Source organism: Osmerus eperlanus, chromosome 7 (genome assembly GCF_963692335.1).
Source record: "Osmerus eperlanus chromosome 7, fOsmEpe2.1, whole genome shotgun sequence".
Lineage (NCBI taxonomy): Eukaryota > Metazoa > Chordata > Actinopteri > Osmeriformes > Osmeridae > Osmerus > Osmerus eperlanus.
The window spans coordinates 14,110,349-14,249,497 of NC_085024.1; the positions used below are offsets into that span (position 1 = coordinate 14,110,349).

Consider the following 139,149-nt stretch of genomic DNA (forward strand, 5'->3'; position numbering starts at 1 on the left):
CCCGAACAACGTTTTTCCCATACATAAGAGCTGAAAGCCCCAGTCCCTGGTCCACAGCTGTGCTTCAAAGCCTGGGAAGACATGCTACACTCAAGCTAGGCTATAGGGTTTCAGTTACACACATTATCACATTATGAGATTTAACACTGATTCAAGCAGAGCATCAGTTTGACCGACGCGTTGATTCAGGCGTACGTGGATCATGGTCTAAAGCGTAGCGTGGCGTGAAGAACAGGCGTTCTGCGACCTCGGGGTCGTTCTCAATCTCCTTGTTTCTTTCATTGTTTACAGCTCAATCTCCTTCTTTCTTTTATTGTTCACAGGTGGTGAGATTGTGGTTCGCCTTGCTTCTGACAATAAACAGCTAAAGTGCCTCTCTCTCATCTCTCTCTCTCTTTCTCTCTTCCGCTCTCTCACTCTCCGTCTTTGACAGATTTTCCATCTGTTTCTCTCTCCCCCTCTCTCCTCCTCTCCTCATCACAATGTCTTGTTTTCTCCTGTCAGTTCCCTGAAGCTCTCAGGATGTTCCTGTTCCTCTCAGGGTCCAGGAGATTAGCCACGGACCTGCGTTTTTCCTGAAGGGCAGCGCAGACTGACCGCGAGGCGGTGGCAGGCTTGCCGTTTTCTTCCGCCACAGGTGCTCTGCCAGCTATTCTTCTCTTCTGGTAAAGCTGTTTGGTTTGTTCAAGGCTGGGACGAGCTGACACGATGTGCGGTACATCCTGTTATCTGCCTTCCCCTGGCACTGGGAGCGGGGGAGGGGCAGAGACAAGACACAGAGAGAGAGAGTCACACAAAACGGTGGAGACGGGGGTGGGGGGGGAGAGAAAGAGCATGAATAACCGTCAGAAACAGAGGTTTGGTAAATGGAATGGCAGGGCCGAAGGGTACAGGAGGAGGCTGGGAAAGTAAGGGGGCGGGAGGGTTGGAAGTTAAGGGGTTAGGAGGTTGAGGGTGGGAGGGGAGGAGGGTTACATGGATTGGAAGGTAGGCGGTTAGGAGGGTAAGAGGGTTGGCAGTAGGAAGGAGGCTACAGAAGGAGTGCAGTAGGGTAGGAGGACTTACAGGGGACACAGATGCACATTGGGACTGGGGCTGGCGAACAGATGCATTCTGGGAATGAGGCTGGCACACAGACATCTTTGTCGAGACTGGCGACCTCATGGCGTGTCATGTGGCGGTGGTGTGCGGAGCGGAGCAGAGGGCCAGCAACTGTAAACAAAACAGACTGGCTTGGCAGCTGTAGCCTCAACAACTTTGAACTGTCTCATCCAATCACTGTCCCAGGCCTTGGCTGTGTTCATCGTTACTACCATGACCACAATTTGAGCATTACCGTTATATGAGTTTTCCACGCCATCTCGGCCAAATCGATAGACCAACAAACTGCCAACCGCCGATGAAGCGCAGCCTGCTACATCCTCCGCAGCGGAGTCAGGATCTGAGAAACTTGTGTGTTTATTTATCGAGCACAGATCGCCATTTCGCAGCAAGATTCTCTCCTTTCGACAGCTTTTTCGTCTTTCTCTATCGGCGAACTCGGAGCGGCATAAGGCCGGCAGCGTGGCCGGCAGATGGGGGAGACGAGAGGCTGTAAATCCATAAACCATGCAATAAAACATCCCAGCCCTCCTCTCTTGTTGACGGACGCTTGTAATGCGGTGTAATTAGCCCTCAGCTCCAGCCTGGCCAGCCTGGTCTGCTTCACACACTGCTGCAGCGAGCCACACCCCAGCCAGCCAGCACGACAGAGCCTCACACACACACACACACACACACACACACACACACACACGCTCACTGTCAAGATGACGGAGCTCAACATGATTCGACTTCTGTTGAATCCTCCCCGTCACCCTTGGTCCTTGGCTGACCTCCAACCCCTGGCTTCTATGTGACTCAGGTGAGGACCTCTGGAGGTTGAGGGTTCACGGCTAAACGCTCTGGTCTGGAGGAAGCGAGGACTGGGTTAACATTACAGCTGGGATTTGTAGGTCGTTGAGTAGTGAGGAGTAGTCCTGTTTGCCAGCTGGACATGTGTTTAGGTTCTCATGGACTCCAAAGCCATTGGTTTCACTCCAACCATGTTTATAGGAGCACAGATAGGACCGAGCTTAATAGTCCTGTGCATGTGTATGTTCTGTATGTGTGTTACTAAGCAGTGCCAGACTGAAGCAGGGGCTGACGTCAGCGGACTGACCTTGGCTATCGAGTGTCTGCTCTCTCTGACGGTGGCACAGCTAGGTGTGTCTGTGTGTGCGTGTGTCTCTGTGTGTGTGTCTGTGTGTGTGTGTGTGACTGCCTTTGTGTGTGAAGCTCCTGCGTGTGTGTGTGAAGTGATGCCGAGATGCCAAGAAGAGTACGTACAGACGCGTGTCGCTTAGTGCTTAAGATCCACTCAAAACAGCACCTAGGTATGAGAGTGGATTCACACACATACATTGTCCCTGGCCATTTATCTCACAGGAGATTTAAAAGCAGCCAGAGTTCCTATCTTGGAGCTGAACTGGTTAAATCAATTTAGAATGTATCATAGCTTTGATGGAAGCAGGAAATGGAAAATCTGTTTAATATTATGTTTGAACAAAACGGTGATAACAGGACATTCTTGGATTGTTTTCTTTATGTCTCTCTTTCTCTCTCTCTCTCTCTCTCTCTCTCTCTCTCTCTCTCTCTCTCTCTCTCTCTCTCTCTCTCTCTCTCTCTCTCTCTCTCTCTCTCTCCCTCTCCTCTGATGCTTTGCCTGATACCAATACTTTGACAGTGTCTACCAACCACCCCCATCCCCTTGACCTCAAGCAATCACTTCACACTCCTCCGACCCTCAAGCAATCACCTCACACTCTCCTGTCCCTCAACAAATCACTGAAATCAGCTGTTGACAGTGGATCCCAGGGTCATCTGACACAGCTGACCTCCTGCCAGTCATCTCTTCTTCCCCTGCAACAGTGACTGAACCTAACAGTACCAGCCTATCAGCACTTTAGGAAGCTATAGGTAGCCAGTCTGTTTTCACTCTATCAGCATTTCCATGATAGTAAAATTGGGGATTTTTTTTTTTTTAAGCAGTTTTACTGTTAAGTGGAATTTTATTGTTTGTTGCTTCTTAAGCCGATTAATAGTCATTGACATTCTTACTGTAATATTTATGGAGTTAGGTATTTTGTTAAACTCTTTTTTTTCTGGCTGTTGAACATCAACCAGTCCACACCAGAACGAAGGTAGATGTCAATGTTCTGTGGGGTCCTCGCAAGCACAGCATCAAGTGTATGACAAGACATTTTGTGACCACTAACTATTTCTCTCTCTATTTATTTCTCTTTCTATCTCCTCTCTCTCTCACTCTCTCTCTCTCTCTCCCTTTCCTTCGCTTGGAAGAGCAGCTCACCTCCTCGTCTCTATGTGTTTTTGACTCGGCACATGAGACCTCAACTTTCACAAGCTGCGAAAGCCTTACTGCATGACCCCTGAACAGTTATCATCTTTACAGTTACACGAAAAATACCTCTCCATCTTCCCTGTCTGGTAAAATGTAGAGTCCTGCAGCTGTGAAAGGAGAAGAGCTGAGACAGGAGAGGAGAGAGAGAGAGAGAGAGAGAGAGAGAGAGAGAGAGAGAGAGAGAGAGAGAGAGAGAGAGAGAGAGAGAGAGAGAGAGAGAGAGAGAGAGAGAGACAGAGCTCCATGTTCTCCATTCATTCAACTGCTCTGCTCCTCTCGCTTCCCCCACACGCCACAAACATGCTGTAACTCACTCCAGCGAAAGAGGGATGGAAAAATCATCTATCTTTCCTCGCCTGTTCTCCTCTCCTCCATTCCTCCTCCTTTCCTTTCAAGCACAAGAGACAGCTGTTCTCAGATGTTTCGAGACAGGTGTGTCTAAATAACATCTTTCGACCCATGAGTGAAGCCTTCCTGCTACACTTGACACGACTGACATCGCTAACCTTTCCTCACCCCCACAGACACACACACACACCCACACACCCACACACATACACACGCCAACTCAAACCGGAAGTCAGGTTTATGGTGTGTCAAGTTTTGCAGTTTCTCCCCACCAGTGTTGGACACATGTTTGTCTGCTCCCCAAAAAAGTAATACTGGGCCAGGGAACATCCAGCTGTGTCTCCTGTGTCTCAGCACCCATGCATTCTTTACTCCGCTCCTCCATCTTCCCTAAGTCCCCCTCCCTCCCTCTCTTTCTCTCTCCATCGCCCTCGTCATCAGCATGGATGTGTGCCATAGCTGTGTCAAATTGTTACCGTGGCAAAATCCAAAGGGACAGGCTTATCACGCACACAAACAAACAAGAGCTATTTGCGCGTCTCCCTGTATGCATGTGCTTGTGTGCAGCTAGGGGAGAGGGAAATATGCTGCAGAGATATCCACAGCTGTTTTAAAACATGCAGGATAGATAAGGAGAGAAGTGAGAGGGAAAGTCGGCGATAAGGGAGAGAGAGCAAGAAAGAGAGAGAGAGAGAGAGAGAGAGAGAGAGAGAGAGAGAGAGAGAGAGCAAGTGGGAAAGAAAAAAGGAAGAGAGAGTGATGCAATGAAGATGACTGTCACAACATTGTCAGTGAATATTACTAATGCTAGGCGAAAAGGGAGTAATGGAGGACTTTACTCCAAACCACAACATGGTGAGTCAAAACATGTCCATGTTTGGAGTTACAGAGATGTGCTCCCTCCCAAGCTCTTTCCCCATTATAAAATACTTTTAGGGAACTTGACGGAGATCTGAGATTCTGTGTTGATTGGCTGAGCCAGGGCTCTGCTGAAACTAATCAGATCCAGGACTAATATCCTGCCTGAATAGGAGGGGAGGGGAGGGGAGAGCGAAGCCCCCCGCCCCACCCTCTGTCCTCTTCTCCCCCTCCTGCTCTGCCAGCGTCCTCCCAGCTGGCTGTTCTGCAGAGGGTAGGTCTGGACTTTACAGGAGTTATGCTCTCCCCGTAAAGCAGCAGCCTTTATAAGCCTTTAACTGCTGTAATTTTAACTTTTATGAGCTCACGAGAAGAGAGGTATGTCGCAAATTGCTACTGTGCTCCGGTAAAACAGTCCAACAACGCACCCATCCACCCTAATCTGTCAGAGCGACTGAGGCGACCCTGGCTTTGCTGCTGTACAGCCGGCCTCCTGTTTCAAACACGCATAGGTGTGAAGGACAGTTCTTACCTCACGAAACACACACATACAGCAAAGAAAAAGGAGAAACACCTATGTGATGTTTCTGTGTTTCTGTGCGTGCAGAGATAGAGGGACTAACGGAAAGAGAGTGGGGGGAGGAGGGGGAACATGAGGGAGAGAAGAAGAGGTTGAAAGACCAAAAAAAAACGACTTCATTGAATGAAAAAGGAATAAATAGAATGGCTAGATGTGAATTGATTCAAAAAAGGGTCTGGGCTCAATGGCACATTGTTCTGATGAGTCAGATCTACACGAGGCAACAGGAGGCTGGGGTGATAATACAGTGACTGCTTTGTTCCAGATCCACCTCATTATCTCTCCATTATCACCATCATCTTCATTATGATCTTCATCTCAAGGGGGTTGAACCCTCTAGCCCCTGCTCAGCTGACACGGAAGCCCCCTACACTTCCCTCTCACCAGACTCACAGTCCAGAGTGTGTGAAGTTTGGGCCGGGCTGGGCCGAGGTGCACAGGCCTGTTTTCAGGGCGCATCCTGTCAGGAAATGTGAAGCAAACGGATCGTAAACATTCCAATTCGGACACATTAGGAAAGCCTGGCACCCTGCGCACTGCTGTGTGTGGCCTGGGGCATGTGTGTGTTTGTGTGTTTGTGTGTGCAACAATATGTAGCATGAACAGGCCAGGCTGCATGTTCAGTCAATGTCTTTTCAGTATATGCAAGACATTCCTTAGGTGTGCATGTTTGTTATCAATCATACCTAAATCAAACACACTCCTGGAAGTTTCAACAGGGGGGGAAGTGATAAACTCACACACATGGATGTTAGTTTGGGATCTGGATTTGTTTGTGAGTGTGTGTGTGTGAGTGAGTGAGTGAGTGAATGAGTGAGTTAGTGTGTATCTGTGTGTGTTTGTGTGTTTTTTTTAGGACCCCCTCCAGCTGGTACTGTGTGTAGAATTACAGCCCAGGATTTGAGTGAGAGAGGACAGAGGGAGGGAGCGAGGGAGACCGAGAGAGAAAAGAAAACAGCTGTCAGACAATGAATTAGTGTCCTGCGAGCCGACTGGCGTTTTTCTGAGGCGCACACTACGTTAGCGAGCTAATGAGGTGTGGAAAACACACTCACGCAGGGACACACTCACACACGCCCCCGCACACACACCCACACACACCCCCACACACACACGCACCAGTCACCCATGCACAAACACTGGCAGAGACTCACACCCACACCAAATTCAAGCACGGCCACGTACACTTTGATTCTCCCTCCACCCCCCCCACTCCCCATATACACGCACACACACACACACACACAGTTATATCTTGTTTTGTGTTTCAAAACAAAAGCCAAGCTGTCGTACTATAAGCCAGAACTCATCCCACTGACACAGACATAGAAAATCATCACCAGAATGACCCAGGAGAGAACAGCCAGACATCCCAAATACATGTACATGGTTCTGGCCACCCAGAAAGCAGACAACCCCTTCACACAGCTTGACCTGTGGACCCGATGAACCGGTCCTCCAGCCTCTGTCTGTGCCGGTCTCCCCCGATCTGAACCAGAAAGAAAATCGCTACTTCTCTGAGAGAACAAGCATGTTCTACCACTGGTCTGCCTGTTTCTCTAAGAGAACCAACATGTTCTACCACCAATCTGCCTACTTCTCTGAGAGAACCAGAATGTTCTACCACTGGTCAGCCCGACTGGTCCAGACCATCTGGATCCAGTTAGCCTAAAGATAACAACACAGTCTCGTTTGTCTGAGAGAAAGACAAGGTTCACAAAGAGGTTCTGTTTGCTATTTTGGCCCGGCTCAAACACATTCCCAACAGCCTGGATGAGATGCAAAACTCTTAAGCTGTTTACTGACGCTGGGAAAAAGAGGCTGTTTGGCTCGCTGAATCACAGTCAGGGGAGCATTGATGAAGAGTGTCTGGGGAAAAAGATATGGTCATCATGTAGTAGAGTGGAACCACACATGGGCTCTGGAGTCCAGATTGGGGTTCTGATGGGGTTTTGGAGAACAGTAGAACCAGTAAAAGTATCGAAATAGCTCTTGATCTGGCCTGACTGGCCGTGTGCTCAGTTCAACTATGTGAAGGGTTCTGGTTATTCTCGACATTACAGCCTCACTTTTGTATACCAGGAAAGCGCTCTCAGATGTAATGTGGCTCAATCAATCTCAAAGTTATGCTTTTATGCTTCTTACAAAGATTAGGAGGCTGAATTACAACACATTGATTACAGATCAACAACTGAGGCCTCCAGCCCACCAAAACAATATCACATGCGAGCACACACATAGAAACACTCGCGTATGCACACACACACGTACACACATGCATGCACACACACCGCTGTGACGGGGCGAGCCTAATGAAGCAGCAGGTTAAAGGAACAGCAGCTCTCCACAGAGGGACAGTCTACAGTCATGTTGAATAGATGTGATCCCATTGACCAGTGGCTGTAAAATCTGCCTCAGACACACCCATAGCCAACACTGCAATACCCAAAACACCTCTGCTCAAGCAGTGATGTGCGCGTGTATTTGTGTGTGTGTGTTGTTCAGAGTAGGTCAACGGTATGATTCACATAGCAACCCAGTAATCTATCTGTTTATTCACAATCTCTCTCTCTCTGTGTCTCTATCCACAGCTATTTTTATCTTTGGCAAGGGGAGAGTATTGTTCTACGTACAGTGAGTAGATACTGAATGTCTGAAGACCTGACCACTGTGGTAAGTAATATCAATCTAACTAACAAGAGGATCAACTTCCTTTTCTCTCCTCCTTGTCCCTCACGTCCTCTGTCCTTCCTCCTGTTCATCTTCACCTCTGCCCCCACCTCTCTTCCTCCTCTCAGATTTGTCCACCTCTCGCTGACCTTCTCATTTCTGCTTTCTGCTTTATTGCTTTCTGCTTTATTGGCACCAAAGGATTCCAAAGAAAAGGCATGCAAACACTCAAGGCACCATGGTCGAGGTCCAGAAACTGGAGGAAAGTGAACATCTTTGAGAAGAGATGAGGACGCACTGTACAGACAGCGTGGTTTCACATGACCCTTTGTCATGGTGCTGGGGCACACCTTCTTTGAGACTGGGGCTTTGGTCACGTAAGCTGGTGGTTGATACCAGGAAAGCTGTGGGTGTGTGTGAAGGCAGGGGATAGAATGACTGGGATGAGAAGGTCTGGTCATGTGATTGAGTCTCTAGAGACTAAATAGAATGGGCTTCTGGGAACAGGTCTTCTATAGCCCTTTTTACAAGCAATGTCAAGGAGGGCTTCTTATATGCTCAAAGAACTGTACCTAAACCAACATTGTGTCCTTGCCCAAGGACACAATGTCATTTTGGCTCGACCAGGAATCGAACCGGAAACCTTCTGATTATTAGCCCGCCTCCATAACCGCTTAGCCACTTGACTCCCTCAGACAGAGATAAACTCTCAGGAAAAGTCTGAGGGAAAAATGGAAGGAACCTTGGGACGAGCAATTCAGAGAGGGATCCCCTCCTACAGAGACAGTCGGAGACACAGAGAGGAGTTGGCTGAATACCATTATGCAGTAAGAATGGGGATGAAAGTAAAAACTGTGCATGTGAATAGATAGGTGAAACGGATTGTCAGAGTTCTGAATAAGCACAGCATTTTCAGTGCTCTCGAAAGACTGGGCCTCCACACTATTACAGCTTCTCAACAGCACATTGAACTGGACTCCGAGCCAGGCCCTGGACTCAGATCATCCTTATATCCACAAACACAGGAAAAACTTCTCTCAATGGAAAGAGACAGAGGAGAGATAAAGAAAAGAGAGTGACATCAGATGAGAGAGAGAGAACAACCACACATGGGCTCTGGAGAACAGTAGAATCTGATTGGTTCTTTAGTCTAATAGAACTAGACCGGGGTTCTAAAGTATCTCTTGATGTGACCTGATTGGCCGTGTGCTCTGTTCAGCTATGGGAAGGGTTCTGGTTATTTATTAGCCTAACTTCAGTACACCAGGAAAGCGCTCTCAGATGTACTGCGGCTTAATAAATCTTAAAGTTATGCTTTTATCCTCCTTACAAAGATTAGGAGGCTGAATTACAACACATTGATTACAGAGCAACAACTGAGGCCTCCAGTCCACCAAAACAATATCACATGCGAGCACACACATAGAAACACACACGTATGCACACACACACACACGTACACACATGCATGCACACACACCGCTGTGACGGGGCGAGCCTAATGAAGCAGCAGGTTAAAGGAACAGCAGCTCTCCACAGAGGGACAGTCTACAGTCATGTTGAATAGATGTGATCCCATTGACCAGTGGCTGTAAAATCTGCCTCAGACACACCCATAGCCAACACTGCAATACCAAAAACACGTCTGCTCAAGCATTGTTGTGCGCGTGTATTTGTGTGTGTGTGTTGTTCAGAGTAGGTCAATGGCGTGATTCCCATAGCAACCCAGAAATATATCTGCTAATCACGATATTTCTCTCTCGGTGTCTCTATCCACAGCTATTTTTATCTTTGCCAAGAGGAGAGTATTGTTTTACGTACAGTGAGTATATATTTATGAAGACCTGAACACTGTGGTAAGTAATATCAATCTAACTAACAAGAGGATCATCTTCCTTTTCTCTCCTCCTCTCCCTATTCCCAGCCTCTCCTTTCGACACCACCCCTTCCTCTTACATTTACATTTAGTTATTTGCTCTTATCCAGAGCGACTTACAGTAAGTACAGGGACATTCCCCTGAGGCAAGTAGGGTGAAGTGCCTTGCCCAAGGACACAACATCATTTGGCACGGCCAGGAATCGAACCGGTAACATTCAGATTACTAGCCCGATTCCCTAACCGCTCAGCCACTTGACTCCCCTCTTCCTCCTCCTTATCCCTCATGTCCTCTGTCCTTCCTCCTGTTCATCTTCACCTCTGCCCCCACCTCTCTTCCTCCTCTCAGATTTGTCCACCTTTCACGGACATTCTCATTTCTGCTGTATCTCCCACAATCTCTACCTTAATTGGAGCCACATTACAGCAGCAAAGTGGACAAAAGAGTATATATAGAAATGTATAAAGTTAGTACAAGATACAATAAAAAGATAACACTAGTTGCATATGGAGACTAAATATAAATAAACACATATAAATATTGCACAGTAAGTTATTGCACTTTAAGTCTGTCCGTAAATTATTTAGAGCGGTTGAGTCCTGTGTGTGTTTGTGTGTGTTCTATTTAGAGCAGTGCTGGTTGTATAGTCTCACAGCAGCAGGAAGGAAGGACCTGCCTTACCGCTCCTTCACGCACTTAGGGTGAAGGAGCCGGTCGCTGAAGGAGCTGCTCAGTGCAGAGTCAGTGTCCTGCATAGGGTGGGATTCACTGTCCATCACTGATGAGAGCTTTGCTTCCATCCTCCTCTCTCCCACCACCTGCACTGTGTCCAAGGGGCATCCTAGGACAGCGCTGGCCTTCCTGATCAGTCTGTCACGTCTCCTCTTGTCAGCTGTTGACATACTGCTGCTCCAGCAGACCACTCCATAGTAAATGGATGACGCCACCACCGTGTCATAGAAGGTCCTGAGGAGCACTCCCCTGCACTCCAAACGACCCGAGTCTCCTGAGCAGGTACAGAATGCTCTGGCCCCTTCTTGTACAGTGCCATGGTGTTGTCAGTCCAGTCCAGTTTATTGTTCAGCTGATCACCCAGGTTTAAAGGAGAGGATCTGAGTCCAGGGCCTGGCTCGGAGTCCTGTTCAGTGTGCTGTTGAGAAGCTGTAATGGTGTGGAGTTTCCTGGTGGTTGATACCAGGAAAGCTGTGGGTTTGTGTGAAAGCAGGGGATGGAATGACTGGGATGAGAAGGTCTGGTCATGTGATTGAGTCTCTAGAGACCAAATAGAATGGGCTTCTGGGAACAGGTCTTCTATGGACTGGGACTCAAATCAAATTGTATTTCTATAGCCCTTTTTACAAGCAATGTCAAGGAGGGCTTCTTATATGCTCATAGAACTGTACTTACGTAAACCAACCTTAAACCCTCAAGGAAGACAGATAAACTCTCAGGAAAAGTCAGAGGGAAAAATGGAAGGAACCTTGGGAGGAGCAATTCAGAGAGGGATCCCCTCCTACAGAGACAGTCGGAGACACAGAGAGGAGTTGGCTGAATACCATTATGCAGTAAGAATGGGGATGAAAGTAAAAACTGTGCATGTGAATAGATAGGTGAAACGGATTGTCAGAGTTCTGAATAAGCACAGCATTTTCAGTGCTCTCGAAAGACTGGGCCTCCACACTATTACAGCTTCTCAACAGCACATTGAACTGGACTCCGAGCCAGGCCCTGGACTCAGATCATCCTTATATCCACAAACACTGGAAAAACTTCTCTCAATGGAAAGAGACAGAGGAGAGATAGAAAAAAGAGAGTGCCATCAGATGAGAGAGAGAGAGAGAGAGAGAGAGAGAGAGAGAGAGAGAGAGAGAGAGAGAGAGAGAGAGAGAGAGAGAGAGAGAGAGGGGGGGGGGGGGGGGGAGGAAAGAGGGGGAGGTGAGATGAGGAGAAGTGAGAAAGAGAGAGGAAGGAGAGGGACGCAGTCATCTAGTCATCCTGTCACCTGGATGAGTCTTATTACAGATATTTCAATGAGGTGTAATGTGTGTGTACGTGCGTGTGCTCACGTGCGTGTGCTTGTGTGTGTGTGTGTGTGTGTGTGTGTGTGTGCTTGCGTACTGCGTACGTGCACGTGTGTGGCTCAGGTTAATCAGCTGCAAATAAGCTTAAGTGAAAGATATAATGTCCTTATCATGGTTGCTATATATACCTCAACATGACTCTCTCTCTCTTCCACTCTATCTCTATCCCTCAGTGTCTATAGTATATCTCCGTCTATCCCTTCTAATCTGGGTCAAAGAGACAAGTTCCCTATGTGACGGTCAGATTGCTCTTTTGTTCAGAGCTCTGCTTTATGTTGAGACAGGCCTGCAACAGCGAATCCACTCGCTCCAGCTGAATCCTGACCCTTGGCTAGTCCACTCGCTCCAGCTGACCCCTGACCCCTGGCTAGGCCTGTTGGCTTAGCTTGATAGCTGTAGCTTGGCCTGGTGCTTCTGGCTGACTCTACTTGTATGGCAATGTCTTGTTGTTCTGGCTAGGTCTGGAAATGATGGCTATAGGTGTAGTGGTTTTGTTTAGGTCCGGTGGGCCTGGCTAGGTATAGAATAGAATCGAATAAATAGACTAGACTATATTAGACTAGTCGACTGTAGAGTACAATCCAATATAATAGAACAGAAAACAACTTTGTTGTTCTTTATTGTTATAGAACAATAGGGTCAGGTCAGGTGGGCCAGGCTAGGCATCAGGAGCAAAGCAGTTTATGACAATGACCTCTGACCTGAGGACAAGACCAGCGGCAGGGAGGTCGCTGCAGATTCAATCATCACCAGGAAACGTCTCAGTTTGTGTTTGACCTCTTGTTTAATGATGAAGACATCTTCATGTTCGACCCATCAGACATACAAGATCACACACTGCTCACACACTCCAAAGCGCTGCAGTGTCTAGTACACTTATAAAAATAACAATCATAAAAAATACATACTCAGGCTTTTTCTTTTTTTCTCTTTTCTGAAGGTTTGATTTGTAAAAGATTGCATTGAGACACAAATGAACATTTCAAACAACGCATACAAGACAATCCAAAGACCCACTGCCTTTATAACCACGGTAACCCAAAGCCTCTGTAACTACGGTAACCCCTCACCTGGCTGCATCTGCTGGTGAAGCTTTACAAAGGGGAAGTGACATCACATGGCACGCCACGTCCACAGGATTTCATAATTACATCAAGAAGCGAAAAGAAAACTATCACCGGGCCATTGAGAAAACCTGATTGGGTATACTTTTAAAGGGTGGGACAGTTCCCATGATTCATGGCAGGTTGGATTTCGGAGGATCAGCAGAGGAACCAACAGAGCAACACCCTATTACCAGCTACACCCATCTCACCTCTTCTCCAGCTCTCTCGACTTCATTCTCTTTCTCTGCTGCTCTCTCTCCCTCTCTCTCTTTTGCTCTCTCTCTGTTCTCTTTCTCTAATGCTTCAGCTTCATCCCAGCAGATAATTCTACACACCAACAAATGGTCTTACCCTCTGTTTAGCCCTCAAGTCAACATTGGGCACCAGGCAAACGGATAACAGTTGGCACTACACTTTCTGATGATTTCGTATGCAGTGACCCAAACACAGCCCAGTTCAGCCCAGAGGTGACCCAGGACTAGCCCTAGCCCACATACAGCCTAGCCCAGTTCAGCCCAGAGGTGACCCAGGACTAGCCCTAGCCCACATACAGCCTAGCCCAGTTCAGCCCAGAGGTGACCCAGGACTAGCCCTAGCCCACATACAGCCTAGCCCAGTTCAGCAGCAGCTGTGGAATTCCCTGCCAGGGTGTTACAGCAAACAATGTACCATCACCAGAGGTGTCTGCAAATATCTCCCTAAACACACCAGCTATCTGCCTGCCTGCCTGCCTTCCTGCCTCCCGGTCTGACAAGTCTGGTCTCATTTGCAATTAGCTCCATTCATGAAGGTTGGTTAAAGATGCATACAAAGCCATGGGATCATTAAACTCCAGGATTCTGTCTCTACTAATAAGATCAGCTTTAATAGGAATCAACAATATTTTCAAGATAAACCACAACAAAACAACATCAAACCCATTTTTGAAGAAAGCGGCGGAGCAGCAACTGCTCCCTCTGTTGTTTCTGGGAGAGAGACCGTGTGAGGCGGGGTTAGGGTGTGGGACTCACCTTCTCGGCAGTTCCCTAAATGTCTGCAGACGTACATAAAGTTTGGCCAATCAATGTATGAAGCAGGGCAAAAATCCCACCCCCTTGAACATCCCCAGTACAAACAAGAGACCCCAACCCTAATTCCCACAAGGCCTTGCTCCCTCTAACCTCCGCTAAGCTCTAGGCACTTAAAACACAATGTCACATACACATACACAGAATTTCGTTTAATCTCTTTACCAAACAACGGTTTCTTTAGGAACTCTAATTTGAGTCTGTGTGAGGTTGTAAGTCTGACAGCCAGTTCAGATTGAGGTCCATCGACCCAGAACCTGACAGGAAGTCCACAGAGCTCTGTGTTGGGGGGATGGGGGGGATCTGAGTCAGCAGGATTGCAGGACACACAGCTGAAGGCTCCAAGTCCATCAATCTGTGTTCATCTGTCTGCAGCACCAGTGGTTTGTTGGTTGGAGTTGTGCTGCAAGGATTCTCACATGCTTTCTTTGCTTTGCATTGATGACCAAACCTTAACCCCAGGTGTGGGCAGGTGGGGGCAGGGGCAGGGGAAGCGGTGTAGGACCCCCAGAGCAGTGAAGGGGTTTGGGGGGTACTCGAGAGAGCGTTCCAATCATACGTTAAAAGCCAGTCCTCACTGCCTACCGAGCCCTGGCTATCCTGATCTTACTGATCAAGCTCTGAAACAGACAGTCAAAACATTACGATTCAAATGTTGACATTCGAAACGAGAAGGCGAGGAAACCTCTTTCTCGGGCGACTCAGCTGCGAAACACCCCGCCAGGTGACTCCTGCATACAAACACGTTTCCCCTCTCTCCCTCTCCCCATTCCCCCCTCTCTTCCCATCCCTCCATCGCTGCAGGCTCAGTTGCAGGGCAGCCAGGTCGAGTAGGCATGCTGCTGACAAGTGAACACGGGCTGCACCTGCGCAATGTAATAGTTACTGAAGTTGCCGTCGGCGACGTAAGGGGCGGGCTGGTAGTAACAGGTCACGTTGGCCACGTTGGGGAAGACGTTCTGCTCGGCCAGCACGCGCACCGCCAGCATGGCGATCAGGCCCAGCGTCTGGCGCCGCTCGTGGCCCATCAGGCACACGGTGCTCTCGTTGACCACGCCGTGCAGCGTGATCAGGTAGTCGTGCTTGCGGTCCTCCAGGCCCGTGAAGTGGTTCTGCAGGTAGGACTCCAGCTTCCTCTGCTGCTCCAGGATGTCCGAGAAGTCGATGAAGAAGCGTGAGCACATGTAGCGCTGGAGGGACTTCATCTCCGTCTCCGAGTCGGCGCGGAAGCCCCTCACCAGCAGGTGGCAGTATTTCAGCAGCCCGCCGCCCCGGATCTCCTCCGGGTTGCGGGTGCAGATGATCTTGTGGCGCAGGTGGTCAAGGGCCTGGCCGAAGTCTCCGAAGACGCTCTCGCCCACGATGGTGGGGTGGAAGGCCGGTGCCATGGGGTTCTCAGAGCACTCGTAGAAGAGCAGGAGAGAGTCCAGCTGGATCTGGAAGGAGTCCACACTGAACTCAAACTGCCTGCGGAGGGAGTCCACGAACTTCAGCTCCACGTTCTTCCCTCGGTTGTTGGAGAGCGAGATGAGACTCCAGCGGTCGGAGTCATTAGACACCTTTACCATCTTCTGTACGTAGGCCTCCTAGGACACACACACACAGGGGAATTATGTAACTGATGGTCATTGCAATCATCTGAAGTGATTAAGATCATTAAGAGAAGCAAGTCATATTATTTTACATCTGACATTTAAAACCATTAATTTATAGCCTGAGTGTCAGACTCCATTCAAAGGGACACTGCTGGCCGAACAGTAGCCGACAGGCGACTGAGACATCCGCTTTCAATTGGTTTAATGTAAATCCGCTTAACGGCAGCAAACCAACATTTTACTATCAGTAGGCTATAGGCAACACCGGACCAACGCTTCTAACTGGCGTCAAACACTTTCACCTAATCAGACTCTTAGCAATGTAGGTTATAAATACAACCTACATACGTATGTAGGCTACGCTATACATAAGATACATATAGCCTAGTAATCCCGTTTTAATTTTTTATGATGTAAAATATTATATGATATCGTTTCATATATATGATTTTACATCTCAGAAACTAAGATATACCTTTAAAGTTAATGGAGTTATTTTCTTCTTATTCACTCCGTCGGGTAGGAAATCCAGAAGGCAGTCCAAAACTATATCCTTCACAATCTGGAAGTCAATTTCTCCCTTCATATCCGCGCAAAATATCAGGTCGAGGTCCTTGTACCCGAGCCCACTGTCCTCGTGAAGAACGTGGCTGGCAGCAGACCCGTTTAACCTAACGTCCCTGACATTGATATGCTTCTCCTCCATGCGGCTCCGGACCACCTTCACGATCTCCAACGGTTTCATCTCCAGTGTAGGGAAGTTCCCACGGCCATGGATGGGGATGGTCTCCGTAAGAATCGCGTCCAGCCGCTGCACTTGCTCCCAGCTGAGGACGCTGACATTGCTATTCTCCAGCTCATTTAGGGAACTAGCAGAGCCAGAAGAACTGGTGTCGTCCTCTGACATTGTCGATTAAATAAAACCGATTCAGATTAAAAAAATTACTGATCTATTAAGTTTTCAGTAGCCTAATGATCAGTGGTCCAACTCAGACTTACACGCAAAAAACAGTATAGGGGATCAACGTCAAGATAGACAGCATCAGTATCCTCAGTGAGTAGCCGTTTCCGTAACCTTACCCTATCTTACAACAAAAATAAACAATATCAAAGTAACTGATCTGCACTCGTTTGCGAAAGTGCGCAGTGAAAAGCAGACGCTGAGGTCTGCAGAATATATATATATATATATATGCCTTTAAGAAAAGACAAACGATAGCTTCCCTTAAAACTTGTCCTTGCTTCTGCTTTCTCCTATCCAGGTTTTAAAACGCGGACATCATCGCGCGCGTGCAGTCCCTATATGTGAGTCCGAGTGCTGCGTATTACAGTATGGAAGCAGCTAGTAAGCCAAGGGGTTCGCCTTTCAGTCCGCGAGTACATGGCTAAAAAGAGGCACGCCTATGATTTTATAAATTTGCATGAATAGCCTACGCGAGTCGCACTTGGCACGCGGTCCGATGATAAACCCTCTTTGGAATCCCGTGGGTTTTGACGCGCGAGTCCTACATATTTTATTGCCTCTACCCAGAAACATAAATAGAATCCTCTCAGTTGTAACCGTGTTCTTCAGACTTCGCTATCTATTTTGCTGATCCCGCTTCATTTCACCTGATAGAATAGCTTTACCCCTCCGTCATAGAGTTGACTCTCCGTTAACACTTGTCTCTGGAAGACAAGTTCTGTTCTAGAGATGCCCGAGGCAGTTGCTCACGCCCCTCTCTTTCTCCGGAGTGACAACCATGCTCACCAATAACTGGTCGTCTTTCGCTACAGCCTCGCCCAAAAACATCACCTCCACCACACTCTTTGGCTTAAGGGTACACTAAGACAGTTATATAACATTTGGCGTCCATTTAAATACATGCTAATTGCTCCATGTTGAATTCGTTTAAAACAAGAAAGTTAAGCCTTAAATCATTGCACTGCTGCCTGCATTCATGGTAGAATATGCTAAGTCATTATTATGGTCTATATAAATTATTTCAGACACAGATCTTCCTGGTAACTCTAAGGTACTTTACCAGTTCGGTTCGCTTCGTTTGGCAATGCCAGATCGCTCTCTGTGGGCTGAGATTGTCTCCATCCACGTTTATGTATAGTTTTAAGTATCAAGCCACTGCAAAATGTGCAATGTTGAGCCTATAGGCTCAAACCTATAGGTTTCCTGGAATAGATTTGAGCTGTTGAGGAAACACGGTGTCATATTTTCTCTAATCTCATTAGTTAAGCCGATACTCATTATCTTTGACTCTGCCTTTAACCCTCGTGCTGCCTTCGGGTCACATGACCCAAAGGTTCATAACGAACCATCGTTGTGTTTACCCAATTTTACCCAATACAAAACCAAATAAAAATAATTTTCTTTTAACCTTCGCAATGTGGGGGGTCTGAGACAGCCCAACGGTTAAAAGAAAATGCTTCACTTTGTTTTTGTATGCGGTAAAGTTGTCGCAATACGACGGTGGGTCACAATGACTGATGGGTCAGAACGACCCGAAGATAACACAAGGGTTAAGACGTGTTGGCTGCTTCTGTGCTCTGTCTGTAAGACCTGCTTGACTGGTTGTTTTACTGCTTGTTCTAAGACCTGTGGGCTGTTTCAATGCTCTGTTCACCTGTTTGACTGGCTGTTTTACTGCTTGTTCTAAGACCAGTGGACTGCTTCAGTGCTCTGTCTACCTGCATGACTGGCTGTTTTACGGCTTGTTCTATAAGACCTTTGGGCCGTTTTAATGCTTTGCCTACATGCTTGACTGGCAGTTTTACGGCTCGTTCTATAAGACATGTAGGCTGTTTCAATGCTCTGCCTATAAGACTTTCAGGCTGTTCCACCATTCTGTCTCTCTGGCTCTAACTCTGACCTCACAGTATCTACCTAAGCTTCCAACAGCTCAGAGATCTTATCTCACTGAGCTAGAGATGTTAGTGGGTGAGAAGATGACAGTCTGTAGAAGTGTGTGTGTGTGTGTGTGTGTATGGGGAAGCAGTGTCCGCCGTGTCAGAGTAGGGCAGCTGTCACTGGGAATCCATCAGGTGGAGTAAAGCTGTGCGTCACAGCAATCACCTAGGACTGTAAACCCAGTTTATCTCATTTGCTCTGTGACACAGGCAGCCCAGCCAAACACACACACACACACACACACACACACACACTACATTACACAGACTGTTCATACCACGTTCACAAAATATGTATATTTGCATTCATAAAAATGCATTGGAATCCTGTACAGTGTAAGCTGTCTTTTGATAGGCTGGCAGCAGCGCAGGCTGCTGCCAGTGTGTGGAATTGTGAAAGAGCACATCTGGAAATATGGAGCTGGTCTTTTACGGCATCTCCGGGCCTCCTGAGCTCCTTAATAAATGATCATGATGGTTGGGCCCAGTGAACTGTTAAGAGAAACCTGGGTGTTTCCTGTGCCAGCCATGTGACAGGGCTGCTGGATTTTTACCCTGTGATGTGCAGCTTCTCGGTGGAGTGCCACATCACCTCTGTCTCTGAGCTCATCCCATGGTTAGGCCCGTGGGGAGCGTTGAATCAAACGTCTCACTCCTTGCCTAGACATGTCCAATGACAAAAACAACAATACTGTTTCCTTCATAGCTCACAACCTGTTGGTAACTGGACTGGATGGAGCAGACAGATTAGCTGAAGTTCTGAAAGGAGTGACAGTGATCGGTTTGTATGCTAGATGGAGCAGAAATGGACCGGCTGAAATTCAGCAATTTGCTGAGTGACAGTGATTGGTTGGATGACTGGAGGGAGCAGTCTGGGATTGGCCGCAATGCATGATGGTGTGTTTTTGGAAAAAGATCAACCCTGACCGGGGCGGTGTATGGCCAGAGAGACCACAGAAACAGCTCCAGAGAGACCATGCTGTGCAGGGTCAACTGGCGTTTGAAGAACAGACTGATCCAACAAACCACCTCATCTCTCTAGCAGGAGGTTGTTATGCTGCAGCACCGACCACTGACTCGCCAACCCAGTAACTATCTGGAGGTGCATGTTGAAGGGAAACAGAAATACAAAAACACCTGTACACACACACACATCGCCACCACCATTAACACTGCCACAATCTGACTAATGTGCACAGACCTGCCAGAGCGAGAGAACTGGAAGAGATGGTAATGATGGAAAAGGATGATGATGTCTGCTGTTAATGCTTTCAAGGTAGGGTGAAAAAACCCCACTAGGGGTGATTCCCTCTCTCTCTTTTTCTCTTTCCTTTCTTCCTTTCTCAGCGGTCTCTCTGTCTCTCTCCTCATCTTCACCTGACCTCAACTCTGTTCCTTCCTGTTTCCATCTCGGTCTTTCTCTTCGGCCGTGGAAACAGCCTATGTGCGCGTGAGTGTGTGTGTACGCATGTGTGTGCATATGGTGGATGTGGGGGTGGCCTCACACAGCTGGCTTCACCATCTTTCTGGGTGTGCGGGGGTTTGAAAACAAACCGTCCAGTGTTGATGGCCGCTGCACAAGTGGCCGAGCCGCTGGAAACCCCACGAAAGATGCCTCCTCGTCCCCGACACGATTCTGTTCCGAGGAGCAAATATCCAACGGATAAACAACACGCTCTCGAGCGACGCCACGACTTTCTGCTGTGTCCCTCCTCGACACCGCTCCCCCTCTCCGTTCTCCTCAGTTCCTCCCTGTCCCTGGCCCCCGGGCCGGTGCTAACTGGATTTCCAGGCGGGTCGTATTAGCCGAGTGATATTCCCAGCGCCGCTGGAACAGTTAGTTTTGGGTGTTTGTCAGGAGCTCCTGAATGAAATGGGTTTTCCAGCTCACTTTGGTCATTTTCACTGGTCGCAACCAACAGTGACAGTACTGTGGAGAACTCCTCTGCTTTTACAGAGCAGGGTTATGTGGGCTCACTGCAGTGTTTTTGTCACACATGCCACCTCGTGTCACATTTCGGGAAGCTGTGGTTTTAAGTGCGGGGTGTGTGTCATGATATGTGTGTGAAAAGCCTCAGCTTCTGCTGTACATAGGGGTTCCATGCTGTTTCTGCAGTGTGATGTTACTCTCTACATTTTCCATTTTAATACTGTATGGTATGGAAAAAAGTCATATATACATATAACATGCGTGCCATACACATTTCAAATGTACTGCATATGTAGACAAATAGATGGATACATGAATACGCGAAAATGACGTTCTCCCAGTCTGTCTTCCTTCTCTGTTCTGGTACAGGGTGGGACTGGTTTGGTCCAAGTCTGGCTTGGTCTGGTCTGGTGCAGGACTGGTGTAGTCTGGTCCAGGCCTGTTCCGGTCCAGGACTGGTCCAGGCCTGGTCTAGTCTGGTCCAGGACTGGTCTGGTCCAGGCCTGGTCTAGTCAGGCCTGGCCTGGTTCTCCTTTGTCCACCTCCATCAGCAGCTCTTCCCCCTGGAGCGCGGCACAATGACTTTCCCATCTGCCCAGTCAGACCACTGTCAGGCGCTCCCTGTCCCTGTGCCGGAGGAATGTGCTCCCAAAATGCTTTGCTGCTCTGTGGAGCTCATCAGATCCCCGGGAATGTCAACCTTCCCAACTGTCATCACAAAACAGTCACTGTGCCCAAACCGGACAGATTCTAGATCATTATGGTGATGTAACTCTGGGCCTGGAGAACCATGATCACATACGTATGGAAGTCTCTCCTAAAGCCAGTCTTTGCAATGTGGATCGCATAAAAACAACTATAGATTTGACAACACTGTAACTCACTCCCACAGCATTCACCGTTTATTATTCTGAATTGTTACCCATACCGGTAATAACAGTAAGTTGTTTTTTAGGTTGATTGCGTAACTGGCACCATCAGAACTACGTGAGAGGTAACAGTCTCGGTTTCCATGGTCCTGTCGATCTTAAACACAGTGAGAATGTATCTTCATTACAGCCACCTGTCCATCTGCCACCCCCCCCCCCACCACCACCACCCCCCCACCCCTATCTGCCCCCTCACTGACTGATTGGTCTTAATGTGTAATTATCAATTCTCTTTCTGGTTCCTCATGTGGTAATCTACTTGCAATTAGAGCTAATAAAACCACTCTATCAGATACACCCCTCCTCCCTTAATAGTTCCAGCTAATGAATCTCCTCATTCAACACTCTCTCTTTCCCAGTCAGGGTCAAGACTTCCCATCAGCCGAGATGACACCCTAATGGTTGCTAACTCATGCAGGGCAGAGCTCGTTTCGGAAGACTGACAACATGTTATCGCCATTACCTTCCTCCTTTATTTTCTTGCTGCCTCGCCCTTTTCCTCTCTTAATGGCCGCTAACCCACGCCGAGCCGAGCGTGTCACAGGAGACGCGCTACATCCAAGACCCTGGTTAGGCTGAGGGATTCGGCACCCGCGATTAGCTCTGATTTGACGAGGCAATACTCACCACAGCAACAATGGAGATGTTCAACTACCTCCCCTCTTCTCTCATCCCTTTCCCTACCCATCCTCCTCTCCCTACCCATCATCTCCTCAGCTGATATCGCTTCTTCTCTCCGGTAGTCCAGTAAACACACTTGTGTGTGACACAGTAACAAGACAGTAGTCAGGGTCACTGAGCAGGTTGGATTTTTATTGCACGCCATTTTGTCTTCGTACAAGGAGGAGGGGGGGGGATACCAAGCCAACACATGGGCTCTGACTCCAGGCTTACATAGCTGGCTCCATAAACAAATCAAAACAAGAGAGCCAGCCAGCAGAAAGAAAGTCAATTGTTGTGTCGGTATGTGGTGTGTGTGTGTGGCGTGCTGCAATCTGGTAAGAGTGAAAGCAAGGCGCATTCCCTTCTCCAACCCTTGTACATTTTGATATAGAGAGAGTAGCTAGCTGCCTCCTTCTCCTTCCAAACACAGTGTGCAGTATCACACACACCCTCCCCCCCCCACACACTTCACCTCCATAAACATTCTCAGCAGAACTGTGCGACTGAGAGCGGAGTGTTGAAATCGAGAGTAGCGAACTGCTTCCCTCGCCTTCCAAACACAGTGTGCAGTTTCTCACACACCTTCCCCCACCACACACACACACACACACACACACACACACACACACATCCCCTCAATAAACATTCTCAGCAGAACTGTATGACTCAGGGCAAAGGGTTCCTAGGTATCACTCAGGTCAGGCTGCCCTCTACTAAATAGGCATAAAGCTTAGTTGCCTCAACACTGCACAGCTGGGTATCGTACTTTGGACCCAATTGGTAGTTCTAAATTCAAAACTGTCCTTGCCGAACACAATTTACACATATTTGGAAGGCAGGATCATTTTGGAAAATCATTCTCGTTTGGCAAGTATCTGCAACACAGAGCTGTTCCAGATGCACGGTGTCATGTCGGAGGGTTAGGTTAGGGTGGATGTTAAAGGTTGCGGCTACATTATGCAATGTCTTGGAAGCAGAACGTGTTCATGTGCGTCGGTGGGTCTGTCGATGGATGGATGGTATTGTAACTGACGCTGTGTGTGTGTGTGTCGTGCAACAGGTTTTTGTGCGAGTGCGTGTGGTCTAATGTTTGTTCCAGGTGGGCGTGGCCACAGGGCCTTGGCTGGACCTTTCCACCACCACCAGCTCCTCAGGGTTGCCACGGCTACTGTAGTGGACAAGCAGGTCATGGATTGCCCGCTCCTCAATCTGTGGGGAGGGAGGGGGAGAGAGAGAGAGAGGTGGCAGGGAGGGGTTAGAAGGGGAGAGCGAGAGAGCACTAGTGTTTGTGTGAGACAGGAGCAAGGCAGACACACGAACACAGACGTAAACACACCCGGACACACACACATACGCTCACCTGGATGAGGGCCAGGGGTTTCTCTCGGCTGCGGATCAAGGCGGCCTCCTGCTGCCTCTCCTCCTCCACGATGGAGGCAAAGGTTACCATGGCGCCCACGGGGGGGCTCCCTGCCGCAGCCGCCCGCACCCAGGGGCTGACGGGAAAAGGAATGACGTGGAGGATCAACAGTGGTAACCAGGGGCGACAGGCGGACAGCACTACCCCTACACCACTACAGTTACTCTAGAGCCTGTGTGTGTGTGTGTAACACCAGACTTTCTGTGGTGATCAGAAGCGACACAAGGCTCCGGCCTAATCTCATCTGATCAGCCTCATGCCCTACTCTGGACTGGACTGGACCAGACCAGGCCAGGCCAGGCCAGACCAGACCGCTATCGAAGGACTGTACACAACACAGGTGGGGGAGGGAGTACGGCTAAGAGAGAGAGTTATCTCTGTGTGTCCTGATCTTAACTCACGGAGTCACTAACTTCTGCAAACGTACCCCCACACACACACACACACACAGACAAGTGCTCACAGGCACATCCTCCCAAACACTTGTTGCGACACTTGTGGTGAGATAACATCAACGATGTCTGTCTCTGAGGTCTTAAACTAGCTCCTTCCACCGAGGGGAGGGCCGGGGGGTACGTTTGCAGAAGTTATTGACTCAGTGAGTTAAGATCAGGACACACATGTGTGGTATGCATGCGTAAGACAGTGTGGATTTGTCAGAGGTTTCCTGTGTTGAACGGCGATAGTGTCACCATGGGACAACAGTGCCATCACGTGGACTACACTGGAATCGCATGATTCGCGATGTACACGTCAAGTGTGTCCGTTTGTGAGTCCGTTGTGTCCCTGTGTGTCTATCTGTACTGTGTGTGTGTGTGTGTGTGTCTTACCCAGCTGGTTTCCCAGGCTCACACTTCTCAGGTTCGGCAGCAGATTTGAAGGTGACCCTCCTTGCTGCAGAGGCCGCTGGTCCCTGTCCTCCCGGCCCGACAGCCCTGCCTGGAGCCCCAGGATGCCCTTGGACCCGGATCGCCTCCTCCGCCAGGAGGTCCCTAAAGGAGCGAGAGGAGGGGGGGGACTGGACCGTCTTGGCCCTGGAGTGGGGGGGGGGGGGGGGGGTGGATGGGAGGAGGAAAAGTGGGAGACGAAAGAAACTATCAGCAAAACCCTGTCCATCGACATCAGTCCTTCCTGGCCAGATTAGGCCATCTCTTTCAGACTAGGTGCGTTTGATCAAGCTCTCCTTGTGCACCGGGTGGGTGGGTGTCCTCAACCTCACTACCAACAGAATGGGCTTCTTTTTTTTTTTTGCCCAGTGAGACAACAAGGGATAAAAACAAGACAAGCGCCTCAGCAGCGTAGACAGCAGAGACACGTACCATGCTTTGATGCTCTTCGGGGGGCTGAGGGTCGGGGCGGCCCTGGGGACCGCTGCCTCCACACTGCCCTCCTTGGTGGCCTGGGCCATTATCTTCCTCTGCTTCTGGGAGAGTTTGGCCGGGATGGGGGAGGGCTTGCTGCTGTTGGTGCTAATGTTGGGGGAGGTGAGGGAGGACAGACGGCGGCAGGAAGGAGAAAAGGAGGTAGGGAGGAGAGATGGGGGGGCAGGGAGGAGAGAGGTGCAGGGGGGGAGGGGGGGTAAGGCAGGAGTGGGGAAAAAAAAATCAGGAGCTGTCAGACATACAGACAGACATGAACCTGTGTTGGCCTGAATGCTTCAGTTCACAGACAACATCCTGGTTCTATTTTCTCATGGACACAGGCAGGAGGAGAGCACGTACAGGGCGGGGCTTCTAGGCGTGGCTCTCAGGCTCATCTGGGAGGTGGCCTCCATGTCCATGATGGCTCTGAGGTCCAGGATTGGCGGGGTGCAGACAAGACTGGAAGAAAGATGGGGTGGGGGGGGGATTAGTGTAACCATCAGTAGTGTACCCATCGCTTAACACCGCACACCCAGCCTGGCCTCACCTAGTGATGGCCTCTGGGGCGGAGCTGCCCGAGGAGTCCCTGGGGATGGGCTCTGTGGCGGAGCTGCACGAGGAGGCCCTGGTGATGGGCTCTGTGGCGGAGCTGCACGAAGAGGCCCTGGGGATGGGCTCTGGGGCAGAGCTGCGTGGGTGAGGGAGTCCGTTCCTCAGGGTGGAAGGGGTGCTGGAGGGGGTCCTCCTCCGCTGGATTCCAGCCCTCTCATCCTGCACACAACACAGCAACTGTGGTTAAATGCACCATCTGAGTGTTAGTGTGTGTGAGTGTGTCTGTGTGTGTATGGCACTGTAGAGCAGAGCTCTCCAACCCTGTTCTTGAAGGGCTACCGGCCTGCACCGACCACACTTAGTTGATCAGATTTAACAGTAGTTATCTGATCAAGCAGGTAATTATTACAATAATTAGGTGTGCTAGATTAGTGTTGGAGGGAAAACCACCAGGCAGGTAAGCTCTCCAGGAACAAGGTTGGCGCCCCCCGCTGTAGGGGGCGTGTGCGTACCTCTGTCCTGTGGAGGCCGATGGGGGACTGCAGCTCGCGGGGGCTGCCCGCCCCCACGTAGCTGCCCTCCGAGTCCGAGGTCAACAGCTCCTGCAGGGACTCCATGGAGCTGCTCGCCCCTGGTTTCACCAGGCCTGGGGGGGTCACTGAGAGGGGCGGCAGGGGGGGGTATAAGGGGGTCACTGCTGATTAACTTTGATTGACAACGATGACCCTACAGTGAAATGACCTTACACTACTGCATGTGTGTGTGTGTGTGTGTGTGTGTGTGTGTGTGTGTACCTGGAGTGGTTGCGGCGGGGGGGCTCTGGATGATGTCAGAGAGGTTGTACCCCCCGAAGCTGTCGGAGCGTCGCCGGGGCTTTCTCTTGGCCTTCATCTTGGCCTTCTTCAACAGGCTCTCCCTGAGGAGAGAGGACGATGAGGGCGGGGAGGGGAGGGAGGACAGGGAGGGAGGAGGACAGGGAGGGAGGAGGACAGGGAGGGAGGAGGAGGGAGAGAAAGGCGGAGAGGGAGGAGGACAGGGAGGGAGGAGGAGGGAGAGGAGGGCGGAGGACAGGGAGGGAGGAGGACAGGGAGGGAGAGAGGAGGAGGGAGAAGAGGGAGGAGGACAGGGAGGGAGGAGGAGAAGGGACAGGATGATATAGTGATCTTATACAGTCCTACTGTTTTTGCCATAATATAGTCTACTCTTTTATAGGTTTGTATACATTCCTGGTCCGCCCTACCTGCAGCTGTAGTCCGTCTCTGTGTCTCCTCTGGGGCTGAAGGGCGAGTCTGGCTCCTCCTCCTCGTACACACTCAGGTCCGGAGCGTCTGGGTAGGGGGTGATCTGACGCTTCTGCATTGCAGGGATCTGACAGAGGAAAACACAGAGCGAGGGAAAGAGAGTATGAGAGAGAGAGAGAGAGAGAGAGAGAGAGAGAGAGAGAGAGAGAGAGAGAGAGAGAGAGAGAGAGAGAGAGAGAGAGAGCAAGAGAAGAGGGGAAAGAGGAAAAGACAGGGACAACAGAGAGAGGAAGCAAGGCATAGACAGACAGGTAGGTTAAACACGACCACAGCACCACACCTTAACCGGACCTCGTAGAGAAGCTAAAAAAGGTGCTCCAAGGCAGCCCCAGGAGCTGTGAGGGGGGCATGCCCCTAACCCCACCCTGGGCCAGACTCACCATCCTCCTGTATGACGCAGACAGCTCCAGCAGGACCTCATCGCTGAGGACATCCAGAGCTCTGAAAGGAACAGAGCACTTAGAAAAAAACTAAACAGAAACACAACCTTCATCCCCCCGCCCCCCCCCCCCCCGACCACCACAGGCGCAGGCTCCTCACCGGGTCTCCAGGAGGGCGGCCATGTTGAGCACTATGAACTGCAGACAGGACAGCTTCAGCTGCTCTGCGTTGTACACGGCAGAGAACTCCAGCAGCTCCGCAGCGTTCTTCAGAGTCACTGAGGAGGAGGGGAAGGAGGCGAGCGAGGAGAGGAGGAGGCCAGCGAGGAGAGGAGGAGGCCGGCGAGGCGAGAGAGGAGGAGGCCAGCGAGGCAAGGAGGGAGAGGAGGAGGCCAGCGAGGAGAAGAGAGCAGGTTAAGATTACGGGTTTATAAGGAGAGACTGAGAGCCTGACTCGAGCTCTAGAACACCATGTCTTGCCAGAACCCTTATTGTGAAGTGGAGGTGGAAGGTTGGATGAAGGGGAGAGGGTGAGAGAGAGCAGAGGGTAGGAGAGGCGGAGATGAAAGGTCTGAAGAAAAAACGTGAGAGAGAGCTGGATGAGAGGGGTGTGGGAGAGGGAGGAGGGCTGAGGTCAGGAGCGTACGGTTCTCTGTGATGGCCACCTCGCACATCTCCTTCAGCCTGCTGATGAGGAGCTGGTCCGCCACCACCAGCACTCCGCACACAAACTCCACGCTCAAGGACTCTGGGGGGGAGGAGACACGGGGGGGAGGGGGAGTCAAGAGGAGAGAAGGGAAAATGTATTAATATTTTTTTCAAATGCTGCTTTTCGACAACCAGTCCATCCATGTCGGAGGTGTTTTTGATGAAATTCTCACTAAATAATAATAAACTTCTGAGTTGACATTAATACGTATCTGAATATACTGTTCTGGGATGGGTTTAGCTCAGCATTTGACCAAACCACATACCTAGGGTGTAGGTATGTGGTTTGGACATTCTGTGAGGTGTGCGTTTGCGTGTGTGCGTGTGTACCTCTGATGGTCGGGGACTCGTCAGTGTAGACGTACTCCAGGATCACCTGCAGGATCTCTGAGCTGGTGGGCATCTCCAGAGCACTGCATGAGGTGGCCTGCAGAGGGCGCACCCAAGCACCAACAACACCAACCAGACCATCGTCACATCACTCCACACCAGAGTTTTACATCCCTGAACTACACGCCAGACAATCTGACATTAGATAATCGCGCTCGAACAGAAACTCGGAACACAGGCCTACCTCGATCCAGGGGTTCCCCAGCATACTGTTGAAGTACTCTGCGGAACAAAGAGAGAGAACACGCTAGAACGATGGCGTCGAAGATCGAGAGCACCACTTTCCTCGGGTTAATCAGCACGCCTCGCAGCCAAGAGCAGTCCAGTTGCGACAGAGCAGCGACTCACCAAGGCGGGCACACAGCACACACTTGTGGCAGGGGAACTCCTTGCCATCTTCAGACCTCAAGGTCACATCACACAGGTAGGAGCTATGGAGAAACACACACACACACACACACACAGATGAGTGTCTACCTATTTATCCCCATCATCACGTTACACAGCAGGGCTCGTCTTACACACTCAGCTCACCATTTCTTGGGGTTGAGGCAGGGCTTGTTCCCCGTCTTTTTGGGCACCACGCTGATCTGCCCGTTCTCAAACTTCACCCCGTCCAGCCTGCCGACCACACCGCCCAGGGAACATCATCCATCCACAATCAAACACATTAGAACATACCTCGACACCAAACACAACCGCAAAAGATACTTCGCTACAAAACACACAGTGGAGACGAGTTAGGTTGAGCCCTCACCGTGCAGATAAACTACCTATGCCCAACTTCTTGGCCACGCCCTGCAAGGTCTTGACCGGGTTGGCCCCTCCCTCCGTGGTGCCCGCCTTGCCAGCCTTGCCCTTCTTCCCAGGCTTGCTACCTTTCCCCTTGGCCTTGTCCCCGTCGCTCCTGGCGTAGGGGGGCAGCGAGCGGTAGACGTCCAGGGCCGAGCGGCTCCTCAGCCCGTCCTGGAGCCCCAGCTCCTCCAGGGTGGAGATGAGCTGCTCCTGGCCCAGCTCGGGGCCCCGTCCCTGGGGAGAGACGCGGGGCCGGGCCCCCGCCACCAGCATCTGGCAGCAGTCGGTGTAGATGAAGGTGAGGGCGTGCTCCAGCATCTCGGCGGACACCTTCTCCAGGACCAGCAGGTCGCAGCCCACCGCGTCCTCGCTCCTCCTCACCTCGCCGTCCCCGTCCTCGCTGCCGCCGCGCACCGCCAACAGCTGCTTCCGGAAGAACTCGGACCTCATGGACAGGACGTACTTGTGGGCGGGGAAGGCGCGGTCTCCGGCCTGCAGCGTGACGTCGTGGATGCTGTCCGTCTCGTCGGCCTCCTCCAGCAGCCGCTGGAAGTGTTGGGTGAGGGAGGAGGGGGAGACGGAGGGGATCTCATACAGGCTGGGGGGGAGGAGAGGAGAGGACAGGAGAGGAGGGGGAAGGAGAGGAGGGTCAGCCTTCCATATCCTACTCCAAACCTCACGCCATAAGAACAGTTTCTTTCCATCTGCTACTGGCCTCTTCAACAAGGCCAAGGACTCCCACTGACATTCATTCATTTAACTATCATAAGTCCATCTAATGGCAATTACACTATGCATAAGCCACCTTACCTCAGTATCTGATTGCACTGTTGACCACTCATGCTGCTCATTCTATTCTTATTTTTATATATATTTTATTTCATATTTAAATTATTTTATTCTTAGATTGTTTAGTTCTTAGAAATAGTTAAACTTTTGTACTTTTACTTAATTTAAGATTCGTATATGTTTAGTGTTTTGCACCTTCCTGCCACAGTAAATTCTGTGTTTGTATAACATACATGGCGAATAAACCGAATTCTGATTCTTAGTGTCTATGTTCAACCATTCCAAGGCTCCTCGCGCTCAACGTTACAAAGTTCCACGCCCCCTACCTGGTTTTGGGGTCCGACTGCAGCATGCCAAAGTTACGCCCCTTGGTATCCATGGTGACGCTGACCGCCCGGTGGACGTACGGAAGCTTGTCGAGGCGGATCCTCTCGTAGGCCCCGCCCCCCTCGCCGTGGCCACACCCCTCCACAGCGCCGTCTGGACAAGACAAGAGACGATGACAAACTGCTTGGCCTAGACAGAGAGAAATACAGGCCGCACGCAGGCCCGTTTCTAGAACACACCGAGTTAACCCAGTTCTCGTCTGAGAAATATTAATAGTCTCTAATTGTGGAGCAGGTTTTCTCTTGACACTATAAGAGACAGCAAGTCAGAACACACACAGATCGTCCTTGGCACTAATCACTGAAATACTGCTCGGAAATGTCCGCTTCTAGTCCTCCCTGTGCTTCCGGCACACGCTTTTGTACGTAGCTCCTAACCAAAGCGTCCTCTCAACAAAGCCGTGTTCACGGGCGTCTGACCTTTCCTCTCGCCGGCCTTCCTGGGGTCCCCCAGCCACTGGCCGCTGAAGCCCTCGCCCTCCGGCGTGATGAACATCAGGCCGCCGCGGCTGAGCGCCATGTCGGACATGAACACCTGCCGGCCGTACGCCCAGCGCACCTGCCGCACCGGGCTGCCGCTGGAGCGCCAGCAGAACACCTGGAGGACGGGGGGGAGACAAGGGGAGAATGGTAAGCCAGTAGATTGGCCATTAGGGACGTTGGGCTAATGTATCTCTGGCCTGATTGGGGTTTGCTGTGTGACCAATTCTGGTCAGAACCCTGCACCTTCCGCCCACCCCGATCCCCCGGGTCGTCATACCCACCCTGCCGGCTTGATCCAGGGCCAGGATCAACACCCTCTCCCCCCCGCTCTCATTCAGGACCTGGGGATCCACGCGGTGGTCCAGACTACCCCCGCTCACCAGAACCTTCCGGATGTTCAACTGCCTGAGGGGTTGGGTTGGACAGAGGGGAGTCAAAAAGTGGAGAGCTGGGCCGGTATGACTGTCACACTCCATCCCACTAGGGAGAGACCAACACCGACCTGGACGCCAGCTTCTTGCACTGGTAGTCCGCCAGCAGGTAAACATCCCCCTTCTCCGTCACCACGACCGTCGCCCCATTACTGGCTGCTGCCATGGCGATGGTCACGTCCTTGTGGTGCAGGGCAGAAACCTGGCGAGGAGCGGTGACACATTTCTCTCCGTTGGGGTCCAGCAGGTAACCTGAGGGTCAAAGGTCACAGAGCAGAGAGGGTTTGGGTCACGAACGAGGTCAAATGAAAAGCAGGACGACTGTGATGATACATGAACATAATGATGTTACATTGTTACAAAAGACATCCTAAAAGAGGTTGTAACAGATACCATAGGATTACGGGTGTGTGTGTGTGTGTCTCACCCAGCTGGCCTCCGTTCAGACCCATGGTGTAGATGGCCTCCCTGGTCCACAGCACCGTGTGGAACCTTCCTGCGGCAACTCCAATCACAGTCCTGCCTTTCAGCGTCTTGGAGAATACCTGTATCCCATTGGACAAGGCCCAGGTCACTCAATAACCAATCAACAACACAGGCCGAGTATCACTGCTGTTTCATACAGCCTTAAGCCTTCCTACTGGGTTTAATGTAGGCCCTAAGCCATGCAACTTCCTCTGGAAACACTATACACTGGTTGAACTCTAAAAACACATCCATTGAAAACAGAACTGTTACACATGCAGTCTTAACACAATTAATGACAACATTCCAATACCTCGCCAGGGAGCAGGCTATTTCCTATCCACCCTCACCTGTTTGGGTAGATGGCTGGCGGCCGGGGGCGGAGTCAGGCCCAGCTGGTGGGAGGAGTTGAGTCCAAAGGTGTATACGTATCCCTCCTCCGTCAGCACCACCGTGTGGTCCCTAGCTGCTGCCACCTGGGACACCAGGTGAGACAACAGCCCCTCCACCACCCTGGGGACCTGGGGAGACAAGGGGAGTCAGGGGTGAGACAGGGAGAGACAACAGCCCCTCCACCACCCTGGGGACCTGGGGAGACAAGGGGAGTCAGGGGTGAGACAGGGAGAGACAACAGCCCCTCCACCACCCTGGGGACCTGGGGAGACAAGGGGTGAGACATGGGCTGCAGCCTCTCCAACACCCCCCTGGGGAGAGACACCAATTATGGGGGTTTCTCCCAAGCATCTCTCTTTTTCTATGCGTACAGTTGGTTAGAGTTAGTACAGAAGTGTAGTGTACACGGTAGGTAGTGTGCAGTGTCCAGTGTCTTGGGCAGTGTATAGTGGATAGTGTGTAGTAGGTAGCATGTAGTGTCCAGTCTAGTAGGTAGTGTGTAGTGTCCAGTGTGTAGTGTCCAGTGTAGTGGATAGTGGGTAGTAGGCAGTGTGTAGTGTCCAGTGTAGTGGATAGAGTGTAGTAGGCAGTGTGTAGTGTCCAGTGCAGCCTCACCAGGTATGTCTGCTCGTCCCCGTGCCCCAGCCGGCCCCCCTGGCCGTGTCCGCAGGTGAACACCTGCCCCTTCTGAGACAGGAACACAGAGTGGAACTTACACAGCACCACCTAGAGGAGACGACAAGCACACGCCGTCAGGACATACAGGACAATGGCAGCCAGCGACAGTTTGGAAGTGATCCCGGGGGTAACCTCGGTCAGGTTTCCGCGCGGCGGGCCGAGCCCTCGTGGAGCAGTAGCACAGCAGGACGCCGGCGTGGCCGTGGCACAAGTGGAAAGGTAAACATCATTACTAATGCATCGCTCCCCTCAGGATCTTAACAGGGCAGCGGGATGTGTCCTGGAGTAGAGCGATCACTTTGATACACTCCAGCGTAGGCCATTTAATTAAAAGGATGTCATTCTTAGGATTAATATTTTACCCACCAGCACCTGCAGGACAGGGATGGGAGCACAAAGGCACTGTCTCCCGGTGTGTGTGTGTGCGTGTGTGTGTGTGTGTGTGAAGGGGAGGGGGGGGGGGGTCGTGAAACAAGATCTCTATCAACCCCCCACTGACCTGAGGATTATGACAGTAATGTATCCTGAACCAACTAACCAGCTAGATGACCAGGCCATAGGGCAGGGTTCAGGCTATATTTTGGGGCTTGGGTTCAAATGTTATCTTAACACCCCAACAGTGAAGTCATAAATTAACAGGCCTGAAGCATCTGTTGAATAGTCAATAAAAAAAGCATTGATTCACCAGGATGAAGGCCTGGATGGAGGCTCGGAGGCTTATCTATCGTCAATATTTGTTTATCCACGACGAGTTTAAGAGAGAGAGTTTAATAAAAAGGATATTCCCCTTGATTATCCTTCACGTCCCAAGGACGTGAAGGATAATAACAGACAGGCAAAAAAACAGCCTACAACGCAACCAGCCAGGGGCTCATAGAGAGCCAGGAGCCCAGAGAGACAGTCAGGAGCCCAGAGAGATAGCCAGGAGCCCAGAGAGACAGCCAGGGGCCCAGAGAGACAGCCAGGAGCTCAGAGAGACAGCCAGGAGCTCAGACAGCCAAGAGCTCAGAGAGACAGCCAGGAGCTCAGAGAGACAGCCAGGAGCTCAGACAGCCAAGAGCTCAGAGAGACAGCCAGGAGCTCAGAGAGACAGCCAGGAGCCCAGAGAGACAGCCAGGAGCTCAAATAGACAGCCAGGAGCCCAGAGAGACAGCCAGGAGCCCAGAGAGACAGCCAGGAGCCCAGAGAGACAGCCAGGAGCTCAGAGAGACAGCCAGGAGCTCGAAGAGAGAACTGCATAGGTGAACATCCATACAGCTGGGGCAGACCTTGGCCTATGGGAGTGTTATGGGCCCCCATGCCTCCCCTCTGTGCCCGGGGTCCTGTCTTCCTCACTCACCCTCACTCACCAGACCCTCACAGGGGATTAACCTGCTGTGCTGCCTGCCTGCGAGTCTAACCACGAAGTCACACTGACAGGAGAAACAATACACTGGAGCAGCACGGGGCCTCAGGTTACACGCACCTCGCCCATCTCGTACAGAGACCCTGCATGCCTGTGTGTCCACCAGACCATCCAGAGGAGACCTGCCTCCACACTAGCATCAGCGTCTTCGTGAACTCTGCCGACCCAGTCCATAACAGCCTGGTTTATGTGAGCGGCAAATTGGAAGACGGGCAGAGACAAACACGTTTTTTCTCTCTCAACCAATGGGGCTTTCCCCTGAGCAGAGGGGCCTGTTGTGAAGGCGGGCACCCAGGGGAGAGGCCCTGTTTTGCAGGGGGACCTAGGTGACGACACGGCCAATCCCAGTGGACCTAGCTTGGGTTCAGCTTGCTGCATAACCCTGGTTTCCACAGAAACCCCCCCCTAGGGATCAGGGTGAGAGGTAGCGATCACCCAGGAGACCAAGGTGTTTAAGGTGGGGAAGCCCTTTCGTGTAGACTCAAGATGTTAAATAACGTATATCTTTTCAAGGAGTTTGGCTAAACTTTCCAGCTGCTTGCTTGCTCGCTCACTTGCTGTTATGTCCCGTCAGGTTGGAAGGTACCCAGCAATAGTTCTGTTTACCTGCTTGATGTACACCCCACTCCGGGCGAACACATCCACGATCTCAGGGTGCTGCCGGCTCTCTTGGTTCCCATGACCCAGGCTGAAGTTGGTGTTGTTGCCCCAGGTGTAGACCTCGGTGGGGTCTGGGGAGGCAAACAGCCCAGGCATCAAAACACCGTTACTCTACTTCCCCAGCTGCCTGGAAGCTCATCTTTACCTGCTACAAACCACAGCACTGGAAATACCCCCGGATATGCTCCAGCTCACCTGCGTTTCGGAAGACCACGTGCGCTGGGCGGTCTTTCATGGTGAGGTCCAGCACCGAGAGACCCTCCTTATCCTGGGTGGACAGGAGCCCGCCGTGCTGGAACACAAACCCTCAAACTGGAACCACTAGTTCCACCTCCATACGAAAAAAAGACATCTAGAGCCACTGTCCCAGCTTTACACCATGCATGTTTGAGAGACTCAGTGTAGCTTAATGCTTGAACCCCCACCCCCCCCCCCAGACCAGATAGAGAGAGACCCACCTTGACCAGGGCCATCAGACAGTGGATGTGTCCGTAGAAGACGCTGCGGTGCAGGGCCGTCCAGCCCGACTCCTTGTCCTTCACCATCATATCTGCTCCCCGGTGCTCCAGCAGCCACTCCAGCAGGGCTCTCTTCCCCAGGGACGCCGCCAGGTGCAGGGCCGTTCGGCCCGAGCCGTCCCGCAGCGTGGCGGCGTTGTGGCAGTGGGCCGTCAGGAAGGCTCTCAGACGCCCCTCGGAGCCGCCCGTCAGCGCCGCCATGACCTCGTCCGCGTGCCGGGGCGAGCGGCATTTCGGCGTGCAGTCTGGAACCGCCTGGCTCATCCTGACCTCTGACCAGCCCTCACTGTGAGTCCCCTGCCCTCCCCTCGCGTTTCTACTTTTTAGCAGTGGCCCTCCACAACCCTGTGCTGGACTCCCTCCCCCTAGTCCCCCCCCCACCCAGGAAAAACTCCTAAACAAACAACTGTGACAGATACTTGTCAACAAGTCTCAACTCAAGCTAGGCTTCTAATAGATATCAGTTGTGTAACAGAGCTGCTCAGCAAAACTATCAACTAAAGAAAAAATCGAGACGGTGGAGAGATAGTGTTGGGGTGCTAGAATTGTGCTTGTGTTGAGGTTCCACCGCACCCTAGCAACCCCAGAGCTTTGTTAAGGCTCACCTCACTCCACCATGGTGACCCATTCACAGTCCAACATCACAACCAGCTGTGCTCAGAGCATAAAATGGCATCTGGAATTTCAATAAATACTAAACTCTAGTTTTATACAAATATCATACAAATATAGACGTATATCAAAAATATTCTTACTTCAATTGTATCTTAGATCATTTACAAAGGCAACAGTCCCAGCCCCCTTCAGAGACCCCCCACACTAGTCCATCACACACCGAGGGAAGGACTCCACTCCCCCCAACACACCCCTACTCCTTCTCAAAACTCCATAATTAGATTGGGAACCTAGGGGCAAGAAACACCAAACTTGAACAATAGGCAAATTCATGTTCACACAAAAGGGCAGAGGATGACCTCATCAGCTAAGGGCTTTTTACATTCATGAATATGAAATGCATTATTTGCAGAGTCTGAGACCTCTACACACGCCTTGCAGTTGATCTGTTCTGTGGTGGTTTGGGTTACCATGTTGTTTTTAGCACAGCTGATGCAGGGGTCCCCAGAGGGCAAAGGTCAGATAATACACCTAATTTTATGGGTCTGGGGTCAAGGATCGGTCACCAGTTATGACACTTGCAATGCCAACTAGCAATGCTGACTAGACAAGCTGCCAGTAATATGACTACGTTTGGAGAGAATTGGCACAATTTGGCCTGGCGCTTTACCCAAATACTGTTTTGCATTAAACTTGAAGCGCGCGATGATAACAATGTAGACTGATAAGTTGTAGCTACACCACATCATTTTATGTAATATTGGCTAAGCTAGCTTCACACCTACCTACGTAGCAAACTGTGCAGTTTACACTCCAGTTGCAACACTTGAGACTAACTACCTGTCATTTTAGCTAGCTAGCTAACTAACTATGCCACCTCCGCAACCTCAAAATACATATAGCTTGTTGACACAATTAGTCTAGCTAGCAAGCTAGGTGCAGACAGGTCAGTTAGCTAGCTACTGTATGTAGCATTTGTTTTTATCATGTTGAAACAGAAGGAGGGCGTGTGAGGATGTAGCCTAGATTGTGCTAGCTTGCTAACTGACACATCATCGCTAGCTTGTCTGCTATACTACTGTAGCCGTAGACAGTTACATACTGGTACCAGTGCTAGCTAACAAAAGATCTGCACATTTATTATATATTGCTTACCTGTCACTAGATGAAGACTGATGTAATCATACGGCTGGCATCAACGGAGCATATCCAAAGTGTAATCTCTGACATTTTTAAATGCGTATGAGTTTGTTAAACCGGTTTATTTTAACAGAGCAGTCGAGCACCAATCCCTCTATTCGGATTCTTAGAACAGGAGAGAGGCTTTGCAACACGACGACTTCTCATTGGTTGGCAGCACTTGCATCGCAATCTTTGATTGGACTTTGGTACTGCAAAATCTGACAGCCTGGAAACTTGTGGGTGGCTGAAAGGTTTGGGCATCCATGGTCATTCTTCCCTGAGTAGGAGCGCACACCTCAATTTATCGTACTAATGTATTAAAATGTAATCAGTCCCAAGTGATAAACCAAAGGTGCATTGTGGAGAGAGATATGTCAGTCTCTGAGACCATGTGAAAGTCTAAAGTGAACATTAAAGGATAAAGTTTAGCGGTTACATTAAAAAAAATGAAAACTATGCATGAGCCTAATAGGTCAAAGGCTGTAGCCTATTAATATATTAATATATTACATGTAAAGTGATCATTCAATTTAAACGCAAATCTTATTCACAACATTTTGTGTGCATTCGCAGCAATACTGTTCGCTGCATGCCGTCATGCAGAGTTTCTAGTTTCTTAGTTAGTGTCAGGAAGGGGTAACAGTTAAGAATAGGCTTTGGGTCGAGAATGTGGATCAGGTTACCCAAAGGGGTTCACACCAGGCCTTGTAATATGACATTAATGAGGCTGCCTCCAGTCATTATCAGCACCCATTCACAAGTCTGCTGCTCGGGTCTGCAGGCTGCAGTCCGCTCTGAGACACGCTGCATGGTCCGGTTCAACTGGGAACACTGAGAATACAGAAGAGCGCTAAACCAGTTATCTCTCTCTCTCTCTTCATCTCTCTCTCTCTCTTCATCTCTCTCTCTCTCTCTCTCTCTCTCTCTCTCTCTCTCTCTCTCTCTCTCTCTCTCGCTTTCTGTCTTTCTCTTTCTCAAAACCAAACCAATATCGATTTCGGTTCCACGCTGACCGCTGAGCACTCCGAGTTCCTCATTAATCAATTAGGAATACAAATGGGCTGTTATCAGCCACTAATCAAAATCAAAGAAGGCTGTTTGAAAATTGTAACTCTAAAGCATATCGATGGACATGCAGCAGCGACCTGCATGCGTGAACTTTATGCCTCCTCTCAGCATTTAAAAGCTTTAAGTGAGGCCCTGTAAGTACATTAGAAAAACTGATGGATTTAGACTTGAGAGTGAGTGGCATACTAAAGTTTCCTTGTGGAGTTAGCTCGCGTTTCCCTTTTGCAGAGGAATTGAGCATGTCTTTCTTTCTTTTTTTCCCATGTCTCTGTCTCTCACTCACGCACTCTCTCACACACACACACACACACACACACACACACACACACACGCACACACGGATTTATTTTATTGCAGAAAACCAAATATGACAATTAAAATTATGATCACATGATAGACTCAGCCCGAGTAGCCAATACGTTTCACAGCACCCGTTACACTGAATAATGGCATATCCCTCCTCCTGTGGTTTGCGCCGTGGCAAGGAGTAGAATATCATTCCTTTCTCACACATGATAAGATCATCAGAAGCGGAGAAGTGTATGGGCGCATGTTACAGGGGTGAATACATTCCGGTTTTAACACTTTTTTTTTTTAGAAATAGCGGATTTTTACTGAACTTAACTGGTTGAGGCGTGTGCGATTTTCCTGATAGGCTGTACGGGAAAATGTATGATTAGTAGCCTACCGGGAAAACGGCAGCCTATTGAGAAACATTAACTGTTTAATTCGCTGGTTCCTTTTGCTTAAAACTTTAGGGATACCTCATGGAGCTGAAGGACATGTAGGCCCGGAAGAAAACGATTTGGACACGAATTGATTGGACTATCGCCAACAACAAGTCGGGAGTGGAGCTATTTTTTAAGGAATCACAGTCCTGGAAACATTGAAAAGTTACTCTTTATGCCCGTTGAGTAGCCCGGAACGTGATCGCTGTATAATCTTAGGGGAAATACAACATTTAGACTCTTGCAGTGATCCTTTAACATCGCCGAATATAAGGAGCAAGAGATGAAAATGCGCGTGGAGAGCTCGTTGTTTTCTTGTAAAGGTAAAGAAAATCGTGGCAGGACGAATAAGTTTACTCTCACACATTTATTGTTTTTCTTTGCTGCTTTCGTGTCGGGCGCTGCTTGTCCAGACAAATGCGTATGCTCCATAACGACTGTAAAATGCGTAAACCAGGACTTACACGCGGTTCCTCAACCATTGCCAACCAACACAAAAACTCTATTTATTACTGGAAACAACATAACGCGCATCTCCGCGGCGTCCTTCCCGACTCGCCTGGATCAGTTAACAGACCTGTTTCTCACTGGAAACCAGCTGGAGTCGCTGGACTCGAAGGTATTTAGCAACTTGCCAAAGCTCAGGCTCCTGGATCTAAGCAACAACCGGATCCAGAGCTTCGACGCCTCAGCATTCCCTGCAAATAATACGGTCCAAGAGCTTGTTCTTAGCCGAGGTTTCTTTAACCTGACCTACACAGAGGACCTTATCAGCCTGCTGCAGAGCGGAGCTCTCCCAAAGCTGACCCGTTTGGACCTGTCCAACAATGAGTTGCTGGTGTTAACAGATGGTACGCTCTCCCGCCTCCCCAGCCTGGTTAACCTAGCCCTCCAGAACAGCTCCATCATCTCGATCCAGGACGGGGCTCTGAGGGCCCCCCCACTATTAGAGCTGGACCTTCGGGACAACGCCCTGCGGAAGCTTTCCAACTCCACCCTGACTGACCTCAGCCTCCACCCAGGCATGCTGCTGCGGCTGGCGGGGAACCCCTGGCGGTGTGACTGCAACATGGAGGATCTGCTGGCCTGGCTGAAGCAAGGGGACCAGGTACAGGATCTGCAGAACCTGACTTGCTCTGACCCGGAGGAGCTGAAGAGCCAGCCCCTGGTGCTGCTGGAGCAAGCCCAGCTGGAGTGCTCCTACTCGGGGGACATGAAGGGCGTGCTGGAGACCTCGTACGTGTTCCTGGGAATGGTCCTGGCCCTCATCGGGGTCATCTTCCTGCTGGTGCTCTACCTCAACAGGAAGGGCATCAAGCGCTGGATGTATAACATCCGGGACGCCTGTCGGGACCACATGGAGGGCTACCACTACAGGTACGAGATCAACACTGACCCCCGACTGGCCAACCTCAGCATCAACTCTGACGTCTGAGGACAGACCTGGGGACGGGCACCTACCCCAGCAATGACGGCACGCCATGACCCTGCATGGGTTACATCTGCATGAGTTCCCCCTCCGGTTCCATACATCTCCAGTCTTCCTTTTCAACCTCCATGGTGGCGACTCTACACACTTGACTATCCTCCATGACTGTTTTGCGTCCGGCCCACCCCTGAGCCCTCACTCTCAGCCCCAGAGCCTCAGCCCCAACCCCAAAGCCCCAGACCTCCAAGCCCAAAAACCTCTGCCTGTTGTGCATGCTCCATTCTGGCTGCAGAGCTATGTTGCCTGATAATAGCCTGATAATTTGTCCCTCACCCTGCAGTGTAGCATGGCATGGACTAGCAGTCATTACACAGGGCTACCAGGAACGAAACTGCAACAAGGGACTCGTTTTCCAAGTCAAATAGTTTGGAATTTTCTCAGACTCTTCTGTTGAGACACCCAGGCCACCGATGGCCTTTTAAAAGAAAACCTGACAATAGTGTTGCTTTGCTTCAGAACCTGGTTATTTTATGAGGTACAACTTATAATTATTGTAGTGCACATATTTATTAGTATTACACCTATGTGGACATTCGTAATTATTATATTTTTTCCATAAATGTGTCGAGCTGAATAAAATGTCTTTATTAGCCGATTTTCTCTTGTGTTCCTGAGGTCTTTGAACCCCCCCCCCCAAAAAAAAAAAAGAAAAAGAAATGTGAGCTAAGAGGGTGGGGGAAGGGCAGGGAGCCAGGGCTCGATTCTGGAGAACAGAACACTCGCCGCAGCTTCAAAGCTATCGTGCTGTACGCATACCACAAACACACAAGCACACGCACATCATTCAGCTCAAGAGATCATTTTGTTTTGCACACCATATCATTATTGCCTTTAATAGCTTGATTTCAGCTATTACTGGCTGTATCCTCTGTATTGTGAAGGGGTTTTAGTTGTTTTGATGTAGGACGTGGAAACGCTTTGAAGATCTACTCGACCTGGACTCCTTGCAGGCTGAGTAGAGCTCAGGTCCGGCTGAAAACATCATTAGCAACACGGTCAAATACCTGTGTCTCTCCGGCCCGGCCCAGATGGTGTTTGACTTGCAGCCAGGAGACACACAGAGGCCCTAACTACCACAACCTCAGGAATGGCTTTCTATGCAAGGCATTCCTCCTGTATGTTATCATTGTAAACAGATGCAAAATGAGGGAGATGATGGGCCTCTTGACAAATGCCAGTGACAAAACACAGCATAGTGGGATTCCAAGGTGTCATGGTTCTAAGGTGCCCATGGTACCCGAGGTGGTAGTACACACACACACACACACACACAAAGAGTAACTGTGAACAGCTAATCACAGCCTTTGCATTACCTGTAGATACATGTACTGTGTAATTGCTCCAGGACAATGGCGAGACCTCCCTCCTCTGAGGAGAGCATTTCTTCGGGGGTTGCATCAGGAGGAGGTTTTCACACATCTCTTTTCTCCTGAGTCCTGCATTCACAGACCACACCCACCGCTCCTCTCTCGCTACCTTTTTGTCCCTCTCTCTATCTCTCTCTCTCCTGTCCTCTCTGTTTCTCACTCTCTCCTCTCAGGTGAGGGCATACCAGCGTCTCTCTCTCCCTCGAGGGGGCATGCAGGTGCACCCTCCTCACTAGCTCATGTTTCCACGGAGACCATCTCAACCCTCACACACTAGGGGTGCTGTGGAACGGCACTTATCTGAGTTAATGTTTGTGTGTGTGTGTGTGTGTGTGTGTGTACGCCCGTGGCCCTGCTCGGCAGTGCTGGTGTAATTACGTGGGAGAGCGTTGAGCGTGGGAGGCCGAGGGGGCTCAGAGTGAGTCTGGGGAGCCGCTCCCGGAGCCCCCTGACTCATGGAGTCAGGGGGCCCGTGGAGCTGGGCTTCCAGACTCCCCTTCACAGACCAACAGACAGGCAGACAGCCTGGAAGGCAAGCAGGAAGAGAAAGGTACACACAAAGCAGACAGGCAGGCAGGTAGGCAGACGGACACAGAAGTAGTCAGAAGGAGAGAGAGGGAGCCACACAGAGACGGACACCGATATGTGCATGGAAGCAGACATGCATACAAGCCCTGTGTGAGCTGTCCTTTCGAGCCTGCTGACAGGAATCACTTCACACCTAGATGGGACAGACTCGCTACAGATACCAGGGGAGACCAGCCTCTCTCTCTCTCTCTCTCTCTCTCTCTCTCTCTCTCTCTCTCTCTGTCTCTCTCTCTCTCTCTCTCTCTCTCTCTCTCTCTCTCTCTCTCTCTCTCTCTCTCTCTCTCTCTCTCTCGCTTACTGTCTCTCTATCACACTCTCTTTTTCTCACTCTGTCTTTCTCTCTCTCTCTCCCCCTCTCTCTCGCTCTCTCTCTCACAGACACACACACACTCACGATCCTGGTCAGAACAGTCTTTGCAAGTTATGCACACACACACACAAACACTCCCTTGCATACAGTCTTTCACTGAGCCACATTTAATATTCCGTGTTGTCTCCTGGTGATGAGAGACGGAGGGCCTGACGGGTAGCTTATCAGATGGCCTGTGAGGGAGTAATTACATTCACTGTGCTGGTCCACGGGCCTGCTGGCACCTGGCACGCCGCCCCAGCTCCAGCACCTGGCAGGGAGCCCCACCCTGACCTTTCACAGCAGCCTTGGCTGTGGAGATGGTTCCCTGCTTCCTGGTTCACTGGGATCTAGCCCCAGCCTCAAATCCAGCTGAAACTGCAGCCCTAACCCCGGTCCTGCCCGCCCCCACCCCCCCCAGCCTCTAGCCCCCCAGGTCCCGTCCCAACCCTCCAGCCACCAAGAGTCCATCTTCAGCCCTATCCTCAGCCCCAGCCCTAGGTCCCTCAGCTCATATGCCCTTCCCTCCCCACATCCATAATGTGGATTGATGTTGGCGGTGGAGTGGCACCGCGGCGGCGGCCCGCAGCTGTGTGCTGGGCTTGATGAAACACCCCTTCCTCCAAATGAAGACTGAGTCGATGTGACAGCAGCGGCGGCTCTCTGAGAGAGGCCTGCCACCGAGCATCTGGCCCACCGGGGGGTGGGGGTGTGTGTCCGGGTGTGATTTCAGAGTGGCGCGTCGCTAGGAAGGTGTGTGTGCGTTGCCGATGAGGGTGTTCCTCGGGGAGCGGCGAGGCGTGCGTGCGTTCTGAGGAGAGCGCGTGTGTTTTGAGAGAGTACTAAGATGTGTGTGCGAGGCGACGCGAGCGTGGCGGGGTGACGTGCGAGTGGCGCGTACGTGTGTCGGGAGTGTCGGGTGAGTGTGTCGGGTGGGTGAAGTGTTCGTGTTGTGACCGCACCCCCACTGTCTGCCGTCTAACCGCCTCTCGACCGTGACTGGTGATCTCATGGAAACATCATCCACCGCTCGATCTCTCCGCTGACACAGCGTCTGTCTGGAGAGATCCTCCATCCCGTTGACTGACAGCCGGGTTACACCTCGTCTGGGACGGGGTCCGACACACATATCCAAATACTGTGGGTTGGAACATTCAAATTGTCTCTCGCACATCAGCACAGCTTTCCTTCAGTCGCATGAGAAACGAACGTCATTTGGAACACAAATCCCAGAAAACGGGTTGAACAGGAACCACTCTTCGAACTCTGGTAGTCATGCATCTAGGGAGGAAGAGGAGGGCAGTCTAGGAAGGCGTCCTGTAGTACAATGAGGTGCGGTTTAATGAAAGTGTGCATCTTTGGAAAGTGTGTGCGTGAGTGCATGTGTGTATAGGTAACTGTTATCCGCTCATGTTGTCGGAGAGGTGTGAAACCAGAGCTGGAGAAGGAGAAGCTGGGAGGAGGAGTTAAATGATACACACTGGCACACAAACACACACGCACACACCATTCCAGACGCACACAACCCAGTTGCACAGCAATTTCTCCCTGCAACAAGACAGGAATGTTAGCACCAACTTGATTCATTTGTGAGCACAAGCCAACTCAAACAGCGACGAGAGGGGAAAGGTTGAATATCAAGTGTGTGCCTGTGCCTGTGTGTGTGTGTGCCTGTGTGTGTGTGTGTGTGCCTGTGTGTGTGTGTGTGTGTGTGTGCCTGTGTGTGTGTGTGTGTGTGCCTGTGTGTGTGTGTGTGTGTGTGCCTGTGTGTGTGTGTGCCTGTGTGTGTGTGTGTGCCTGTGTGTGTGTGTGTGTGTGTGTGCCTGTGCCTGTGTGTGTGTGTGTGTGCCTGTGTGTGTGTGTGCCTGTGCCTGTGTGTGTGTGTGCGTGTCAGTCCACCTTTCTGTGGGTGTTCCTTCACCGTGGAGCAGCCAGATTGAGAGAAACAGACAAACCTTTAAAAGCCGATGTTGTTTTTTCATGTCCAAATAAGCCCAGACAGATTGATGTCCAGCCATGTGGGAACACAGGACTTGGTCAGCCCTGTCTGTGCAACCAAGGTCATTACAGAAGGAGATGGAGTTGGTTGAATAGACGAACTCAGACGGATGTTCCATGAAACAATTCTAAGCGTGGTAGTTATTTATTCCAAGGTTATACAGTGTATTAACGTTTGTTGTCGTAGCAACACCACAGTCTGTCTCAAACCATATGTATGCAATATGTGGCTTCTCTGTGAAACAAAGACTCCAGTGTATCTCGGGAGTTATATCTTGAACTGACATAACTGATTACTTCCACAATGTGTTGTGTATCGGGTTAGGGTCTGTGTGTGTGTGTGTACGTACAGTATGTATGCGTGTGTGTGCGTGTGTGTGTGTGTGAATCTAAGGAGGTATGGTTATTAAACGGCAGGTAATATGCTGTAGACCAAGCGGACCGTGTCGCCGTGAGTAACGACCTCGTCACCTCGGCAGCGCGGCAGGGACAGCCGAGACAGCGGGGGAGGCGGCGGGCGGCCTCGCCACGCAGAGCCCACAAGGCCGAGCACCGCCAAGCGTCTTTGAGAATATGCCGGTTTTTCCAAATTACAATGCTCGCCCGACCGTGGCAAAGGGAAGTGGCGAGTCCCACCAGAATAGAATAACCGTCACTGCTAACGGCCGGCTGATTTGGGATGGATACAAAAGAGAGTACAAGAGCATCATTTACCCTGTGGGTGTGTATATGTGTGTGTATATGTGTGTATTTGTGGGAACACTTACAGTAAGAAGATCAGCCCGTAACGTTGTGCGTGGAACCTGAGTGCTTACGGAAAACACTCCGCCGCTGTTGCTCTGGTAACAATAGATAGCCCCCCCCCCCCCTTACCCCCACACTGCCATCCTGTCATGACTGACTCTGCCTCAGAGGAGGGGCTGATCAGTGGGCCTTCATGCCAGCGCAGTTGTTTGCCAGCCGACCTGGGGCACAAACGAGACAGACACACATAGCCCCCCAACCGTCACATGAAATGTAATATATTAAAGTGCTGGGTAACCTGAGTCCTGTATGAAGATATCAGATATGTGTGTCAGGTGTGTTTGTGTGCGTATGTGTGTGTCCCTGACCAGACCACTGATACTGTCCACATGTCAAAGGTTTGGTCAATGATGCCCTCTCTTGTTACCCCTCCCTGTGTGTGTGTGTCTGTGTCTCTGTGTGTGTTTGTGTGTGGACTTGGGGGTCTGTGTGAGGCCATGGTGTGTATCTGATCATGATAAGAGTTCTCTAAGGAGTTGCCAAGTTGGCAACCTGGTCCAGGTCCCTGACAAACCCACCTGACCTTTGTTGAACCAAACACCAAACTAGTCCCCTCTGGGGGCTAGTCTGTCTCTCTCTCTCTCGCTTTCTCTTCTCTTTCTCTTCTCTTTCTCTTTTTCTTTCTCTCTCTCTCTCTCTCTCTCTCTCTCTCTCTCTCTCTCTCTCTCTCTCTCTCTCTCTCTCTCTCTCTCTCTCTCTCTCTCTCTCTCTCTCTCTCTCTCTCTCTCTCTCTCTCTCTCTCTTTCTCTTTCTCTTTCTCTTTCTCTTTCTCTGTAGTGGAGCATTGTCATGACTTGGCATTTAGAGATGGAAACCTAATTTGTCTTGATAAAAGCACATTCCTGCTCTCTGTTGGGGTAGAGGAGAGGATTAGGCCTCTCCCTGAAATCCCCTCAGCTATGTGGGACCCAACCTGGACACAGCCTGGCTGGCCTGGGTAGGACCATTTTACCACGTCTGGCTGCTGGGGGAACCTGTTCTGGACATCTGTCATCAGTCAAACAGCCAACTGGTCTGTCTGCCTGCCAACCTGTTTACCTGTCTGTCTGTCTGCCTCTCTCTCATGAAGCCTGCCTTTCCCATGACCACGGCAGTGAGACCGCAGCCACGGGGCCCTCTCTCCTGCCATGACAGCACAACACCATCGTTTGTCTCTACTCCTGAGCGGATGAGTGAATACAGACGGTCTTCTCTCGGCTTCTCTCCTCCCTGCTCTTCTCTTCCTCGCCTCTCTTTCTCCCCCCCCCCCCCCCCCCACCCAGGAGCGAGGAGGAGGGAACGCCACTCCCAGATAAATCATTTGAAATCAGATCCCAGACCCGAGTGGGAGCTGCAGAAAGGACGGCCGCAGGGCCTTGTTAGTTCTGAGGGCGCGCGGCGTACGGGAGAACATCTCTCTTCTCCGCGAACGTCGGCCATTAGAGGAGACGCGACTGACAACAAGCCCTTGCGGTCCCTCCCTCCCTCTCGCCCGCCATCTGGGCTCCTCTCGTCTCCGCCGCCGTGTCGTTCCGCACGGCGTCAACGTTTGAACACGGACACCTCGGCCGCGAGCGCACTTATCATTTTGGAGACACGAGTACACGACGCACATCAGAGAGAGATGGAGGGACTCACTGAACGCTGAATCAAACGTTTGGTGTGCGCTCTAAAGGTAGCACGAGAGACAGAGAAACATGGAGGGTAGGGTGTGTGTTTGGCTGGGAGTCAAGGTGACGCTGCTGTTGATGGGTTTCAGATCAGGCAAACATTCAAACATTTCAAATCGACATTGATCGGACATTTAGGTGACGGACGATAGATCTGCTCCTAAGCAGGCATACAGACAGACAGACAGACAGACAGACAGACACAAAGACGTACAGATAACTGTGCACAGACGTACAGGTTGACAGACAGAGCATCAGAAAGACAGCCAGACAGAGGTAGACAAACAGACAGAGAGACTGTCAGACAACGAACAGACAGAGAGACAGACAGACAGACAGAGGCACAGACAGACAGACAGACAGACAGACATGCAGGGAGACTGTGTCAGAGAGGAAGAATACAACACAGACGGGCAACAATTCCAGCCCATTACCCCCGGGGGAGACATGAATATGCACACTACACCATGGATACAAACAAGGACATTTACCTCTCTCTTTCTCACTTTCTGTCCCTCTCTCTCTCCATCTCGCTCTATTTATACCATGCACCAAGTGCCCCCCTTTCTCTTTCCCTCGCTCTCCCTCTCTCCCACTCTCGCTCAACCAGATGTTTAATTGTTACTGAGTGCTGACAGATGCTGCGATTGTTGCAAAGGGGGGCGCAAAGATGAAGGTGATCACACCATAAACACACAACAACAACGACAGGGTAACAATGCAGCTGCACGCGTTCATTGGCCAGCAGAGAGACGCTGGCAGAGAGTCTCTCGGCCGGTCAGTTGACTCCGAGGGAGAGAAAAGAGAGAGAAATGAAGAGAGAGAGAAACAAAGTGAGATTAGAGGAGAGAAATAAAGAGTGGACAGGAGAGAAATAAACCCGACGTAGCGAGAGAGAGACAGAGAAACATCGAGGAGAGGATAGAAGAATGGAGAGAGAGAGAGGATAGAGGTAAAGACAGAGTGAAGCGGAAATGAGAAGAGAGAGAGGATGAGGGAGGTAAAGAGACGGATCGGAGAAGAGAAGCGTCTGACAGAACAGCGGCGGGGAGGAGTCAGGCTGACAGTGAACTACAGAGGAAGAAACAAGCTTTGGCATCGCAAGTAACGGATGACACAAAGGGGGGGGGGGGGGGGGGTGGGGGAGAAAAAGCTCAAATATTCTAAGGCAAAAGGCTTTATGAAAGTATGCATGTGGATGGGGCTGGGTGAAACGAAGCTCTCTTTGAAGAGTAAAAACGGAAAAAGGAAGATGATGATGTTCTCCGCACAGCACCCCACCCTCACCTCCTCTCCTCCGGGTGTGAGTAGGTCAGAGCCTGAGTCTGTCAGAGCCGCAGAGGAGACTCCATCATGGAGAAGAAAGCCTTCACACTGACAGGGAGTTCTGCCTCACGCACCTCACACATCCTACTCTAGCAAGAGCCTGGGGGGGGGGGGGGGGGGTGTTGGAGGAGGGGGGGTGGTGGGGGGGGGGGACTCCAGGCTCCACACAACTCTGAGAGGGAGAATTATGTGCTAAGTGTTCCAATCACTCAGCAACCAGAGGAACACTCTGGTCTCAATGACTTCCTGTGTCACGATACAGAGATACCGTATGTAGCCAGAATATATCCAGCACAGAGCGGGGCGGATTCTTGTGGGACTATTAAACGCGCTCTGCACACACACACACTCGCGCACGGGGTCTGTGTGTCTGCTGGGCGTTGTTTGGCTGTGCGTCCGGCTCTGCTGAGCTAATCACATGAGGACAATGCTGTTGTTCTGTCCTGAGGCCAGAGCACACAGACAGCCGCCCACACAGCCCCTCCTCTCTCTCTCTCTCTCCACACACACACACACACACACAAAATGAGAACCATGTAGAACGGAGAGAAGGACCGGAAAGCAGAAGAGAGGGATCGAATCATAAAAGAGAGAGGCGGAGCGGGGTGTGAGGGAGTGGAAAGAGAAGGGAGGGAGGGAACAGGAACTTCCCTTCTTTCTCTCTTTCCTGTCCTCTCCTCCGCGTCCGTCCATCTCTCTGCTCGTCTGCTCACGGACTGTATGCACGCACGCGCACACGCAGACACACACACACACACACCACGCGTGCGGAACTGTTTGATCATCATTTGAAGATTTGCATCAGCGAGGGAGCATTACGCTTTCGATCCACAGGTTTAAATCCCCCTCCACGCGTCACTTTGGATCAAATCATCTGCTACAGTTAGGTCCATAAATATTTGGACATTGACACCATTTTCATCATTTTGGCTCTGTATACCACCACAATGGATTTGAAATGAAACAATCAAGATGTGCTTTAAGTGCAGACTTTCAGCTTTAATTTCAGGGTATTTACATCCAAATCAGGTGAACGGTGTAGGAATTACAATACATTTTATATGTGGCCCCCCCCTTTTTAAGGGACCAAAAGTAATTGGACAATTGGCTGCTCAGCTGTTCCATGGCCAGGTGTATGTTATTCCCTCATGGGAGTTCGTTATTTCATTGACAAGGAGCAGATAAAAGGTCTAGAGTTCATTTCAAGTATGGTATTTGTGTTTGGAATCTGTTGCTGTCAACTCTCAATATGAAGTCCAAAGAGCTGTCACCATCAGTGAAGCAAGCCATCGTTAGGCTGAAAAATCAAAACAAACCTATCAGAGAGATAGCAAAAACATTAGGTGTGGCCAAATCAACTGTTTGGTACATTCTTAAAAAGAAAGAACGCACTGGTGAGCTCAGCAACACCAAAAGACCCGGAAGACCACGGAAAACAACTGTGGTGGATGACAGAAGAATTCTTTCCCTGGTGAAGAAAAACCCCTTCACAACAGTTGGCCAGATCAAGAACACTCTCCAGGAGGTAGGCGTATCTGTGTCAAAGTCAAAAATTAAGAGAAGACTTCACCAGAGTAAATACAGAGGGTTCACCACAAGATGTAAACCATTGGTGAGTCTCAAAAACAGGAAGACCAGATTAGAGTTTGCCAAAAAACATCTAAAAGACCCTGTACAGTTCTGGAACAACATCCTATGGACAGATGAGACCAAGATCAACTTGTACCTGAATGATGGGAAGAGAAGAGTATGGAGAAGGGAAGGAACTGCTCATGATCCAAAGCATACCACCTCATCAGTGAAGCATGGTGGAGGTAGTGTTATGGCGTGGGCATGTATGGCTGCCAATGGAACTGGTTCCCTTGTATTTATCGATGATGTGACTGCTGACAAAAGCAGTAGGATGAATTCTGAAGTGTTTCTGGCAATATTATCTGCTCAGATTCAGCCAAATGCTTCAGAACTCATAGGACGGCGCTTCACAGTGCAGATGGACAATGACCCGAAGCTTACTGCGAAAGCAACCAAAGAGTTTTTTAAGGCAAAGAAGTGGAATGTTCTGCAATGGCCAAGTCAATCACCTGACCTAAATCCAATTGAGCATGCATTTCACTTGCTAAAGACAAAACTGAAGGGAAAATGCCCCAAGAACAAGCAGGAACTGAAGACAGTTGCAGTAGAGGCCTGGCAGAGCATCACCAGGGACGAAACCCAGCGTCTGGTGATGTCTATGGGTTCCAGACTTCAGGCTGTCATTGACTGCAAAGGATTTGCAACCAAGTATTAAAAGTGACAATTAGATTTATGATTATGTTAGTTTGTCCAATTATTTTTGGTCCCTTAAAAAGGGGGGGGCCACATATAAAATGTGTTGTAATTCCTACACCGTTCACCTGATTTGGATGTAAATACCCTGAAATTAAAGCTGAAAGTCTGCACTTAAAGCACATTTTGATTGTTTCATTTCAAATCCATTGTGGTGGTATACAGAGCCAAAATGATGAAAATTGTGTCAATGTCCAAATATTTATGGACCTAACTGTAAATGTCTCCGTTTGAGACCGTGGGGTATTTGTATTCTGGAGTGTAAAGAGAGTGGGGTTTTGCGTGACTGGGACCAAGACTTGGGTTCCATTCTGAAAGGCACGATCTCTGAAGCACAGATAAGTATTTTGACCCGGGTCATGTGGTTCTGATGATGCCTCCTGGCTGCGCTGAACCACAGCAGCTGCACAAGCCCCGGGACACACAGAGGGTCTGCTTTACACAGACACACACACACACACACATGCAGACACACACACCTACACACACACCCGCACACACAGGAGACCAGGGTCTGTGGCTCCAACTGTGCCTTTCCCCAGAGCTGCTCTGACAGAGAGCAGATTGGCTGACCTGCAACTCTCTTCCAGACACGCGCCCAGGCTAGGCTAGGCTAAGCTCACTGTCGGGCCCTCTCTGCACCTGTCAGTTCTGGCACTGTCACACTGTCACTGCGCCAAGGCGAGGACAGGTTACAAATGTGAGATACGGTAGGTGGATAAGAATAACCGCATAGCCGACCTCATGCGGGATTTCTTTCACACTGTGTCTCCGGCAAATCATCTGAGGGCTTTGAGTGCCTCGCTGAGCTGACTTTGCTAGGGAGCTCCAATCTATTTGTCAACTCTCCAAACTAAACTCACAAACAGGCTCGATGTTACAACGGTGTACCAGTCCTTCCAGGCCTACCTCTCACATCCAGGCTCCAAATCCGGATGTCATCTTGACACTCCATGGCCGGGGGGCAAGACTGGATCTCTGCTCAGACCCGGCCTGCAGGCATGGCATTTCCATGGGCGACACTGCAGGGTGGCCCAGCGAGGCGTGGGAGGCACGCTGCCCGATAATGAGTCCCTCGACAGCCCTTAGAAAGCCTGTATCCCCTTTAGACTAGTTAGAGAGGCCTTGGAGGGGAGGGAGGGAAGAGGGAGACTGAGAGGGTGACAGAAGAGAGGCCCGCGGCTTTCGCAGTCCTCAAAACCCGCGACGCCGTTCTTCTGAATCTGCATAAAAGCCTCTTATTGTCACGTCATCAGGACATGACAGACACCTGCATGGCGACCCTGTCCTCTGAAGACAACAGGGAACAAACGTGACATGGAACAGGCGAGCCCCAGGCACAGCAGCGGGACCCTCCCTCTCTGACAAGTCCGCCAAAGGCTCTCATCTTATCTGCTCCCTTGGGCGAGGACGTCTGGGGTCAAAGGTCAGGGCCGTTGCTTTCCCATGCTCCTCTGATATGAGAGCACCGATCCCGGATTCAGGCGCTCCGGGATCAGCTCTTCAGCACCTGCAGGGAGAGATGGCTGAGTCCTTGAGGAGGAAGCCCAGTTAACCACATCAGATGACAGGTTGAGTTCCAGTGAAGCTGGAGTCTTCAGAGGGCCAAGCACGGTCTGTTCTCCCTCTCTCTCTCTCTCTCTCTCTCACATTCCTACATAAGAGGGGGGAAATCACGAGCGCACACACACAAACGCACACCCACAAACGCACACACAGTCCTCAAGTGCGCCATTAATGAACGCGCCGAATCCGGCCCTGCGCCCGTTTGATGAATATAAGCAGCAGAGCACACTAATGAGCATCACAATGTCAACCTGGGCCTGAAAGAGACGAGAGCTTTTCATTTGACACCCTGTACCATCTCCCTGGGTTAATTGCCAAGGATACAGACAGACAAGCAGGCAGCCAGGCCTTCTGGTGGCAGCACATCACAGTGACCCCGAGAACACTACAGGCTGGTTCTCTTCTCCTGTTCAGGGCTGGTTCTCCTCCCCTTATCAGAGTGGCTCCCCTTTCTGTCTGCTCAGCCCTGTTCAGCTCCTTTGCCTGCGCAGCCTGCTCATCGACAGAGCCTCTTTGTCTCCGCCGGGCCAGAGGAAGAGCAGTATGCGTGCGCTGCTCTGGACGATCTAATTAGCTTGGTCCCTCTCGGCTGTGATGCCTCGCTGGGGGACAGGTCTACGTGCTGCTGCTTTCGTCAGTGGGCTGCTTGGTTCAGCACTCGGCACATCCTGCCCAGCAACCGGGAAACACAGCTCGAGCCCCAGCAACAAAGACCCTGTCTGAAGGCACCACAACCTCCTGCTATACAACTGTCTCTGAGACGGGGGTCTAACCTGAGAAGACAGGAAGTGTGCGCTCGCTGGCCGCGGAGACGGGGGGGGGTCGTGTGTGTGATCCGCGCTAGCAGAGGCAAGGAGTTCAGGCTCCTGCCTGGCGTGCTTTACACACTCGAATGAGTTGTTTCTGCTGCGAGTCAGACAAAGCACGGCGTCTCTAAGTATAGAGTGTAGGCTGACTCATCACATGACCTTTTGATGTGTCTGTCCCCCTGGCAGAAACAACAGATAATTTATTATGAAGCTTTCAGATCATTTTTGGTTCGACTTTACCGGCTCATGCAACTGAAGGGCTCCTGATCATGAATCAAAACCCACAGGTAACGCGAGCGCACGCAGGGAAGTGTTGCATTAATTTGAGCAATTGTATTTACTTTGGAGCTTTATGTAATACAACATTTTGGACTTGCCAAAAATGACAACCCAAATTTTAACAAGAGAAATTCAGGGCTTTTGAGAAAACATTCGAGGGCTCAAGTTCCTGAAGGCACCAACCACTCCGTCCACACTTTAGAACATGAAGACACACACACCACAAGAAGTGAGGGCGCACACACTGAGCCAATGACAATGTTTTATTCTCATACAGAAGGGGGGGGAGTAAAAAAATACAGATACAACTTCATGTGACGTTCCGGCACATTTAACATGGCACTACCGATAGCGGTTCATTGTGCCCGTGGGATGATCACATGATTAGATGTCTAGGCCACCTGACCAGGCTTCTGGGTCACCTGACCCCATTCTCCAGGCTTCGGGGGGCAGGTTCTGGTCATCTTCAGAGAACAGGTGTCTCCTCCGGGAGGAATGAACCATGACCTCACATCCTCAGGTACGCCACCTTGAAACGAAAGCGACAGAAATACAGAGAGCACAGGAAGGTTGGAGGCAGTAAGAAATAGGCTACAGTAGGGAGATGTCAAGATGAAGAGAGACCTTTCTTCCATCCTCCGCTGCATAGAGACGTCAACCCAAAAGAAACACACGCACACAAACCCAGCTCACGGCACCGTCACAATGCAAAAAGGACGAGTTACTGGGATGAGATCAGGGGATCCGATTGAAACTCGCCTGCGCGTGAACACCATTAGGAACACGCGGTGAACACAACGCTCGCAAAGCAGACCGAGAAAGAGGGGCCAAAACAACGGTGCTAAAAAAAGAGCTGGCTGGAGTGTTATTCAGGTCTGATATTTAAAGGGGGCAGTGTTCCGTGGTGCTGTGGGCCTCTCTCTGGGCCCCCTGGTTGGGTGGTTATAAATACCAGCACATTAACAACCATTACCCTGTCTGTCTGGACTGCCAGCATTCACAGCTTTAATCAGCATCGGGAGAATGGTCTCACAAAGTCTGAACCCGAGCCGGGGAGGAGGGGTGTGTGTGTGTGTGTGTGTGTGTGGGGGGGCTTGGGTCCATCTGCTGCCTCTCTGGCTCTGGAGTTCTGGGTCTGGACCAGGATGATGAATTAGGTTCTTGTGTAACCCAAGGCCACACCTGCCTCTCTCTGAGGACTGGGGGGGGGGGCTTTGTGTTTGGGGGCTGTGGGCCGGGGCTGTGGCTGGAGGCTGCGGACTGGGGGCTGGGGAGCGAGGCTGGGGGCTGACATCCGGGGGGCTCGGTATAGCTGTTGTTTGTCTGGTCCCTGGAGCGAATGCAGCTGAGCTCCACACCATTACCCTCAGCGGTGGAGCAGCTCTCAGACAGAAGCAACATTTCCTGTAACTCGAGACGTCTCCAATCGAAGTATCCAAATGCAAATCACCATTTCCTTCTCTCCTCTCCTCTCCTCGCCCCCCCCCCCCACCTCGTTTCTCTAGCTTTCCGTGAAGTGAAGAAAAGGGCTTGAGGAGTTTAAAAACAAGGAGGGATGTATGAGACGAGGCGTGATGGTAGAAGAGCAGTGAACTGGTAATTAGTGTCTTCTCTTGGGGCGACTTGGCAGGCAGGAAGGAAACTGTGTCTTTATCAGACACACAGTGGTACCTGCATACAGCACACCCAGACTGCAGCCACACCAGCCTCTAAAACGCACTCAACTAAAGCACGAGCCACACCATGATAAGATGGCTGTTTGCCAGACGTGGACATTTTGTACGGGAAATTCAGACCGAGTGTTAGGCCGGAGTTCCACCTGCGCCACCTACAATGCTCCTCACCTGATAGGCATCGCAGCGCCGCAGGGATGGAGGTAAACAGGAAGTGGAAGTGGTCAGCAGCCGGAGCAATTCCAGACAGGTAGTCTGAGGCAGTTCCAGAGGATGGACACTCACGGTCCTCTCCCAGTCTGTGATCAGTCTGGAACGCGCACGCACGCACACACACACACACACACACACACACACACACACACACACACACACACACACACACACACACACACACACACACACACACACACACACACACACACACACACACACACACACACACACACACACACACACACACACACACACAGGATGTCAGGAGCAATAGTCAAATAGAAAGAAAGGGGGACCGAGATAAATGTAGGCCTGGGAGCGATAGTCATAAAGAGAGACAGAAGGCGCGTGCAAGTGAGAGAGGAGCAGAGAGAGAGAGAGATGGATGTCCTGTCGCGAAGGGTGAAGATGATCCAGTTACCCAGGTAAAGCCATCTGTGCAGAGGCTGGGCGAAACTCCCTCTCTCTCTCTGTCTCTCTCACTCTCACACACACACACACACACACACAGCCTATCGTAGCGAGAATGTCAGCAGGAAGTTGATTAACGGGTCACTGTTGATTTTGGCCAACAGTGTTGCCGCCTTTCTGTCCAATCAGAAGTAATCAAATCATTGTCTCCCTCAGTGACAGGCGGGATTCAATTAGACGAGACCTCACTGATGCCGGGGATTCATTAGACACATCTACTCTGTGCAGCAAGGGCGCACGCACACTTATGGGATGGATGAGACAGATGGGCAGATGAGAATAATGGATGGACGGATCGATGAGTGTGTCATACTCTTTCTGTGAGCGGTCGTCCTCGGAGGCGGAGCAGTCCACGTAGAGTAGCTTCAGGGCGCCGGCGGCCGCGTCTGATTGGCTCGGGGAAGGCGGGCGGAGGCTGGGGGAGTCGGCGACGTCGGCCTCCTCAGGAGCCCACAGCACCAGGGAGTCACTGTTCAGCAGCCACAGCTGAGGACACACGCGGGCGTTACTCACACCCCGCTCCGTCTCCAGCCCTCCGACGACACAACACCATTTCGATCTCATACTTTCACCTCACCAACACAAGGAAAATGTCACCTTCCTTTTCGCGCGAGGCAAAAATCGAATCTCACCCACGCTTTCATCAGGGTCCTCCTCCCTCCCTCCCTCCCTCCCTCCCTCCCTCCCTCCCTCCCTCCCTCCCTCCCTCCCTCCCTCCCCCCCCTCCCCCCCCCCCCCCTCTCCTTCCCTCCTGCGGTCTCACCAGGATGTGGGCCCGCTGGTCGGCGGTCTGGATGGAGAAGCGGAAGATGCTCTGGGACGAGGAGAGCTCCAGCAGCCTGGCGGCCAGCGTCCTCTCCAGGAACGCACACCTGGACGCACACCTGACACGACACCGGGATCAGACACCGGAGTCACGGGATACCCGCGCTCACGTCCAGCGCCTTACACTGTGCTAACACGCCATCGTTCAAATTCATCTGGCACTCGTGCAAAGGATCTAGGGTCCTACACCGTGTTTACATCTAGAGCCGTGTCCCACCCCCCCAGCATGTGCGAGGCTGGTTACCTGTCCGTCTCCTGTCCCTCCCCCTCGCTGGTTCGACGTGCCCCCCCGATACTGTCTCCATCCTCCCGGCTCACCTCCACCTCTGTGACATACAGCTTCAGGGTGTCTGTAGGCATGGAGGGGTGGGTGGTTATAGTTATATACATGCACAGTTGTACAGCACCTTGAACATCCTTAATCGACAGGAGGTATGTGGGACGCGCGTGCGTGTGTGTACCTGGTGTGACAGCCTCTCCAAGGCGAGAGGAGCAGCTCTGGCAGGAGATAACGGTTCGTCTACGACATGGTTTCTACACACACACACACACACACACACACACACACACACACACACACACACACACACACACACACACACACACACACACACACACACACACACACACACACACACACACACACACACACACACACACACACACAAAAGACAGTTCACCTTGTTTACAACGCAAGCAATCGATGAGCTCGCCAGTCAAGGAAACCGACCAGAGGAAGGCACCTGAGCAAAACTGACACAGTGTCCTGAAATGCCTCTCCCCCTCTCTCCCCATACCTCTTCCTCAGCTGCCTCCCCCCCCCCCCCTCCCCTCCCAGACAGAGAAACAGCCCAAGCTGAACAGAGTGAAGGATAGGAGCAGAGGGACATTCATCGAGCTGGGGGGAGAGATTGAGAGAGGGAGGAGAGAGGGAGGAGAGAGGGAGGGAGGAGAGAGGAAGGGAGGAGAGAAGTTTGGGGTGACGGTGGCTTCGTTTTCCTCTGTGTATACAAACCTCGGTCTAGCTTCTCAAAAAGATCCGGGACAAGTTTCCTTCAGTCCCCTGGCCCTATTCCTTTGGCCCTATTCCCCTAGCCCCAGTGTCCTAGCCCCAACGTCCTAGCCCCGACTTCCTAGCCCCAATCACTTCACTATCGGTCACCTTGGTCTCATGAATGTCCCCGTCGACTGTGTCTGTGAGTTCCTGGACCTCCTGTGTGAGGGTATCCCTGCAGCCGCTGTCAGAGGGCAGCAGGAAGTAGGAGTCGCCCAAGAGGCAGTCCTCCGGTCGGGGCAAGAGCTTGAGGTTGGCGAAGGGGTCCGGGTGGCAGCACCAGTCATCCACCAGGGCGTTCCAGTTCCCATTTGGCAGAGGCAGAACACGCCGGAACACCCTGGAAAACAGACCCAGTTGGAACAGTGAAGACGGCAGACAAAGAACACTGTAGTCTGCAGAACCCAGTTAGAACCCAGTAGACAGCAGAGACTGTCAGAACACACGGACGACCGTTCCTTCTCCAAATGAACCCGTCTCCTCTCTGTTGACTCAGTGTAGAAGAGGAGGGGGGGGGGGAGAATACTCCCCGCAGGGGAACTGGTGGGGGAAAGGAATAAGTTTCCTCCTCCTCGCGACTCATCCTCCTAGTTTTTCTTTTATTTCTTCTTCCACTCTCCCACCCCCCTCCTCCTCCTCCTCCTCCTCTCCCTCTCTCACCTCACCGTCCTCCATCTCCTCATTACTATCCTCCTCCTCACCTGTCCTGCAGAAGTCTGGTGCCACAGGCCTGGCAGGTGAAGCTGTAGGTCTCCTGCACCCTCAGCCGCTCCATCACATCCCAACAGGGCTCTGAAAGGGAGCACACGCGCGCGCACACACACAGAGACAGACACACACACACACACACGCACACAGAGACACAAGTCAGAGTTAGGGAACAGGTCTTCACCTTGCACTAGAGGACGGCAGTCAATAAATCCTGGTTGGATGGGAGCAGCTTGGGAGGACGAGAAGACACCAATCTGTTTGGTGATTGGATTTGTCGTTGAAGCTTCCCCCAGCTGTCTCTGTCTGTCTCTCTCGGCACTGTCCTCACAGACAGCGCACGCACCCGCCCTTTACTCACCGGGCAGGGAGAGAGGTAGGAAGGACTCGAGATAGACAGGTACGGATAACTGGAGGAAGGAAAGAAGAAAGGACTAAAGACAGATCGGAAGGGAGGAAGGATGGACCGCCGGAGTGAGGAGCACCTCACTTCACCGGTGTCTGGGTCAATATTAATGGCTGCTCGGTTGATTCCGGGGGAGGTACTGATGGTGTCCATTAAACTGGGGGGTGAATCACAGTAACAGCTCATACTGCAGTGACTCAGACTGATAATCTGTGTGTGTGGGATGGCTGGGCCCCTGAGGATAGTTAGCACATACAGTAAGATATTACCCATCTCATCTACACTATACCGCTGACAGTAAAAGCCCAGATGAGAGCTGATGTACAAAAAAAAAAGAGTGCGTGTGTTTGAGGCCACACTAAACAGGTTATTTACTTTCATCTATATTCTGGTCTATTGTGATGCGCATCCTGAAGTGCAGTTCCTCTCCTGGCTGTCCGGAGGTCTGCACAAAGGAGTCCTGTGTGACACTGATCCCTGGTGGCAGCTTGAGGGATAGCAGGCCTCTGGCTGTATGTACCAGGAGGCACGACTCCCCAGCTGTCACCCTGGCCTCTGCAGGGCTGCCAGCCACCTCACTCCTGGGAGACAGAAAAAAAAAAGGACAGTGATACATAATGGCATGTTCCTTTAACCACGGTAAACGGCAATAATATCTCATTTTGAGCGAGGATGTGTGTGTGTATTAGATACAAGAGAGATTAGAAAAACAAAAAACAAACAGAGTTTAAAAAATATATATAAATGAATGAGGTACACACAAGTGTCAGACAATGGTCAGTTAACTCCGAATTGTGTTGTTGTTTCTGCTACAGATTCAGCTCAGTGTAACCTTCTCAAGCATGGAAGATGGGTTACCCCTGTCCAGTCTACAAGACCATGCAATTATGTCCACAAGCCAGACAATGCATCTCTGTCCGTTCCTCGGACAAGCCCCCTCCCCAGGGTAAAATAATGTGTTTTCTTTCGAAACAGCCCCTGCATCATTAGGTTTGCAAAAGCCAATTCTGATTCTCTTGTGGCCCATGCAACAATCACACACTAGTGATATCCAATAAGAGGGCAACTGTTTTTGACTCACACTGAGATTAAGCTTCTTTTATTTCTTTTTCTAGTATGCTGATGTTTTATTGTTTAAAAATCCCTTTAAACACGCCCATCATAGTACAAGAAAAACGTAATACACCAGTAAAGACATGGGGTGATGCCTATTACATTTACTGATAGACATAGAATATACTAGGTACCACACATAGTTGTATATTCACCAACATGTTTAAACTACTGTAGTTTGGACATGAAGCTGACACGTTGAGTAAAATGAATGAGTACTCAATTGCCAGCAATATTTTACCCCACCTAGTGGACTAGCTTGTGGCTACACTATACAGACAAAATGATTGGAACAGCTACATATTATTACACCTACAGCCAGGAGCTTTTATGAAATCCCATTCTAAATCCATAGGCATTAATATGGAGCATAATCAAGCCAAAACAGGAAAGGGCAAAATGTGGGTTCAGTTCTAATATCATCTGCAAGCCAGGTCTTGTCATCCAACAGCAGTGCCCAAACTCCCTAATGCTCCATATTATTGCCGATGGATTTTGATTGGGATGTCATAAAAGCTCCTACAGGTGTAATGTGTAGGTGTCCCAATACTTGTGTCTCTGTATTGTGTATATACATCAGTGGGCGCATCTGTCGCACTTACCTAGCTACCATCACTAAGAGCTGTCTTGTTGCTTGATAAAAACAGACAGGATGGTTTGCTGGCTAGATTCAGTGCATACTTTTGCAAAGCAGGTAGCTACTGTGCCACTGCTAGCTTGCTTGCTAACGAGCCATCTGAAGCTGTGTTAACACAATTGAGCTAGGGTAGCTAGCTAAATAGCTGTATTTATTGCCCGCATAAACTGTACAACATACTAACCCCAGAACAAGTAGTCCACTTTGCAACCGTTTTCTGAGTTCAAGAAAGATTCCAACTTGTCCGGCGTTGGTCATGCTATCACCCATCACTGAAACACACGTGCTGTGTTGATCGCTACGTAACCCAGCTGAACAAGAACTGCTGGCAAACAATAGTATGGATGCAAAAAGGAGTTAATGGCACAATAAATGCAAGGTTTATCAGAATTGAAAATAGTCCTAAACCTCTATATTTGCGATGGAGCAGACTATCTGATGCTAGCAGTTATTCAGCTAGTGGAACTGTTATGACTGTAGTGTAGAACACATCCAATCCTAACGGACAAGTATAATGAACGTACAAAAATCTGCAATGCAGTCTGGGAGCTGTCAGTTGGATTGTTTGGGCTTTGTGACTGTATCCAGGGGCTGATAATGGCGACAGCCGTTTAAATCACCAAGACAAACACAAGGAAAGCTATGAATAATGTAGATATGATTAGCTATATATTACTGGCTCGCAAGCCTTCTGTGTCTTCATGACAAGTGTCACAGCGTGCTTAATCGAGTGACACCGGGGCCCAGCGCAGCGCATCAGCAGCAACATAACGAAGAAGAGTCGGAATCGGAAGCCAAGCTGACGTTAGCTTGCCTATGATACAGCTGCTGACAGCTGTGTCCTTTATCCGTTAGTCGTTTTCTGAGTAGTGTCAGTTGTTCAGCAATATCTTAATAACGGTAAGCATGATTCATTCACGTTTACACCCGCTCTTGTACTGCCAACATGGCTAACGTTACCTAGCTAGCTAAACAATTACCTAATCGCATCCGGTGTCTTTATTGGGTTGTTGTTGCGTGTGACATTTCACACTAACCTTTGAGTTGTTTGTTAAATATCACTCAAATATAAACTGTTCAGTGATATATTCTGTAACAGTTTCCCCCTTCCCAAATCAGTGGTGTCCGGGTATTTAGCAGCTTTGTATGACGAGTACCGGTGTGTTTTACTCTTGTTCATATAGAGGCTCAAACTGGCTGATTTTTCATAACAGCCAGGCCTAACAACAGGCTACTGTATAGGTAGCCTTGCAGGGGTCTTTGCCATTCATATATATGAGTCATGGGCTGCTTGCCCCAGGCCATTATTTAGCCACAGGCTATATTTCGATTGAGATTTGAGATGCATTCAGTATTCTCATTTAATACATTCGTGTGACAACTCTATAGTGCCAAAATTTTGACTTCATTTTCAAGAGAAAGTTTCATTGTGTGCTGGCTAGTCTGCCATGTGATCAAGTGGAATCCCCTTCTTTGCTCGTGCAGGAATGTGGCATCTCGATCTGGATTTACATTCTCTGGAAATCAGTTTTAGCTGAAAGGGTGGCATGGTTCCCTGCTGCTCAGTTGATTTCCCTATTATCAGCGAGATTTCCTCTCTTCTTCTCCTCTCTTCCTGTCTTCCTCTCCACCTCTCCTGCTCTCTTGGGGTGTCAGACACAGGGATCCGGTATGCGTTGCATGATTCAGCACTACTGTCTCCACCAACCTCATCAGGCTTGGCCGTTTACTACCGCCTGCCAGACTTTGCACCTCATGTATTTCATGTGACCCGTCAATAAACAATCCCTGCCTCTTCATGAGCTCAGCAGCCCTCTCTCCCAGCCGAAGGGCTGACTGGTTTCCGGAGTTAACGGCATGTTTAATAGCGAGACACGGATTAAGCTTTCATGAATGAAATAGGGCTGTGAGTGTTCAGGCCTGTCATAACTTTGAGTCATTATCTTTCTGTTGTCCCTCCATCCCTCCCCTCCTCCATCCCTCCACCTCTCATGGTCTCTTTCTCCCCCTCTTCAACCTCCGTCTTTCTCCCTTTGTCTCCCCTCGCCGTCTCCCTCTCTTCACCTCCCCTCTCCCCAGCAGGGATGATGTGTGTCGGTGAGCCCGGTGTTGCCCTGTAGCCGACCAATCAGAGGGGAGGATGAACGCGGAGGAGGTGGAGCTTCTGAGCGACTCCAAGTACAGGAACTATGTGGCAGCCGTGGACAAGGCCCTCAAGAACTTTGAGTACTCCAGCGAATGGGCCGACCTCATCTCAGCACTGGGGAAGCTCAACAAGGTCGGGCGCCTCACGCACAACAAACGAACTAGGATCTTATTCCTCACACCCATCGCAGACAAATCCACCCACATCATCTCGCGCAGGGATAGAACCTTCCGCACTGACACCTGGCAGCTCTCGAGCCTTTTCACCCACCGTGCCGCCAGACGAAGCACGGCAGTGTCTTAACCCCCGTCTGTGGTCTGTACCAGGTGCTCCAGAACAATGCCAAGTACCAGGTGGTGCCTAAGAAGCTGACGATTGGCAAACGGCTGGCCCAGTGTCTCCACCCGGCGCTGCCCAGCGGCGTGCACCGCAAGGCCCTGGAGACCTACGAGATCATCTTCAAGATCATCGGGCCCAAGAGGCTGGCCAAGGACCTGTTTCTCTACAGGTACAGTAGGCCGGACAGACAGCTCTGAGGGTATCTACGTACAGGCTGGCTGGACAGCTTCACCCTCACATGTACTGTAATATAGAGGTACTAGCTGTCAATAGCATGTTGTTTTTCTACATCAGGCTACACAGGAAGAAGTGTATTTGTGTGAACCTGTTACTTCCATTGTGTACGCCTTCTCCATGTTGACTTGTGTCCTCGGCTGTTTTCCCTGTGCTCGCTCTGTGCCACAGCGCTGGGCTCTTCCCCTTGCTGTCCAACGCAGCCATGTCAGTGAAGCCAGCGCTGCTGGGCCTGTACGAGACCTACTACCTGCCGCTGGGGAAGACCCTCAAACCAGGCCTGCAGGGCCTGCTCACCGGGGTGCTGCCCGGCCTGGAGGAGGGCTCCGAATACTACGACAGGTAACACGGGAGGTGGGGGGGAGGTGTGTGTGTGTGTGTGTGTGTGTGTGCGTGTGTGTGTGTGTGTGTGTGTGTGGGGGGGGGGGCGTCCCGTACTACGACAGGTAACGCACGAGTGGGAAGTGAAGAGAGATCCCGAGGACACGAACACCTCCGCTGTCACGAGGGATATGACCGGATCTCGCAGCATTACCACGACATCCTTTTTGAACGCATCGCAATCCAAACCTCAACGCAAACCCCCCCCCCCCCCCCCCCCCCCCTCCTCCCCAGGACCAACGCGCTGCTGGAGAAGGTGGCGGGGGCGGTGGAGCAGTGTGCCTTCTACAGCGCCCTGTGGGGCAGCATCCTCACCAGCCCGGCCGTGCGGCTGCCGGGCGTCACCTTCGTCCTGCTGCACCTCAACCGCAAGCTCTCCATGGAGGACCAGCTCTACGTCATGGGCAGCGACATCGAGCTCATGGTGCGTGCGTCTGCGCGGGCCTCTGCGGGCTCGAGTCCTTCCACGCCCTCCCCATTCCGAAGTAGGGTAAGGTCGTGACCTCACGTGCGGTGTCGCCCTCCGGCCTGCAGGTGGAGGCGGTGAGCACGTCCGTGCAGGACTCCAGCGTCCTGGTCCAGAGGAGCACGTTGGACCTCATCCTGTTCTGCTTCCCTTTCCACATGAGCCAGGCCACCCGGCCCGACATGATCCGCATCCTGTCGGCCGCCCTGCACGTGGTCCTGAGGAGAGACATGTCCCTCAACCGCAGGCTGTATGCCTGGCTGCTGGGTAGGGGGCACGCGCACACACACACACACACACAGACACACACAGATACAGACACACACAGACACAGACACACACAGACACACACAGACACACACAGACACAGACACACACAGACACAGACACACACAGACACAGACACACACAGACACAGACACACACAGACACAGACAGACACAGACACAGACAGACACAGACACACACAGACACAGACACACACAGATACAGACACACACACACACAGACATACACAGACACACACACACAGACAGAGACACACAGACACACACACACAGACACACGGCTGTGTAGCTTTGTACCCCGGTGTTGATGTCAGTACTCTGCTCTCTCTCACGTGCGTCTGATGACGGACGACCCTGCCGGTGAGTTTCTGCTAGGCCGCTTTGTCTGAGGAGGAGCAACTTTCATGTCCTCGCCCCAGCTCATTCTCAGCCTGTTTGTGTGTGTGTGTGTGTGTGTGTGTGTGTGTGTGCGTGTTCCGTTCCCAAGGCTTCGACAACAACGGTGTGAGAACAGGTCCACGCAGCACCCGACAGAGCAACCCAGAGGAGCACGCCACTCTGTACTTCAACACCTACTCCAAGGACATGCTGGTTCAGGTCTGTAACACACACACATACACACACACACACACACACATACTCGCACACACACGTGCAAGACATGCAGTACGAAGCCCCTAAACAACTTCATGGCCTAAAAGTGGTAGAGGAGAGGAGGGGGGGTTGGGGGGTTTAAAAACATTTGGCAGCAGGTGAAGTCCTCCACCTTCTGCCCTCCTGCCTCCCCTCCATCACCTCCCTCGCCACCCCCGCCTCCCCTTCCCACCCCCTTACAGCCCCCCCCCCTCCCTCCACTCCTCCGAGGGCAGGCCAGCGTGTGATGTCTCAGTTACTCAGGGGGGGGGAGACGGGAGCCAGACAGCCAGACACACCGGGATAGCTCTACCTCAGTCGTTTGTCTGTTGTTTCGCCATCTGCTGCCACTTGTTGCAGCCCCCCCGCTGGGAGACTCCGGTACTGCAGGGACCGTGTTGGCTTATGTGACAGACGAAGCGTGAAACACAAGCTCACACACACACACACACACGCGCACAAACACACACACATACACACAACAACACAAAGACACACAGGAACAGAGGGTTTGCCCTCAGGGATATCATATAGAACACCAAAAACAAAGTACCCCGACCAGGAAGTAAATCTATCTGACCACCTGAGCCTGCCTGGCAGTCCCTGTAGATGTGTGTTATGTTAGGGTAGTGTGGGTGCATGGATTCCTCATTAAAGGTGTGTGTGTGTGTTGCAGGCCATGGTGGAGATCCTGCAGGGTAAGGCGCGAGGAGGAGAGGAGGAGAGCGTCCTGATGCACGACCTCAAGCCCTTCCGCATTCTCATCAGTCTGCTGGACAAACCAGAGCTGGGTACAGACCACTCTAATAATAACACACGCGCACACGCGCACACGCCCCAGTGTCAGCAGTGTTGATGTGCCCTACAGGCCCAGCGATCCTGGAGGACGTGCTGATTGAGGTGTTCCGGACCTTACACACGCAGTGCCGGACCGAGCTGGACCTGCAGAACCACAGCCCCTTCAGCAAGGACCACGCGCATCTCAGCAGGTTGGGGAACACATACACACACACACACACACAAGGACCACATGCATCTCAGAGGGTTGGGGAACACACACACACACAAGCCAGCTAGCACCACAATCATCTCAGCCAGGTTGGGGAATCGGCATACACTCTCACACACACACACACACACACACACACACACACTCACACACACACACTTAGCGATGGCTCTGTGACCCTGACGTGTCTCTCCTCCAGCAAGCTGCGTGAGAACAAGAAGACCGCTGAGCTGATCAAAACGGCTAACCTGCTCTTCAACTCGTTCGAGCCCTACTACATGTGGGACTACATCGCCCGCTGGTTCGAGGAGTGCTGCAGGTCGGTGTCCCGGCACGTACGGCAGGCGTGGCGATGGTTCCGTGTGGCGGCGATCCAGGACACTTTCCTGTTCATGGCCAGTGATGGTGTTACTGGCTTTGAGAAGCCTTGGCTTGATGTTCAGTGTTTCCCCTAGGTTTCGCCCGACCACGTAGAGACAGAAATGACATGCCGTCGTGGAAATAAGATAAATAACATAAGGCCATTTAGTTTGTTTAATAAAAGAGAAAGCTATAGACCTGTTTTGTAGGAAAGGTAACCTTAAGTGACTTATTTTGTGATCTAGTGCTATATAAAAAAAAAAAAATGAACTTGACATTCCAGGGGGGGCGGGGGGTTCCGTTCGGGGGGCAGGGCGCCCCCCTAATATAATGGTAGGGGAAACACTGATGTTGTAGTCTGTGGAGTTGTGTATTCTGAGAAAGTCTCTTGATAAACAGGTCCACTTAGGAATGTTTAGGCCCATTTGTTCCAAAGACAGCAAATGAACCCGAGACTTGAATCTCGAGGACAAGGAGGAGGAGCGTTTGAGGGGTGTGTTCATCGCTCATTTGCTAACTGCCCTCTCTCTGCATCGTAGGAGAACAGCCAATGGCAACGCACATCCCGCCAGGCTTGCGTGGAGCGTTGAGTCTCCAGAGCTTTCGTTGGTGGAGTTCTGTCAGCTGGTGGACTTCCTATTGGACATTGTGTCCCTGGTGAGACACACGCACACACACTTGCGCTCTCTGCCTCTCTCTCTCTCTCTCTCTCTCTCTCTCTCTCTCTCTCTCTCTCTCTCTCTCTCTCTCTCTCTCTCTCTCTCTCTCTCTCTCTCTCTCTCTCTCACAGTTTCAGCTCTCTCTCTCAGTGAGTGCTTATGACCACAGCCCTTATGGTTTGGTGTTCCCTGTAGTGTGCTTTTGTGTTGTGTGTTGTGCGCGCAATAACAGGTTCTGAGTGCTGTCTTGTAGTCTCTCTGCATCTTTTATCAGACTGCATTTCCAACCTGAATCCCTGACACAATAATAACTGTACGTGTGTGTTTCCTTGAGCGCGTGTCTGCAAGTGTGCGTTCCTGAAAATGCCGCAAGTGTGTGTGTGAGTTTGTGTGTGTGTGTGTGTGTGTTAGTGTACTCTGCACTCAAAGTGTCCTCTGGCCTATGCTCCGCTCGCTCCTGTCCTGTTCAACCTCTCTGCTCTTTCTCCTTGAAGCCTACTAGAAGCATGAGGGTGATCTGCCAGGTAAAGTACTGCTGTCTCCTGCCTCTCCTCCTCCTCCCCTGCTCCACCCTGCTCTGTACCCCTCCACCCTGCTTCACTCTGCTACTCTGACCTTTGTGCCGCCCCACCGCCAACACCTTCCAGCATGCTCCATCGCTGCTTGGCCACCAGTGAGCCATCATTTATGTATTTGTTTTGGAAGATTGTCGTTATTATTATGCCAGTGTGAGTGAAGCTGTCGAGCTCAGCACTGTGTCACTGATGACAGGATTACCCCCCACTACAGGAAATGAGGTATAGGTTTCCTGTCTGAGGTATTTGAGTGTGGATGTTGTTAGGAAGGGTGGGGGCCTGCATGCTGTTAGCACCACCCAACAACCCCTCATGTCCCCAACACGCTGAGTTCATAACAACCATGTTCCGTTGAGGGTCCTTCCCTCCACTCTTCATTTTTTCCTTTTCAGTCCCCCCCCCCCCATTTCACCATTATCAGTATTATGTGTCTCGGGTTGTCTGTTCAGTGATGTACAGTATGCCATGTGTGTGAAGTCGGGAGCTTCCAGAGTTCTGAACCAGCTTCCTCACCAATGCCGGCTCGCCTGCTCTCCTCCCACGAGCCTCCTCCTCCATCTCACCCCTCTCTCCCCCTCCTCCTCCTCCTCCTCCAGGAGACGTACATCGAGATCCAGACGGAGCACCTCCCCCTCCTGCTCCTCCGGATGGTGGCGGCCCTCACCGGCCAGCTGCCCTCCCTGGGCCTGGGGGAGCTCACCCACTGCCTGCGCCTCTGCTCCAAGATCCTCAGCAAGGTGCAGCCCCCCCTGGTGTCCCCCCTGGCCCTGCCCCCCGCCGGCCCCTCCGGGTCCAAGGCCCCCACCTCAGCCAGGGACAAGGAGGAGAGACGGGTGAGGCCGGTGTGCATGCGGCAAGTCCGCTGTTGTTGTAGGTTTTAGCGACAACGTATTTTCGGGAAGCCTGAGTCATTATGAAGGTTTTATTTGGGAACATAGTTAATCCATGGTCAGTAGGGACCTCTGAAGAGCTGGCACAATTATTTGTTGTCATTCACATTTTGGTCAAACCATGGTGTGTCGATGGGTGGGATCTGCTATCCCAGAGTGCCTTGGTGCAGTGAGCCCGAGGTCAATCTCACAGCTTCCTCTCTGCCCTGCTGCACTTCCTGTCTGGGGACCCAGCAAGCTGACAGATCGGTGGTTGATCGTGGTGATCCTGCTCTCCTCCTCAGATCTGAGCTGTGTTCAGCCTGGCGCCCCCGTAAACATCCGCGGCGCTTTGGTCTGTGGCCAGCGGAGAGAGCGAGAGAGAAACGCGTTCGCGAGCAGACTCGCCTCGACCTCACGCCCCAAACGGTGTCCACCGCCAACCTCGAACATCAAACTAGCTCCCCGTCTCGGCCGCCGTTCCTCGCTGCCAACGGCCCGCCGCCCTCTACAAATCTCCCCTTTCAAGCCCCCTCGAAACAGCCCCGTGTCTGTGTAGCGGTGCCTACGGGGACCTGGGCCTAGCTCCTGTGTACTGGCTCCAGTCGGGGACGTGAGCTCGGCCCCTGGGTAGGACAGACCAGACTCACTAGTCATGGCCCAGATAACACCCATCCCCGGTCCTCATGGTGTCCCCTGGTCCCAGAGCTGTCCCACCCTCCCCACCCCCCCCCCCCACCCCCACCCCCAAGCCCTGCCAGCCTGCCAACACCCCCTCTAGACCTGACCAACCTTCTCATCTCAACCAACCCCCCACATCCTGCCAACCATGCCATACTGTGCCCGCCCCATAGACGCGGACACGCCATATTGCACTGACCCCCCCCAACCCCAAAACCATGCCAGCGTCCCTCCCTGCCCTCCCCAGGCTGGGTGGTCCGACAGCCGGCTTCACTGTCCTCCTCTCTCCCCCGACGGCGGCGTTTGAAGGTGTCTCCACCCCCCGGGTGGGTGTGGGTGCTTGGGTGGGTGCTCGTTGGAGCATTACAGATAGTTCACCCTGACATGGGAAAGGCCCTTAGGAGAGCATGGGGGGGGGGGGGCACACACTGTGGCTAGTAACAGCTGAGCCCCACACCCTCTCTCCCCGACTCGCTGTCTTTGTGGAGACCAGGCTAGGGCGTCCCCCAGGTCTGCCCTCTCCATCAGAGTGGAAGACCACCCCCCCCCCCCCCCCCCCCCCCCCCCCCGCAGGGAGAGTGTCTCCTCTGCCATCTGAGTCCAGCACTCCAGAGCGCACTATTGCCTCAGACCAAAAGCATGCTGGGAAGCCCCTAGGCTGTGTGTATGCATAATGGGCTGTCTGTCTGTCTGCGGGGTCGTACTCACCCAGGTGTCAGCCCCCAGCTGTGCTGTCCTCTGTTCTCACCCCCCCCCCCCTCTCCTCCGGCAGCCCCTCCCCACCACACTGGAGCTGCCGGAGGAGGGAGAGGTGCTCGAGGGGGAGGCCACCCCCACCGGCGGGCACCCCTCCGAGGGCGTCTTCTCCGACTTCGTCCAGTACCAGGAGGGCGGCGGTGAGGAGCCGGACCTCGGCGGGCCCGAGGAGGCCCAGCCCTGCCCCAGGACCAGCCGCAGGGGCCCCAGCCCGGCCCAGGCCAAGCCCCAGGACAAGCCCGTGATGCAGAGCTGCCTGGAGCACTTCCAGCTCTTCCTCTCCCGCCTCATCACCCTGTACATCACCCCTGGGGAGGGCCAGGGGCGGGGGGAGGGCCAGGGGGGGGAGATGGTGCGGGCAGGGCCCCCGGTTCCGGAGGTCACCCAGCAGAATGGGCACGCGACGCGACCAGGCCCGGTGGTAGCGGGAGCTGGCCCGGCCAGTCAGCCTGCCTCCGCCCCGGGCCAGAGGGAGTGTCTGCCGGCCTTCACCGCCGCCTGTCAGCTCTTTCTGGAATGTTCCAGCTTCCCCGTCTACATCGCCGAGGGCAACCTCAAGTCTACATCCACCCTGGACGAGCGACCTGGTGAGGCTGATGGACCGATGCTGTCTGCCTTTCAGACTGGCTTTTTTTTTCTGTCAGTCTTAAACTGACGGGCTGACTTTGAATATGTCTTTGTCCGACTGTCTGTCTGACTGATTCTGTATGTCTTAAACGGACTGATTCTGTATGTCTCTGACTGTCTGGCTGACTGATTCTTTATGTCTTAAACAGACTGATTCTATATGTCTCTGACTGTCTCTCTGACTGACTCTGTATGTTGTAAACTGCCTGTGTCTGTCTGGTTGACTCTGTGCTGTGGCCCCCCACAGATGGGGAGCAGGTGCGTCCATCTGTCTGGCTGCAGACCCTGATGGACGCCTGCTGTGTGGGCGGAGACTTCAGCCTGCAGGGCGTGGCCATCTCCCTGCTCATGGACCAGGTGGGCCTCACGCAGTCCGTCGCCATGGTGTCCGCCGAGAGCATCGGCGGGCCCGACTCCGCCCCGCCCATGAGCCCGAGCCAGGGCCGCGTCGCCGTGGTGATCCGGCCGCCCCTCACTCAGGGAATCTTGAAGTACATCGCGGAGAAGACCGACTTCTTCAAGGTGGGGGGGGTGTGCACCATGGGATTTGTAGTTTCTTTCCACGTTGGGTTCCAAGCATTGAAACAGGGTAGCTCACGTTCTGGTTAGCAGCCACGAGTGGTTTGAGTTGGTCTGACGGTCTAACCCCAACCCCCCCCCCCCCCCCCCCCCTCTGTCCAGAGCGTGGCCCTGACCCTGTGGGAGCAGCTGGGGGAGGCCACCCCCCAGCACCACCAGCGCAGCGTGGAGCTCTTCTACCAGCTGCACAACCTGGTGCCCTCCTCCAGCATCTGTGAGGACGTCATCAGCCAGCAGCTCATGCACCGGGACAAGGTCACACACACACACACACACACATGTATACACTAGGCTCCAAAAGCCTGGAGACCACTAGTCACGATACTTCTGTTTGGCATACGATATTAGCTTAACAATTTGTGTGAAAAGTGGAATCTCTTAAAACACGTACGCACAGACTTTTACACACATATGTACACACACTCGTTACTCAAGTGTGTGCGTGTGTTTGTGTGTGTGTGTTTCCAGTGGATCCGTCTGGAGGCTCATGTGAAGTTCTCAGTGTTGTGGCACCTGACCAGAGACCTGAACATCACCAAGTCCTCTCCCTTCAACCGCACCTTCGACAGGTGGGCTCACCTAGCTGCACAGCATCACCCTGGTGTCTCGTTCACTTCACCAGTACTCACACACACACACACACACACTCACAGACTCACACAAACACACACACGCAGACACCCACGGGCAGCACAGGGGAAGAACACTTGACTTGACTGCCAATCAAATTCCCCCTGTATGTCATGGATAAAAGTGTCTGCCTACACACTTTGTTCACAATGACATTCCACACGAGGGGGGGGGGGGGGGACTTCTGTCCTCCTCAACGTCCCTCCATTATTTCTCCTTCTCACCGCCGCCTCACCCTAATATGTCCCACCCGAATATTCCGGTGCCTTCCCTCCCTCCTTCCCTCCCCCCAGGTCTCTGTTCATCATGCTGGACAGCCTGAGCTACTGGGACCCGTCGGCCAGCGCCGTGGGCCGGGCCTGGCTCAACCAGGTCCTGCAGAGGCACGACATCGCCCGCGTCCTGGAGCCCCTCCTGCTGCTGCTGCTGCACCCCAAGACCCACCGCGTGTCTGTCCAGAGGGTCCAGAGCCAGCGCCACTGGGCCCAGGCGTGCCCGGGCCAGCCGGAGCACGACCCGTCGGAGCCCATCTACATGAGGGACTCGGGCTTCTCAGACAGTGAGTGGGAACGCGTGTGTGTGGTCGAAGGTGGAGCCCACTGGGCGTCAGGGAGAATATCGAGGGGAATATCTGCTTATTCTTTTTTCTCGTCCGATCTTCCGTCTCCTCTTCCTCCCCCCCCCCCCCCCCGTCTCCTCTCCTCTCAGACTTCAACCAGGTTCAGGGCGAGTTCCTGAGGGCGGGCCCCGAGCACCTGCGAGGCCTGCCATTGGGTGACATGGAGCCCTTCAGCCTGACGGTCAACCCTCTGAGCGACAGCCTGTCCCTGCTGAGCCTGAGCAGTGAGAACCTGCAGTACCAGCCCTCCGACCAGCAGGCGGAGCCAGGGAGCTCCGAGTCCAGCGCCTCCCGCTCCTCCACGCTGGACCAGGGCAGCTTCGAGGAGCAGGAGGGGGGGGGCACGGCTCTAGGGGGGCCGGACGCCCCCCCAGCGGACAGCCAGACCGGGGAGGAGGAGGAGGAGGAGGAAGATGAGGATGAGGATGAGGGTTCTATTGAAGAAGTGGTGGCCTCAGTGCTGGCTGCGGTCATAGACCAGGTGGTGGTTGAGGTGGATGAGGGTGAGGTGGATGAGGGTGAGGTGGATGAGGGTGAGGTGGATGAGGGTGAGGTGGATGAGGGTGAGGTGGATGAGGGGGAGGTGGATGAGGGGGAGGTGGATGAGGTGGAGGCGGAGCCCCCGACCCCCCCGGAGGCCTGGCCCCCGAGCGACTCGGACAGCTGCTCCTCGGACACCTCCACTGGGACCCCCCTCGCCCTGGACACCCCCGGGCCCCCCCCCCACCCCCAGACCCTTCCTGAGATGCTAGCGGGGGGCACCCTGGAGTTCCTGTCCGTCGCCCTGGAGACGACGGGGGGCGCGGAGGAGGAGCCGGAGGAGCCTCGCGAGGTCATGACCCGCCACAGCTCCTCCCCTTCCATCGTGATGCAGACGGACGGCCCCGCCCCGCCGGACCACACCCTGCGGGTGGACGACGCCCAGGCGCGCAAACGCAGCCACAGCTCCACCCAGCTCAGCCTGCGGGGGAAGATCCTGGAGCGGCTGGCCGACAAGTCCCCCGGCGCCAAGCCCAAGGTGATGAAGAGGAGCCGGAGGAAGGAGGAGGAGCGCCACAGGAAGGCCCTGCAGGCCGAGAAGGCCCGCCCCCCCAGCATCTTCTTCGGGGACAGCCTCGACCTGGAGAACTGGTACAGCTGCGGCGAGGGCGAGGTGTCCGAGATCGAGAGCGACGCCGGCTCGCCTGGCGGCGGCGCCGGGGTCAGCCCGGCGGGTCGGCGGCCGTCGGCGGCGCTCCCCCGCTTCAACATCCACCCGCTCTACCAGCACGTGCTGCTCTACCTGCAGCTCTACGACTCGTCGCGGGCCCTCCACGCCCTCTCCGCCGTCGCCGCCATGCTGCGGGCGGCACCGGCCGGCTTCGTGGGCGCCATCGCCACCACCAGCATCAACAACACGTACACGGCCCAGCTCAGCCTCCTGCAGAACCTGCTCGTCCGCCACCGCGTCTCCGTGATGGGCAAGGACTTCTACTGCCCGCTGGCGCAGGACTCGTCGCACTCGTACCGCAGCGCCATGTTCCTGGAGATCATCATCGCCCTCTGCCTGTACTTCCTGCGCAGCTACTACTCGGCCCACGTGGCGGCCGCCCCCGGCGACCTGGCGGGCAACCGGGCCATGCAGCTCACCAGCCTGGAGGTGCTCACGCTGCTGTTCAGCGAGCTGGCCAAGGTGACGGACGGCTCGGCCAAGGGCTTCGCCTGCTTCATCGGCGACGTGCTGTCCAAGTGCAAAGTGCAGAAGGTCCTCCTCCACTGCCTGCTGTCGTCCATCTTCTCGGCGCAGAAGTGGCACGAGCAGCGGGCGGCGGCGGCGGCGGGCACGGCCGACGCGCCGGCGACCGAGGAGGGCCTGTCGGAGGACGGCGTCATCAACCTGTCGGAGGACCAGCTGGACGGCTGCAGCGCCGTGCAGTCGCAGCTGCTGCGGCTGCTGCAGAGCCTGGTGGCGCTGGAGCACCGCGTGCTGGGCCCCGGCGACGAGGCCGGGGACGGGGGCGGGGGGGGAGGAGGCGTCGGTGGGGGAGGGCCGGGGGGCGGGGGGGGAGGCGGAGGAGGAGGGGGCGGAGGAGGGGGCGCCGGGGCCGGGTTCGAGCTGCTGGGCGGCGACGTGGAGCACGTCAACCCGCAGCAGCCCATGACGTCGCTGCAGTACCTGCACGGCCAGCCAATCACGGGCCAGGGCATGTTCCTGTGCGCGGTGATCCGGGCGCTGCACCAGCACCACGCCTGCAAGATGCACCCCCAGTGGATCGGCCTCATCACCGCCACCCTGCCTTATATGGGCAAGGTTCTGCGGCGGGTCGTCGCCTCGGTAACGCTGCAGCTGTGCAGGAACCTGGACAACCTGATCCAGCAGTACCGCTATGAGACTGGGAGCACTGACATCAGGTAAAAGGACACACACACAAACACACACATACACTAGGGCTGTACAGTAGACCTCTATATACACTCATGTATATAGCAGCATGGCTATGTGATATATTAAAGATAATAAAATATCCGATTCTGCCACCAGATGGCACTCCTGTTCTACAGATGCCATGGTTCCTGTGAACTGAGACATCCCATGGTTTACAACCGCTGTTAGTGAGTCCATGTCTGACTTGTGTGTGCGTTTCCTGCTTTGTGTCCCCCAGACCCCAGTGGATGGCCCTGTGCCTCCCCCCAGACCTCATCCTGACCGTGCTGGAGGGAGTGACCGCCATCATCCACTACTGCCTGCTGGACCCCACCTCCCAGTACCACCAGGTGGGGGCGATAGAGAGCTGTCAGCCTAGCTGTTAGAACTGCATCCAGTAGGGAAACACACAGAGAAAATGTGTGTGTATCTTTAACATTGTGTGTGTGTCCTCTCTCCCCTATGCTCCCCCCCCCCCCCCAGCTCCAGGTGAGCGTAGACCAGAAGCACCTGGCCGAGGCCCGTTCAGGCATCCTGTCCATCCTGCACACCATCATGGCGTCCGTCACCCTGCTGTGGAGCGTTCTCTACCAGGCCGACAGCTCTGATAGGCCGGCCGCCGCCTGCGCCGCCTCCACCTCCAACATCAACCTGGGCTCCACCAAGGTAACCGTGACAACGCCACAATCGGTGGCATGGCCGTGGTGACGCCACGGTGTGTTCTTTGCAGGTTCACAACCGGCCTCTCCTCACCTCCTATGATTTCATGTGATAATGTATTCATTCGGCGGATGAAGAGGCTTACATCACAGGCGGGGGGGGGGATTCGATCCTACGACCCCTCTAACCACTGAGCCGTCCCCTCGTCCGCCTCCCTCTCTGTAGAACCTGCGTCAGCAGATCCTGGAGCTGCTGGGGCCCATCTCCATGAACCACGGAGCTCACTTCATGGCCGCCATCGCCTACGTCTGGAACGAGAGGAGGCAGGTCAAGACTCCCGCCAGGAACAAGGTAACCTCAGGCCTCTCACACACACACACACACGCACGCACACGACCCTTGACCCTACCCCGACTCCACGGTGCTGCTGCAGTCCGCAGGCATCGACCCTACGCTCAGAACCTGGTCCCCCACCTCTCTGTCTTAATGTGTGTGTAGTGTAAGTGTGTCCATACCTAAGGTGTGTGTGTGTGTGTGTGTGTGTGTGTGTGTTAACAGGTGATCCCTGCGGCTAGTGACGAGCAGCTCCTATTGGTGGAGCTGGTGCGGTCTGTGAGCGCCATGAGGACGGAGACGGTGATGCAGACGGTGAAGGAGGTCCTCAAGCAGCCGCCCGCCATCGCCAAGGACAAGGTCAGACCCCACTTCCTGTCTGCCGACGCCCTGCTTCCTGCCTCAACACACCTGACCAGGCTCACTTGGGGGGGATGTGCTGATGTGGGACAAGATGTTTTTTTACGGGGAAACGCTGAAATCTGTTGCTCTCAGACCACATGCATTTCTACTGTAACTCTCTCTTGCTCTCTCTCCAGAAGCACTTGTCTCTGGAGGTGTGCATGCTGCAGTTCTTCTACGCTTACGTCCAGAGGTGAGGAGATCAGGATGGGTGCCCAAGGCTGTCTTCTAATACTGCTGCACCACGTCAGACGATATCAATTGCCCTTTTCTTCTCCTTTCTGTCTCCTTCTCTCCTCTCCCCTGCACTCTCCTTCTCTCCTCTCCCCTGCACTCTCCTTCTCTCCTCTCCCCTGCACTCTCCTTCTCTCCTCTCCCCTGCACTCTCCTTCTCTCCTCTCCCCTGCACTCTCCTTCTCTCCTCTCCCCTGCACTCTCCTTCTCTCCTCTCCCCTGCACTCTCCTTCTCTCCTCTCCCCTGCACTCTCCTTCTCTCCTCTCCCCTGCACTCTCCTTCTCTCCTCTCCCCTGCACTCTCCTTCTCTCCTCTCCCCTGCACTCTCCTTCTCTCCTCTCCCCTGCACTCTCCTTCTCTCCTCTCCCCTGCACTCTCCTTCTCTCCTCTCCCCTGCACTCTCCTTCTCTCCTCTCCCCTGCACTCTCCTTCTCTCCTCTCCCCTGCACTCTCCTTCTCTCCTCTCCCCTGCACTCTCCTTCTCTCCTCTCCCCTGCACTCTCCTTCTCTCCTCTCCCCTGCACTCTCCTTCTCTCCTCTCCCCTGCACTCTCCTTCTCTCCTCTCCCCTGCACTCTCCTTCTCTCCTCTCCCCTGCACTCTCCTTCTCTCCTCTCCCCTGCACTCTCCTTCTCTCCTCTCCCCTGCACTCTCCTTCTCTCCTCTCCCCTGCACTCTCCTTCTCTCCTCTCCCCTGCACTCTCCTTCTCTCCTCTCCCCTGCACTCTCCTTCTCTCCTCTCCCCTGCACTCTCCTTCTCTCCTCTCCCCTGCACTCTCCTTCTCTCCTCTCCCCTGCACTCTCCTTCTCTCCTCTCCCCTGCACTCTCCTTCTCTCCTCTCCCCTGCACTCTCCTTCTCTCCTCTCCCCTGCACTCTCCTTCTCTCCTCTCCCCTGCACTCTCCTTCTCTCCTCTCCCCTGCACTCTCCTTCTCTCCTCTCCCCTGCACTCTCCTTCTCTCCTCTCCCCTGCACTCTCCTTCTCTCCTCTCCCCTGCACTCTCCTTCTCTCCTCTCCCCTGCACTCTCCTTCTCTCCTCTCCCCTGCACTCTCCTTCTCTCCTCTCCCCTGCACTCTCCTTCTCTCCTCTCCCCTGCACTCTCCTTCTCTCCTCTCCCCTGCACTCTCCTTCTCTCCTCTCCCCTGCACTCTCCTTCTCTCCTCTCCCCTGCACTCTCCTTCTCTCCTCTCCCCTGCACTCTCCTTCTCTCCTCTCCCCTGCACTCTCCTTCTCTCCTCTCCCCTGCACTCTCCTTCTCTCCTCTCCCCTGCACTCTCCTTCTCTCCTCTCCCCTGCACTCTCCTTCTCTCCTCTCCCCTGCACTCTCCTTCTCTCCTCTCCCCTGCACTCTCCTTCTCTCCTCTCCCCTGCACTCTCCTTCTCTCCTCTCCCCTGCACTCTCCTTCTCTCCTCTCCCCTGCACTCTCCTTCTCTCCTCTCCCCTGCACTCTCCTTCTCTCCTCTCCCCTGCACTCTCCTTCTCTCCTCTCCCCTGCACTCTCCTTCTCTCCTCTCTTGGCTCCTCCAGGATCCCAGTCTCCAGTCTGGTGGACAGCTGGCCGTCTCTGCTGGCTCTGCTCAAGGACTCTGTCCAGCTGGGGCTGCCTGCGCCTGGACAGTTCCTTATACTGGGGTTAGAGCGTGCGCGTATACACACACACACACAGCACACTCTCACTCAAGCATGAATCTCTTTTCTCATTACTGCACACAGCCTCACTCGTTTTCTTTCTCTCTCTCTCTCACTCTCTCACTCTCTCTGTCACTCTCTCTCTCTTTCTCTCTATCTCTCTTTCCCTGTCCACTCTCAGAGTTCTGAATGAGTTTATTCTGAAGAACCCTAACCTGGAGAGCAAGAAGGACCAGAGAGAGCTGCAGGTAACACCCCCCCCCCCCCCCGTCCTGCCGTCCCGTCCTGCCACCAACCCGGTCTGCCCGTCTCTCCTGCTGGACGGAACGAGTTCACCTTAAACAGTGCTGATGACCCCTCTCTCTCTCTGTCTGTCTCTCTGTCTCTCTCTCTCTGTCTGTCTCTCTCTCTCTGTCTCTCTCTCTCTGTCTCTCTCTCTCTGTCTCTCTCTCTCTGTCTCTCTGTCTCTCTCCTCCCCCCCAGGATGTGACCCATAAGATCGTGGAGGCCATCGGCACCATCGCCGGCTCCTCCCTGGAGCAGACCACCTGGCTGAGGAGGAACCTGGAGGTCAAGGCCTCCCCTCAGATAGTGGTGGATGGGGCCAGTCTGGAGACAGACGTAGAGGGTAGGCATCACTTGACCTCCGGATAGGACATCAGACAGCCTGCGTGTGTTCTGCATGTCTCTCACTATCTGTGTGTGCGTGTGTGTTCCAGACCTTATGCTGACAGTGATGGAAGCGTCCAGCTTCACCCCATCTGTCTACAGCGTGCACGCCCTTACTCTGCTAGCTGAGGTACCGCACCACGCTCTGGCTGCAGCTGCCCGCTACTGCTTGTCCACACGCACACACCACACACACACACGCACAAAACACTGCCTCGGTCCAGCTCTGCAGCTCAAGCAGACCCCTCTGTGTGTGTGTGTGTGTGTGTGGTAGGTTCTAGCACACCTGCTGGACATGGTGTTCTACAGTGATGAGAAGGAGAGGGTGATCCCTCTGCTGGTCAACATCATGCACTACGTCGTGCCCTACCTCCGCAACCACAGGTGAGCCACCCCCAGGACCCGTATCTCTGTCTGGGCCACCACCTGGATTGTTAGACTGACACGCTGTGCGTGCGTGCGTGCGTGTGTGTGTGTGTGTGGTCTTGATAGCTTCAAGGATGTACATGACAAATTGTGACTTTGTGGAGACAAAACTTGGACCCCACAACTTTAAGTTAGGGTTGGAATTCATATTAGGGTTAGAATTACATTAAGGGTTTGGCTTAGGGATCAAACTATTTTGGAGGTGAATTCAGTAGGGTAGTAAAACCAACCTGTGTGTGTGTGTGTGTGGCAGTGCCCACAACGCGCCCAGCTACCGTGCGTGCATCCAGCTGCTGAGCAGCCTCAGTGGCTACCAGTACACCCGGCGCGCCTGGAAGAAGGAGGCCTTCGACCTCTTCATGGACCACACCTTCTTCCAGATGGACTGTTCCTGCGTCAGCCAGTCAGTACTCACATATCCGCCCTGTCTCTGTCTGTCTGTCTGTCTGTCTGTCTGTCTGTACGCACACATGCCTGTCTGTCTGTCTGGCTGTCTGTACTCACACATGTCTGTCTGTCTGTCTGTACTCACTCAGCCCTGTCTGTCTGGCTGTCTGTCTGTACTCACACATGTCCAGTGTTTCTCCTACCATTATATTAGGCACCTATGCCTATGACCTATGCACTTCGTAAAGCTCTCTCTTGGAAGTCACTTTGGATAAAAGCGTCTGCTAAATGAATAAATGTAAATGTCTGTCTGTACTGACACATATCTGTCTGACTAAGACAGGTCTATGTACTGACAGACCGAAAGACTGACAGATTGTAAGGTCTGTGTATTGTCAGTACACATACTTGTCAGTTCTTATGTCTTGTGTATTGTGTGTGTGTGTCTTCTCCACTAACTGCCTGACCTTGCTTTCCAGCTGGAGAGCCATCATTGACCACCTGATGACCCACGACAAAACCACCTTCAGAGACCTGATGAGTGAGTGACCTCCACGTACAGTGGATCTCCCTCTCTCTCTCTCTCTGGCTGGTAGAACTCGATGAGCTGTTACACAACTGTACTACCACTGTATTCATGACACCACATGCTAGTGTGGTTATTGACGTGTTGTGTGTGTGTGTGTGTGTGTGTGTGTGTGTGTGTGCGTCCTGCAGCGCGCGTGGCCGTGGCCCAGAGCAGCTCTCTGAACCTGTTCACTAACCGAGACGCAGAGCTGGAGCAGAGAGCCATGCTTCTCAAACGCCTGGCCTTCACCATCTACAGCAGCGAGGTGGACCAGTACCAGAAATACCTTCCTGACATCCAGGGTACACACACACACACACACACACACCCCAATAACCATATGGAGTTAGATTAGTTTCATAATTCACAAACAAACGTAACACGATTCACAAATGTATTTCATGAATACATTAGAATACAATACAATAGAATATCTTTTAGAAAAAATGCATTTGTGAATCTAAGCGCGTCAGGAAAGTTCCAAAAATCCACACACACAAATGCAGGGATTTGTAACTCGTGTTCTCCGATTTGTAACTCGCGTTTGTCAGGTTGCAAACAAATGTAATGGGCTCATTTATTTGCGAATCGCGTTACATTTGTGAATCCCGAAATACATTTGTGAATCGCGTGACGTTTGTTTTTGAATTATGAAACAAATCTAACTCCATAGAACCAGGCTGTGGAAGGAGTGTATTACAGATCTGAGTCGATAACTATATACTGCATGTCTTCTCTGCGTGCGTGTGTGTGTGTTCTTGCAGAGCGTCTGGTGGAGAGTCTGAGGCTGCCCCAGGTTCCCATCCTGCACGCTCAGGTCTTCCTGTTCTTCAGAGTGCTGCTGCTTCGCATGTCCCCCCAGCACCTCACCTCTCTCTGGCCCACCATGATCACCGAACTGGTAACACACACACACATACACACACACACACACACACCCACGCTCTTACCACATCTCTCTCACACACATGCAGACAGGCTCTAACGCACACAATAACATACACACACATGCCCGGCTGTACACACACGCATCCTTAGGCACACCTGCTAAGTCACTCACCGACACGGTAGACGTGAAGCGTTTCATCGAGCGTGTCTGTATTGTAGGTGCAGGTGTTTCTCCTGATGGAACAGGAGCTGCTAGCGGATGAAGATATCTCCAGGTGAGCACAGTAGACATGTACCAGCCGCCTGCTGAACACTGGCTGACTGTCTGGTCTCCATCTCTGAGAGTCCTGTCTTCTTTCTGTCCCTGACAGTGCTGTCTCCCCTCTGTCTGGGTTTCTCTCTCTCTCTGTCTGTCTGTCTCTCTGTCTCTCTCTCTCTCTGACTGTCCCATCTCACGTCTCTGTCTCTATTTTTCTCTCTCTCTGTCTCTGTCTGTCTGTCTCTCTGTCTCTCTCTGACTGTCCCATCTCCCCTCTCTGTCTCCAGGACGTGTGGTCCGTCGGTGGCCGGTCTGGAGACCACCTACTCTGGAGGGAACGGTTTCTCCACCTCCTACAACAGCCAGCGCTGGCTCAACCTCTACCTGTCTGCCTGCAAGCTGCTGGACCTGGCCCTGGCCCTGCCCTCCGAGAGCCTGCCCCAGTTCCAGATGTGGGTGGCCCTTCACACACACACACACAGTCGGAGAGTCAGATTGTTAAATTACACCCACAGTGGAATTTTAATACCATTTGTGCATTAGTCCTATTTGAATACATTCGTCATTTAGCAAATCATTTAGCAAATACTTTTAATGCAATAGCCCACTGTAACAGTTTTCTGTAATGTGTGTGTGTGTTGTGTGTGTGTGTGTGTGGGGGGGGTTCTCCAGGTACCGCTGGGCCTTCATCCCGGAGGCGTGTGATGACGCTGGTCTGGAGGTCCGTCGTCAGGGAACCCACCAGAGGGAGTTCAAACCCTACGTGGTCCGCCTGGCCAGGCTGCTCAGGAAGAGGGCCAAGGTACCCAGGCTCACACACCTCATCACTGGGATAGCAGACTGACATGTTTACCAACGGCTGTAGGCTGATTGAGGACTTTTGTATGTCTGTCTAACTAGAACATGGAACGGTACCGTACCTCCGAAGTTCTGTAGAAACACATTAAGAAATCTTCTCATTTCATCTGCTCTATCTTTCTCCACCTCTCCTGTCCTCTCCTCACCCACCCTCTCCTTTCCCCTCCTCCTCCCTCCTCCTCTCCTCCCTCCTCCTCTCATCCCTCCTCCTCTCCTCCCTCCTCCTCTCCCCCCTGTAGAAGAACCCAGAGGAGGACTGCTCCAGTCGGAGTCTCTCCTGGGAGCCGGGACACCTCCTCCTCACCCTCTATGTGATCCGGAGCATGGAGCAGCTCCTCCCATTCTTCAACCTGCTCAGCCAGGTGTCCAATAGCAAGGTCGGCAGCCGTTCCGGTCCCGCCCCCAGCCCCACTCCCAGCCACGCCTCCATCTCCAGCAAGGACGGGAAGCTGGAGAGCCAAAAGGTGTTCTGGAGCCGCGCGCGTCAGGACATCGAGGAGATGGTGGAGAAGGACTTCCTAGAGGGACTGATCAAGACGTGAACCCCAAGGAACCTCATCAGGAAGGAAGCGTCAAGAAATGTAAAATAAAAAAGGCGTTTTTAATGTTCTAAAGGGATCTCTACTGCTATATAGGAGCCAAAGGGAGCTCAAAGATGCTCCATTCCTCGCTGAGCAACAGGAAGTTGAGAGGAAGTACTTGAATAAGTAGACAGGAAGTAGACTATAAACACTAGTGAAATAACCTCAAACCTGTACATAATAAGGGAATATCAACGAAAAAAACAAAGTTTGTACATTTTTTTCCTGTTTTTGTATTTATATCAACTTGTATTTTACTTTTCAAAAGCTATTCTATTTCGTTTTAATGATTTGTATATAGGGGAAACTGTGCTAACTGACTCTAACATTCTGTGTGGAAGTCCACTGGGGCTTGTGTTTCATTCCATATTGATGTGACTTATGAAATAAAGACTTGGAGGAAGCACAGCCTGGGCTCAGTCTCTACCGCACCTGGGTCTGTTACATTAATAAGTGACTGGAAATTAATAATCACAGGTTTGTTTTGTCTCTCCTGACCAATGTGGTAGCCAACTGGTACATTGCAACAAGAAAAATAAACCGCTAACTTTGACCGTTTTTGTCAATTCTTTGACAGTTTTTGCAAATCGTATTTGACCATGGTAAAATAACAACTACTGAATCTGGGCTTTCATGCAACTTCTCAGGTAGGTCTACAACAACAATCTGCTCTTTATAGCCTACCATATGCAGCTAGGCGTATATTGGCCATCATTACAGGCTTCGTGGGCTACCTAAATGTGAAGATGCCTCATCGTGAAGGTGATATCCCCAGCACTTCCCCCGGCAGTGAGGCTACCCCTGCGCGTGTGAGCACGTATCCGCAGCCTGGTTGGCTGCCGTCCTCCCCTTTAATCCGTGTAGTAGCGGAGCGGGAGGGGGATGCTGCTGTGCTGAGTGACGTGTCACCTGACTCAGTGGGAGGAGTAAGTGTGATGATAAATAAATAAATACACTAGCGAATGCCAATCTGCTGATAGCACCACCATCTACCTTCTCCGTTTGAAGCATCGCCGGTGGTCATCGGTGGCACGGGGATAACGGGGGCGCATTTGGACGCGGCTCTGGATGGAGATGATACCGGGTACCGACTGAGCAAGAAACAACGCCTCCGTTGAATTTCAGGGTCGCTGTGAGGACTAATCCGAGAGCTGGAGGAGAGAGGAGGACGAGGACGCGACGAGCATCTTTTACAACGAGTAGTCATTTTATAAGGCTGTGACTAACGCGTTACTGTAAGCAATATAAATGACTCTATCCTTCTGGGGGGGGAAATAATAAATGTTATGACTAAACCCAATATTATAAATACTCAAGGAATCACACTGAACTATATTTAAATGAATATCGAGTTCGACACAATTTCAATTTTTATTGTATGAGCTGTATAATTAGCCCATAGCTAGTGACCAGGCCTGTCTGACACACTGGTATGTGCTACAGTTATAATCGGCGAATCTCACTGGAGATAAAGTAGAGAAGGTGCAGCTTTAACTGCTTGCATTTATTCGTGTCAGTGCACTCGTCATCAACCTGCCATTGCAATTCCATGCTTTGAATAGAGAACATTATTTGTTTCTGACCATCACGTAGTGTGTCCAGAGTGGATTTGTAGAAGTGGTCGTCTGGAACATTCTATCAGCGGGGATTCTATCAGCGGGGACTGGAGAGTCTTTTGGGGGGGGGACGATCATCTGACATTTGATTCTCGGGATTTGACACCGTGAAGGGAAGATGTCGGGGCAGACGCTCACGGACCGTATCGCCGCGGCGCAGTACAGCCTGACGGGCTCCGAGGTGGCTCGTGCTGTCTGCAAATCGACCACTCATGAACAGACAGCGCCGAAGAAGAAGCACTTGGAATGTGAGTATCCCCTCATCTGGCGTCCTGAGTGTATGCGTGCTAGGCCATGACACCTCCACCCACATTTCTCTCTCTCTCTCTCTCTCTCTCTCTCTCTCTCTCTCTCTCTCTCTCTCTCTCTCTCTCTCTCTCTCTCTCTCTCTCTCTCTCTCTCGCTCTCTCTCTTTCTATCTCTATCTGGATCCAGCTCCAGTGAAAGGCCATATATAATTGAAAAAGTTCCAAGTGCTGTCACTAATTCCCGAGGACCATTATCTGGCAGGTTCTATACAGGGTATTGAGACCAGTCGGCCAGTATGTGATAACAAGTGACCCATCCTAGCACCTGCTGTGTCCAGACAGTGGACCAACAGATACCTCATTTCCAGCAGAACCTGTCTCTCTCTCTCTCCTCATCACCAAACACAATTCCCCAGAGAGAGATGTAGGTCCCAGACACAGACCAGACCCATTTCATAGAACTCTGATGCTGTGTGGCAGAAGAAGCATGTGCTTGTGTATGTGTGTGTGTGTGTGTGTGCGTGTGTGTGTGTGTGTGTGTGTGTGTGTGTGCGTGCGTGCGCGTGTGTGTGTGTGCATGTTTGTGTTTGTGTTGTCAGAGTTTATAGGGTCCTCAGACCATCTGGGACATGTCTTTAAGCAGTGGCAGGTTCTGGGGTTCAGATTGAAGCTGATTTTTATCAACTGCTCTTCATCATTGCTCCCTGATTGAGCCAAAGGCCGGCTCTGCCAATGGTGTGTCAGCAATCTTTTGACGTCTCAGAAAGCGCCCACTCAGCAGTCAAGTGCTCTTATTGCCTGATGACTGTTGTGTCGATGTGCCCCCTCCCTCACCCCCCCTGTTTGCTGTAGGTCTTGTGGCAACTACATCCATGGCCACATGTCCACATCCATACACACACTTACACACTCAAACACTACCACCAATTATAGGTACCAGTGAGATACCAGGACTGAATATCCTGATCAGCCAATCCTTACACCAAGACTCAAGGCTCTCTCTTTCTTACTGTCTCTTTCTCTCTCTCTTTCTCTCTGTCTCACTCTCTTTCTCTCTGGCTCTCACACTCACACGGTCTCCCCGAGGCACACAGGGGAGACACACACACCGTTACTATGGGAATGGGGTGTGTGATGGTGAGCTAGCTAGGCAGAGAGGTACAGAGGGATGAAGAGATGAAGAGGGTTAAAGGGGTGACATTGAGAAAAATAGACAACGAGATGGAGAGATCGAGGAAAAGAGGGAGTAACAGACAGAGATAGGGCAGAGTGCTATGTGTCACACAAACACACATACACACAATCACCAAGCAATGCCATATTATTGGTATTTGCGCAGCAGTAATGAGTCATGAAAAGGAAAACAAGATTTGGATACATACACGCACCTCATCCATATTCATGTGTTCATGGAGTGGGTTGGGCCTACAGTATGTGTGCATTAGTGATCACCCTCGCTGTTCACCCACATCGGCAGCCATTCCAGCGTACCCGTTTCCCAGAAGGAGATGAAAAAGGATGTAGGAGGAAGGATGTAGGAGGAAGGATGTAGGAGGGGGCAGGAGGAGGTGGGGAGGGCAGAGAGGTAGAGGAGGGCAGAGAGGTGCATGGGGGCAGAGGTAGAAGAGGTGAGAAAGATGGAGGGGGGAGGGAGGGAGGGAGAGGTGGAGGATGGGGACATGGAGGGAGGGGTAGAGGAGGTGAGATAGATGGAGGGAGGGAGAGGTGAAGGAGATGAGAGAGATGGAGGGAGAGGTAGGGGAGGTGAGAAGAGGCGTGGAGAAGTCCCAGATAAACAGCAGTGTTTAGTCCTCCAGTCTGGGCTGCTACAAACACACTGACTCACCTCCTCTGGGTTCACACCCCTGTGCTGCTAGACTGCAGGCTGTCTGGTGCTGGGTCGTGTGTGTCGTGTGTCTCTGTGTGTGTGTGTGTGTCATATGGGTAGCAGCAGTACAATTCAGCAGTATGAGAGCTGGCCCAGAGCCAGATGCTGTCTGGCTGAAGCTTCCCAGATTATAGAGATCAGAGCTGCTTCCTCCCTCAAGTCCTGTCAGCTGGCTAATGGAGGCCCTCCTTACCACACACAATGTCCCCTTTCGTGCTCTCTCTCATACACACACACATGGGCGCGCGCACACACACACTTAGACACACAAACACACACACACTCAGACACACACACAAATAGACAAAGGCCTGTTTAAAGAGGGAGTGGATTACCAGAATGAAGAGAGTATGACATTGAGAAATGTATGTTGCTGTGTGTACGTGTGTGTGTGTGTGTGTGTGTGAGAGAGAGTGAGAGAGACAGAGAGTGAGAATGGGATAGAGACATAAAAGGGAGAATATCCATCCCAACTTTCCAATGCTTTTCTACGTGTAACCCTAACCCTTTTACGTGCTGTTTTAAGTCTCTCTCTCTCTCACACACACACACTCTCTCTCTCTCCGTTCCACTCTATTTGTTTCCCCCTCCCTACATCCGTCCCTTTATCCCTCTCTCCATCCCACTCCCAGCCTCTAGACTCATGCAGTGCTAGGCAGGCAGTGCTGCAGTAAAGGAGAGACACAGAGGAGAGAGAGAGGGAGAGGGGCAGGAAGGGGAAGGAGAGAGAGAGAGAGAGAGAGAGAGAAAGAGGGTGGAGGGGGAGAGGGTAAGAGAACCAGGAAGAGGGTCCTGGCAAGTTGGCTGCTCTCGTGCTGCAGTGATGATGTCATAGGAAGTGGCTGCTGCCTCTCATTGAGTTGGAAGGGACTGGAAACACGCTCCACACGTCCTGGTCACCATGCAAATGACTGCTCCGACTCCTCCCCCTCTCGGTGTGCCTGGACACGCCCCCACCATCCCTCCCCTCCTATCGTCCTTCTTAGGAGGTCAGTGTGTCCTTGAGTCTGCCACTCTGAATGTGTGCCCGAGAACGTACAGTATGTGTACAGTATATCCTCCTGCCAAGCTGGCTCCTAGCTAGGCAGAGTTGCAGTACTGCAGGAATGCAGGTGTGGCCGCTTTCTGTTTGCTGCCTGTTTCTGACCGGATCGAGCAGCCAAGGAGGAAGCATGCCGGGAGGAACCCTCTTTCCCATGGGAGAACGAAAGTGGGTTACACAGGGAGCTGGGGAAGACTGAGGGAGGTGCAACTTGGGTTTAGTCTTAGCAAGCCAGACAGCAAGCAGGACCTCCTCTCCCCACTTCCCCTGGTCTGGTGCTGGTCTGGCCAGCCAGCAGTGCTTTCTGGGTAATGCTCCCAGTGCCCTGCTCCAGGGGGAGGGACTATAAATATCCTGCTGCTTTATGGACCATTCATGTGCAGTGAATTAATTTAATTCTAATTCCACTTAGTACGGCTAGTTTATGTACCCTTAGTATAGATAGTCCACATATTTAAATTTTAGGTCCCTATATGTTTATTGTATGCACCTTCCTGCCAAAGCAAATTCTTTGTCTGTGCAAACTTTCATGGCGAATACATCTCATTCTGATTTTGATTCTGAAACAGCCTCACTTCCTGGCTGGCGTTCGTTCCCAGTATCTGGCTGCCTGCCTTTCGGTCTCTCTATCTACTTGCGTATATGTCTGTCTATTTGTCTGTCTGCCTTTGTACCTGCCTGCCTGCCTGCCTGCCTGCCTGCCTGCCTCCTCCCTGCCAGTCTGTCTGTCTGTCAGTCTGTCTGTCTGTCTGTCTGTCAATCGTATGTCTGTCTGTCTCTGATCAGCTGAAAAAAAAGCAGTATCAGAACAGGATACCATGACCCTGGGTGTGGTAGAGCATTCCCTTGCTGGTCATGTGTTGCTTGCCCTGGCCCAGAGACAGTTGCACCGGGATGCTGGTAGTCCTGGCGACCAGCCGAGTACAGTGATGAGGGGTCTCTAGCATCCTTCATGTCGGGAGGAAATATGAGAATGCCAGTTGCCTAGGAAACAGACTTGGCACAACTTCATTTGTACTCCATCGACATCTATGTAAAATACCTTGTGTGACATCCTGTGTGTGTCTGTGTGTGTGGTGTCTGGTCCAACCAGAAGGATTATTGTTGCTGTACTGTATCTGCTATCACTTCCTTGTAATGATCGGTAACTGTTGAAATGTGAGTGTTTTCGATATGACACACACACACACACACACAAACACACACACACACACACACACACACTCTTATCCTGTCTCTTCTCTTCTCTTATTCTACTACATACATTTGATACAGTCAGCCTCCCCTCTGTCTCCTCCCCCTCCTCCCATTGGCCAGTCACAAACAGGAGGATGTGATAGCGTGATGTCAGACCCACAATGCCCCTCTCCACTCGCTCCACTTCACCAGTATGCCTGCGGTGATGTGATGTCAAAAATAGAGCAGAGGGGCTGTGTGTGTGTGTATGTATGTATGTATGTGAGAGAGAACACAGAACCTTGCACTAGGATACAGAAGTTGATGAAAAACCTACCTGTGTCTTGTGAATGACATACTCAGACACACACAATCACTCACACAGGCATACACAGACTCATGCCTGTTAGTTCTAGCAGTGTTGTGCTGGACAGAGCCCCAACCCTGATTCTGTCTTTCTCTTTCTTCCTCTCTGTCTCCATCTCTGTCTGACTACCTGCTTCAGCCTGTTGGTAACCTGTGTGTGTGTGCGTTGTTGCAGACCTGATCCAGGCGACCCAGGAGACCAACGTGAACGTGCCCCAGATGGCAGACACACTATTTGAGCGCGCGGGCAACGCCAGCTGGGTGGTAGTGTTCAAGGCCCTGGTCACCACTCACCACCTCATGGTGCACGGAAACGAGGTGAGGTCACACACACACGCAAACACGCACACACAACAGACACATACATGATACACACACACAACAGACACACACAAGATACACACACAACAGACACACACATGACACACACACACAACAGACAAACACATGACACACACACAACAGACACACACGACACACACACACACACACGCACATGCACAGACACATACAAACAAGAGCTTGTTTGAAGATGACAAGTTACGCTTCAGCAACAGTTTGTTGATTCAGTTATTCAAACATGTATTCTTTCATTTGTGTTCAAGGAGATCAAAGACAAAAGTAAACGTGTGTGAAGCTGTTCGTTCAGGCCCCTCAGCACCAGGGACAGCACCCTTATCTGTCACAGTTTAAATGTGAACGGGGTTCAGTTCAGCACCAGTACTAAAATGTAGACAGTGAACAGTTTGGTGGAGATGCGACTGTCTTCTGTCCATATCTAACTCACAGCACAGTTCGTGCATGCATTCATGTAGGCACTCATTCATTCATTCAGTGTTATGTCACGGGGGTCAGCTGAAGGCAACAGAGAGAGAGGCAGATGTTCAGCTGGTGGATCCAGCTGACTGTCACATCCTGACGAACCACTGCATGGCCACCCAGACAACAGGTGGAAGACAGACAGATGGCAGACAGACAGAGAGAGAGAGAGAGAGAGAGAGAGAGAGAGAGAGAGAGAGAGAGAGAGAGAGAGAGAGAGAGAGAGAGAGAGAGAGAGAGAGAGAGAGAGAGAGAGAAATGGGGAGGATGGAAACATCAAAATAATGAAGAAGAAGATGTAGTGAGATGTGTGTGCGTGTGATGCTGTGATAAGAAGATACCGTCATTACACAGAGAGTCTGCAGAGAGATTGCAGTGGGGTGGAGGATGTGCCCCCCCCCCCAGTGAATCTACTCACTGGGGGCTTAGCTGGAGAGAGTGTGTTTCTTGATGGTTATGTGGTCATGTGCATGTGTGCATGTGTGTGTGCGTGCGTGTGTGTGTGAAGACAGGTGTGTCTCCTGTGAGACTGGGTAGATGGTTTCTAAGCTCACTGTCTATGAGAAGGAGGAAGGATGAGGAGAAAGGGATGGAGGAAGTAGAGGAGGAGGAAGGGATGGAGGGAGGGAGCGAGTGGTCTACTTCCTTTCTCTAGAGAGGATCTCCTCTCCTCACCTCATAAAAGTCCTACTTTGATTTGGAAGGCAGCCAGTAAAGCTCCTAAAGGGGCAAGTGAAATACACCTGAGGATATTTTAAGCCATGGTATCTATGTATATGTGTGTGTGTAGAGAGAGAAAGAGGGTACTGTGTGTATGTGTGTGTGTGTTTGTGTGTGTAGAGAGAGAAAGAGAGTACTGTGTGTGTTTGTGTGTGTAGAGAGAGAAAGAGAGTACTGCGTGTGTGTGTGTTTGTGTGTTTGTGTGTGTAGAGAGAGAAAGAGAGTACTGTGTGTGTTTGTGTGTGTAGAGAGAGAAAGAGAGTACTGCGTGTGTGTGTGTGTGTTTGTGTGTTTGTGTGTGTAGAGAGAGAAAGAGAGTACTGTGTGTGTTTGTGTGTGTAGAGAGAGAAAGAGAGTACTGTGTGTGTGTGTTTGTGTGTTTGTGTGTGTAGAGAGAGAAAGAGAGTACTGTGTGTGTTTGTGTGTGTAGAGAGAGAAAGAGAGTACTGTGTGTGTGTGTTGCTGATTGGAAGGTGCTGCTTCCTGTCTCCTCAGAGGTTCGTCCAGTTCCTGGCCTCCAGGAACACCCTCTTCAACCTCAGCAACTTCCTGGACAAGACCGGCTCCCACGGTGAGGAGAGACTCCTGTCCCATGTCCTGACCCCCCTCCTGTCCCCTGTCCTGACCCCCCTCCTAGTGACTCCTGTCCCCTGTCCTGACCCCCCTCCTGTCCCCTGTCCTGACCTCCCTCCTGTCCCCTGTCCTGAGCCCCCCTCCTAGTGTCCACTGTCCTGACCCCCCTCCTGTCCCCTGTCCTGACCCCCCTCCTAGTGACTCCTGTCCCCTGTCCTGACCCCCCTCCTGTCCCCTGTCCTGACCTCCCTCCTGTCCCCTGTCCTGAGCCCCCCTCCTAGTGTCCACTGTCCTGACCCCCCTCCTGTCCCCTGTCCTGACCCCCCTCCTAGTGACTCCTGTCCCCTGTCCTGACCCCCCTCCTAGTGACTCCTGTCCCCTGTCCTGACCCCCCTCCTAGTTACTCCTGTCCCCTGTCCTGACCCCCCACCTCCTCTACCATCACCCGCCCTTCCTTTCTCCCCCACCTTGCATGCTCTCCTACCCTGTCCCCCCACCTGCCTTCCCCTTCCCCTCTCACACCTCGCACTCCCACTTCTCTCCTCTTCACCCCACCCCCCACCACCGATCTCTCCCCATTTTCCCAACCTCTCTGATGTAGAGTCAAACTGTCATCCGTGGCGATTAAAAACGGTCTCCGTGGTGATTAATATGGCATCCCACAGAGACATAAACAGGCCACTGTAGAACAACATGCAAGGGTGACACGTGTGTGTGTGTGATTTCCTCCCCAGGCTACGACATGTCTACGTTTATCAGGCGTTACAGCCGCTATCTGAACGAGAAGGCCTTCGCCTACAGACAAATGTCCTTTGACTTCGGACGAGTGAAGAAGGGGTGAGGCCTCTCCGTCTCTCTCTCTCTCTCTCTCTCTCTCTCTCTCTCTCTCTGTCTTTACCTCTCTGTCTCTATCTCTTTCCATCTCTCCATCCATCCATCTTTCCATCTTTCTCTGTTCATCTCTCTGTCTTGTCGAACGATCGTGTGGGGACTCGAGGACGCTGACCAGGGTGCTGGTCCCCCGGCAACAAATATATTGTTACGCCTCGCTACGCCACCCAACTCACGCCCGGGGTCTCACGAATTTGCATAGGCTACGTGTGCGGAGAACACACGCTTGGCTACGAGTTAGTCTGAGGCTCCCTCCCTCCCGGCAAGGAATCTCCGCACCCAACCAAACCACGATGTCACAGACGCTCACCGGGGCCTCCTAACGCAAACCTGGAGGGATCTTTTATAGCAGCAAACGTTTATAGGCCCTTTTTTGGGCAAAACATCATAATTTATCGATCACTTATTCCTATGGCTACGTTTTGCTCCCGGTTACAACGCCCTTCCCACCCGATAACAAAAACGTTCAAGGGCCCTCGTCCGCCCTTATTCCCCCCGTTAGTTTATCTGTGAGACGCAACACCGCACCTATCGAGAGAGTATATGTGTCTGAGCAGATGAACACTTCAAGACCCTGTTTCGCGTAAACACCAGCTGGGCAGTTTTCGTGCCTAAATGACTGGTCGCGATTCCCGGGGAACTCACCTGAGCATCGGTGTGGGGCGCTGAGTGGATCGCTTGGTCTCGAGCGAGGGGCGCACAAATGGGCGGTAGGGCAACGACTGTCTTTTCAAATTTTTATTGGCAGATTATTGGAACAGAAACAAAAGTGTAAAAAGGAAAAGAAAAAGGTAAGCTAAACCTCCTTTATTAAGGCACGACAAAAAAAATAGGAAAACGCGGACCCTGGGTCACTAGTAAAACAGCAGTACAACTGACAAAAAAGAAGCTCTTTTCTGAAATAGGCACAGGTGGACACTCTACAAAAACAGGCTCAGGAAAAAAACCTTGACTACCCGACTCACGAAGTACAACACAGAGCCTTCTCTCCACCCCCAACTTTCATTCTTATATCTTTTAACACGTGATGGCCCTGTCTAGACTTTGGGCCATACATGACGCAGGTATCGGTCTACACGTTTCCTGTATTCTCCAAAAAGTTAAATGTGGTTTCATCTATTCAAGCATTTCCTAACCACATCCTCTGCATCTGAAACACTCTGTCTTAAACTTTTACACATTAGCAATACTACATATCCATTTTAAGATGCACATCTACAAAGTTTTTAAAATTCAAAAAAGGTAAAAAAGGTTCTAAAACATTTTCCAGCTATTTCTTAACATTCTTTAAAATATTATGCAAGCACTTTCTTAAAAAACATTTGCCAATGCACATTCTTTCTAATAAAACACATGCGTATGCTAGAGGTCAAAACTCCTCTTGAAAACACCAAACTTAAAATTGCAAAACCTTTATATATGTATGCAAGCATCTACAACTTTTTAATGCACAACTTGGATATATGTATGCACAAAGTCAAACACATTTGCCAAAATGCACACTTTTCATTATTAAGCATTATTCTTTTTTTTTTTTTCAAAATTGTTTCTCCAAAGTCCATCAAAACGAAGGCTCCTTCAGGGGCGTTCGACAGTCTCTTTCTGTCCATCGCACCAACTCTTATTGCACCATCTCTCCATCTTTTTCTCCATCGCTCCATGTCCCTCTCCATTGATCTCTTTTTCTCTCTCTCTCCATCTCTCTCTCCCTCCCTCCATGTCTCTCGTTCAATCTCTCTCCATCCTGCAAAAATCCAGCTAAACTGATTCTCTGTTGAGATTTTCAGCCGTGTCTAACAGTGAGGTCCACATCAGTGCACTGCAGTAGACTGACGCCCCCCCCCCCCCCCCCCCGACCCCTCCGACTGATCCTGCCACCCTCCCCCAGAAGAACAACAGGCATCATCTAAGCCACCTTTCTGAGTCAGGGGTCCTGTCTGTCAGTAGGAATGAGTCAGCGAGCTCCAGTCAGAGAGAGGGCCATGCCTGTGCCTGGCCTGCTTGGCTGATCGCCTGCTAGAAGCCTTTACTATCTGTGTGGTAGAAACATCATTTTGGACCGTTAGTGTTCCAGAAGAGACATCAATGTTCTTACTCCTAGACCTCATTCCCTCTCTCTTTATCCCCTCTCTCTTTATCTCTCTCTCTCTCTCTCTATTAGGTCTGATGGAGTGATGAGGACCATGTCAGTAGATAAGTTGTTGAAAGGGATGCCCATCTTACAGAGCCAGATAGATGCTCTGCTGGAGTTTGAGGTAACTAACCAGCTAACGAACAAGCCAACAAATTAACTAACAAACTAACTTTCAATGACGTTTTTGATCATCTGTCCTGCTCCTGTCTGATAGGTCCATCCCAATGAGCTGACCAATGGCGTGATTCAAGCCTGCTTCCTGCTCCTCTTCAAGGACCTGATCAAGTTATACGCCTGCTACAACGACGGCATCATCAACCTTCTAGGTCATGGTTGCCTCTGTCTCTCCCTATCCTCTATCTATTGGTTAATCTTTTTTGATCTCTCACCTTGACCTCTCTCTCTCTCTTTCTTTGTCTCTCTCCTCTCTCGCCCGCTCTCCTGTCTCTCTTTCTCACGCGTCTCTCTCTTTCCTCTGTCTCCCGCTCTGTCTCTCCCTCTCTTTCTGTGTGTGACTTGCAACATCCGTGGGCCCTACAGAGAAGTTCTTCCAGATGAAGCGAGGCCAGTGTAAAGACGGCCTGGAGATCTACAAGAGATTCCTCACCAGGATGACCCGGGTGTCTGAGTTCTTCAAGATCGCTGAGGTACAGCGCCCGCCGCACACACCACACTGCCGACCCACCGGTTGAGCTCTTCAGTCCTGTACGCGCGCTCCTGCTGAACCTCAGTCCTTCTCTTTCACAGCAAGTGGGGATCGACAAGAACGACATCCCGGAGTTGACTCAGGTACGACCGTCTCAGCCTCTCCGCTCTCCTTGGCGACTCTCCCTACGCTGTCTCTCTATCGATACTAACACACGCTTAGGACTAACTGCGCATGCCAGTGTTGTGGCGATTTATTCAGTGTTGCATGGGTGTTTCGATTCATGGAACTACAACTCCCAGAATCCTGTTCTCTGGAGGCGTCACTCTAGTCGCCTGCTTGTTGTAATTTAGCTGCCATCCCTGGCCAATCACTATCTATGTTCATTCACATGTGACTTGAGGGGTTCTCATTGGTGAGGTTGTCATGGAAGGGGCGTGACCCATGGACCTATCCCGTCCTCCATGCCGCCAATGAGCGGTGGTTCCCTGGTGATTGACAGACCCTGTGCCTTGTCTCTTGCAGCGGTGCCGCAGCATCGTGCAGGCTGAGAGTGTGAGTAGCGTGTAGTGCACAGAGCTAGCTAGCTTCATAGAGCCAAGCGCACAGGAGAGAATAGCATTGAGCTGCACACACAGCACAGCAAAGTGCAGCACAGTAGATCTGGGCTGAGCTGAGCGCACAGTCTCAGATGCAGGACTGGATGGGCCTGAGCGGACCTGAGTCTCAGCACTTGCTTTTGAAACCAGAGCACAGTCTAGCTCTTGGTCGGAGTCTTGGTGCACTGGAATGTTGCTGTAAGTCACACTGATGCCTGTCTGTTCTACAAAGCTTAACCCCTCTTGTTTTCTCCTGTAAGCTGACCAGAGTCAGCATCAATCTCTGGCTGGCACCGGTCCGGACATCGGGGCTTCTGGTCTTATCTGAGTTCCGACCGAGAAAGCAGTGGTCATGTGTACAATCTCCCCGACTGCCTGCTCTCAGGTCTCTTCTGGAGATCATGCCCCCGCCTCCCTCCTTGTCTCAGGAGACAGGTTCATCAGACTCTGGGTGCCCCAGTGTCTTATTACAGCTGATAGAAGTATTATAGCTATTACAGCTATTACAGCTGCTATCGGTGTAATGCGTCAGGCTTCATTGCTCAGAAGCCGAGGAAGTGGAGAGGCTGTCGGAGGACGCAGACCTGGGAAGTGGAGCAGGAGAGAAGGGAGGAGAGGAGAGGGGGATAGAAGGACGAGGGAGATTGATTTAGCTGTTCTATATAAGAGTGACATGATTCTCCAGCATGGTAGATGTGTGTGTATGACTGCCATCAGCAGGTGTGTGTGTGTCCTGCCTGCATGTGTAACAACGATGGGCTTTAGGTCTGTCTAGCCTGCTGCAGTGCATTGTGGGTAGCCGGAGCATGTTCATTCAGTCTTTGCATGGGACCCCTGTAAATCACCTGAATGTACGTTATGTCTTATATCCGTCGCCTGTGTGTCTGTTTACTGCCACTTTCTGACCAGTGTGTGTGTGTGTGTTTTACGTTCTGCCCTGTCTGCCCCAGCCAGTATAGGCTGATGCCACCAACACTGCCCATAGTAACCCCTCCCCCCCCACCCCCCCTCTCTCATCCTGCAGGCGCCGGAGAGTCTGCTGGAGTCCCTGGAAACACACCTCAACACCCTGGAGGGGAAGAAGCCGTGAGTAGCCCTCCTCACTCACATCAATCACTCACACGCTGACCTGCGCATGCCCAGCTCACACGCTGAGCTAGCTCACACGCTGACCTGCACATGCCCAGCAACCCCTGACTCTCCTTAGTAGCTTTCTCAGACACATATCGTAGTAGCCCAACTCCCCCTCTCAAACACTCACACTCACGTTATATAGCCCAACTCCCCCTCTCAAACACTCACACTCACGTAATATAAACTAACTCCCTCTCTCAAACACTATCACACACCTTTATAAGTAGATGAAGTCCCTCACTTCTCTCTGCTACTCTGAAGCTACTAATCTGTCCTTCACTGGTCGTGACTGCTCAGTGCTGACCTGTGTGTCACTGGCCAGGCTGGTAACTTGTCTTGTCTGCTCCTGTTTCCTTTGTGCCCAGAGAGGACAAGTGAGTATTCAGCTTGACAGGGTGGTGTGGCCTGCGGGGGGGGGCTTTCTGGCCTGGTGGTGGTGGTGGTGGTGGGGGGGTGTCTGGGTCGCTGGATGACATTATTTATTCAACATTTAACCTTTATTTTCTTTACGTAACATGATACAATGTTAAGCCAGTGCTGCGTTGTGTCATGATTACAAACAAGGTTCCATGAAACATTAGGATTCTATGGAACTCTTGAAGTAAAACAAATGGCGTAGAATGGATGCTTTTTTATATTTTTGAGACTGTTCATTACTAACAGAAACGTTATTTTGTCTGCTAATAATCTGACACTTATGATTTGAACTTGCTGTCGCTGTGTCACTATGCTCAGACAGATCATGCCTGCTCACATCTGATCATGCATGTGATAAGGTCATGAGATCTATTGATCTGGCCTTAATGTGTTCAGGTCATGTTCAGATCTACTGATCCTGGTCTTGATGTGATCAGGTCATGTGGTCACGGCATGATCTGGCCAGGTGATGTTTTGATGGTGTTGGTTGTGATGTCATGATGTAGGGTTGTTGTGATGTCGTTAACTCCTCTCCTGTTGATCTCTCTGCAGGTCTCCCAGCAAGGTGAGTGAGACCCTCTCCTCCTCTCTAAACAGCTATTCCCAGTCTCAGTTGATGATGATGTGTTTGGAGTGAGGCCCCAAGGGATCTCTCGCACATAAAAGAGCAGTCAAGTCATGCCTCGTTATGTAACCGGGTCGAGTACCATGGTAACGGGGGCATACTCTCCGTGGTAACAGGATACGACAACCAACAACGTCTCCTCCGCCGCCGCCGTTCCGGCTACGACCAGCGAGCCCCCCGCTGCCGTCTCTGCCGCCGCCGCCAGCGGCCCCCCCGCCCGGCCCGGCCCCCCTGTCAGACCCAGCCCCCCCACCATCACCTCCCCCCCCAGGTGAGCCCCCCCCCATGCTGGGGCACCCAGGGAGGATGTACATGTATGTGTGGATGTCCGTCTCTTATCGCTCATCTCCCTGCAGCACTGGCTTCGATGACCTGCTGGATCTGGACCCCATGGCTGCCCCACCAGGGGGTGCTGCCGCAGCCTCCACCACCACCGGCTGGGGAGGTGAGACACAGCGCGGCCCTCCACTCCTCTTTTCCTCCCTCTTCTGCTTCCTCTCCCTCCCCTGCACTCTCTTGTCTGCTGTAGTCTCTTTCATGTCTTCCTATTCCTCTGTTAGCCACGAATGCGAATGCTACGAGAAGTAATCTTTCTCTCTCTCTCTCTCTCTCTCTCTCTCTCTCTCTCTCTCTCTCTCTCTCTCTCTCTCTCTCTCTCTCTCTCTCTCTCTCTCTCTCTCTCTCTCTCTCTCTCTCTCTCTCTCTCTCTCTCTCTCCCTCCCCCTCTGCCTCATGCAGATCTGCTTGGCGAGGGTGAGTACGGCAGAGAAGCCGCTCCTTGATGTCTTGTGGTCAAGATGATAACCAGAGCCTTCACCGGTGGCTCTTAAGAACCTCAGTAGCAGACTGTTCTCTCTGGCCTGTCGCTACGCCTGTCCTGCTTTTTCAATCTGCAATGTGTCCTCTTCTTCTCTTCCTCCTTCCTCTCCTGTCCTCCTTTTCGGTCCTTCTGCGCCTGTCTTCTCCTGTCTCCCTTTTTTCCTTTTCCTCCTCATCTCTGTCCCTGCCTCCACCCCTGGTTTCCATGCTTCCTTTGTGGTTGTGTCCGGGGGGGGGGGGGGGGGGGGGTATTCGTGGTTGTGTTTGGGTGGGCGGGGGGGGGGGGTGGGGGGTGATTTGGGTGTTGACCCTGTAGCGACCTCGGCTGCTACCGACGGCGCCGCGGACGCTCTTCTGGACGAGTCTGACTCTGTCCCTGACTCCGCCCCCGCCGCCGAACCTGCCGCCGCTGCTGCGCCCGCAGCTGCCACGCCCGCAGCTGCCACGCCCGCCGGCGCCGCTGGCCCTGCCCCCGCCTCACTGCCTGTCCCCGCCCCCGCCTCCTCCGCCGCTGACATGGACCTGTTCGGAGGTCAGTGGGGAGGGGGAGGGGACGGGGAGAGAGGGGTTGAGGATGTGAATGGTGCTGAAGGGTACAGGAAGAGGAGGGGGGAGGGGGAGGTGTAGGGGGGGAGGGCTGCACAGTCTCTTGCTACCTGCAACATGATTGATGAACATTCAATGTTTGATTACAGTAACATCCGAAACGCAACTTTAAACATCCGCTGATATTCAACTAGATAAAAACTCAATTAGTAAAAGACATTAAAAACAAGTGTGTACCTCGAGTGAACCTGTACTGAAGACATCAGTCCTTAAGAACGATAACCACACACACCACCAGCCTGGCCTGGCCTGGGTGACATCACCATTCTCCAGCCTTGTTGCCTAGGAGATAACATCCCTCTAATGTTACTGTGAGATCAACCGCCTGCCCTACTGGCTCTGCTTTACTCTCGTATACTCTAGTATACTCTGCTTAACTCAGCTATACTCTAGTATACTCTGCTGTACTGTGCTGTAATCTGGTATACTGTGGTATACTCTGGTATACTCTGCTGTACTGTGCTGTAATCTGGTATACTGTGGTATACTCTGCTGTACTCTGCTGTACTCTGCTGTAATCTAGTATGCTGTGGTATACTCTAGTATACTCTGCTGTACTCTGCTGTAATCTGGTATACTGTGGTATACTCTGGTATACTCTGCTTGGGTATACTGCTGTCCCCTAATGCTGACCTCCCATCTCTCCTCCCATGTCATCCCTCCATCGTCCTGGTCTTCATCCACCTCATCTTTCAACCCCTCCTCTGTCCAACTGCGTCCTCATCACTATTCCCACTCCGTCCGTCAAACGACGCCCCCGTGTGTCTGTGTGTCCGTCTGTCCGTCTCACTATGCATCTGGGTGTTGTGCCCCTCCCCCTTCCTTGTCACCCCCCCCCCCCCCCCCCGCCCTGCCCTGCCCCCCCTAGATGCGTTCGCTCCCTCTCCAGGCGACGGGCCAGCTACGGCAGTACGAGCACCTGCCGCTGATGCATTTGGTGGATCTGGTGGGTGACAGCACCGCTAAGCGTCTGTGTGTGCGCATGCGTGTGGGCGCGCGCGTGTGTGTGTGCGCGTGCGTGTGTGTAGGACGCTGTAGTGAGTATAGGCTGCTTCCGTTTCTACGTGGGACAGTAGGGAATCATGTGACCGGTCATCACCTTGATTTCTACTGTCCTCTGCCCCCCCCACCCCCCCCCCCCACGCCCCTCACCCATCCCCTGCCCCCCCCCCCAGCCTAGCCCCTCACTGCCCCGCCACCTAGCCATGCTTTGATATAACCCGCTCAATAAGCTCATACTGCCCAACCCCCCTCATTAATCGGATGACACCCGCCAGACCTCATCCCCCTGGATCTGGTCAGCCAGTCTCTCTCTGTGGGCAACCAGGTGGACCTCAGCTCTGGTCCTGCCCATCCCCCACCCAGAGCCTGACCGCTCTGGAACAATATAGCGATGCACTGATGCTTAGGGATTCAATCACACTGGGCTGTCCGTGCTATGCAAGGCAGAGCTTCTGTAACCAGGTAGTGTGTTCAATGTGTGTGTTCAGGTGTGTGTTTTAAGTTGCATGGCGTCTCCGTGTTCAGATATCCCGATGTTCAACTGCTTTATTTTCTCTCCTGTCTGCTCTTAACCATGTTTGTCGTTGAACAAACCTCCCCACATCCTGTCTCCCCCCTCCCCTCTTCCTCACCCCCCTCTTCCTCACCCCCCTCTTCCTCTCCCCCCTCCCCTCTTCCTCACCCCCCTCTTCCTCTCCCCCCTCCCCTCTTCCTCACCCCCCTCTTCCTCTCCCCCCTCCCCTCTTCCTCACCCCCCTCTTCCTCACCCCCCTCTTCCTCTCCCCCCTCCCCTCTTCCTCACCCCCCTCTTCCTCTCCCCCCTCCCCTCTTCCTCACCCCCCTCTTCCTCTCCTCTCTCTCCTCCCTCCCAAAGATCCCTTCGCCCCCTCTGAGGGGAGTGCAGCCATGGCTCCAGAGATGGACCTGTTTGCCATGATGCCGTCTGACACGGGGGCCGTCACCATCACCCCCACCTCCAGCGAGGCTCCGCCCATCGCCCCCGTCGCTCCGATTGCGCCCGTCGCCCCCCCCAGGGCCCCTGCCACCACCACAGAGGCTACTGCTCCACCTACCCTCGACCTCTTTGGTGGTAATGTCACCTCACTCTCACTACTCCCCTGCACTGCATCCATCTGCATTTTGAAGGCGATGTTGACTGTGATGACGATGAAGTTGATAAAACGTCCCTCCTACATTTCAGATTTCTATCGTTATCATTTTATTTCCTTCCATATTTCAGTTCTTTGATTTGGAACATTTTAGGCACTGAGTCATTCAAACATTTTGACCACCTCTGTAAATAATTTATGTTTTTGAATGCAGTACTGAGGCATTGATATTAGCCTGTGTGGAATATTGAACCACTTAGAGTACATTCTACAATGAGTAGTTCCAACCTCAAAATCTGATTGGTTGACAGCCTTGGTATATTGATCATATACCACGGCAAAAACCTTTGCATTGTTCTATTTGAGATATTATTTTGCATCCACACGGATTATCAGTAAACGCATTGATTTATTAACATGTAGATTAAATGCATTGCGTTTCTACTGAAAATAAAGTAGCTACATTATATTTATATATTAGCCCTCAACTGTAAAATAACAGTAATATACCCTGGCCTTTTGTGAGCTATTGCTTACAGTGAGTATATGAATCCCTAGAAGAAATAACTGAACCTAGTTTGTCCATATATCTAGAGGTTGGTCAGCTTGTGTTGATGGTTCCCTTTACTAATGATCCCATGCAGTTTGCTTCCTCGCACATCACCTCTGACCACTTCCTCCTTCTGATGACCACTTCCTCCTTCTGCCGCTCTTATCAGCTTGCATTTTGAAAAACATGTCGATGACTTGTCTGAATCAAAGTCTGCTTTTCTGCTCTCTCTGACACTCTCTCACCCTCTCTCTATTCCTCTCACCCTCTCTCTCTCTCTCTCTCAAATCAAAATCAAATCAAATGTATTTGTATAGCCCTTTTTACACGCAAGCATGTCACAGAGGGCTTCACATATGCCCATAGAACTGCCCCTCAACCAACCTAAACCCTCAAGGAAGACAAGGAAAAACTCCCAAAAAACTCTCAACAGGAGAAAAAAATGGAAGAAACCTTGGGAGGAGCAATTCAGAGAGGGATCCCCTCCTCCAGAGACGGTTGGTGAGAGAGAGGAGCAGAACACAGGCTAAACATAGTCATACAGTGTCGATGGGTTTTTAAAACACCAAAATCCATTGTTCAACTTTATAGATGTAGGACAGGACCGGGAGACTCGCGACCAGGTCCAGCGTTGGCTGACCGACGACCAGGCAGGTGCTGACAACTCAAACCCCCCACACCACAAGGGATGTGTGTGGGGGGGGACAGAGAGAGGAGAGCAGGGATTAGAGAATGCCAGGAGCAGCTAACAGTTACAGTCATAATAGAATGAGATCCCCACCGGTCAAGTGTGGACTGGTGCAGCAATTTAACAGAGCAAAAAAGGGGAATTTGATGCAACCCCACACACCAAGACAGCGACAGCCCCCCTCATTTGGAACATGAAATCTGTTCCAGGGGAAGAGAACTCTAAAATAAGTTATACTTATAGAATAAGGATGGAAACAACCCGTCCCCCGTTGCCTCCAACTAGTAACATACTTACCTTTAACAGTCGTAGAATTGACTAAACAATAACGTTTTTAACCTAATTTTAAATGTCGAAACAGTATCAGACTCCTTAATTGAGACGGGTAATTTGTTCCAGAGAAGAGGTGCTCTATATGAGAACGCCCTACCTCCAGCTGTTTTTTTCTTAATTTTGGGAACCACCAGATAGCCGGCATCTTGAGATCTAAGTGTCCTTGCGGGGCAATAGGGTGCAAGGAGACCGGAGAGGTACAGTGGTGCCAATCCATGCAGAGATTTGTAGGTTAGTAGTAGAACTTTGAAGTCAGCTCTGGCTTGGATAGGGAGCCAGTGTAGAGAGACAAGAGTAGATGTTATGTGATCAAACTTTCTTGTTCTGGTCAATAGTCTAGCAGCAGCATTTTGCACCCGCTGTAAATTTTTTAGGTGGGTAATTGGGAGGCCAGAGAACAACACATTGCAATAGTCCAATCGGGACGTAACAAATGCATGTATTAGTTTTTCGGCATCATCCTTTGAGAGAAATTTTCGTATTTTGGCAATATTACTTAGATGGAAAAATGCAGTTCTGGTAATTTGCTTAATATGGTACTCAAAAGAAAGGTCTGGGTCCATTGTGACTCCTAAATATTTTACTAGCTGGCTTTGAGAGACTTTGACGCCGTCTAGGTCTAAGGTCAGATTAGAAAAATTATTTCTATATTTTTTAGGACCGAAAATTTGAACCTCGGTTTTATCCGAATTTAGAAGAAGGAAATTTGCAGTCATCCAAGCTCTCAACCTAGAAACACATTTTTCCATAGCATGTGGAAATTCTCCAGACTTTATAGACATATATAGCTGAGTATCATCTGCATAACAGTGAAAATTTACCCCAGAGCTTCTAATTATGTTTCCTAAAGGCAGCATATAGAGAGAAAATAACAGAGGGCCTAGAACTAAACCCTGTGGTACTCCGTATTTTACAGTGGAGCTCCTGGATGAGCAGCCATCATAGTGGACATATTGTGATCTATCAGATAGATACGATCTAAACCACTGAAGTGACGTACCAGAAATCCCAACATAGTTCTCCATACGTTCCAAGAGAATCTCATGATCCACCGTGTCAAAAGCTGCACTTAGGTCTAGAAGAACCAGGACAGAGATAGAACCCGCGTCAGAGGCTAACAGTAGATCATTGACTACCTTGGCTAATGCAGTTTCAGTGCTGTGGTGGAGACGAAATCCAGACTGGAGAGGTTCATAAAGCTGATTTGAGGAGAGGTGCTCAGTGAGCTGTTGTGCCACAGCCTTCTCTAAAATTTTGGAAAGAAATGGCAAATTTGAAATTGGCCTGTAGTTGCTAAGACAACCTGGATCCAGGTTTGTTTTTTTAAGAAGGGGCTTAATAATAGCTTGTTTGAAATCGTTGGGGACTTGGCCAATAGATTCATTAATAATATTAAGCATGGGTGGTCCAATAATAGGGAGAAGTTCCCTACAGAGTTTAGCAGGGAGGGGATCGAGAAGGCAGCTAGTGGGTTTTGAGGAGTCTATCAGCTCGATGAACGCTTCCATAGAAATAGGGTTAAAGTGAGTTAGAGCCTCAACATGCAGCATGCTTGGTATAGGGGAAAGTTCAGTGTTGATGGCCACTCCTCCAGGACTAGTCTGTAGTTTGTCCCTTATTGCATAGATTTTTTGGTCAAAGAAATCTAAGAAATCATTGGGAGAGAAATATGAACTAACACAGAGTGTACTTTTCTTAGTGAGATTTGCAACAGTATCAAATAGGAACTTAGTGTTGTGTTTGTTCCTACTAATCAACCTAGAGAAATAATCTGATCTGGACCTGATGAGGACTTGCTTGTACTCCATTAGGCTGTCCTTCCAGGCCAGGCGGAAAACCTCCAATTTAGTGGTACGCCACTTATGTTCTAGTTTTCTAGTGGACCTCTTAAGAGTGCGGGTTTCCTCTGAATACCATGGAGCCAGTTTCTTGTCCTTTCTTTTCCTTGGTTTGAGAGGGGCAACAGAGTCTAGGGATAGCTGAAGAACCAAATTCAGATCCCTCGTTTTAGTATTTAATGATTTATTTGGGACATCAAGGACTTCTAGTGCAGCGGGTAGAATATTAGCCAGTTCCAGAGCTGTGTTTGGGGTTATGCAGCGGCTAGTAGAAATATTCTTAGTGCCTCCAAGGCTCTGGCAGAGGTCCATTTTGAAGGTGACCAGGCAATGGTCTGATAATATAGGATTGTGGGGGTGGACAATGACGTCACTAATCTTGATTCCTCGCGTGAGAACTAAATCCAATGTATGCGAGTGAAGATGGGTAGGTTTGGAAACCACCTGAGTGAGACCTGTGGAATACATTAGAGCAGTAAAGGCCTTACTTAAAGGATATTTTGGGTCATCCACATGAATGTTAAAATCACCCATAATCAAGACGCTATCAGTATATGTCACAAGCACTAAAGTCTGCAAATTCCTCCAGGAAGAGGGAATAGGGGCCGGGGGACAGGTATAGAGTAACTATACAAAATGAGGGAGGGGGGCCAGGAGTAGTAGCGTTATTCCTTTTTAAAATAGTTGGTGGTTTCATGCAAATTATTTCAAATGATTTAAAGGTATTTACAGATTTTAGGCTGAGGTTGAAGCTAGCTTTATATATCATAGCAACACCACCACCTTTCTTTGATACACGAGGGATGTGTGAGTACGCAAAATCCGGAGGCGATGCTTCATTCAGGGGGGAATATTCATCAGGTTTTAACCAGGTTTCGGTGAGTCCAATCAAGTCCAGGCTGTATTCAGACATTAGATCATTAATCAAAACAGCCTTTGTGGATAGAGATCTGATGTTTAGGAGCCCAACATTCCAGTATGGGTTTTTGGCAGATTTAGACGTAGATAATTCTTCTGAGAAGGTGGCACTGTCATCAGAAAACTTAGTAGGAAGAGCAACGGGGGAGCAAGGCTGAATACATATTAAATTGGTATAATTCCTAATACTTGAAGGCCGAAATTTAGAGAAAGGGCGGGGGACCGACACCGTCTCAATGGGAGAAACGACATCAGCAACCTCACTGACTACACTACAAGCTAGGCTATCGGGCCCCCAACAGCTCACAACATACCTATCAACAAACCTATCAGACTCTCTAAGAGACTGTGGCCCGGCTCTCTCCCTCTCTCCTTCCCACTCTTTCCCCTCCCCCCTCTCTCTTTTGTTCCCTCTCTCCCTCGAACTCATCAGCTGCCGCCGAGCTAACCATTTGTCCTTGTTTGTAGATGTGTATGATTCTATGCCTGAGCACAGCCCCACCACAGAGACCAAGGCAGTCACTCCTAGCGTAGACCTGTTTGGGTCAGGTACAGGCCTTGATTCCTCTCTTCATGTGTACCGGTTCCCCTCCTCCTCCTCCTCCTCTTCTCATCTGTTATTCCACGCGTCTTGGTTTGTCCCCATAGTGGTATGCCACTTGTGCAGTGCATGTCTCCCCACTTGCTACTTGGTCTATCTTTCCTCCGCTCTCTCGCACTTTCGGTTTCTGCTAACGCTTTTTCTCTGCTCCTCCTCCTGCGCCTCCTCTTCCTCCTCCTTCTTCTCGGGCCGCCCGGGCAGACCTCCCTGCCGTCTCCCGTGGGCCCTCTCCCCTGCCCGAAGCCAACGTGACCGGAGACATCTTGGTAACGGGTGAGCGCGCTCTCCTCGGTCATGTGACCCCCCACCGCCCCAACAGTGCCCTGTGGCGCGATCCGGAACGGCCTCGGAATTTGCGACCCAGCTGACTGTATCACACCGGTGTCTCTCCCTGTCTCTCCCTCTGTCTCTCTTCTTCTCCCTATTTCATTGTGACCTGTGACCTTAACTTTGTTTATCGTTCCAGGACTAAACTCAATGGTTAGTTAAGTAAATCTCTCTTTTTCTCTTTTTCTCTTTCTCTTTTTATCTCTCTTGGTCTGTCTGTGTGTGTCTGTCTCTCTCTCTCTCTATTACTAGACTCGTTCTCTGATCCAGCTCCAGTTCCAGAAGCCTCCTCTCCTCCCAAACCCGAGCCTGAAGCAGTCATTGACCTGCTAGGTACTGGGGCACCTCCTCCTGTACACCCCTCCTCCTCCTCCTTCCTCCTCTTCCTACACCCCTCCTCCTCATGCTCCTTCCTGCTCTTCCAACTCCCATCCCCTCAAAATTCCTCCTTCTCCTCCATTTCCGGCATCACTTTTTCAACTGTATCTCAGCACTGTGTTCCCTCCCCCAGTTGTGTTGTTTGTGTGGGTGTGTGCTTGCACTCTAACCCCCCCCCCACCACCCCCCCCACTGTCCTCAGGGAGCGATAGGCACATCATTTATTAACCCTCCTTATTTTTCCTCCATACTGTCTGTTTGTGCCCCCCCCCCCCCCCCCCCCCTTCTGGCTGGCCCTGCAGACACCTTCAGCAGTCCTGCGGAGATTCAGCCTGATGCCCCTGGGGGGCCTGTAGACGACCTGCTGGGAGGTACGCACCCCCCCACCCCCACGCACACCACCACCAAAAACACTCACACGCACCTCCTCTCTCGATCTGTCACACACGCGTTCCCGTGTCTGTGTTCACTGCGTGTCGTCGCGGCGTCAACAGGTTCTGAGTTAGCCTTGGCGTGACTCAATGTTTGTTCCCCTCCTCGACAAACTCCTCCGCAGTGGCGGAGCTCCTCTGCGGCAGCCGAGCACCAGGCTCTCTCCGCCGGTGACCCGCGGCCTCTCATTAACGTCCCTCTCCTTTGTCCCACGGTGAACCTCCGGCAGGGCTCATCTCACCCAGCCTGGCCCCCACAGCTGCCCCTGCCCTCGCGCCCGCTCCAGTGCTCACCCCCGCACCCGCCCCGGCCCCAGCCACGCTCCCGCTCCAGAACGACCTGCTGGAGTCTGGCTTCGACGTCCTGGGATCCCTGCCGTCCCCGACCCCCCCCGTGCCAGCAATGCCCACCATGCCCGTCATGCCCGTCATGCCCGTCATGCCCGCCATGCCAGCCATGCCCACGGCCCTGTCAACGGAGGATACAGCCGCTGTGACAGCGCCATCTGGTGGCTTCGACACCTCAGGTAGTAGGACCTGGGAAACGGAGAGAATGGAACAGAGAAAAAAATTACATCAATCATGTCTCAAAACATAGACGGAATTATAGTCCCCGTAAGCTATTCACTGGAATGGGTGAGACAGAATCCTTGTAATAGTACTATGCAGCCTATCATTTATCTGTGGTGTTTATATTGGATGTTTGAGGCTGAGCTAGCTGGGTGCTCTTTCAATGCTACGGCTGCTGTGGTCATATCTCTGTCCTCGATACAGCTATGGGTTGTTCTATACTGCTGCTGTTGTGTACATGTGTGTGTGTGTGTGTGTGTGTGTGTGCGTGTGCAGTTTCCATGCGACTGGCTGTGTCACGCTTCACTGCTGACAACACTGCTTATGTAACTCTGACAGTCACCACTGCTAACAGCTTTAATTCCTCCTCGCCCCCCCCCACCTCCCCCTTTCCTCTACATGTTGGCCTTCCTGGATGATCCTCTCTCTCTCCCTCCATCCTTCCCCCTGTCCTTTTCTTCTCCTTCCTCTACCCCCTCCGCCGCCCTCACTGCTTATTGCTTGCTGCTGTGTCATTGGTGAGTTCACAAGCCTTTCCCCCCACAATGCTTTGCAGCTGCTTGGATTCCGTAACCGTTGTAGAACGTCCGCTTTGTTTGCATGGTTCTGGCACATTAGGATTATCGCTGTATATCCCATCATGGATTGTATCCAGTAGGTCTTTCTACAGGTTGGTTTCCCTTCAGCCACTGCTCTGGGCATGTAGTGTGTTCTGGACACCTGAGGCAGTTAATTACACATCACCAGTGAATGGTGCCAAAATGGAACACTCTGTAATGCCCTTTGATGCATGTTAATCATGGTAGTCATTTGGTGCATGCAGTACACAGCATACCGAGTGTGTGTGTGTGTGTGTGGAATGTCACAGATATGTGTGGTGATGTCACACGTCTCTGTGGTGTCGTCATGCCTGTATGTGGTGACCGTCACACTGCGTCCTTGAAGGATCTAACCCGCCCCTCCTCTCTCAGTGCTGGGGGGTCTAGGGGAGCTGCTCATGCCTGCTATAACGCCCCAGAGCACTGGGGGCAGCACAGCAGGAAGTACCACAGGGAGCACCGGCACCCCCGCCACTGTGGGGCCACTGCCGGCCACGCCCTCTGCCAAGACCATCGGGGGAGACCTGGACTCCTCATTGGCTAACCTGGTGGGAAGTACGTATATGGTCCCGCCTGGGCACCGTCTTGTTTAGCAGCTGCTGGGGCTAACAGTGCAGGCAGAAGCATTCATGATTCCTTCCTCCTTCTGTTCCTCTCTCTTGTAGATTTGGGGGTGACGAGCCAGAAAAAGTAAGTATGGGTCTGTTTGTATGTGTTTATATGTGCTGTATGAATGTGTGTGGGTCTAGTCTCTGTTATTAGGTGTGTATGTGCATGTGTGTATGTTTAATCTTTCTGGTGTGTGTGTGTGTGGCTAGACTTGAACCACTGGTCTGTGTGTTTAGTGTCTGATCTCTGGTGTGTCTACTCTAGTCTCTGACCACGTGTGTGTGTTGTGTTAGGGACCAGCAGTGGAATGAGAAGAAGCTGACAGGAGGGTCTAACTGGACCCCCCAGGTGGCCCCCACCAGCTGGGGTACACCCGGACCTCAAATGGTAAGAGCTCACATCATCACACCGGCCTCACCCCCCCCCCCCCCCCCCCCCCCACCTTCCAACCTTCCCAGCACCCACCAACCACCCAGCCCCACTCCTCTTCACTTTCCCCTCTGTTGACGGTTTACTTACTTCCTGTTTCCTAGCCTGGCTTCTCCCCCGGAGCCCCAGGAGCCCCTCCCCCTGGAGGACCTATGGCTCCACCAATGGGAGCCCAGCCCGGCTTTGGCATGGTGAGAACTGGGACAAACACACACATAGACAGCTATAGGAAAAAGTATTGCCTCATGATGCCCATCTCGTATATATATCTAACCTGTGGTGCCCCCCCCCCTCCCCTCTCCCTCCCCCCACCAGGCCCCGACAGCCGGGCCCGGGGCCCCCATGATTCCTCCCATGATGATGGGACAGACCCCCATGATGAGACCAGCTTTCACTGGGGCTGCCGCACCTGGAGCACCGGTAAATCGAACACACACTGTGTAACTGTTTCTACACACGACACAAAGTAACCATGGTAGTGCAACGTGTAGTATCCCATCTGACTGCCTGTCTGTCTATCTTCCTGTCTGTGTGTCTACCTATCTACCTGTCTGTCTATCTGCCTGTCTGCCTGTCTGCCTTCCTGTCTGTCTGTATGTGTTTGTGTCTGTCCCTGTCTATCTGCCAGATCTCTCCTGGTCCTGCCAGTCAGAGTCCTAAGAAGCCCAAGGATCCCCTGGCAGACCTCGACCTCAAGGACTTCATATAACCCCCCCCCCCCCCCCCCCCCCCTCCTTGCCCTCCTAACCCCTCCCTCTAGGTGGGTATATCTATTCAGTCAGGCCTGGTGAGGCCTGGTCAGAACCAGCAGCTGTATTCCTGACGTGAAAGGTTGCTTTTGATGAAGTGTAGAATGCCTAGCCTGCGTAGCATGTCTGACTGTCCTCGTTCTTTCTGTCTCCCAGCTGCTTGTTTTTCTGGAGCAGGGCCCTCCGATCTGTCTGGTGTTTTACTACGTCCCAAGATTCCAGAGATGTTTGTCAGCCCCCCGCCCTCCACCCCGCCTCACCCTGCCTCGCCCCGCCCACTTTTGTGTAATGTTGTAGCACAGACTGTGAAAGTGTTCGTTGGTGTGTGCTCGTGTGGATGTCCTTTGTCTAAACAAATCTACACGAAAAAAGTAAAAAAAATTAAAAATGAAGTGGACATGAAAACGAGCAGGAGAGTGGAGGCGTGAGTGTTTAGGCTCTTTTTCCCAGTGTCTGCGTTTCAATTGGATGACGTGTGTTTATGCCCCTGGGCCCGCCCCTTGCTCTCTGCGCTGGGCTCCACCCCCTTGGGGGTGGGGGCGGAGCTTCACCCCCTGACCGGCCCCTGGTCAGCTGTAAAGAAGCGTGTCTCGTGTGGTCTGCAGAGCGTCATCGTGATGTACATAAACCTGGCAGACAAGACACAAAGGCTGTCTATATTCTGTATGTCCGTGAAAGAGAATATTGATGTGAATCCGATATCGAGCTCTATGAAGTCATGTGATCATTATCTCCCATCATCATTTCAAACGTACTTGGAGACAAATAGTGAATATACTGTATAATGAATACATATTAAGAGTCAATGTGTATGGGCTGATTCCAACAAAAGTCTCTGGTGATATTTAAGGATATGTTTAGTTCTCTGTATTTATGTATTTGTATTTTTTTATTTATTGAATATTTTTCTATTTGTTTGATATTTTGGGCGTCAGGTCCTTTTGGTGGCATCCTTCTCTCCTCTTCTGTTTGTGTGTGTGGTTGGTCTCTGGAGTGGACAGGTCCCATGTTTCTGCTTGTTTTCAGAGAATAATAATTCAGTTACTCCAAGGTCATATGTAGGTCACAGTCAGCGGGTCCCTCCTGAGCGATGCTGTCATATCAACCAATCAGACAGGATCAGTCACCCATATCAGCCAATCAGCTGTCTCTAAAATCATTGAGCCGTTCGTGAAATCAACCTGTATGGATTGTTGTCATGGCTACGCCCAGTCACAGTTAGAAGTAGGTTATTTTTGTATTTTAGAGGAGACAGTGCATTCCTTTCCCATCCTCCTGCTCTGTTGTCATATCCTGTTTCAGTAGTGCGACCCTCCCCTGTGGTTGAACCTGTGGTATCGTGAGTGGACACGGGCCGGCAGCCTGTGTGTGTGCGTGTGTTTGTGTGTACACAGGAGGGCGCTGTTGAACAGTGAGACCCCCACACCACAACCCATGACCCCACCCCCCACCCCACCACCCACCCACAACCTATGACCCCACCTCCCCCAGCCCCAGATATAGAGGACACTCTGTTTAAATGTCTATGAAAGTGACCGTCTCAGACATTGTTGTGAAAAAAGATGGTATAAAACTATAAAGGGGAAAAAATACTTTCTCATGATTGAGCTAATAATGTATTTTTATTTTTAAATTGGTATGTTTTTTTATTTTATTTTTGTTTACGATGGCCCTCTCCCAGTGCATGTAAGCCCTTTGAGATGCAATAAACTCAATGATGGAAAGAAGATTGCTGGAGGTCAGTCTGGTTTCTTCTTCTGTGGTAAATGGACCATCCCACTTTGCAGCTGCAAACAGACCAGCTGCTACTGTAAATGTGTTCTTCAAAGGAACTCACACTTTGTATGGCTCTAAGGGCCCCACAGTCTAGATCCAGACCTGCAATGGTCTCCATAAAGTGGAATCAACTGACTCACTGAGTGCTTATTTAGTTATTAAATTAAGAGCAATGTTATAGGCTACTTTGTTCTGTGTATCAAGTCCTTGTGTTCTAAGCAGATGTTAGACCATATAGACCATATAGTTCACTATCACAAACACACATACAGGTAGACATCCAAGTTTAATTATTATTCGTTTTCATTGAATGTGACATCTCATTTCATGTCTTTGGTCATCAATAGCAAACCCATACAAATTATTATGCCGATGGCAACACAAGAAAATTTGACGTTCAGGCTTGAGAGGGTTGTTCAAATCCCCTACAGGTAAGAATGTGTCCACCAACCATAGATTTAATGACAGGAATCTGTACAGGTTTAGCCTGGTCTGTGTGTCTAAGCCACAGCATAACCTCACCTTAAATACAGTACATAGTTACAGTACCAAGCCATCAGTACTATATCCTGATAGGTCTGCTTGTATTAGCATAGCACCAAGTTTTAGATAAGCACCATGATTTGTTCATGCATCACAATGGTGAACTGTGTTCCTTTGCTGGGGTACTGGGGGGGGTCTGTTCATACTCCTACACGGGGATGAGACCTTCACTAGCTGGTCTCAGACTCTTACGTGGGGATGAGACCTTCACTAGCTGGTCTCAGACTCTTACGTGGGGATGAGACCTTCACTAGCTGGTCTCAGACTCTTACGTGGGGCTGAGACCTTCACTAGCTGGTCTCAGAAGCATCTCTAAGGCCTCCATAGGCTACAGAAACTCAACTACAGTATTACACTATCAAGATACTGTTGCACAACTGACAGGTTAGGGTTGGAGTTAGTGGGTGTTTGGCCAGAGTTGGCTTGGGATCTACAGACAACCTGCAAGGGTTTCCTCAAACAAAGCATTACAGAAATATCCGATAAAAAAGTACTTGTAAAAAAGGGACATTACACTCAAAGATCTAGATATACACCACTTAAACCACCAGCAATTTGATTTATGAAATACTTAAAAAAAACAGTTATAAAAATCTCAATATATCTAATGATAATTTCTCAGGAAAAAAAAACAACTTTTTTTCTGGGTCTTCCACAAAATGTGGATGCTAACAGCCTCTTTGTACAACGGAGAGAAAGAGTCCAGATGTGACGTTTTCTCTCATGGGAAAACCAAGACGGATAACAGGAAGTCCTGGACGCCACAAGAGACAGCGGCATATACAGAACATGTTCAACGATGTGTCAAAATCTGTCAAATAAAGAAGCTTTCGACATCAACAAACTGATACAGGATGGTTTTGTGTCAGACTGCTTGATTTTGATAATCAAATAAGTTAAAAGAGCTGAACAGCCAAAGTTCCTGTTAGTCTCAATAGCGAGTCTGTATGTTTGTGTGTGTTTGTGTGTGTGTTTGTGCGTGTGTGTGTGTGTGTGTGTGGGGGGGGGGACGGGGGGGGCACATGTTGTGTCAGGAGCCTGTGTCACAGAGGACATCAGAGATGAGAGGAGAAGAGAAGAGGAGCAGAGAACAGGGGGGTTAAGAGGAGAATAGAAGAGAGGATTGAAGGAGAAGAGAGGAGAGAAGATGAAAGGAGAGAGGAGGAGGGTGGAAGTAAAGAGGGATAAGTGGAGAATAGACGATAGAAAGAGGAGAGAGAAGAGGGGAGAGGAGATAGAAGGAGCTGACGGGGGGTGACAAGACAAGAGAAGATAGAAGGAGAAGAGATGAGAGAGGAGGAGTGGAGCGGAGAGGAGAGGACAAGAGAGTAGGGGAAGAGAGGAGAGGAGAGAGAAGGAGAGGAGAGAGGAGGAGAGGAGAGGAGAGAGGAGGACAAGAGAGAAGGGGAAGAGAGGAGAGGAGAAGGGCGTTTGCCTCATCAGATGTGGCGACACTGGCTCGAGTCTCCGTGGACCCAAAGGCAGATCTGGGCGTACTTCAGGGGCGTGATCCTGACCGCCACGTTGAAGTCCTGCTGAGCTCCGTTCCCGTTAACGTCCACCCACTGGTGCCCGGAGAACACCCCGATCACCTTCCGCTTCCACGCCTTCTTCCCGGGCTCCTTCAGCCGGACGTACACCCCCGAACCGCTGGAGCCCGGCTTGGCGTCGCAGTGCTGGTACAGCAGGTCGTTGGACTCCTCCGACACCGAGCAGAAGCGATACACCAGGTCCCCGGTCCGGTCGTCATCGAAGCCTGAGAAGTGGATCCGGCCGGCGGGCAGCTTGCGGACCGAGGGGACCACGCCCAGGTCCATGGGGCGGAGCTTCTGACTCTTCTTCAGCTCCAGGACGGCATAGTCGTAGTCCGCCGCCACGCTGTCGGCCACGCCCCTGAACCAGCCCTTGGGGACCTGGGTCTGCTTCACGCGCGTCCAGCGGAACGATGGCTTGGCGGCCTCGGCGCTGCGGCGGCTCCGACCTTTCCTACCCTTCCCTTTCCCTCGCCTCTCGCCTCCGTTCTCTTCTTTCTCGTCTCCCTCCTCCTTTTCCTCGTCCCCCTTTCTCCTCTTCCCTTTCCCTCGTCCTCGTCCTCCTCCTCCTCTCCCCTTCCCTCCTTTTCCCCTGCGGCCCTTCTCCTTCAGCACTCCCACACTGAGCTTCTGCACCCCCGCCAGGTAATCCTGCCCATCGTGGATGCAGTGGGCGGCGGTCAGCACGTGTTTGGGGGACACCAGCACCCCGGAGCAGCCGGTGGAAATCTTGACGGAGGTGGAGAAGGGGTACTTGGTGGAGAAGTGTTTGTCGGCGATGGTGAAGCGCGTGTCCATGCCGTACACCTCTCGTCTCTGCCGCGACCTGGAGGAGGAGGAGGAGGAGGACGCGTTCCCAGGCCAGGAAGGGATGTCGTTGAGCCCCTGCAGGGAGACGGAGGTCAGGGTGCGCGTGCCGTTCTCGTACACGGTCTCGTAGGACAGCAGCTCCTCCAGCTGGTCGAGGGAGGGGTCGGGGAGGTCGCGCTGGCACTCGATGCCGCAGGCGGGGCTCTGCCGGGGTTGTGGCCGGGCGGTGAAGCCGGGGGAGTCGAGGGGGACGGTGCGCCTGCTCCTCACCAGCGGAACCGGCCACTGCGGCCAGGTGAGGTCATCCTCCTGCGCCGCCGTCACGGCCAATAGGAGGGTCACAGGAAGCAGCAGACACAGGGGAACAGGGCCCATTGCACTGATCGCTCTGACTCTGGAGGAGAGGAACAGAGAGGGATGGAGGAAGAGAGAGCGCAGCAGAAAAAAGGGTAGAAAGAGAGGCGTGAGGGGGAGAGAAAATGCACAGGGTGAGTGGTGGCGTTTATGGTGTGTAGCCTTTAGTCATTTACGCTTTTACATGCTGCAAAACATTTAAACGTTCACTCTGGAAACCATGTAATCCACAGGGAGTGGATCCTGGCTGCCAACCCAGGAGGCATGCTTTCCAGCGCCTCTGCCCCTCCTTCTCCACAAGGGGGAAATGTAGAGCACTTGGCCCCATGTCCCAACAGAGTTCCCCCTTTCAACCATGCAGGTTGAGGCTGGAGGCCTGTGGTCTGGGGGGTGTAGGTTGGGATTAGGGGCGAGGGCAAGAGACCGGGGTCTGAGGTTTGTTCACAGCTTGCCAGATGAGGATTCTCCATCCCTCCATCAGTGGCAGGCTGTGTCCTGGCTGAGCACAGAGGTTGAGAACCAGGCTGAACACCAGCCCAACAGAGGGAACCAGACGGAACATCAGCCCTACGGAGGGAACCAGGCTGAACACCAGCCCTACAGAGGGAACCAGGCTGAACACCAGCCCTACAGAGGGAACCAGACTGCAGGGCATTTCATCCACTCAACAGACCATCACTTCACCACTAAGACTACCGCCGATGACGGGTGCTGTTCTTAGTCAACACGGTGGAGGAGGAGAACTTGTCACACACACACGTAGCTGAACACCAACATTGGCCTTCAGCCATATGGCTCAACCCTGACCACAAGAAAGACCTCCGCCGAACACAGTAGCCCCACAGCTTGACCCTGGGAGGATGCAGGGAGAGGCATGTGTCCTTGTCATTGAGGGGCAGAGAAGTGGTCCAAATCCAGCAGCCAGTTCAATGAGTTCTCAGGATGAAAGGGAGAGAGAGGGAGGAGAGAGTGTAGGATGAAAGCAAGAGTTGATTGGGTCCATGCTGCCTGTTTCCCCAGTCTAAATAGCCTGTGACCATCGATGTGAGTAAATCCACAGATCAGACCCTGTGATTAGCTGAACTGATCTAAGCCTGGGATTGGCTGGTTGACTCCTCAGATAGGGGGCGTGGCTTGAAGGCCACCATCCAATCAGAAATTAGCAAAATGATGGAACTGGAGATACAACATGTGAAAGAGAGAGAGAGAGAGAGAGAGAGAGAGAGAGAGAGAGAGAGAGAGAGAGAGAGAGAGAGAGAGAGAGAGAGAGAGAGAGAGAGAGATGACCTGCCCACCTTACACTGGCTTGGCTTACATGATAAACATTTAACTGAACACAGGTAGGCCTGTAACACCGACATCACAACACCAACTGTACACGTTGGTGAAGGCAACATTCAGGGGCGTAGCCACGTGGTGGCCAGGGGGGGCCATGGCCACCTTCCTTAAACCTTCCTGGACAGAAATGGTATAAAGCTGAAATAAATGCATTAGTATTTTTTTTATAAAGTCGTCTTATATTGGCATTTGTCACTTATACTACAAGCCCCATATTCGCAACATGTTGGGCCACGCCCCCATCAACAGCGCAAGACATAAACCAACGTACCTACATTCTGACAGCGCTTCAATGGAGACTATCAGCTAACCACTGGATACCGTTAGAAAACTGCTGCTCTGAGTGATGCAGTGTGTGAGTTTTAAAATAGTAGTTTTTGACAATCAAGTGCCACCCCAAATAAAAGACTGGCCAGAGCTGGCCCCCCCTGAAATAATGTCCTGGCTACGCCCCTGCAAACATTATTGTTCCTCAACTCCATCCCCCACCCCTATCAGTCCCACCAATAACTGAACAGACATCAAAATCAGTTGGACCTAGGCTGATTCAGAAACACGCTGAATACTAAACATGCTCTCAGAATGTGTTGTCGGAAACAGAACCCGAAAGATCTGCTGCCTTTCTTGCCAAACCCCATTTCCATCTCCGCCCAGACGGAGACATGACATTTTCTCCAGAAAACCTCAAATCACTGAGGATGAAGTGGTAATTGATACAGCGCGCATTCAAAAAAGTCCTCAGTAAAGGAAGCGCCCTCACTTCACTGAACGATTTTCCATGACAGGATTGTGTATCTCATACGATGTCTGCACGCCTACTACATACCAGTGCATGGTCACACGAATTATGCGGAGAGGTCGGCTGTTCGAAGCACGCGAGCACACCGAAAGATGGCGCTAGGGTGTCTCACTCGGTATCGTGGGTTTACGGGTTGTTTTATGAGCGGAGACGTACTGTTTAATTGAAAATAATTTAATATGAGGCATGATTTAATTCCCAGGTTGACCCATTTTTAGGACTGACTCCAACGTGCGTCTTTGACAGCATGTCATTCGACATAAGACAACAAACACCCATTCAAAGTATTTTTTAAACGTTCTATCATAACTACAACCAACGGTATTTCCAATATAGCTATAGATGTTTTTATTTTATTAAATATTCCTCATAAAATTGAAAAAGACTATAAAGGTTCGTAAAAATCAAATAGGCCTACTGGATACACATTGGAAACTTCAAAAAAAAATCCTACAAATTAGTAGACGCCCAGGATTAATCAACCTTTGAGTTATAATGTTGGCTGACAATGGGTAATATTCATTAAAGAACATATTCCATCATTTCGAATATTACAATTTACAAAATGAACTCTTGTATGGTAGCCTACACTGTAAGTCTGAAAGAATCAAACTTAAAAACACTATCAGAATTTTGTAATGTATAATCAGAAGGAATGTCTGTTTAATATTCATATTTAAATAAACTTGAAACAAAGACAACACAAAAAACAAACTACTAAACGCCCAATATTAACGATCTAGAATATGAAATCGTAGTTATCCAATTCATCAAATAATAATCGTCAATTACTGTCAAGTCTTTCCACTAGAAAAAAGTACTTCCACTCTGCAATAAACCCCTAAAATAGACCAAAATACGGATGTAAACGGAAGTCAGAGATTTGGCCCATGTGGCTTCACATCCCTGACTGGAACGATGCATATAGAAAAAAGACGGCATACCTGCTTGCATTCGATTGATGATATGATAAATCCGCAATGTATTGTTTGTTGTTTTTATACAAATATTATTCCCTTTTTTTTTCATAAAACAAACTGCTAGTGCATCCCAGACGTGCTCTTCTCAGTGCGTGACTGTTCGCCTGTCTTCATGGCATTTGCAACACGGCGGCTGGGAGAAGTCGCGGCCGGAGCGCTCCGTGTAGGCTGCACTTGATGCTTAGCGGCTCGGAGGGAGGTTGGGAGAGAGGGGGGGGAGACAAAACTTTGAAAAGGCTTTTTTTTTTACTTGCGACAAAGGCTGTTCACACAGGGGAGGGACCAACCAATCTCACCAAAGCCTGAATAGAGTGAAGTCAGAAGACTATTCAACGCGGCAGTCGGCAGAGCGCTGCGCGCGTGATGCTACTGCTGGCAGCCTTTGCCATAATTTTATAATATGTCTGTCGTTTGAGCTCCTCGTTCAAAGGAGCTTTCAGTGGACCGGGGATAGAATTCGTTCCACAGAACTCACAACAAAACGTGTGGGTAGACGTTCATTGTGAGCTATCTGAACTTCCACAGCTGCGACCACAGTCTTGAGTCCTCGTGCTCGATCAAGTGGTTAATACGCACGGGACGGGGTCCAGGCCATACACACAATACACGAAGAACTTAATCAAAGCGATAGCTACTTGCCGAATTGTAGACAGCAAAGTAAACGCATGGAATGGAATGTGCCCTTTATTATCCGTTTGACGGCGATACTGTGTGCCTGTGCGTAATTTGGATGCGAGGACGCATAAATCCATTCCATTTATGCTGTTACTAAGTTTTAAATAAAAATAAACACAGGTGGCTGTAATCCACTGGCAATGGCAAATGATTGGCAAATGTTTGACTTTAGCTGTGTGTGTGTGTATGGTGTGAGCATGTCTAAACTGAGGACCTAAAATACATGAATGACAGAGCGATAAGCTACTGGTGCCAAGGAAATGTATGCTTGATCAGGTAGGACAGTATGTGTGTGTGTGATTGTGTTGGTTTTAGTGTGAGTGTGTGTGAGAGAGAGAACTCTGGCATATTGGAATGCACTGCAGAATGGAGAGGATCTAATGAGCCAAGAAAGTGGATGGCCAAAAGAATACGGAAAGAATGTGTGAGCAATGAAGGGAGGGCGAGAGAAGGAAAGAAAGAGAGAGGAGGAGGAGAGAGAGGGAGAGAGAGAGAGGATGGATGGATGGATAGCAATAATGCACATCTGGCCCCAGATGACAGAGTAGATTATGAAGTTTTTTTGTCAGAAACAGATCCCCTGAGAGCCTCCTGTCAGTCAGTGTGACAGGTATGCACACAGACGCCTCATTGGCTAACCTACTGACACCTACTAACACTGAGCTGAATGAAGTCTGCCATAGATCAGGGTGTGCCTTCTCCTTTTGTGAATGTGTGTGTGTATCTGTGTCTGTGTGTACACAGTATATGTGTGCATGGGTGTGCGTGTGGGTCTCTGTTAGGTCCTCAGAACGTTGTGTCAGTCACCTTTGAAGCAGAACATGTCACCATGGCGATCACTCACTCTACCCGTATAACACAACAGCTTTGGACTTTTGTTATAGCAACCCTCAAAAAGGTAAAAGAAACACAGTTACACTTCCTGTTTTGAGCCTGCATGGTTCCTGGTCAGGGGTCATGACTGGAGTGTGAGAGGCCAGAGAGATCTGCCTTCATACCCCAGGGGAGAGGGCCTGAGTGGGGCAGAGCAAGGCAGGGCGGGGTGGGTTTGCACTCTGCTGGAGATTGGGATATGCAGTCTGAATAGAGGACCTTTTGTACCCAGCCACACCTCACAGGAAGCAGTCCTCCAGCTTCCTGGACCTTGGGAGGTGTAGGTTGGAGTTAGGGTTAATCATCTCAGGGTGCTGTGTTTGTGCCGTGGATGGCATCAAGGCATGGTTTGCTTGGGAATCCTCACCATAGGAGAGATGATCTTCTCCTCAGTGACCAACATCTCCTACTGTCCTAGCATTCCTAGCTGAGGTCCACTCAGCCATCTACAGTATCTATCCTCCAGGTCCACACAGAACAGCACTCAGACCCACCGTAACTCATCTCCACCCTGCTCCAGCCGACCCCAACCCAGACCCTGCTTCACGCTGTCTCAAACAGACACCAGAGACCTGAGATGTGGTCACAAAGAACCAGGCCCAGGGTCTACAGCTCAGAGAGCAATGGAGATCAGCCACATTTAGCAGTGTGGCTCTGGCCACACTGCTAAAGCATCTCAGTAGCACTAATGACCCTGGCTTCACTTCCACACGCTTTATTTAGACAACCGCGCTCTCCTTCAGCTGAGCGTCACACCACCAAACAGGCACCCATTGATCAGACAGGGTTCTCTCTCTCTCTCTTTCTCTCTCCTACTTATGTTCTTACTTTCTCTCAGTCTTCCCGTCGCTCGCTCGCTCTCTCTCTCTCCACCTCTTCCTCTCTCGCTCTGTAGACACACACAAACAAGCAAACACGAAAGTACAAGCACACACTCACAGGCACTTACGAGCACACATGCATTCACAAACACACACACACACACACACTCACAGAGTTATGGGACAGTGGTGAAAGGTTCCACTTAGGTCCACATGCTGTATGTAACTTTATTAACAGTAAATATTTAGGTAAAAGGTTAGCACGCCAAGTAGGCTTAAGAAACTGTTGCAGTATTGATGAAAGAATGAATAAGTAAACTTTTGCACACGTGCTCATGAACTTCGATGTGCTCACACACGTACAATCACACAAAAGCACACACAAACCACCTTTGGCATTGCAGTGACCCTCCAAGGTCAGCATGTGTTTCAATGGTTATATGAGTGTGTCTGTACACATGTAGGTGTGTGTAGCCGAACTTTTATGGACTTTCCATATCCCCGCCCCCTCCCCCCTCGCAATAAAGACAGAAATATGTACGTTTCACATCACACACCTGCGTACACACAGACACACCCGAACGGATGAACCCACACACAGCTTAAACATCCTATGGACCTCAAAGCGGCGTCCATGAATATCGCTTTTGAGCTGTGCTCAGTGGAAGCGGAGAGCTGGCTACATAGTCGTGACTGGGCCTTTGTTCCCTCATCTGAAAGTGTTTCTGCTGTGATTGATGATATGGTCATCAGTCCTTAAGTCCAGATATCACACCCAGAAGCTTTGAAGTCCTCCCCCGAAAAAGGCAGTCTGATGTCAAATACACACTATGGACCTGCCTGGCTCTGGGTTGCTGGATGGTCCATACCAGATCGTGTGTTGCCTATTTGCCTTTGAGCAAGGCACTCGCTGGAATTACAGATGTTTGAAGTGGCAGTTTGCTCGCTCCACTCTCTGTTGTCAAGGCCCACGCACACACACAGAAACACCAAACATGATCTCAGCTTAACCTTCTGTCCCCTGGTCAGGCATTGACAGGGCACACCCTTGTTTCTTCACGCCTCAATACTAAGCACACAGCAGGTCGGACCTACTGTACACTGTACTGTATGAGTGGATGCTGTATCAGTATGCACAAAAGCCTGGCCCCACCTTATGGGGCTCATCTAAGACCAGGCCTTCCCAGTCAAACAGGAACAGTCAGTCATTCAATACAAACCGAGACTGGAGGAAAAGTCAATATTTCTGAAGCAAGAATATGTGCACGCAAGGGCAGACGTCCGCTGTCCCGGGACAAGGGTGGTGGGGAGAGGAGTTGGGAAGGCTTCAGGCAAATCCTGTTGATTCAAACGAAGGATTATCCCCTGTCCACGGGGCCGTGTGACTCTAAAAACACAGACCACGGTAGCTGGCAGGTCCATCGCTGGGTTGTGAGGAATGTCTAAACTGGGATCAGCACACTAACTGTGACAAACAAGTTGATCCAATTGAAAGATTCATGTCGAGCAACGAGAGTGGATGAGGGATAGAAAAATAGGGAGAAAGAGAGAGAGGGAGAAAGAGACAGAGAGAGAGAGAGAGAGAAAGAGAGAGAGAAAGGGAGAGATTCCTTGAGGTCAGAAAGGTTATATAAACACAGTACTCAAACTAAGTGAACACACTGATCACTGTCGCTGGAGAAGAAAGAGAGTTCTGTTAAAAGCAAAATGTTGACGCCTCCTTCTCCACAAATGTGAATCATACAAGCTTCCCCTCTCATCAGCCTTGTCCCCTTATCCTCCCAAGCTCCCCATCTCCTCCTCTCCCTCCATCCCCCTCTCCTGCTCTCCTCCACCCCCCCCCCTCACCTCTTCTCCCTCCACCCCCTTTCCTCTCTTCCTCCCCCTCTCCTCATACCATACAAGCTATGATCTGTAGTTACCTGAACTGGACCTCAAAGGGACCTTGAACCATCGACCAGCTCTGCTGTCATTGAACTTGATGCATACTGCAGTGTGTTCTGGAGCTGCAGTCACAACCCACACACATAGTTGGAGGGAGGTATGCAGGCAAAGTGGGGGACGATCGTAAATCTGGCATTTTGAAAGATTCCTCCCTGATGTTAAACTTATTTCCCCACATTCTAGACACTGGCCTTAAACAGTTCCTGAACACTGAAACATCCTGCATGGAGGGAGGTGAAAAACCCTATTGAGTGCGTGTGTGTCTCCCTCTCGACCCCCCACCCCTCCCCTTCTCTCTCTTTGTATGAGTGTGAGTGTGTGTTGGGGTGTGGTTACAGTGGAATATTGGATTAGCTGCAATGATTCACACACCTCTTGCGAGAGAGAGAGAGAGAGAGAGAGAGAGAGAGAGAGAGAGAGAGAGAGAGAGAGAGAGGGGCGGGGGAGGTAGAGAAGGACAGCTGCCAGCAGACCTGGAATTGTACTGTCCCTCAGGATTCTCTGCATAAACATCCGGACCTTGCTGGGCCAGGGTGTGTGTTCCACTTCAGGGTCCAAACAGCATCATCAACAGTTCTGCTGTTGTCCACCCATGTTGTGTGTGTGTGTGTGGGGGGGGGGGACTCTGGCCATTGTTCAGGATGAGAATGTGCTCGTTTAAACCGCTGTGCTGTTTGTGTGTGTACTGACCCTTTTGAATCCTCACACACTGACCTTGTACCATGATGACCCCAATGACCCCAAGCTTTCTAACTGCTCATTCCTCCTTCGATAGGTTGGAGATCATGGCCGGCCCCCCTCCCTTCCCTCCCTCCCTCCCTCCCTTCCCTCCCTCCCTCCCTCCCTCCCTTTCCTCTCCTCCAAATCCACAGGACATGTTCTCGCGTTCCGTCTCCTTTGTTTCTCATTCTTCCCGGGAAACAATTCTTCTCATTCTTCTCCATGAACACATCAAACCTGTCAAACTGACCCGAGCTGAAACAGATCCCCTCCACACTGTACGCTCCCGCTGTGCGTGTCGGCGCGGTGACAGTCGTTTCTATTGGCAGGTGTGAACGGGAGGCCTGCTTCTGTCGTTCCAGACATCTGGCAGGGCTAAGGTAAGCAGCCAGTCCTCCCCCCCCCCCTCCCCACTCCCTCAGAGCAGGAAGCGGGCCAGGTGCCGCTGCTGGGGCAGACAGGAGCTGAAGGAAGGCCAGTAATCCTGTGTTTGTGGACGATGTGATCCTCTGTAATTTCACTCCTGTCTGTGTGTGTGTGAGAGAGAAAGAGAGGGGGAAAGACAAAGAGAGTGCATTTCTACCCCCCCCCCCTCTCCTACGTGATAAAAGCCATCAGAAGCAGACTACAGGATCATGCTGTCATCAAGTGGGTGGTAGACTGTAATTAAACAGCTGGCTACCCTTAAAAACCTGTTATTGAGAATGTTTCCAAGAGGTGCCCAGCCTTTAGGATGCCAAGGCCTGGGTTCTGCCCAGCATAGACACCTCGATCTGGGCAGGTTCTGGGTCGGAGGCAGGTAAGCAGACAGTTTTTGTCTCGAGGTCAGGAGGACACAGATTCAGGTCCCAGCCGCAGTGAATCTGCAACAGACCCAAGATGGCTGGCGCACGGCCTCAGCGTGGCCTGACAGCTGCATTAAGAGGAGGCTCTCTACCACACTCTCTTTAACTTCCCTTGTCTATTACTCTCATTCCCACTCGCTCCTCACATGCCAGACAGGAGCTACCCAGATCAAGGTCCAGACTTCTTGCTGTGTCAGGCCCATGGCACACAGGACACCTTATCTCCATGGAACAGACACAACAGTTGGCTTCTCAGTTGGCTTAACAGAAGACTAGGCTAAGACAGTTGACACGTACACAAATACAAACAGTAAATAGTCCTAATATATTACTTGGGACTTTTCTGACAAGACATATTGTGTTGTAGCCTATTTGGCGCATATGTTCAAGCCCTACTCGAGCTCACCAGACTCATGTGAGGTCAGGATATTTCTGTACCGCGTTGGGGTCAATGACACCATGGGGTGCCCCATTACCTAATGTTTCACAATCACAACTCCCAACCAGTACTCTAGCAGGGAAGATTGTGGTCTGACCTTGCTTTAACACACACAAGTATGCATGTGTACACACACACACACACACACACACATTATCAGACAGGCTGTGTTTTAAAGGTTGACAGTAAAGTTATACTGTTTTACATATTATGGCTCTCATCAAAACTTTTTCCAGATTTTTTAAAGAAACGAAACAAATATTAGTTCCCCTTTCTCTGACAGTTTACATCATACTACCTGTAGGTTTCAGGCGGGCTGTTTCATCACAAATTATACAAGTCTGTGATCTTTCGAAATCTTTTGAAAGCAATAAATGAGGTAGTAGATAAGATTTCACGCCTACTGGTTACAGCTAAACAACACGTCGCGCTAGTGCCCATCTTCAGTGTTCTTGAACATCCATTGTAAGCTGTCACCGTGACCAAGCACGACCAGCAAGCCACTGTCGCATCCACTTGTTGAGTTCACAACAGTTCACCGGTACGCTATTTAAAGAGGAAGGCAACATGGCTCACGGGCAAGTCAAGCGGGAATCGGTCGAGACGGAGATGCATAAATCTGAAGACCAAAGCAAGACCTTTGTTTACACAAAGAAGAGGGGGTATGACGTTACACGAAACCCCCACCTGAACAAGGTAGGCAAAGCAAAACAGTTTACAGTTTGAAACGTTTCGCTTATAAACGGAGAGCTACCCAACAGTTGGTCGGCATTTCAGCTTCACAGCGTTCTATAATTAGATTTAAAGGAGCCAAACTCTTCTCGAGTACTTTGACAGAGTTTGATGTTGCTTGTACAACTACTTCACTTCCATTTTGCAGTGTCAGTGAGTCTCTTTCTTTTTTCGGTTGCCTAGCCAACCGTGGGGAAAGGCGAGACAAGCCCGTCCTCCTACTACATGACGGGAGGAGCACCTTAATTTGTCAGCCCTGAGACGAATGATGAAATTAATGCGGATATTGTTGCCAAGATTGTTTATCCTGCAGCGTTTAGAGTTGGATTTTTACTTCCGTGTTTTCGTTCCATTTTAGCGGACAGTGAGGCAGGCGGAAATGCTCTGGGATTGCCTCAGCTGTCAGCTGTCTCGAGAGGTTAATCCTGTTTTGAGTGGATGATCGCGTCTGGTGCACGGTGCGGCTGCAGCTCCTAAAAAGCAGTCTGCTTTAGGTTTAGTTGCTATAGTTTGGTTTTTCATGTCATCTCAATGGTTCTTATTGCGTGAAGTGGTCACGAGACAAGGGGGCTTTTTATCCTCTGTCCATGGTGCTGATCACGCACAGGAACAGGCTGACGAGGTCACCTGTGTCAATCCCCCCTCCCCCACATGCGTCCATTAAACAGAAATTAATACGCATAGCTCGACATATAATCATCCATCAACTCTCACTTTTAATTATTAAGTGAAATACTTATAACCTCAACACAATAAAAAAACCCTAGGTAGTTTTTGTTTGTGGCTATTGTGTTAACGATGTGCTCTGTAAGTCTAGTCATGATTATTGCGTGGCTGCTGTCAGGCATAGTGACTTCTCCCAGAGGAACGTTAGCATGCTGCTCAAGTGAAGTTTCTCCCAGAGGAACGTTAGCATGCTGCTCTAGTGAAGTTTCTCCCAGAGGAACGTTAGCATGCTGCTCTAGTGAAGTTTCTCCCAGTCCCAGAGGAACGTTAGCATGCTGCTCTAGTGACTTCTCCGAGAGGAATGGTAGCATGCTGCTCTAGTAACTTCTCCCAGAAGAACGTTAGCATGTTGTTCCAGCCTGGCTCCATTCAGCCTTGTGGGGTCTGTTCAGGGAGCTCTCCCTATCTGATCCAGCCTGCTGGCGCTCAGCCCTGGGAAGGCTGCCAGGGCCGGCCCCGCCTGATACACTAGGAAGTCAAAGGCCCGGATCCCCCCTTTCCCCCCCTCCTGGAGTCCCCATAGGCAAGAATCTCCCCCGCCCTGCCCCAATGTGCACACACACACACTTACACACACTGCTGGTACACAGAGTCTTGTTTGTCAGCCAGCTAATGACTGCACTCCTCTGAGGCTGGCTCACACACACGCACACACAGACCGACACAACACACACGTCAAGTGTGCGTGTGTGTTTTCTGTACAATATGGCAGAGACAGAAATTAGGTCACATTTCTGAGTCCAGGTGTGCCCTACTAGCAGTTGACTGATGCCTGTTTTTTGGCCTCACCAAATGTTTCTCATCAAACACTCATCATCGCTAGTGTTTGTTTCTGTAAGAGGTAACATCACACTTTACCATCTTCCTGTAGAAATAGTAGCCGCTGTACATTTACATTTAGTCATTTAGCAGACGCTCTTATCCAGAGCGACTTACAGTAAGTACAGGGACATTCCCCCGAGGCAAGTAGGGTGAAGTGACTTGCCCAAGAACACAACGTCATTTTGCACGCCTGGGAATCTAACTGGCAACCTTCAGATTACTAGCCCAACTCCCTCACCGCTCAGCCATCTGACTCCCTGTAGACTGATAACATACTGTCAGCTTGTGAAAACAACTCAATTCCTGCCTAGAAACAGATGATTCTCCCATCGGATCCAGTGGCTGAGAGGTTATCTCGTATTCTATTCTGGTAAAGCCCTCTCTCACACAGGCTATGACCTTTCACTGCTTAACCTCCTCATGTACCTTTCTGCTCTCTGCCCCCCCCCCCCTCTCTCTCTCTCTCTCTCTCTTCTCTCTCTCTCTCTCTCTCTCTCTCTCTCTCTCTCTCTCTCTCTCCCTCCCCCCCACTCTCTCTGCACCTCTCTCTCTCTCTCTCCCTCCCCCCCACTCTCTCTCTCTCTCTCTCTCTCCCTCCCCCCCACTCTCTCTCTCTCTCTCTCTCTCTCTCTCTCTCTCTCTCTCTCTCTCTCTCTCTCTCCCTCCCCCCCACTCTCTCTGCACCTCTCTCTCTCTCTACACTTTTGCTGGCAAGCCGAGTTGTTTATTTACCTGCCAGCTGACACCTCCCGTTCTGAATTGCGTGTCTGTACGCCACACCACTCAGAGCCACTCAGAGACTGAATCCTGATTGGTCTGCCGCTGTGAACGCCACAACATGCTTTGTCCCTGTTTGTTTTTGCACCCAAAAAGTCAGGGAAAATGGCCCTCGACTTGAATTAGTGAGACAGGCTACTTTTCTTCCCAGAGTATTAGAAGGCAGGAGCAGCCTAGAGCCTGAAGGGACAGCAGCCTCGGTAGGTTCCTGGCTCATCTCTCTCCCTCCGCGATGTGATGTGGGATGGTAGAACGTCATGAGACGACGCATCTCTTTCATGTTTTACAGCTCTTTTTTTTTTTCTTCTTCTAATGTGCCTTCCACGTGCGTGCGTGTTATTGCTTTGTTTTTGAGAAAGACTGGCGCTTTCACGAGATTCATTAAGAGAAACTGCTCTCATTGGACCTGGATAGTAATCTCCTCTTGTAAACAAGAGCCTGGAAAATCTGTAGCGAGGAGTTCAAACTGAAACTGTCAAAACATTGTTTATCATGCTCAAGGTTTTCACTCGAGGCTTTTGCTCGGTCTCCTTGTCAGTTGGTATAGCCATACCTTTGTCCTGCCTCTGAAAGCTCCCCATGGCCCACTAAGTTTCCCCTTGGTTCTCTGGTCAAGTGGTCTGAGATTGTGTTTGAAGAAGGAGGCCTTACTTATCCACAGCAGTTAGCGAGAGCATTACTGTTCACATTGAGCTAGCCAGCCTCACAGGAACCCTTGCTGTGGGATCTACGAGACCCTAATCAGACACGCACGTGCGTGTACACACACACACACACACATAAACAGAGGTAAAATAGTCACATACACAGGTAAAATTTGACTGATGTGAGAGAGAAGGAGGTTCTGTGCGTTGCAGTGAAGCGTCCTTTGCCATGCCCATACACGGCCCGGCAGGAGGAAATTGGAGGAGAAGGTAGGAAATGAGCCCTAGCATGTTCTAGTACCAGGGACAGACAGGCCTCTGTGGGCCAGCAGTGGGCCAGTGTTGTCCTGTTCTGAGCCCTGAGGTCCCTGGGGGCCTGTGTTTACCCCCCCTCCCTGGACCCCCCTCCCCCCACTCCTCTCCTGAACCCCCCTCTTCCCTATCCCGACGTCAGCCCCGGCCCAGAACCGGTCACACCAGTCACAGAACAACACGCTAATTGATGCTGATAGAAAGGGCTGCTGAAAGCTGCTTGTCCTCACGTCTGCACTTGCCCATTTCATTTTAAACCCCCTCACCCTCAGTCCCCTCATCACCTGCAGCCCCTCCCTTCCTCACCCATATCCTCCCCCGCCTCACCCCAACTGCTCAACCTTCTTTCAGCCCCTGTTCAACATTCCCCCTCTGGCCCCCCAAACCCCCAACCCCAGTCACCACCCTCCCAACCCCCAGTCTCATAGCCCACAACCTCCCCTGCCCCCCTAACCCCACCCCCAGTCACCCCAATCCTAGTCCTCTAGCCCAAATCTACCCCACCCCAACCCCTGCAGAACAGTATCCTAGACCCCTTATGCCCCATTACTCCCCCCCCCCCCCCCCCCCCCCACAGCGTTCCTATTGGAACCGGATATTCGGAGTGTGATTTTGTTTTTGTGCGGTCAGGTCCTCATTACTGGACAGCTATTCTGCCCCCTACTGGTATACTGATAAACGTCAGATTACACAATGGATTGGTTAGTGTTTCTTTACAGGCTAACGTGCACAAAAATGATGTCATACAACCCATGTTGAGCAGTGGTGAGATGTTTGGTTCTGATGTTGACTAACCTGGTGTTGCTGATGTACAACATAAGATCCTGAATCAGCTGTAGGTGGGAGGATAGAGAGAGATAATGCTATTGGCTGCTTCACTTTGTAACCACAGTCTCCATATTGTCTGTACAGATGGCTCATATGATACCCACCATCCAATGAGGATCTTTGTGTTTTGGCTGGAGTGGAGAAAACCAATATCTGATTGGTCTTTGAGGGTGTGCTGGTATGCCAGCTGGCTGCCCCTGTAATTGGGGTAGGTTATCGTTGTAACCCTCGGTAACCATTGGAACTTGGAACTCACCCTAGGGTTAACCCTAACCCTGCCTCTCTCTGTCTTTGCTCTGTTTTGATTGAGGGTCCTCTCCCCCCAAAGGCTATTAGAACCATTTTCTAGTATTATTTTCCTGTCAGCACATGTTGTGAAACAAACAAACAAACACATAGAAACCAAAAAGCGTCCACTTTTGTTATGGAAACTTTTCTAACCCTGCTCTGGCTCTTCTTCATGGGACTTTGTGTGTCTGTGTCCATGGTGTGTGTGTGTGTATAGACTGGGTTTCGGTAAGATTGTGTGTGAGAGGCAGGTGGCTGTGAACAGTCCGCTTACAGGGCTGAGTCAACCTGAGGACTGACAGGGGGACAAGTGCCTCCTCTGTCTGTCCCTCGCCAGGTCGGGTTGACCCTCTCTAGGTGGGCCGCAGTGCTGGGCTATGATGTCACAGGTGTCCCAGGTGTGGTCAGCCGTCTCCAGGTGTGTCTGTGCGACCACACGCATCGCTGCTCGCCAGACAGACATTCCTCGAATGGACTGGGGCGGAGCGGCCAGACTGAAAGTGAGAGTAGCCCCCTCATCTAAACCCCCACCTCCCTCCCTCATCTATCCCCCACCCCCCTCCCTCATCCACCGCCGCATTCTTTTCCATAAACTCACCTGCTGTACCGTGAGGAGGATATTCGGATATTAAAATATTAGAACTGGATTAGTATCCACCATACCCAATAATATTCGATTTTATCATTTTCCAAGATCTGCGTAAAAACGCTGGTTTTAAATAGCATTTTGATTTGTTCAGCTCAAAGTGTTTCGTAGTGTTGAAATCAAAACTACTGCGTCTAAATTGAATAAAGGGTATAGAGGTCCCGTGCGTGGTTGTCCAAATGCGTGTCCACTACAGCGGAGCGGGCGGCGCAGAGTCGGCTTCCAATTAATTTAAAAAACGCTGTAGTGGACAAGTAGTGCAAAGCTAGGCAAAAGGATGGCGTGGAGTTTCAGGATGGCGAAGAGTTACAAGGTAACTTTGTCAAATACTACAAGCAGCGAATGTAATTCAGCATTGCATTCTTTCCAGCCTAGTAAACAAGCTAATCAAGGGTTGATAGCTGCTGTGAACGTAATTTAAACCGTTCATTTGATGCAATTTTAGGCAGATTAAAATTTCAATTTAGAATAGGCCCAATTTTCCTAGAGTAGCAAATTACCGCTGTAAAATGCTAAATAGTGTAATAGATGTGTGATTTGCGGTCAATTGTGATACGATATTCGGGGATTTTGTATGGAAGTTCTAACCAAACTAAGGACGCCACGCCATAAGGCTATGTTGTCATTTAGATGGTTGTAAGTTGTTTTCATAATATCAGGAATCGAAGATTCTTAATATGCTCATCCCCAACGTTGACACCTGCTATAGCCTACAGAAACACATACATACTCACCAAGCACCTGAGTGTATCAGAGAGGTTAGTTCAGCCTGTCTGGGTTCTGTCAGTTCTGGGTAGGCTACTTTAGCTGTCATTACACAGACTGTCAAATAGGGTATGTAGGAGGCATATCTCCTGTCCTGTCTTGTTTTGTTTTGAGTTTTCCCAACTACATGTTGAACACAATGGCTATATCCAGAAATATCTCCCCAAGAGCCCCCACCATACCCTTCATTCTTTTACAACTCCAAGAATGTGGTTTGCCTAAAGAGTTACATTACTGAACTACAGGTCCACTGATGCCCTCTGAATACAAGAGGTACTCCATTTCCCAGGGTTATCGAATGATGTGCGTAGATCTTGACCGTGGGCTGTGTGTGGACCTGCTGTGTTGACTCGAGGAGGTAGCATGAGGACAGGCCTGGTGGAATGGTCACAGTCCTGGCCTTCTGTGTTGGTTGCAGTTCTAGGAGGACTTTAACACTGCCTGCGACCTGGTAAACAGGTCTTCTGGTCAAAATACCCAGTCCCCAGAGATGCCCTATCAGCCCACAGGAACACACTGGGGAACAGTGTAGGGGTGGATTTGCTTGCTGCTTTGTCTACAGCAGTCACCATGCAAAGTAGGTTGCTTGGAAACAATACCCTGGTGAGTATGCAAACCTGATTAATAGGTTTTCTAGGCCTGACTTCCTGCCTCATAGACAAACCTCCTGACACTGAGTAGAGCCTGCAACACACGGAGCAGCAAACATAGGAACACTGGGCTCAGCGTCAACCTTTCTAATAACGTAACCTAGTGGAGATCTGAAACCGTGCTGGTATGTTATTTGACCCACGTATCTCCCTGTCCTGGGTCAAAGGTTGCGGGTCATAAGGCCGGGCAGGCAGAGACCAGACCCAAGCCTTCAGAGAGCGACCCTCTTAATCCATGACCCCCATAGCTCTGCTGCTGACAACCTTATGGCCCTCTTCCATTGTGATGGAGCAGGTGTTTGTCTGTTGAGAGAAACATCTTTTTTTTCTTCTCTCTGTTTTTGTTGGGCTGCATTCAGGGCCCTGGGCTCTATGTAGGTGGCCTGAACAGCTTACAGGAAGGGCTGAAGGTCGGAGGGGACAACGGGACACTTTTTACTGTCGCTTTCATAGTTCACATTGTAGAGACCCTCTGGATTGACATACTGTTGGTGCCTGGGCCTGTTTCTAGGCGTGTTTAGTGATAAAATGGCATGGGTGGTTTAGGTTCCAGAGAATGCAGGCTAGACATTTTTATTTTGAGTGTAACAGTGTGTTCTGTTGTTCTTTTGACAACCAGGCTCAGCAAGGATTTGCTTTAGCCTTGTTTACTTAGTAGAGAGAACAACTAAAAAAAAATGAAGTATTTTTCCTTAGTGAGCCAGCAGGCTAAGACGAGATCCATCAGAGTTGGCCTTCCTCCAGATTCTCACATTAGGAACTTTGCAAGTGTGATGTGATGAGTCAGGGCCTGTTTCCTGCATCAAGAGCCAGGATTGTGTAAACTCCTCAAAAAAAGTTCTGAAACATTATTTCGGTCGATTATTGCTCCCCTTCAATAATACCGGGGGCCGCTTCCTGTGGACTGCTACCCACACGGTTAGCTGTGTTGCTCATTCCACGAATGCACGATCCTTACAAGTTGTACCTAGTTGTAAAGGTGACTAATCAGGCTTTCCAACGATATACAATACAATACCAATTGGTATTATTGAAGGGGAGGAATAATCAACCGAAATAACGTTTCCTAACTTTTTTTGAGGAGTTGATATTGTCCATTGCTGGTTAGACTGCCTCTTATAGGTAACCTGTGGTAGTGATGGAGCAGATGCTAACTCATGTTGACAGAGCTGTGGGTTTGACATGCTCAGTACAGGAGTGTATCAGATGTGATGTGTCAGGACTGCCAGGTCTCAGCGCCAGGCTAACCAAGACTGAACTCCTCCGGGGGGTTGAGGTATGGCCATATTTACCCCAAGGCTTTAGAGTTGCTGATTTGTTTAGAGACTTGGACGTCTGCCCGGCAACTGGGCAGGTTCCTGAGGGACGGAGGAACATAGAGCATGAAAAGGCTGTCTGAAGGGCCGTCCTGGGAGGGTGCGTTTGAAACGCTCCTCATCTCACCCTCGGGCTGAGGCCGCCCCCCCTTTAGTCAACAGGAGCTTGGTTTTCAAGGCTGTTTAACCAACAAGCGTCTATACATTCACAAGTTGACACCTCCTGATTTACAGCGCTGGCATATTTACCCAGAGGGAGGAATTCTCTAGGTCAGTCCTCTCCTCTCCTCCGAGCCCTGATGGGATAAACACTGCTATCAGTCTGATAGACGGAGGTGATTCTCTAAACAGAATGGTCAGGGGAGCGCCACTCGTTTACTCTAACGACATCATTAGTCTAGAGAACACGGCACATTTAGTCTGAGGCATTCATCAAAGGAACCCTCGGCCCAGCGCTCAGAAATGTTGGTGTGGAGGGGTCGATCTGTGGCAATGTTCTTTTTCCCCCAGGGCTACGCATCGAAAACCCTTTTCAAATGCTTATTAATTTGTTTGACTAGCTGCTAGCTTAACGCTCAGATCTCTCCGTGGGGACTTGGTGTGACTCAGTGGGAGTCAGAGGGCAAATATGTTTGTCCGTGCCTGGCCTATCACGCATGCCTCTCTCAGTGCATTACCCAAGACTGGAGATATGTGAGCAATGGGACGGTATGAAGGGAAATGTCGGGAGGTCCTGTCAGTTTCAGACGTGGGCCATACATGGGGCTGCTAGTGTACCAAGTAAACAAGCAACCATTCAGCTCACCCCACTGAAGTCTTTACATTTGACGACAGTTGAAAAGGAATGGGTAGAATGTCATATTTACTGTACATGTCACTGTTTGGGGGCGGGGGGGGGTGAGAGGGATGGGAGCTGGGGTCTGACCATGGATGGGGAGGGGGGAAGGTAGGCTCCTCGCTGCTCACACATGGTGGCCTTCAACAGTCCGGTTCCATCAAGGATGAGCTGGTTTAATAAATGGTTTGATACGGACAGATGCACTTCTCCAGCATAAACCGTTTATGCTGGAGAAGTGTATTTGGTGGAGAGGACCTCTGTTTGTTTATGGGCTCACTTTCCTGTGTGTAGCGTACGTCTGGATTAGAGAGTTGGAGTCGAGGAATGTGGTGTGTGTTTCTTTCCCAGGCCACGTGGATGTTGACATATTCCATCCCTGGAGAGAACATCTCTACCATCTCTAACATCTCTAGTTGCGTCTGTCTCTCCACTTCCTGTCGAGAGACGGATGAAAGAAAGAGTGACGGCGACGTGAGACACGGCAGGAGGATTCAGTATTCTGTATCAGAAAGAGGAGAGAGTCAGTTCTTTTCCTGTCAGTCCATCACTATGAGGGAGATGGAGAGTATTAGCTCCCAGTAGACCTGCCCCCGTGACCTATGAGTCGACACTGTGGGCTGGTATGTCGCACAGACACACTAACCATGAGGACAGGACAGGACCCGAACGTGAACTAGGTTTGTGGCTGAAAGGGGATCTTGCTCAAACTCACTCCCCAGGTCGCTCCACACAAACCCATTGCATTGAGTGTGTAAACAGAAACCAAAAGCCCTCTCTATCCCTCCTCTCTCTCCCCCCCCCCCCCCCCCCGTGTCTCTTTCACGTGAAGGCTTTTATGGCTGCCACTTCTGTGTTGAGGCTGTCGTAACCATGAAGTTGTTACAGGAGACTCATTATAGCCCTGCTGAAGTTTCCACCAGAAAGAGAGGAGGGGAGAGGGGGGAGAAATAAAGAGGGGAGTCACCCTGTTGGGGAACCCTAGGTGGTTCGATAGAATTTTAAGTGGAGTGTTTGTGTGTGCGTGTGCGTGCATGCATGTTTAAACACACTCAGGCTTTTCCACGACTACACTGTGCTCCCCTGCTGTCAGAAGCCACACACCTCTTCTCCACTCCCTTTCTTAATCTGGCCTACGAATAACTACAGAGCCCCTCCCGGAGCGGTTTCTGTTAAGGTCACCCAGGGGTCACCTCAGAGCAGGGGTCTGCTTCCAGCTCCATAGAGGGGGCTCCAGCAGGCCTGTCACAGGGGGGACGGTGTATGGATGAGTAGCCCCAGGCCCCGTAGCAGCAATGGAGGAATCTTACGGGGGTTGGATGGATACGCTGTTGGATGGATCGGGTATCTGTTTTGAAGGATGTGGTGTTGGATGTCCTCAACGGCCTTGCAAGCACAATAGGAGCAGTGATGCGTGTGTGCGTGTGTGCGTGTGTGCGTGTGTGCGTGTGTGCGTGCGTGCGTGCGTGTGTGCGTGTGTGTGTGTGTGTGTGGAGGGCCCACAGGAATGCTCCACTGAGTTTCAGTCTGATGTATTTGAGCCAGTGATCCTGAGAGCCCCACAGAGATGGGTCTCCTCCCCTGCCTACTGCTGCACCCTACAGGGGGAGGGATGGCAGATGAGTGGGGGTACCCACCCCTGCTCTGGAGGATGGGGCAGGAGGGGGAGGGCGGGTTGGGGAGTATGGGTATGGGGGGAGGCAGTGTGTGTGTTTTAGGGATCAGAAGCCCAGACTAAGTGGGTCCAAACAAACACACATGCATGCACACATTAGTATGAATGAATGCACACATTCTTACTCCACACACACTCTCTCTGTCTCTCTCTCTCTCTCTCTCTCTCTCTCTCTCTCTCTCTCTCTCTCTCTCTCTCTCTCTCTCTCTCTCTCTCTCTCTCTCTCTCTCTCTCTCTCTCTCTCTCTCTCTCTCTCTCTCTCTGTGTCTGTCTCTTCTCCCTATGATCCATCTCTACTCACTCACACACACACACACACACACACACTGTTGACAGCAGAATGTGCTGGGGCCACAGAGATGGGGTTCTTTCAGGACTGGCGACTGTTGTCACACGTCATGGACTAATTAGTCAGGCACTGCTGCACTATGGAAATATCAAACAGAACCCTACAGGGGGCTCACACCTGCTAGGCCCTTTATCGACCCATCTCGACCCAGCTAGCCGGCCGGCCGGCCTGCCTGCCTGGTAACTTGATTTGTGCTGGTGCCAGTTAGCACCAGTCCCAGTCGCAGCCTCATGTCTCCAAACACGGCCCCAGATCCAGCCCTGCTGTTTTCACAGGGTCTAGACTCGCATCCCACAATTGATGACATAAATAATGATGTTGAGTGCTGCTGGACATGGTTACGGGAGTCTTTTTCTCCTCATCCTGTCCTCCTCTCCTCCTCTCCTCATCCTCTCTTCCTGTCCTCTCCTCATCCTGTCCTCCTCTCCTCATCTTCTCTTCCTGTCCTCATCCTCTCCTCATCCTCTCTTCCTGTCCTCATCCTGTCCTCTCCTCATCTCCTCATCCTCTCTTCCTGTCCTCATCCTCTCCTCTCCTCAGCCTCTCTTCCTGTCCTCATCCTCTCCTCCTCTCCTCAGCCTCTCTTCCTGTCCTCCTCTCCTCATCCTCTCTTCCTGTCCTCCTCTTGTCCTCCTGGATGGGTTATTATTTTCCTCCCTCTGAATTTTCTCTTTTCAGGGTGAGGGATGAGGAATGTGTGTGTGCGTGCGCGGGTGTGTGTGTGTTTATAAACAGCAGGCATGTTTTGTTTGAGAGAGGTATGACTCAGTCTCTCCCCAGCTGTTGTGGACTAGAGAGAGGGGGGGGAGACAAATACAGAGAGGGGGAGAGTTCCTATAACAGCATGATTCTACTTAACATTCTGCTGACTGTCAATGTCAGCAGTCTGCAGGACAGTCTTTTGGGTGCAAAATATGCCGACTTTGCATGTTCTCAGCAGAATGACTTTGCATCTTTTCTGCATAATCATTTGTGTTATTCTATTAGACCCAGGTGCTCTCAGACCTGCAAACAGATCTCTCTGAGTGATAAGCTGTTCGTTTCTCCAGTAGCGAGACCTGTGGGGCTGCTGGAGATGAGGATGAGGGTGTCTGCTGTTGCTTGTCTCTGTTGGACCGTGGGGCAGTAATGGAAGGTTAGCTGGAGCACGGCAGGCTTTACTGGAACTGACTTGTTCTATTTGCTCAGCTGGAGGGCATGGTCTCGGTTCTGCCCCGTGGCACCAGCCTCAGAACACTCCAGCCCAGCCCTAAACCCTTCAGCCCAGCCCTGAACACTCCAGAACAGATCAGCTTGAACCTGAACACTCCAGCCATGAATATTCTAGAACAAACCAGCCTACATCCTACAGTATCTACTACCAACTACTGTCTGCCCAGGATCTCCTCTCCTCTTCTCCTGCTCGCCTCTCTCCTAGGCGGTGTGTGTGGTTATGAGATTATAAGGCAAGGGCAGCACGCAGACTTTTCATGTTTCTGAACTTTGCCTCCAGACTGTAAACCTAACAAACCCTGCCATTGAGTTCTGAGGAACTCACAGAAGGCCTTTGATCCCAGATAGAAACTTCTGGACTTTCATCTTCACTGGTTCCCCATCTGGTCAACTAATGAAGAGTTTTGTACGTGTGTGTGTACGTGTGTGTGTGTGTGTGTGTGTGTGTGTACGTGCGCACGAAGCAGGGCTGGACTGGAGGGTGGCACTGCCCAGTGAGGAGATTACAGGTTTGGTTGGTTACCGCTGCTTCTGGAACAAGGCGCTGCGGGCACAACACGTGTTGGCACGGCGATGGGCACCTCAGATGTGGCGAGCAGCATGTGGAAGCGTTCTGGCTCTGCTTGCCCAGCCCTCCCTTATATGGCCCGGGCCTCTCCTCTCTCCAGAGAAAGAGAGAAAAGCAAAACATCAGAACCTACAGGGAAACAAACAAAGAGGTGTACATCCAGAAGCCTGTCTGACTGTCAGGAAAGCTGGGACGAGGCCCAGGGCTAAAAGAGCTGAAATGAGGCCCAGGGCTCAAAGAGGCCAAGTAAGTCACATGTCACAGATCTGCCAAACCAGCTCCAAAGTTCCCAGGGGCAGATGCTGCGGACCGTGTAGAACAAAACTTTTTTTATTCTCCATCCAAGTGCCAGCCCCACCCTGGTCCCCCACCTCCCCCCAGACAGCAAGTCTCCCCCCCCCCCTCGCCCAGACCCATCTGTCCACGTTTGGAGGCCAGCTCCAGGCCGTGGTCTAACTCTCCTCCAGCCAGGCTGCTTGCTCCTTTTGTCGGACACGTTAATTGGGGCATTTGGGCAGGCTTCCACGGATGGTCTCTGTTTCACGTCTCATACTGGGGGCCTTTTGAGGCTCCACAGAGCAGGACGGCTCATTATCCTTAATGAGGCACAGACACTCAGAGCCCCGGTGTCTCCGCCCCAATGCTACTGGGACAGCTCCACCTCGTTCACAAGCCTACCACTGTGGACCTTTTCGAGATCGAGTTTCTGCGCACACACACACTCATACACACTCAACACTCTGACTGTGTGGGAGTGTGAGAGTTGGAGAGAGCAAGAGTTAATATAGGGGAGTGTGTGTGTGTGTGTGTGTGTGTGTGTGTGTGTGTGTGTGTTCGGTCTTGATCTCATTTTATAGCCTCATATTAAACTTTGTCCGCCTCATGTATTTTAAGGCTCTTAAAGCTAGCTTTCGTGGCCTCTTGTCTCCAGTGTTGCTGGTCAGTGGGTGTGTGTGTGTGGCAGGGCTGGAGGAAATGGCTGGCTTGTAGGGCTGGTAAAGAGGGCTGTCTGGAAGAGCAGAGCTGGGATGAAGGATAGGCCTGGCAGGCAGTGCAGAGCTGGGGCAGAGGGCTGGTTGGCAGGGCAGGGCAGGCCTGGAGGAGAGATCTGACTGGCAAGGCAGGGTAGGGCAAAGCTGGAGGAGAGGGCTGGCAGGGTAGGGCAGGGCAGGGCAAGGCTGGTGGAGAGGGCTGGCTGGCAGGGCAGGGCAGAGCTGGAGGAGAGGGCTGGCTGGCAGGCCAAGCTTGGAGGAGAGCTGTGTAATGGTCTAGTGCAGGCCCAGCTCTATGAGGACAGACAGCCGTGCATAGCGTCAACCAACCACTGTCTCTCAACAACCTTGCTGACCTCCAATGGCCTGTTCGCCGTGCAGTCATCGAGAGCTGGCTCTCCAACTTGGCTGCTACTGTCCATTTGAAAGCTCCGCTAATTACAGGCCTTGGTGAATGACAGAGTTAACTGAAATAGCTTCTGTCCTCTAACCTTTCACACTGGAATAACAAACCTAGTTAAGATCAATCAGGACTACGCTGAAGAGCCCGGAGTGAAC

General features: G+C 51.3%; 9 protein-coding genes across 16 annotated transcripts in view; 5 read left to right on the top strand and 4 right to left on the bottom strand.

The window, feature by feature from the left end:
- Positions 1-12,618: 12,618 nt before the first annotated feature.
- tent5aa (terminal nucleotidyltransferase 5Aa) lies at positions 12,619-17,334 on the bottom strand. The gene is made up of 2 exons (XM_062465045.1): positions 16,097-17,334; positions 12,619-15,612 (listed from the first exon to the last, which is right to left on the bottom strand). The coding sequence occupies exons 1-2, from the start codon at positions 16,526-16,528 to the stop codon at positions 14,833-14,835; spliced, it is 1,212 nt and encodes a 403-aa protein (XP_062321029.1). The 5' UTR covers positions 16,529-17,334; the 3' UTR covers positions 12,619-14,832.
- Positions 17,335-22,173: 4,839 nt separating this feature from the next.
- ibtk (inhibitor of Bruton agammaglobulinemia tyrosine kinase) lies at positions 22,174-35,519 on the bottom strand. Its single transcript, XM_062465046.1, has 27 exons — positions 35,100-35,519; positions 34,837-34,933; positions 34,588-34,712; positions 32,514-32,624; positions 31,856-32,026; positions 31,468-31,585; positions 31,112-31,292; positions 30,891-31,014; positions 30,547-30,724; positions 30,067-30,220; positions 28,914-29,549; positions 28,691-28,777; positions 28,505-28,587; positions 28,341-28,378; positions 28,097-28,193; positions 27,705-27,806; positions 27,219-27,336; positions 27,059-27,119; positions 26,618-26,745; positions 26,172-26,293; positions 25,890-26,035; positions 25,373-25,596; positions 25,186-25,284; positions 24,784-24,933; positions 24,295-24,498; positions 23,405-23,540; positions 22,174-23,253 (listed from the first exon to the last, which is right to left on the bottom strand). Exons 1-27 carry the CDS (start codon positions 35,421-35,423, stop codon positions 23,128-23,130), a joined length of 4,140 nt encoding a protein of 1,379 aa, XP_062321030.1. The 5' UTR covers positions 35,424-35,519; the 3' UTR covers positions 22,174-23,127.
- A 2,921-nt stretch (positions 35,520-38,440) lies between these two features.
- tpbgb (trophoblast glycoprotein b) lies at positions 38,441-40,837 on the top strand. Its single transcript, XM_062465052.1, has 2 exons — positions 38,441-38,585; positions 38,783-40,837. The coding sequence occupies exon 2, from the start codon at positions 39,036-39,038 to the stop codon at positions 40,185-40,187; it is 1,152 nt and encodes a 383-aa protein (XP_062321036.1). The 5' UTR covers positions 38,441-38,585; positions 38,783-39,035; the 3' UTR covers positions 40,188-40,837.
- Positions 40,838-45,416: 4,579 nt separating this feature from the next.
- Positions 45,417-60,924, bottom strand: ube3d (ubiquitin protein ligase E3D). Of its 2 annotated transcripts, none has more exons than XM_062465053.1 (10): positions 60,589-60,924; positions 59,030-59,235; positions 58,242-58,332; positions 57,649-57,880; positions 56,948-57,020; positions 56,731-56,836; positions 56,425-56,545; positions 55,975-56,147; positions 55,146-55,284; positions 45,417-45,508 (listed from the first exon to the last, which is right to left on the bottom strand). In XM_062465053.1, the coding sequence occupies exons 1-10, from the start codon at positions 60,672-60,674 to the stop codon at positions 45,479-45,481; spliced, it is 1,257 nt and encodes a 418-aa protein (XP_062321037.1). In that variant the 5' UTR covers positions 60,675-60,924; the 3' UTR covers positions 45,417-45,478. The 2 variants fall into 2 exon arrangements, with proteins under 2 accessions (XP_062321037.1, XP_062321038.1); XM_062465054.1 differs by lacking the exon at positions 45,417-45,508 and adding an exon at positions 53,588-53,830 and having other exon boundaries at positions 60,589-60,922.
- A 3-nt stretch (positions 60,925-60,927) lies between these two features.
- On the top strand, positions 60,928-82,958 carry dop1a (DOP1 leucine zipper like protein A). The gene is made up of 38 exons (XM_062465055.1): positions 60,928-61,304; positions 62,487-62,682; positions 62,877-63,058; positions 63,295-63,465; positions 63,739-63,928; positions 64,039-64,237; positions 64,745-64,854; positions 65,567-65,681; positions 65,759-65,879; positions 66,099-66,218; positions 66,799-66,916; positions 67,413-67,442; positions 68,090-68,326; positions 69,816-70,386; positions 70,674-70,948; positions 71,108-71,260; positions 71,474-71,574; positions 71,929-72,194; positions 72,344-74,272; positions 74,309-74,645; positions 74,897-75,008; positions 75,142-75,324; positions 75,544-75,669; positions 75,877-76,011; positions 76,191-76,246; positions 77,818-77,922; positions 78,101-78,167; positions 78,403-78,547; positions 78,639-78,718; positions 78,863-78,972; positions 79,268-79,417; positions 79,881-79,942; positions 80,119-80,271; positions 80,734-80,870; positions 81,077-81,132; positions 81,404-81,568; positions 81,789-81,918; positions 82,214-82,958. Exons 2-38 carry the CDS (start codon positions 62,545-62,547, stop codon positions 82,514-82,516), a joined length of 7,638 nt encoding a protein of 2,545 aa, XP_062321039.1. The 5' UTR covers positions 60,928-61,304; positions 62,487-62,544; the 3' UTR covers positions 82,517-82,958.
- A 556-nt stretch (positions 82,959-83,514) lies between these two features.
- LOC134023176 (clathrin coat assembly protein AP180-like) lies at positions 83,515-96,427 on the top strand. 2 transcript variants are annotated; one of them, XM_062465062.1, is made up of 10 exons: positions 83,515-83,790; positions 84,149-84,419; positions 89,067-89,209; positions 90,926-91,001; positions 91,738-91,840; positions 94,056-94,149; positions 94,243-94,354; positions 94,569-94,675; positions 94,776-94,817; positions 96,298-96,427. In XM_062465062.1, the coding sequence occupies exons 2-10, from the start codon at positions 84,290-84,292 to the stop codon at positions 96,361-96,363; spliced, it is 873 nt and encodes a 290-aa protein (XP_062321046.1). In that variant the 5' UTR covers positions 83,515-83,790; positions 84,149-84,289; the 3' UTR covers positions 96,364-96,427. The 2 variants fall into 2 exon arrangements, with proteins under 2 accessions (XP_062321046.1, XP_062321047.1); XM_062465063.1 differs by having other exon boundaries at positions 84,285-84,419.
- Positions 96,428-97,329: 902 nt separating this feature from the next.
- Positions 97,330-111,734, top strand: LOC134023174 (clathrin coat assembly protein AP180-like). 5 transcript variants are annotated; one of them, XM_062465057.1, is made up of 19 exons: positions 97,330-97,389; positions 97,566-97,720; positions 97,806-97,894; positions 98,188-98,202; positions 98,585-98,800; positions 99,743-99,820; positions 100,751-100,966; positions 105,781-105,861; positions 106,115-106,186; positions 106,493-106,573; positions 106,921-106,989; positions 107,280-107,576; positions 108,606-108,773; positions 108,884-108,908; positions 109,121-109,214; positions 109,361-109,447; positions 109,572-109,676; positions 109,885-110,016; positions 110,162-111,734. In XM_062465057.1, exons 3-18 carry the CDS (start codon positions 97,840-97,842, stop codon positions 109,963-109,965), a joined length of 1,740 nt encoding a protein of 579 aa, XP_062321041.1. In that variant the 5' UTR covers positions 97,330-97,389; positions 97,566-97,720; positions 97,806-97,839; the 3' UTR covers positions 109,966-110,016; positions 110,162-111,734. The 5 variants fall into 5 exon arrangements, with proteins under 5 accessions (XP_062321041.1, XP_062321040.1, XP_062321043.1 ...); XM_062465056.1 differs by having other exon boundaries at positions 97,332-97,389; positions 108,591-108,773; XM_062465059.1 differs by having other exon boundaries at positions 97,333-97,389; positions 98,693-98,800; positions 108,591-108,773.
- A 1,560-nt stretch (positions 111,735-113,294) lies between these two features.
- prss35 (serine protease 35) lies at positions 113,295-118,429 on the bottom strand. The gene is made up of 2 exons (XM_062465064.1): positions 118,102-118,429; positions 113,295-115,060 (listed from the first exon to the last, which is right to left on the bottom strand). The coding sequence occupies exon 2, from the start codon at positions 115,039-115,041 to the stop codon at positions 113,764-113,766; it is 1,278 nt and encodes a 425-aa protein (XP_062321048.1). The 5' UTR covers positions 115,042-115,060; positions 118,102-118,429; the 3' UTR covers positions 113,295-113,763.
- Positions 118,430-124,898: 6,469 nt separating this feature from the next.
- The window catches only part of me1 (malic enzyme 1, NADP(+)-dependent, cytosolic), a 40,990-nt gene continuing 26,739 nt past the window's right edge, over positions 124,899-139,149 (top strand). The window contains exon 1 of one of the 2 annotated variants that reach the window (XM_062465065.1): positions 124,899-125,150. In XM_062465065.1, the coding sequence (XP_062321049.1) occupies positions 125,022-125,150 (129 nt within the window). In that variant the 5' untranslated portion in view covers positions 124,899-125,021. Of the gene's footprint in view, positions 125,151-130,509; positions 130,543-139,149 lie in introns of those variants that run through there. The other variant, XM_062465066.1, reaches the window with a different exon arrangement.

Excerpts from the sequence above, each read along its gene's own strand:
- tent5aa (XM_062465045.1), bottom strand. The coding sequence starts at position 16,528 with ATGTCAGAGGACGACACCAGTTCTTCTGGCTCTGCTAGTTCCCTAAAT. Across the intron at positions 15,613-16,096 it reads TAACTCCATTAACTTTAAAG|GAGGCCTACGTACAGAAGAT; the intron begins GTATATCTTAGT and ends TGTGTGTCCTAG.
- ibtk (XM_062465046.1), bottom strand. The coding sequence starts at position 35,423 with ATGAGCCAGGCGGTTCCAGACTGCACGCCGAAATGCCGCTCGCCCCGG. Across the intron at positions 30,725-30,890 it reads CCCTGGATCAAGCCGGCAGG|GTGTTCTGCTGGCGCTCCAG; the intron begins GTGGGTATGACG and ends CCCGTCCTCCAG. Across the intron at positions 26,036-26,171 it reads CCCCGCCGCAACCACTCCAG|TGACCCCCCCAGGCCTGGTG; the intron begins GTACACACACAC and ends CGCCCCTCTCAG.
- tpbgb (XM_062465052.1), top strand. The coding sequence starts at position 39,036 with ATGAAAATGCGCGTGGAGAGCTCGTTGTTTTCTTGTAAAGGTAAAGAA.
- ube3d (XM_062465053.1), bottom strand. The coding sequence starts at position 60,674 with ATGGGTGATAGCATGACCAACGCCGGACAAGTTGGAATCTTTCTTGAA. Across the intron at positions 57,021-57,648 it reads GGGACATTCATGAGACCAAG|AAACCATGTCGTAGACGAAC; the intron begins GTGACCGATAGT and ends GTGTGTGTGTAG. Across the intron at positions 56,837-56,947 it reads TGGAGAGGCTGTCACACCAG|ACACCCTGAAGCTGTATGTC; the intron begins GTACACACACGC and ends CCATGCCTACAG.
- dop1a (XM_062465055.1), top strand. The coding sequence starts at position 62,545 with ATGAACGCGGAGGAGGTGGAGCTTCTGAGCGACTCCAAGTACAGGAAC. Across the intron at positions 71,261-71,473 it reads AGCTCATGCACCGGGACAAG|TGGATCCGTCTGGAGGCTCA; the intron begins GTCACACACACA and ends GTGTGTTTCCAG. Across the intron at positions 80,272-80,733 it reads ATACCTTCCTGACATCCAGG|AGCGTCTGGTGGAGAGTCTG; the intron begins GTACACACACAC and ends GTGTTCTTGCAG.
- LOC134023176 (XM_062465062.1), top strand. The coding sequence starts at position 84,290 with ATGTCGGGGCAGACGCTCACGGACCGTATCGCCGCGGCGCAGTACAGC. Across the intron at positions 91,002-91,737 it reads GGACAAGACCGGCTCCCACG|GCTACGACATGTCTACGTTT; the intron begins GTGAGGAGAGAC and ends TTTCCTCCCCAG. Across the intron at positions 94,150-94,242 it reads ATGCTCTGCTGGAGTTTGAG|GTCCATCCCAATGAGCTGAC; the intron begins GTAACTAACCAG and ends CCTGTCTGATAG.
- LOC134023174 (XM_062465056.1), top strand. The coding sequence starts at position 97,840 with ATGGCTGCCCCACCAGGGGGTGCTGCCGCAGCCTCCACCACCACCGGC. Across the intron at positions 106,574-106,920 it reads AGCAGTCATTGACCTGCTAG|ACACCTTCAGCAGTCCTGCG; the intron begins GTACTGGGGCAC and ends CTGGCCCTGCAG. Across the intron at positions 109,448-109,571 it reads CCCAGCCCGGCTTTGGCATG|GCCCCGACAGCCGGGCCCGG; the intron begins GTGAGAACTGGG and ends TCCCCCCACCAG.
- prss35 (XM_062465064.1), bottom strand. The coding sequence starts at position 115,041 with ATGGGCCCTGTTCCCCTGTGTCTGCTGCTTCCTGTGACCCTCCTATTG.